A 121,271-nucleotide genomic window follows, 5' to 3' on the forward strand; every position below is an offset into this window, starting at 1 on the left:
GGTCTGAGGTCTTCGAGCCGGAGCTGCCCTTCTCCTTGCTGGACCCTGCAATAAACACTGTCCTTTCCTTCACCACAACCTGGTGTCAGGAGATTGGGTTTGCTGTGCGGCAGGAGAGCAGACCCAAGTTTGGATGGATAATGCCTCTCCATCTATTCTGGCCCTCCCCAAGGCACCCACTTTGGGGACTGCTATCATGTGAGCTGTCAGCCTGTCCTTGAACTTTACATAAACGGAATCTCTTCTGTCTGGCTCCTTTCACCCAGCAGAAGAACACTTGTGGGATTTATCCAAGTTGCTGAAGGGGTCACTAGCCCATGACTTTTCATGGTCAGGTAGCTCCCCGGCATGGAGCTTCCACTGATGGACGTTTGGGTTTTTTCCAGTTTGGAGCTTTAATTGGTGAAGCTGCTGTGATTATCTGTGTGCAAATCTTTGTGCAAATGTTTTTCTCTGAGAAGTGAGAGGGCTGGTTCACTGGCTTAACTTATTTTTATTTTTTATTTTTTGCCCATGCTACGCAGCTGATGGGACCCTAGTTCCCCGACCAGGACCAGGAATGGAACCTGTGCCCCTGCAACGGAAGCTCGGACACCTAACCACTGGACCACCAGGGAGCTCCCACTACATGCTTAACTTTATAAGAAAACACCCAACTGTTTTTCAAGCAGTTCATTTTGTGCCATTTTGCACCCGCGACACCAGTGTGTGCATTCCAGTTGCTCCACACCCTCACCAGCACTTGGTATCGTTTGGTCTTTTTCTGTTTTCACCACTTAAGTGAGAGAATGGAGACATCTCATTATGGTTTTAATTTGCATCTCCTTGATGGATAGTATATATTTTCTTCTGTGTATTTCCCATTTGTGCATGTCGGTGGAGACAGGAAGGTCCTTTCAATGACTGATAAGACAAGTGGAGAAAAAGGACTCTTGACATCTACCTCATAACCCAGATAAAACCAAGTTGAGATTCATCAAAGACCCGAACATCAGAGCCAAAACCACAACGTCTCTAGAAGAAACCATAGGAACATAATTTCATCACTTTGGAGTATGCAAAGACTCTTTTTAAGAGAAGATACAAAAAAAGCACTAACCATAAAATTAAAAATTGATATATATAAACTTCATCATTAAAAACTCATCAAAGACACTGTTAAGAAAATGAAAGGGTAAGCCACAGACTTGGGAGAAAATATCTGCAGTACATACACATCTGACAAAAGACTTAATCGAGAATATACAAAGAACTCATACAAATCAAAGAAAAAATGAAAGACAAGTAATCTCTTAACAACCAGCAGTTACATGTCCTGTGACAGACTTTGTACTTAATTCCCTTGGGACACCTTCTATTGATGAAAAATTAATCAGCTGATCTAAGAAAGAAATGGAAAATTCTGTTGGAGCCAAGCTGAGGATTATAACCCCAGGAATAGCCCCTCAGAACGCTCCGAGAACTGTTCTGCCCATTAGAGGTCCAGACATAGTGAAACAAGTTTTTTGAGACAGAGGGCTGTACGTTAAGTGACGTATTATCGACAGCTTACAGGATTTAGATCTAAGTGTCATTGTGGCCCCTTACAAGGTCAAGAAGGAGTGTTATCTCTAAGGAGTTATCTTGTGGACGTTGGAGAATGTTGCTCTTCACGGTTGAGCAGCCATTTTTGCCGATGGGGGAGGCTGGTCCGTGCATCACGTAGATACACAGTGCACAGTGGGGGGGGGGGGTCAAAGAGCACAGAAAACTTTATGTTTAAATTTTTTTTGTCTTGCCATAAAACGTGAATTCTATTTCACACTTCTGAACCTAGCACTACTTCTCCGGGGCAGATTCCCAGATGTGGGTTCCCAGAATCAAAGGCCCCTCCCGGGGCTCCGGAGCTACAGGAGAAAATGAACCAGGGGCCCCGATTTCAGGCCTCCTCGTCTCTCCCAGCCCCTCCCCAGGCACCAGGCCCATCGGACCCAGCAGAGCCAGGAGGCGCGGTCAGGCCAAAGGGGAGGCCGTGCACACTGGGCGCCCCCCGCCTCGGGAGGCCTGGAGGAGAGGGGGCGGCAATCCAGACGCAGGCCTGCACCGCCCGCGGCCCTTTCCACAGTCTCCGAGGCCGCGGCCCATATGCAGGGTCCGAAGCGTCCAGGTCTCTCTGCAACTCCGCTTCACCTTCAGCCTTAACTGCTCGACCCTCGACGACCCTCACTCCAGCTCCCTCCGCATTTGACGGAGTAAGGGAAGCGACCCCGCGCGCCCATCGGGGACCGCACCGCCCAGGGCCGCGCATCCCTCGTCCGGGCACCGCCCCGGGGGTGCTTCCCTCCAGAGGAGACACCGTTAGGGGGTGGGGCGAACCTTTCCGGGGTCACCGCTCGGGGGTCGCATCCCTCCGGGGGGACCGCAGCTCTGAGGGAACCGCCCCGGTGGGCGCATCGCCGGGAGCACTCCGCGCTCCCAGGCAGCTTGCGGGCGGCGGGGGGCCGTCTCGGGGGGCGGGGCCTCACCCGGGGCGCACAGGCCCCGCCCCCGCCCTCGCCGCGCGCTCGGATTGGCCGTACCCGGGGTGGGCGGGGGCCCGCGGGGCATTGTGGGCCGCCCGCCGCCGCCGCCGCTCGCCATGTCGGGCTCTCCGGTGAAGCGACAGAGGATGGAGAGCGCGCTGGACCAGCTCAAACAGTTCACCACCGTGGTGGCCGACACGGGCGACTTCCACGGTGAGGCCGCGCGGGGCCTGAGTTGCGAGAGTGGGCCGGGCGGCGGGGCAGGGCTGCGGGCGCGCAGGGGCTCCCGGGCGGGAAGTCGGGCCGCACTCTCCCCGCTGCGCGCCCGCCCTGCGCCCCCGCTCGCCGCGCGGCCTGCGCCCTCCCCGGTGCCCTCGCCCCCCGAGCCCGCGGCCCGCGCAGGGGCTTCCCCAGGCCGGGAGCCGCCGGTGGGCCGGGGGACAGGGCCCGGGTGCTCTCCTCCGGGGGGAGGCTCCGGGTACGCCCCGGCGCCGCGGGCCGTCGGCGGTCACGCGGGGCAGTTTCGTGGCGCGCGTGTCCCCCCGCCGAGCAGGAGCGGGAGTGAGTTCTGGGCCCAGAAAGACCAGGAGCTGCGAACCACGCCACCGGCTTTTGCAACCTCCCTTTGCGCACGGCCTCCGCCCCTCCCTGGGGACCCCGTGCACGCGGCTGGCGGTGACAGGGCGCGGGCCGCCGAGACGCTTCCCGCGTGGGGCCAGGCAGCGGCGCGGATGCCCCGAGGGAGGCGAAGCTAGTCCCAGGCTTAGATCCTCTTGGCTTTGAGTCATGTTCCTTGCAGGCAGCCGGGGGACTTAGTGTGCCCACCCTCTGCAGTGCCCAGACTAGGTGAACCTCCCTTCGGGCCGGCTGTGAACAGTTAAGATTTTCAGGAAAATCATGCAGTTCTCTGTGGGGCACACGGTGTAGAAGGGACTTCCTCTCTTTTCTGCTTCCTCATGGTGACTTGAGAAACAGGCTTTAATTCCTCTTTGGTAGAAACCTTTATCTAGCAAGAGCCTAGGAGAGTGAGTAAGCATGTTTGGCTGCTTAACTATAAAAGTTGGAGACAGTGATGGGCTTGAGTCCAACCTGTACTTTAAACCATCTGCCGGAAGGTCCCTGCCTGGTCAGAGCTGGGGGCCCTGGGAGGTTCCCGCTCCTGCCTCCCCTTCTCACCCCTGGGAGGCCATGGTCTTTTATCCACCCCTGCCTCCCGGGCCAGGGCTTTGGCAATGACATCACTAGGATAGAGGGTGCTGGGAAAGTGGCTGCACAGCTTTCTGCACCTTCTCAGCATGGAATATTTCCCAGCCTTGTAAGCTGACAGAGCCCGGTCTGTGTTGTTCCCTGTCGGGTCTCACCAGGCGGCAGCCGCAGGATGGCTGGTCTCCTTACTCCTTCTGTCAGTTTAGGGCCAAGAAGACAGGAGGGGTCTAACAACTTTATTAAAAACTACATCTGTTGATAATATATATCTATAAGTCGTACCTAGCTGTGAACAGATGTCAATTCAGTTTTGTGGTCACTTTACCAACTGAAGGTTCTTACCTTGGGGGAGTTACAGGCCTCTTTGAAAATGCAATCAAAGCTGTGCGCGTGCGTCCCGGAATGCTGCCCCACGCCCAGTTTTGCATTGAGTTTAAGGGTCCCTGGAGCCTGAAGCCCATCTGTTGACCCCAGATAGGTCTCAGTTTTTTTTTTAATTTTATTAAAAGTAAGCTTTATCAAGGCATAGTTTTATGTGATGAAAGGCACCATTTTCGGTGCATTACTCTGAGTTTTCACACATCTGTGTAAACTTGTCATTTTGAAATAATTATAGACTCCCAGGACGTTGCAGAATTAGCCCATAGAGTCCCAAGAATCTTTCGCCCATCGTCCCCCAGTGGTGACATTTTGAGTGGCTGTGGTGTGACAACAGAGCCAGGAACTTGGCACTAGGAGGACAGTGTGCACAGGCTGCAGGCCGGCTCCATGTTCACCGGTTTCCACCTGCACAGAGGAGGGGGCATCCTTTGCAGAGGTTTTGTAGCGTGTAGGTTCTTGTAGCCACCAAGATGGGTTGGACACATCTGTTCCCCAGCCACAGAGATCTCCCTCAGCTCCTGAGAGCCGCCCCTTCCCTGGTTTTGTCATCAGAAGATACTCTGAAAATACTTACTTGCTAAATCAACTAACTGAACCAGATCATCCTGGAAGCTGAGTTTCGTGAATGTGAGCTCTGTGCTGCCGTGTGACAGCCTGGGCCACGACACTCCTTGGATTTCCTAGCCTGGTTACCACGAAGGAGCTAGTGCGTTGGAGGAGGATAGTTCAAAGATATGAGTCCAGTTCCTCTGCGGCAGACCTGGACGCCGTTGCGCGGGCTCCTGGCCACATCCCCCCGGCTCTGGGGGCTGGGAGGCGCTCTGCTCTTGGCACGCTTGCTCCCTGGATTCAGTCTCCCGTTGTTTCCTCATTGTGCACACGGCTGCCTCTTGCCAGCCTTCACCTGTGAAGTGTGGCCACGCCCTGGCTTAGAAGACTTGCTTGACTCTGTTTACGTGTTTAGGGCTTACAGGGGTCGGGTTTGTTGGGTGGAAGCGAGCCCTCCACTTACTCCCCTGCTTTCCACAATTACTTCCCCAGCCATCGATGAGTACAAGCCCCAGGATGCCACCACCAACCCGTCCCTGATCCTGGCCGCGGCGCAGATGCCCACCTACCAGGAGCTGGTGGAGGAGGCCATCGCCTTCAGCCGCGGGCTCGGCGGGTGAGTGTGGCCGGGAGCAGCCCTCCTGCTGTGGGTCTGGTTGCTTCCCTCCCTCCCTGAGTTCAGTTCTCAGGTGTCTTAGACTCAAGGAGGGATGCTGTGGGCTTTCCTGTTTCTTTTTGTCAGCTTCACTGACAACGTTACTTACACGTAGCAGGCAACACCCATTGTGAGTATACAGTTCTTTGAGTTTTGTTTGCAGGAACATGTAGATACCACCCCAGACATCCCTCCCCCTTTTGTAGTCAGTCTCCCCAGCCCTGGCGATCATGGACTTGCTTTCTGGCATTTTGTTGCGTTTAACAGGTTTGTCTGAGTGATTAACAGTTTTGTCTGAGTGAGATTTACTAAGTGCACCATCCAGTTCATTCTGATCGGTTTATGTGGTGGTGCAGCTACAGTCACAATCCAGCCCCAGCGTATCTGCACCTCCTAGAATGTTCCCTAGTGTCTCCACCAGCGGTGGCGTTTTCAATTTTCATCCGGGTGACACTGCGCAGCTGAGAGTGGATCTGCAGGGAACAGGGGCCCCTGGCAGGAGCCGTGCTGGGCTGGTCCGGCCCTCTCTGGCGCTCCCGTGTGCTGAGGTCAGGAGGCGTGCAGGTGTGCGGCGGTAGCTCCGTGCGCTGGCCCTCCCCTCCCCCCACTGTGCACCCCCACCCCGGCGGCTTCCCTGTCCCTTCTTGGTGTTCCTGGAATTGGTGAGAAGGTGGTGCTGTTAGTGATCGCTGGACTGGCCCTGCTCCTGCGTCCAGCCCGTGACACGTGGGGTGGAGATTGTCCTGGTCCATTTTGGATAGCATCGTGTACCTTACGCATCTGCCCAGGCAGCTTCAGAGAGCTTGGAAAGGCTGTTTTGTTCAAGTCTGCAAAGATGGAGGGGTTCAGTTTGGGAGGATGGAGTATGGAGACAGAAGGTGGGACGGTTGCGCCTCAGTGAATGCACTCGTGCCCCTAACTAGTCACTTAGTAATGGTTAGGATGGGGCACTTTCACCAGTGGCCTGGTGGTTAGGACTCTGTGCTGTCACTGCTGTGGCCCGGGTTCAATCTCTGGTCAGGGAACTGAGATCCCGCAAGCTGCATGGCGTGGCCAAATTTAAAAAAAAAGAAAAAAAAAGGTTAAGATGGTAAGTTTTATGCTGTGTGTGTTTTACCACAATTAAAAAAAATTTGTTTTATAAAAAGATGGAGGGACGAGAACTTGGGAAATGAATAACAGAATCTGTTTTGTAGAATTGTGTGCGTTTAAACCTAACAAGCTTCTAACCTAACTTTTTCCCTGGAATTTCAGGTCACAAGAGGAACAGATTACAAATGCTATTGATAAGCTTTTTGTGCTGTTTGGAGCAGAAATACTGAAGAAAATTCCAGGCCGCGTATCCACGGAAGTGGATGCAAGGTGAGGATGCGGGGCTGACCCTGGGGACGTGGGCTGAGGGCAGCAGCTGCTCCTTAGTCCCTGGTTCCCTGCGTGGCGCCCAGGTGCTGCCGTGGCTGCGACCCTGGCTTGTGTAGCGGCCCCGCTGAGCTGCTCCGAGTCGAGCTGGCTGCCGGGCACCCTGTCACGGCCGCACCCCCGCAGGCTCTCCTTCGATAAGGATGCCATGGTGGCCCGCGCCCAGCGCCTCATCGAGCTGTACAAGGAGGCCGGGATCAGCAAGGACCGGATCCTGATAAAGCTGTCGTCCACCTGGGAAGGCATCCAGGCTGGAAAGTAAGTGTCCTGTGAGGAGGGAGCTGGTGGGGACTCTGCCTGTCCCGGGTGGGCCTCAAGGAGCAGGCCCCGCGATGCCGCCTGTGGTCCTCACGTCGTCTGCTGAGTACAGAACACAAGTCGTTTCCCACCAACCCCGCTCAGTGTGGAGGAGGTAGAAGCAGGTGCAGACAGGAAGCTGGTCTGGCGCCCCACCTGCAGGGGCCATGCAGAGCTGTGCTGTCCTGGGGGCGCCTGTGCGCACTGGTGGGGTCCCTGTGTTGTCGGTTCCACTCCTCCCACAGCCTTCTGCCTCTGGCTGCACCTGCTCTGGACTTTGCGCGTGATGTCATCACATAGCACGCGGCCTTTGTGTCTGGCTTCCCTCACGTGGAGTGTGTTCAGTATTCACACGTGCTGTGTGTGTGTTGGGGCTGCATTCCTTTTAAGGCTCATGTTCCCTGGTGTCTACACACTGCATTGTCCGAGTCCGTCCTTCAAGGGACACGTGTTTGCCTACCCTTGGTGCTGTCGCAGGAATGCGGCTGTGAGCACATGCGCTCGCACACACCAGAGGCGGGAGTTGCCGGTGCTGTGGCCACCGTATTGGCCATCAAGGCTGCCCTGTACCCCCTCAGCTGAGCTTTCTGACCAGCTCCCTGTGGCCAGGCGGCAGAGGTGCCTCTGAAGCTGTCTGCTGGGACAGGAACTCGGTCGGCTGTCACAGCCCACATCCCAGCACGTGGCAGAGTGGGGCCAGGGCCCTGTTCTCACAGTCGACCCGGGACATCACGTGGGTGACACGCTTTCTGCAGAGTGGCTCAGAAGGGCGAGGGGGAGCAGTGGGGCCGGGGAGGCTTCAGGCTCCAGGCTGGACTGAGGCAGGACAGTGCTGTGGTTGGGCTTGATTCTGTGACAAGGTGAGAGACCGGGCCTGTGGCTCTCACGGGACCTCTGTTTTTGTCCCTGTTTTGAAATGTGGGTTTGATGAAGGAAGTTCTGGTTGCCCATAATCCACTGGCCAGAGAAAGCCCTGGTGAACATTCCAGAGGTTTTTTGTTTTTGTTTTTGGCTGTGTTGGGTCTTTGTTGCTGCACACGGGCTTTCTCTAGTGGTGAGCGGGGGCTACTCTCCGTTGTGGTGTGTGGGCTTCCCATTGCAGTGGCTTCTTTTGTTGGCAGAACACAGGCTCCAGGCACATGGGCTTAGTTGCTCCGCAGCATGTGGGATCTTCCCAGACCAGGGCTCGAACCCATGTTCCCTGCATTGGCAGGTGGATTCGTAACCACCGCGCCCCCAGGGAAGCCCCCAGAGTTGTTCTTGACGGGGACAGAGCGGCCCCGCTCCTGCCTCTCTGGCGGTGAGTGGTGAATGGTGAGCGTCTCTCCCTGCGCCCCGCCCGCAGGCAGCTGGAGGAGCAGTACGGCATCCACTGCAACATGACGCTGCTCTTCTCCTTCGCCCAGGCCGTGGCCTGCGCCGAGGCAGGCGTGACGCTCATTTCGCCCTTCGTGGGCCGCATCCTTGACTGGCACGTGGCCAACACAGACAAGAAGTCCTACGAGCCCCTGGAGGACCCCGGTGAGTGGCCCTCGGAGGTCGGGCGGGGCGTGGGGCCCAGGCGCAGGCAGTGGGCGTGGCAACTCTGGGCCTGTCCCCTCAGGAGTGAAGAGCGTCACCAAGATCTACAACTATTACAAGAAGTTCGGCTACAAGACCATTGTCATGGGCGCCTCCTTCCGCAACACGGGCGAGATCAAGGCCCTGGCAGGCTGCGACTTCCTTACCATCTCGCCCCAGCTCCTGGGGGAGCTGCTCAAGGACCACAGCAAGCTGGCGCCCGTGCTCTCGGCCAAGGCCGGTAAGAAGACCCCTGCCCGAGGGTGGGGGGGACTCGAGGGGGGAGGAGTCAAGGAAGGGAGGGAATACGGGGATATGTGTCTAAAAACAGATGATTGAACCTGGTGTACCCCCAAAAAAATAATAAAAAAATAAATAAATAAATAAATAAAGAAGACCCCTGCCCCACTGCAGCCCCCGTGGGGGCACCAGGGCCTCAGGCACCTGAGGGTGTGGAACCTAGAGCCGCGGGCTCGGCCTATGTCCACGGCCGTCCAGTCCATCTGTCCTGGTGGCCCTCTGCCAGGGACTTAGGGCGGCTCTGAGCCCGAGGCCCTGGCACGTGTCCCCCCAGCCCAGGCCAGTGAGCTGGAGAAGGTCCACCTGGACGAGAAGGCCTTCCGCTGGCTGCACAACGAGGACCGCATGGCCGTGGAGAAGCTCTCGGACGGGATCCGCAAGTTCGCCGCGGATGCCGTGAAGCTGGAGCAGATGCTGATGGTGAGGCCTGGGGGGATGGGCAGGAGGGGCTGGGGGTGGGGGGGCACCACTCACAGCTGCCCGTTTCTAGGAGCGAATGTTCAGCGCAGAGAATGGAAAATAGCCTGGCACCCGAGGCTGGACTGCAGCTCTGCGCCGGCTTTCAACTGGGGCCTAATTGCACATGCCTTGCGATAAATCTTGGATTTTTGTACTAATTGGAGCTGGGACGAATCACAGATTTCTGATTTTATGTAAAATTCTGCTCAGCACATTAAAGCCGTCACTTTTCCTTCCTGTGTGTGCCTCCTTTCCCCCCCCGGCCTGGGGGGCCCCCAGTAGGGGTGACAGCCCCTCGCCTGCTACTGGGGGCCTCGACCCTGAGGGCGGAGACCCACCTGAGGGCTTCCTTTGCATCTGGAGCTCCTGCCGGCCTGGCTTGTAGGCTGTGCTGGCAGAGTTGGGTGGGAGGATGCTGGGCCCAGGAGTGAGGAGCCCCTGGAGGCGCCTGCTGTAGGGACAGCCCTCCTGCCCGTGCTGCTGCCCTGGGGCCCAGGCGGGATGGTCCACGGCCCCAGTGCCTGTGGGGCGGTGGCGCCACCTTGTGGGGACAGCATAGCACGTGCTGTTGGGGTTCCACACCTCAAATCCCAGCAGAGGCGCCACAGCGTGTGAAGACACACTTTAATTGCACTGTTTGGACTTTGCAAGCGACAGGTGTGCTGCTCTGGGAAGGGCTTGGTGGGGTGCTGTGATGGGTGGTCTGCAGGGGAGCCCCTTACTCTTCCCCGGAGACCAGCCTCTGTTCCTGGAACCTGAAGTGGGGACAAGGGTTGGGGAGGGAACACAGGGCCTGGGTGAGACTGCCCGGGAGCAGGAGGTGGGTAGAGGGGCCCCAGCTGGCCCTCCAGGTCTGCGCCATTGGAGTCGGGTGTCAGGACAGGCCTCTGGGACACCGCCCTGTGTTTGGCTAAGGGTCATCAGGGAGCCCCTGTGTCCCCCACTCCCCTCCCCGGGGGCCCCTCCTGGGCGGGGCTAGTTCCCCACAGCTCCCTGCAAGTGAGCAGGGCTCCCTGAACCTGCATCTGCTGGGATCAAAGCAGGGGGCTGGGACTCTGCCACCCTCCCCAAAGGCAGGGGCCATGCCTGGCAGGCAGGGCTCTGGGGACAGGCGCCACCCCGGGCCACGCCCCTCGGGCAACCCAGGCTGGCCCCGCCCATCCTGGTGCTAAGGCAGTGGCCTTGGGCTCTGTGGGTGCGATGAACAGCACAGGGGCCTGTGGAGATGGGTAGGGCGTCTCACCAGGCCTCTCCCAGCCCCAGCTGCCTGGCCAGGTAGGGTCGGGGGCCAAGGCTTCCCACAGCCCCCTCCTTCTGAGCTGCTCAGAGGGCTGTGTCCTAGGAGGACATAAGGGTCCCAGCTCACCATCCTGCTTGGCCTGGGGCCTCGGGATGGAGACCGTGGATGCCGCTGACACACGTGAAGCCCACCTGCTCACGGGTACAGCCCTGTGTGGCAAGCACCTCAGAACACGCGCACCCCCAATCTGCCTGTCCCACCCACACATGACCAACCCCCCTGAATTGTATGCATATTTCATGTGTCTGGTTTCCTCACTACGCACAATGCTTCCAAGGGTCCAGCACATTGACATCAACATTGTTCATTACTAAGAAAGCCCCTTTAATGGAAGCTACAACTTGTGAAAAACACGGATGTTCACACACCATTTTTGTGGAGCTGGAGGTTTTTATTTCCCTTGGACAGATCCCAGGGTCTGTTTAAACACCCCAGGCATGTGGGAAACCCCAGGGGGCACAGGCACCCGCACCCGCACCCGCACCCACACCCACCCAGCGGCCACTTCCCTGAGCTGCCCCCACCCCCAGCACAGAGGCCACTCAGATCTTGGTCTGAAGACGTCATCATTTTTAAAAAACCTCGTCTAGAAATGTCTGTCACCATGTGAGGACCACTGACACGGGATGACCGATGGGGCCACCCAGGCCATGCACGTGCAGAGCAGGCCAGCAGGTGTCAGGGGCCCCGACACCGGGAGATGCTGGACAGAGAGGAGCACATGCGGGAGCATCACAGCCTTGTCTTTGGAGCTGGAGTGAAGGGGCCTCAGACTCGGGGGTGCCCCGCTTCCTCCTCCTTCACTCTGAGGGGTTGGATGGGCAGAGCCAGTCAAGCTGAGACAAGAAGGGTGACACATGGGGACCAGAGCGCTCCAGGACGCCCCAGCCAAGGGCCACAGGCCAAGCCAGGTGCCTGGCGGCACTGGAGAGCGCACAGGCTGCCCTGGAAGTCGGCTGCCTGGACAGCTGCCTGGCAGCCCCAGGACTGTCCGCCGCCCCTGCCAACCAAGGCCAGCCGGCCACACTCAGGGCCTCCTTCCCAGTGGAGCTCAGGGCTCCATCACATCCACCTAGAGACAAGTAGAGCAGCTGCAAAACCAGGCTCAGCTGTCAGGACCCGAGGCCACCTGGGCAGGGCCGTGTGCCATTTTAAAAGCATTTCTCTCAACGTCAGAAGGGACGTGGTGACACTGCAGCGTCTACCCCGAGGTCCACCCTGGCCATATATGGGGTCACCAACATATTTGAAACCGTGCACTTGGCGAGGGTAAGGGTGAGGGCAGGTTCTTCAGCACCAGCCGCCGGGCCCCTCCCCACCCACACCCAAAGCCTGGGAAGACCCTCTGCACAGAAACGGGAGCCTGGGGTCCTGGCCGGCAGTCACCCAGCTTCCAGGAAGGCTCAGGCTCTGCTCCCGTATCCGGGTGAACAGGGACAGGCAGAGGAGCCAAGACCCCACCCGGGACCCCACAGCCGACTCCGTGGGACACTCGATGTTCCAGGACCACCTGGCAGCCAACATGGCCCCCTCGGTGGCCGCCTCCCCGAGGAGACTGCAGGTTTGGGGGCTCGGCCCCTCCCCCAGAGCTGACACCCCTCAGGGAGGAGTCTCAGAGCCCCCCAGCAAGACCACCAGGCCAGGCTGGGGTGTCACAAAGGTGGGGTCCCCAGAAGCCTGAGAGTCCAGCTGCCTCTGGGGACACCCGGGATGTCTGCAGGTGGCGGCATCCGCGGGCAGGCTTGTTCAGGGCCGCCTCACTTCCTGCAGGACAGAGGCTGCGTCAAGGCAAAGGGGCTGGTGACAAGGCGGGGTCCTGCCCGCCGCCCGGGCCGAGACCCCTCACCGGCTGCCGCAGAGGAAGAGGAGGTTCTGCACAGCCGGGACGGTGGAGCTGGCGTTCTGGCCAGTGACCAGGTGGCGGTCCAGCACCACGTGCACAGCGTCAGGCTTGCTGGCTGCAGGAGACCCCGGGGGCCCGTGCCTCAGTCCACATGCTAATCCGGCTCCTGAGACCTGCCCGCACCCGGCCTGCCAGGTCCCCTGGACCCTCAGTCCTGGCCCTGCGGCCCACGCCCCTCGCAGACCGGCCCCGCTCACCACTGAAGCAGGCGCCTGCGTCCTTCACGAAGTCCTCCACGACCAGGGGCAGGTGGGCGAAGCCGGGCGCCCGGATGAGCTCGTACACAGAAGGCTGTGGGGGAGGGGCACCCAGGGTCAGGGGGCCGCACCCTCCAGGTGGGGGCTGCCTGAGGGGGATGGGGCCCACAGCAAGGGCTGGGGGTGAAGCCCTCCCACCATGGGGCAGCCTGAGGTGACAAGACCAATGTGGGGTGCGAGCTGCCTGTCACTGCCTCCCCAGCACCGGGGCACATAGGTGACCAGGAGGGGCCGGGCAGGTGACCTCAGGGTAGAGCCCGTCAGCAGGCAGAGGGCTGGGGGTCAGGCACAGAGCAGGCACCCGAGGAGAGCCCCTGCCCTTCTCCTCCTGTCCTCTCCCAGCCACTGGCCATGCTGGCCCGGCTCAGCCCCGCACCCAGGCCTCAGTCCTGGCTCTGTAGCCCGCCCCTGCCCCGTCCCAGGACCTGGACTCTGGCTCCGTGTCCAGCCAGGCCCTCTGCCCGAGTGGCGGCACTACTTCCTGGACCCGAAAGGAGTCACACACTCAAAAGGCACAAAACAAGGCCCCGAAGTTCCCTGCTCCCGTCCCCCCGCCCCATGCTGGAATTCGAGAGCCCCATCTGGGCAAATGACCGCTGACCCCACCAGAGGGGACTCTGGCCCCCCAGCAGGCCCCTAGCCGGTCCCCATGCTCTTGGGTGTATGTGCACGTCTTCCACACCCACCCACAGCCCAGGACCCCCTGTCACGCACTCACCCCAGTGATGCTGTAGCCTTGGAACACCCAGGACCTGTCCTCGTTGGTGGCACAGCAGAGAGCAGCGACGCCGTGGCCCACAGCGCAGATGGGCTCTGGAAGCAGGGCCAAGGCCAGCCTGAGGCCCTGGAGACCGCCCAGGCCCCCGCCAACACCCCTGCGTCCCCTCCCTGCCCTCCTCTCCAGACACAACTTGGAACTAGAATTCATTTACAGCCCGGATCCCCGCAAGTGGTTCTGGTGGCGGAGAAACAAACACAACGACGGGGTAGGCGAGTGCCGGGTCCGATCGTCAAACCGGAGAACCACCTGTCCCGCTCTAGACCCCTGCTCAGCCTCTGGGCACTGCGGGGCAGCCTGCCTGGGAGCCCCCCTCCTCCGAATGCAGCGGGGGGAGGCGCCCTGGCCCTCCTCCCACCCCTCAGGCCCCTGGCTCCCAGCCTCCCTCTCAGAGAGCAGCCTGGCACGAGTGCGTTCCCACGCCCGAGGCGGCCAGAACCACTGCTGCCCAGGGACAGGAGGCCTTGTTCCCACCCACAAAGGACGCTGTGTGGAGCCCTGGCTTTGCCTGTTGGGCCCTCATGAGGGTCCCACCCCCACCCCTTGCGCATCACTGCCAACACCAGGCCAGGGTGGCGCACCACATCTCCACAGAGCAGCCGTCCTTCCAGCCCTGCCCCCACCCCCGGCCTCCGCCCCCAGACCCCGCCAGGAACAAAACCAGCATCCTGCCTGCCCACCTGGGTGGGGGCCAGCCCCAGCCACGAGTCCTTGAGGGAGCCAGGCAGCGGGGCACACAGGAGCAGTAGCCCCATGGGCATAAAGTTGGGGGTGAGGGAGGACCAGGGAGGGGACGCCCCCCCCACATGTGTGTGCACGTGTGTGTACACATACGCCGAGTAAACCTGTTCACTCACTGGTCAGAATCATGGCTCTTCACACCTGCCTTGTCTGGCTCCTGAAACAACCCGGCATCTCTAGCACCAAAACCTGAACCCCGAAGTCACAGCCACCATCCCCCCACCGCTCACCAGGCCTCTTCCCGCCTCTCCTCCCTGCGGGTGGAGCCCCATTTCCCACGAATCTGCACACCCACCCCAACCCCTCTCCTGGGGGCCACCTACTGCTCTCGGAGCGGAAGTGCTGCAGGATGCGAGCCAGGGATCCACTGCTGACCAGGTCAACCAGGGCTCCGGGACAGCTGGGAATCAGGAGGGCGTGGTACCGGGCACCTGGAGGAGACCACAGCCCAGTCAGTCACAGACAGGTCACCAGCCCGGCTCCTCTCTGCTCCTGCCAGCCAGATGCTGCTGTGTCATTTATCCCCACATGGGCTAAGGCTCCCAAGGCCCACAAGCCACCTCTGTGTGCCCGCCAACCCCCTCCCCTAGACTGAGCTGGAGAACTCTGGCCACAGGACACGGGACCGGACACAGTGCTTCGTGGCAGCACCTGGATGCTCCAGGAACAGAGAGAGAGAGTGCTTTGCGGCCACGACCCCAGCTGGAACCACCCCCCACCCAGACCCCCCGAGACCCCTCACCGTCAATGGACTCGAGCTTGGCGGGGCTGGCATAGGCCTTGAGGCGGAAGTCCTGCACCCAGCGTGCATTGCTCTCATTCACGTCAACGAAGTCCATGGTCTTCCCCTGCAGGAGCCCAGGGCCAAGGGTCAGCACAAGACCCCCTCACTGCTGGCGTACGGGGCTTGAGGAAATGCCAGCCAGGGCTGGGACTGACAGCAGCCCCTTGGGACAAAGGCACCCGACAGCCCAGCCCCTTGGCCGGCCTCGCCACACCCCTGGTGGCCTCTGTCTCACCTATAAAGTGGAAGCAAGTGTCCCACCCACCTCGAGGGTGACCCTTAGTGCAGTAAGAAACACTTAATGGGTCACTTCTGTCACCCTGAGTCCCACGCCATCGAGGGCCAAGAAGTCCTCCCAATGGAAGGCCTGTGCCACCCTCACTCACGTGCAGAGATGCCACCCACACGTGACCGAAGGTTTCAGAAAATGGGGACTAGAACTTGATGGTGCCACCGGGATCCCAGCCCCTCAGCCCAAGCTGGCTTCCGGCTTCTTCCAGGGGGTGAAACACTCTCCTGCAGAAGAGGGTGGCTAAACTTACCCCGGGGGTGGCCACCTGCAGGTTGAAGGTGGCGCTGGCCAGCGTGAAGCAGTGGAGGAAGGACTGGGCCGACACGCCTGCGAGGAGAGGCAGCTCAGTGTCTGCAGGGCTCTCCCGGCCCAGACCACCCTGGGGAGCAGCCGCTCACCCCACCTCCTCCCGGGGCCCACCTCACACATGGCTGGGGCAGCAGCCCTAGGCCCTTGGGCTCCTGTCCCCCGGGGTGGGGGTCCCTCCCCAGCCTCACCACGAAAGGCCTTCCCAGAAGACAGACCCAAGCCTGAGCTTCCCTGACACCCTACTCATTTATGCACTGAACCTCCGGGGACTGCCCCCAGCCGCCCGCACCCCCGAACTCAGCCATAGGGGAGCGGCTGCGAGGGAGGCCTGTGGCCGTGGAGGCGGGGCCACGGCAGATGTCAGCAGGACGGTGGGTGCGTCTGGCCTCCTCTGCACCGGCCGGGGATACTCCTTTCCTCACCGAGCTCTCGGATCCCAGCCACCGCCCACTCTCTTCTGCGCATGCCCGGCCTGAAGGCTCCCGGCTGCTGGGAGCCGAGGCCCCCCAGAGACGTCCGCTTATAAAGGGGCTTGACATGCATCCTCCCACCTCTATTTTCATAGAGGGACCCAATCCGTAAACCTCATCTTCATCTTTATTCACTGTTACTAATTAATACACGTTCATTGGAAACAGTCCACATATTGGGCAAAGACGGTCTCCCCAGTTCTGCCCGGTTCCTCCATTCCTCCCGCCCCACCTGCCTTGCCCCAGGGTCCCCGAAGGGTGTCTGGAGGGCTCCCCCGTCCTGCCCACAGAGCCCAGCAGCCTTGTCAGAGCCGTGCCCCCAGCCCATGTCCTCAACATAACCTTCCTCCTGGCACAGCCCAGCCGGGGCAACCCCTCCTCACCCTTACCCCGCTCCGACCCGCCGCCCACGTCTTCAGGACTGAACCCCACTCTCAAAGGCTCCCCCTTGAACTCCCCACGCGGGGGGTGGGCGTCCCTCCGTTCCTGCATCCCTCATTCTGGGGACACGGCTCAGGCGCTCTGGGGCTCAGCACACGGTGACCCCATGACCCGCAGTCCTCGCTCCCTCCCCACGTGGGCAGCTGCAGCGGGCAAGACGGGGGTAGGCTCCGAAGTCCGATCCCGGGTCCCCACCCTGGCTGTCCACGTCCTCGCCACTCGACCTCGGGCGCATCTCTCCTCTGGGACGCAGGCGGCGAGGGGAGGGCCCGGGCAGCGCTCAAAACGGCGCCCGCACCGGCTCGTCCCTCCCCGGCCGGCCCTGAGCCCCGGGAGGCCTGGGCCGAGAACCGGCGCTCGCCACGCGGGCCCCACCCGCCGGGCCGCCCGCGAGCCCACGGGCTGTGCCCGCACCCGCATCCCGCGGCACCGCAGGGGCGCCCCGCCCGCGTCTCCCGGCCGCCGGGCAGCGGGGATGCAGCCTGGAGACACCGCCGTCGCGCGCCCCCCAGGCGGCGCCCCGCGCACTGACCAGCCCCGCGGCGGGCCGCCAGGCCATCCCCGGTCCCTCCTCACAGAGCCCTGCCCAGGGGGAAGCGCTCGCGGCGGGCGGCCCCGGCCCCCGGCCCCCCCAGCCCCGGCCCTCGGCCCCCCCTCCCCCTGGCCCCTCCTCCCCCGGCCTCCCCGGGCCCCCCGGCCCCCGGCCCCCGGTCCCGCCCTCGCCCTCGCGAGACGCACCTTCGGCGGCGCCGCTGGCCACGAGGAGGCAGGCAGGCCGGCTCGGGAGCCGCTCGGACGCCATGGGCTCTGCTGCTCCGGCGCGGCCTGCGCGTGCGCGGAGCGTGCGTGCGTGCGTGCGCTCGCGCCCTGGGTGGCCGTCAAGTCCCACGGCGGCCTGGGGGCGGGGCTGAGCGGCGCCGGGCGCATGCGTCACCCCGTCTCCCGCCCCTCCCCGCCTCCCCCTCCCAGCGCCCGTCCGGGTCCGTGCTGGGGGTCAAAGTCCGCTGGGGGCAGTCGCAGCCCTGGGCCCCTGCGCCGGCGCTGTCCGCCTCTTGGCCCCGGCGGGCCCGCAGAGAGGTCTCAGCTTGGCCGCAGGACCGCAGGAGAGGCGCCCGAGGGTCTTTAGCCCTGAGCAGACCCCTGGCCTGACTCCTGCTCGCGGTCAAGAGCGCGGTTGCTTCCCCTCCCCAAGCCCAGGGCAGGGCCGCGCCGGCCACCCTGCGAGGGTGCGGAACCCGCGTGGCATTTGGAGTTGGCAGGGGCAGCGGTGGTGGCATGGGGCCTCACCGGCCAGAAGGCTCATTCTGGGTCTGGCGGGGGCCTGCCCCTCCGTTTCTGCCCCCGCGTCCAGTGGGGAGGACACACACAAGATGACCTGTCATGGCGATTGGGGTGCCCCCCAGGTGTGGTTGGAGTCTCGCTGCCCCTTCCTGAGTGGGTTCCCATCCCAGGGGGCGGCCCCTGCCCCTAACGCCCCCCCCCACCCCCGCGGTTGAGGAGGGTCCTGTTACTCAGGCCGGCCTCAGGACCCACACCTGGGCCAGGTGGCCATGCACACATGGGGATGATGGCGGCTGCTGCAGGGGGAGCGACTGGCAGGTGGCTCCTCCTCTCAGGGCAGACACAGGAGGGCCCGGGACTAGACAGGCCTGCAGCCAGCAGCCCCAGCCCGGTGACTGTCTCCTGCGAAGGGTCTAGACCTGAAGGGGAGGGGCCCCCCTTCAGAGCCTCCCACCCCATCCTGCTGAGCTTCCTCCCACAGCCCTTGCCCTGGGTTACAGCTGAGGAGTGGGCTCACCCACCTCCCCCTGGGCATCATTTACTCACTATTCAGGTACCTCATTGTCCAATCATGAGTGCCCAGGTGGGGCAGGTGAAGGTGGGGGAGGCCTGGGGGCTGGGCGCAGGGGCTCTGCTCTTGGGGGCTGAATTTCCGCTGAACCCTGGAATCTCAGCTGTTGCACTTGTTTGGGACCCTGAGGCCAAAGGTACACAGGGGTCACCAGCATTTCATTCCTGTCTCTGGAAGTTGCTCACCCTGGAAGTCAAGGACAGGTGCGTGGGGGGCCATTTCTGGGCGACTTCCTGTGGGTCTCCCATATAGGGACTTGGGATTGGGGCTTTTTCAGGGTGTGTGTGTTGTGGGCAGCCCACCTACCCAGGCAGCCAGCAGGGTGGCCTATGTCCCTGGCTTGGATGCATCCCTCTTCCCAGCAGGGCTAAGGCCCTTGAGCTCTGGGTTCTCTGTTGGCTAAGGCTGGGCTGGGGGGTTCCAGAGACTGAGACCCCAAGCACCTGTGGGTTATACAGACCCTGCACCAGTCCCTAAAGCCTGGGGCTGCTGAGGCCAGAGCAGCCAGGGTCCCTCCACCTCAGATCGGGCATCAGCAGTACTGTTGAGAGGACAGAGCAACTGGTTCTACTCTCTGACCCTGGGCTGCCAGGGCCAGGCCAAAGGATGTCAGACAGTTGGGCAGGCAGTGGCAGTTTGTGGCTTGGAGTGGGGTGATGTGACAGGGAGGCAGGCTCTGTCCCAAGCTGGCCCATCCCAACGCCCAGGATATCAGGACAGGGAGGGACTTCCCTGGTGGCTCAGTGGTTAAGAATCCACCTGCCAGCACTATTTACAATAGCCAGGACATGGAAGCAACCTACATGTCCATCAACAGATGAATGGATAAAGAAGATGTGGTACATATATACAGTGGAATATTACCCAGCTATAAAAAGCAATGAAACAGACATTTTTAGAGACATGGATGGACCTAGAGACTGTCATACAGAGTGAAGTGAGTCAGAAAGAGGAAAACAAATATCGTATATTAACACATATATGTGGGATATAGAAAAATGGTACAAATCAAGTGGTTTGCAAGGCAGAAATAGAGACACAGATGTAGAGAACAAACGTATGGACACCAAGGGGGGAAGGGGGGGGGTTGGGGTGGGATGAAGTGAGAGATTGGGATTGCCATATATACATTACTAATGAGAAAAAAAATGTATCATATTGTACACTTTAAACATTAAAAAAAAAAAAAAAAAGAATCCGCTTGCCAGTTCAGGGGACACAGGTTTGATCCCTGGTCAAGATCCCACATGCAGCGGAGCAACTAAGCCTGTGCACAACAACTACTGAGCCTGCGCTCTAGAGCCCTTGAGCCACAGCTATTGAGCCTGCGTGCTGCAACTACTGAAGCCCTAGAGCCTGTGCTCTGCAACAAGACTTGGGACTTGGGACTGGGGCTTTTTCAGGGTGTGTGTGTTGTGGGCAGCCCAGCTACCCAGGCAGCCAAGAGCACCTAGAGCCTGTGCTCTGCAACAAAAGAAGCCACTACAACGAAGAGTAGCCCCCGCTCACTGCAACTAGAGAAAGCTCGCGTGCAGCAACAAAGACCCAATGCAGCCAAAAATTAATTAATTAAAAAAAAAAAAAAAAGACATGGGCGCGTGGGAGGATCCAGAGGAGGGTCTGAACGGGTTCCCCTGAAACACACCTCTGGGCTGGAGGGGGCCGACTTCCACCCAGGCTTTGTTCCCGTGTGCTGGGGTGGGTCCCAGGAATGTGGCCTCTGCACTCTGTGCAGCGCGCAGGTGTGCACTTATTTCCGCCGGGACAGGCGCCCGCTGCCTGGGAGGTGGGTGGAGGCAGTGTGGCTCTTGCAGTGCTCAGCAGCCTTCAGACAGACAGCACCACCGGCTGCACGGGCCAAAGGCACTGGACAGGAAGCACAGGTATGGCGGGACCAGTCACGGGGGCGCAGGGAGCCTCAGCCTGCCTGGCCCTGGGACCTCCATGAGGTCAGGGAGCTGCGGGGCGGGGGGCCACTGAAGGCCCAGGAGTCAGAGAGGCCTCAGCAGCTGAGGGAGGCTCCGGACCAGTGAGCCACCTGCTACCTCTGCCCTCCTCGGTCATTCTGCCCCATTGGAGGAAGGGTGCTTCCAGAGGCCCCAACCTGGCCTTGTCCATGTCTGGGGAGGGCAGGATCCTTAGACACTGGCCCACCCAGCCCCGGATACACCAAAAATGCCTTCCAGGGCAGGGTCCCCAGAGGGGAATTACACATTCTCAGGGGAGGAGAGGGTGCTAGATAGGAAAACACACTGGATCCCCCACACCTTCTGCATCCCTATAAAGTGACCCCCATGTGTGACACACCGTATCGTGGCGGCTTCGCCCTCAGTGCCCAGCCCATGGAGCCTCTGTCCCTGTAGACGCTGCTGCTGTCTGAGTTCTCCTGGTTTTCAGGTGTCTGTGTAAGTTTGAGTGGGATTTACGGTGTGTACTTTTTATACACAGAATATTTTTTATATTTGCTATTTTATTTAGGCCTCAAAAGTCCTCCAAATAAATGAGAAGAAGGCTTTTCATCAACAGAAAAATGGACAAATGGCACCAACAGGAAAAATCAGAAAAATCAAGGCCCAGACAGGCAAGAACCTGGTGAAAACTAGCAGTCAGATCAGAGCCAACAGGTGGAGGCAGCCCAGTGTTCATCAGCAGACGATGGACACACAAAATGTGGTCCATGCAGGTAATGGGTTATGATTCAGCTCAAAAGGAAGGGAATCCTGACGCCTGCTATGACATGGGTGAAACTTAGGGACATGATGCTTAGTGAATAAGCCAGACACAGAGGACAAATCCTGTCTGATTCCACTCACAGGGGGTCCCCCGAGTCATCATTCATAGAGACAGAAAGTAGGGGGTGGTGGGGATGTCCCCGGTGGTCCAGTGGTAAAGAATCCACCTTCCATTGCAGGGGATGTGGGTTTGATCCCTGGTTGGGGAACTAAGACCCCACATGCTGTAGGGCAACTAAGCCCATGAGCCACAACTAGAGAGCCTGCGTTCCGCTAACTCCAGACCTATGTGCCGTGGAGCCCGTGTGCCACAGCTAGAGAGAACCCCACACGTCACAATGAAGAGCCTGCGCACCGCAGCTAAGACCCAACACAGCCAAAAAAATAATTAATTAAAAAAATGTTTTTAAGTATATTTAAAAAAAAAGAAAAGAAAAAAAGAAAGTAGGTGGTGGGGCCGGGGCTGGGGGAGGGGAGGGGCGAGGCTGAGGGTTTAATGGGCTAAGGCTGTCAGTTCGGGAAAATGAATAATTTCCGGAGATGGATGGTGTGATGCTAGCACAACAGTGTGGATGTGATTAATGCCAAAGCCCTGTGCACTGAAAAGGTAAAGATAAAATGGTAAATTTTATATAACGTACATTTTACCACAATAAAACAAAGGTCAGAGGTGCACGCAGGACGCCCAGAGCCAAAGGGCGCCGGGGCAGGACAAGGATTTCCATTACTGCTTTGTCTAAAGTTGCAAAAATCCTGAAACAACCTAAAATCCTTTACTAGAGGAGAGAAAAATTAAATGAGGGAAAACGTCACAGGGTCGGGAAGGCCGCGCGCCAGCTTTCTAGCTGAAAGAGACAGAACCCACTTTCACAGTCACCTCCATCCTGCCTAAGTTCCCTAACATGGCAGAAGGGTTCTCATTTGTTTGCATTTAAGGTGCACGCAGAACAGAATGGGAGAGGGCACCGGCTGGCTGGAGAAGGAGGGCAAGTGGTAGCCCCGGCGCCCGCAGGGCAGGTGGGCCGGAGGCTGCGGGTGTGGGCACCGTCTGCCGCCTCTTTGGTCCCAGGCTGAGGCTGGGTGGCTTAGGACAGGGGGCTCAGGTCTGCTTGGGGTGTATTCACCCCAAGGAAGTGCTCTGGGCTTGTCTGGGCCTGAGATATGGATGCACACATGGGGGGTGGGTCCCCAGAAAAGAAGAGACCTGCGCCCCCAACCAGCTCAAGGGATCCCGTGGGGCCCAGGGTGACAAAGCCCGCAGCGCACTTCTGGAGCCCAGGAGGACCTTGCTCCCCTGACTCCCCCCAGTTGGAAACCTGGCCAGAGTGGGCAGGGAGCGTGGGCAGAAGGTGACGAGAGGTGGGATCCCCACCTGCAGTGACCTCTGTGCTCACCCCCTCCTTGAGTGGAGAGTGGCGAGCTGACTGCAGAGGGGGATGCAGGAGGGGTCCCCAGCTGCAGAGGCTGGCCAAGGGCCAAGGGCCCCCTTCCCCTCCCATGTGGCTCCAGTCCAGCTCGACCCCACGCTGCGGCCGGCAGCCTGGGCCGGGGGTGGGTCCTGCAGTGGGTCCTGGGTGTCCATCTAGGGTCAGGGCCGGCAGGAAGGCCTGAATGTGGCTGTCTGGGAGGGGCCGGGCCCTGGGCGGGGCTGTGGGTAGAGCCCACCAGGATCAAGGGCAACGGAGGTGGCAGAAAGGCCTGGTAAGGGGCACCTGGGGGTCCCTGCCCCTCCCTGGAAGGCCTTCGGTGTGGATATATGACCCCCCCACACACCCAGACAGGCAGCCCATGCCTCTCCCGGCCGCGTGCAGGTGAGGACACCAGCCCAGCCTTTAGATAACAGAGTTTATTTCAGACTTGGCCTCCACTCAGGCCTGGGATTCCAGTGGCCGGCTGGCCAGGCAAGGGCACATCGGGCTCCCACAGTGCCCACTACCACTGCGCCATGGGCCCCCCGAAGCACAGTCTCCCCGCAGCCGCAATGGGGCCTTGGACGTGGGAGACGGTCATCCGCCAAGCGACTCTACTCTACCTGTGTTATTGCATTTATACGCTTGTTAGACTCCAAGGGCTCTGGGCGAGGCAGGAGGGGCCGTCTGTGGAGGCTGGGCAGGCACAGCTGCCTCCCTGCCAGGCTCTCAGCTGCCCCCAGGACAACTGCCCCCAGGACAGTTGCCACAGGATGGGGAGGGGGTTCAGAGCAGGAAATGTGGGGACCTGGCCTCACGGGCTTCCTGGGACCCAGCTAGAAGGTAAACTTCGAGAGCCCCTCCCGACACCAGACTTTGGGCTGTCTGTCCACCCAGTCAGGGCTCAGGCGACCAGGCAGGTGACACAGAAGCTCCGCCAATGTGACTGACCACCTGCCTCAGGTTGGCCCCCCTGCGTCAGCCCACCCAGACGAAACCCCCACCCCAGGCTACAAGCAAAGAGCAGAAATGGGGAGAGTGAAACAGCCACACCCTTTAATGTCCCCACAAGGGCCGGACCCAGATCAGAGCCCATCCCAGACCTCTGCCCAGCCCTGGGGGCACCCACCCTGGGGGTTCATCAGGATGCTACTGCCAGGAAGCCCACTGGACCGCTGGGGCCCTTGGGACAGGCTGGCACACGTGGGCAGGCAGGCACACTCAGAGGCCACTCCTTCCTCCACCCCCAGGTTCCCTGGCCCAGGCTGAGCCTACCCCGTGCCAGGGCTCCACCTGTGCTGCTCGGTAACCCTCAGAGCCTGGGCCCCTTCTGCCCCCAGGTTTGGAGGGGAAGTGCTGGGTACTGACCGAGGGGGCTTGGTTTCCACTGCTGCAGGAGGGGGCCTGTCCAGCTCTCTCTCCCTCTGCGTGTATGTGGGGGGTACACAAGTATATGTATTATGTATGTATAGATAGCTATGTGTGAACTTGGCATGCACTAGATTCCCGAGGTCTGTACAGGAAGTCGCTGTGCCCCGACCTGGGCACCGCCATCATTTTTTTCGGACCAGGAAGGCCACACCAAGGATCAGGGCTGCAGCTGCCACAGCCATGCCCCCAGCCACAAGCAGGGGGGTCAAGTTCTCGAAAGGGCAGGGGCCTTGTCCCCCTGGGCCCCCGCTGGAGGCCTCGTCCTCCTCGGCCCCATCCCCGGGGCCCTTGGGCTCGGGGGTTGCATCAGGGTTGCTGGGGGCTGTGGGGGTCGGCTTCAGGTTGCTATGGTTGTTGAGAAGGGCAGGGTCTGCCTTGGCCGGGGTCTTCTTGGCAGGCAGCAGGGTGGGGGCTGCTGGAGGTTCCTGCTTCTCCGCTTGGGCCTCCTTCTTCCCGGGCTTAGCTGGGGGGGCTTTCCCGTCCACGGCGGCGGGTGCGCGGGCCTCAGCGGCAGCCTTGGCATCGGTCTTGAGGCTGTTGGTCGACTTCCCTCTGGACTCCATGGTGGGGGTGCTGGCGGGCGTGTGTGGACGGGCAGGTGTCTAGACCACAGAAGCTCAGGACAGCTCACCTCTGGGCATCCTATGGGGCTTGGGGCAGGGGAGACCCAATGAGGCTGGGACAAGAGACTTGGAGTCCTGTCCAGACCCCACCTCCTTGTCCCTGTAGAGACCCTGCTCAGTTCTCCGGACCCTCCTCTTCCAGGGCTCAGCCTCCATCTGGCCTCAAACAGCTCCTGGGAAGCCCCTCCAAGCACACAGGCAGGGGCTGTGGGCTGCCTTTGGGATGGGCTGTCGGGATGAGACCAGCTGGAGGCTTCGGTTTCCTCATCTGTGAAATGGTCTTTCTCATACATGTGCCGTGTCCATCATGCTGGCCCAGGGTGGGGAAGAGAGAGCCCACCCAGCCCTGAGAAGGGTGTGTGGTCAGAGGAGGTGGACAGCAGTCCCGTGGGCCTGGGCAGAACTGACTTCATACCCTCTCAGGGTTGGGTGGGCTGGGGAGTGGGCAGGGCAGGGTAGGAACCTAGAGTCTGGGCTCTCAAGCACTGGTGGGGTAGGAATGGGCCCAGCCGCCAGAACCTGCATGTGACAAAACCAGGGTGTCTACCCAGAAGGCGGGAGAAGCCAAGGGACAGGAGAAGTCAGGGGGGCAGTGACGGGTCTGTGCCTCCTGGCCAGCTGTCTACTCCCCCCAGGCCTGGCACCCACCCCCAAGACCAGCCTTGCCTGCTCCAGCTTAAGAGTGGGGAGTCCTTCCTGACCCTGAGGCCGTGCCTGCCTCTGGGGCAGAAGGAATCCCCAGTGTGAGCCTGGGGTGGGCAGGCACCTGTCATCAGCCTCTGCGTCCCCAAATCTGGGCCAGGTGGAGGACAGAGGCTCTGGGCTTCAGGGAAGGCCTGGCCCATATCCTCAATGTCTGGCGGAGGGCTGGGGGACTGGGGGCCTCGCCACTCTGGACCCGAGTCTTCCCTCCCTGAAGACCTGGCCACCTGCTGTCTGCGCTCCTCCGGGAGGCTGAGAAACCCCCACCTCTGCCTGCAGGGAGAGGAAGCCTGCGTGGGGGGCAGCAGGCCCCGGTCCCCACCCTGGCAATGCACATTAACCACAGTGAAGGTCGCCTGAAGGTCACGGCGTGATGGGGGTGTCCCGATGAGAGGCCCAGCTGCTGCCCCACTTCCCAGGGAACCCCAGTAGCCCCTCACCCCTCCTATTCTGGAGGGGCACCCAGCTGCTGCTCATCAGGTTTGCAAAGGGCAGGGGGTCCACTCTCTACCTCCCCCAGACCCTTAGTTATTCGGGGCTCATGCTGACGTCACCCGGTTGCCCCTCCCCCTCCAGGCCGCTGAGCCTAAGAGAGCAAAGGACCCGGAGCGGCGCCGCTGACCTTTATAGCGGAGAACAGCTGCTTCTTCCCGCGGGGCCCAGCGCCCCCACCCTGCCCCAGGCCCTGGGCCGCGAAGTCCCCGCCGCCTTACGCTGCTGCTCCCGGCGCTCCCACCTCGGCGCAGCGCCCTCGCTGCGGGACCACGGCTGGCGGCGGGCTGCGGCTGCAGATGCAAGGGCTGGGAATTTCCCACAGTGCACTGCTCCCAGCGCAGGGAGGGGGGCGGGGACCGCATCAGGGCTGGCTCCGCCCATCTGCTCTTGGCCTCCACAGCGCCCCTAGCTGGCTGCGACTTCTGGGGCCCCCACACCCAGCTCTGCTTTGGATCCCAAGGGCAGCTTAGGGTCAGGGAGGTGGGAGACTGAGGCTGGCTTTCCTGCACCCCCATCCCAGACTTCGAGGCAGTCAGGGGGCCATTCTGCCCAGGACCCCCTCCAGCCAAAGTGCCCGTCAGTGGGTGGGCAGACGAACCCAGGACTGCAGGGCAAGGGGAGCCAGTTACCAGATGAAGGGGATGCCCTTCCCCTCCTCACCCCTAACAGAGTCTTGGAGAACAGACATCTACTTAGAATATTTATTTATCTTCTTACATGACAAGACACAAAAAGTTACAACTTCTTAAAACTCTTCAAAAGAAAAAAAATATAATTCTGTAAGCAGCAGCAGCAGCTTCCAAGGTACAGATGTGACGGGAGAGAGCAGCTCCCCAGGAACAACCGTGAACTGGGGGGCCCAGGCCTGAGCCCCAGGTAGTGTCACTGGGAAGGGGCCTCCAGGGAGGGGGCCCCGGGGTAGGGGGGACACAGCACCGGCACATCAGATCAATTACCAACACGATCACGGGGCTGGGGGCAGGGCAGGGCAGGGCAAGCCTGCCTCAGTTCACAACATCAACGTGGGGGCTGGAAGGGCAGAGCTTTACTAAGTGTGGTCCAGGGCCTTCTGCAGAGGCCCAGAGAGCAGGTGGGCCCTGGGAAGATGGAGCTCCTGGTACCCCTGCAAGAGGAGCACATGCTCCCAGGCTCCATACTGGTCCTCACGCCCACCCTCCCCGAGGGCCCATCCTGGACCCAGGGGGTGGTCTCAGAAGAGGGGTCTACTAAAGGTGCAGCAGGAGGGGCCAGGCCAGAGAGGAAGTTCTGGACGGGGTCAGTGGGGCGTCTGGGGCACACACACACACATACACACATGCACTCACACACACATGGCCTGGCCACGTGGGGAAGCGCAGCAGCCCCTCACAGCCCCATCCCTGAGGGGCCAGGCTGGTGAGGGCTGCTACTAGCTGCTCCCCACCACATTTGCATATGTGCACACACGTCACACACTCTGGGTCCCAGCCTGGGGTGGGGGCTGAGGGGCCCACCAGGAGGGAGACTGGGTCCCACAGTGGGGGCGGGGGACCTGTCCTGGGAATCAGAACTCAGGGTAACCCCCAGCCTAGGATTCCTGGCTCAACGTGGGGGCAGGACAGCCCAGTCCTCCCACAAGGCCGGCCAAGGCGAGAACAGCAGCAGGTGAGGCTGGACGGACAGATGGAGGGATGGACAGAGTCGCTTGTGCTCGGCAAGTTAATAATAAATAGGTTTGTGCAGGCTCCCCTTTGTGGACTAGGGGCCAAGCCTCGGGGACGGGAGCTGGTAGACTGGAGGGGAGGGTCCAGGTTGTCCAGCCCAGGCCTGGGGACCCCCAGTCCAGAGACCAGCTCTGTCCCTGGGGGTGTTGAGACTGGGGCAAAAGTGGGCAGCGCTGGCTCCAGGAATGTAGAGATTTCTGCATTTTCTACATAAATAAGACATTGATCCCAGTGGTCGTGCAGGCAGGACCCCACCAGGCCCGTGTGTGTACTCCGTGTGGACCCTGCACCCCTTCCTCTCCCCACCCCCACCCGTCCACGTGGGAAGAGACTCTCTCGCGCGTCCTGGGGGTCAGCCTGGCTCTGGCCCCGCTTGTCTGGAGGGTGTGGGGCCGCTGCTGGGCTCAAGGCTGGACGCGCGGCAGCCCCAGCAGAGTCTCGGCGATGCCCAGGAAGTAGACCACCTGAGCGATGCCAAAGAGTGGGGCGATGACCAGGGCACGGCAGTATGCGCCCTTCAGGAAGGCCGAGGGGCCCTCGTTCCGCAAGATCTTCCTGTGGGGAGAGGGCGGTCAGAGCCGCGGAGCCGGAGCACCCCCACCCATCCCCTTGGGGCTTCGCCCACCTGGCACAGTCCAGGAACCCCGAGTAGGTGTCCTCGTTGATGCCGCGCTGGAGTGACTGGAGCCGGGTCTTCACCACTGCGGGGGGCGTGCAGGTCAGCGCAAGGGCCCTCACCCCCGACCCCACCCCTCGGCCCACCCCCAACTGGGGCCCACACCTAGGCACTGACCGTCACAGGGGTTGACAGCCACGGCGGCCGCACTCCCGGCCACACAGCCAGCCAGGAAGGACACGTAGAAAGGAGACTTCTCCCCCGATGCTGGCCGGCCCAGCTGGTTCAGGTTGGCAAAGAGGGGGAAGTAGACGATGGAGAAGGGGACGTCCCTATGGGGGGCGGGGAGTCAGCGGTGACTGGCTGGTGGGGGGACGGGTGGGCCGGCGGGCCTACCCCCACCCTCCCTGCCCCGCACCTGAGCAGTGTGGCCCCCAGGCCCTTGTAGAGGCCGGCGATGCCACGGCTCCGCAGCAGGTCGCGGGTCAGCTGAGTGGCTGTGGGCCGAGGGGTGGCTGGAGCCTCCACCGAGGGCTGGGCACCCCCCTGGCCCGAGAGCTGGGCCTGGGCAGACAGGATCTTTCTCTGGGCGGCTGGGGAGACATGGGATGGCCTGCTGGTCTCCCTCCCGGCTCAAGGTGGGGATGGGGATGGGGTCCGGCTGGCGCCCACCTCGGCATCCTCCCTGCCCCCTGCCCTCACCGATGCGGCCCGCATCCTGGAGCTGAATCTTGAGCATCTCCATGGGGGTGGTCACGATCACCTGGCAGGTGCCGGCCCCGCAGCCCGCCAGCATCTCCTTAAACAGGGTCAACTTCTGCCTGCGGTAAAGAGGGTGCGGCTGCAAGGAAGAGTCAGAGGCCCCAGCCACCTGGGGAGTCGCCCACTGGGCCCGGGCACAAAGGGGGATGGGAGCAGTGGAGGCAGAGGCAGGTCTGTGGGGGTGCAGACCCTCCAGCCTCAGACACCTCTCCAGGCTCTCCAGCAACAGGCATTGAGCCCAAGAGACAGATGGCTCCTGGCAGGGCCAGGGAAGGGCCAAGGGGCTTGTTGAGCAAAGAGTAATGGAGTGGGAGGGGTTCAAGTGCTCCAAGGGACTACTGCCCTTTCGGCCCCACTCTCAGGTGATAGGCAAAGCTGGTCCGTGCCTCCCAAATCCCAACCTACAAGGGGCAGCAGGCAGTGGCTGGGGGCCAAGGACCCCTGGGGCCAGAGCACCACTGACTCAGCATCAACGGAGGAGGAAGAGGAGGAGGCTGGGGATGGTGGGGAGAGGAGGAGGAGGAGGAGGATGGGGATGGGGGGGAGGAGAAGGAAGAGGATGGGGAAGGAAGAGGATGGGGATGGGGGAGGAGGAGGATGGGGATGGGGGTAGGAGGAGGATGGGAATGGGGGAGGAGGAGGAGGAGGATAGGGAGGAGTAGGAGGAAGAGGATGGGGATGGGAGGAGGGGGATGGGGTGGGGGGAGGAAAAGGAGGCAGAGGAGAAGGAGGATGGAGATGGGGGATGGAGGAGTAGGGGGCTAGGGATGGAGGAGAAGGAGGGAATGGAGGAGGGGATGGGGATGGAGGAGGAGGAGAAAGCCCTGCAAGGTCAGGGTGAGGGACCCCCAGGAGGAGAGCCTTTGTCCTTTGAATGGAGGCACAGACCCCTCCCCCTCACAACCTTGGCCTCCAGCAGCCAGCCAAGCTCACCCATCCTTAGAGAGCTGATATCGGAAGAAGTCATTAGCTGCCAGCTTGATGGCCTTCTCGGGGGTGACGAGGGTCAGGTTCACGGCAGCTCCTGTGTGGCACACGGGGAAGCACAGATAGGTCAGTGGCCCGGGATGGGGAGCCTCTCCACCAGCACTTCTCTCCCAGTTGGCACCCCGCCCCCCTGTCACTCCTGGGCCTCATCCTCCTGCCCTCTCACCCACATTTGTGCCTGGCGGGGGTGGGGACCAGCGGGGACAGGGCAGTGCCTCCTCCTCCAGGCACTCTGCTTAGCCTCTCCACACAACCCTCCCAGGCCAGCAGGTGGGCCTCGCTGGGGAACACCTCCCCTTGGTACAGAGGTGCTCGAATGGGGGGCTCTGGGTAAGGATGGGTCCGGCCTGGTGCGGGTTGGAGTCAGGGAGGCAGTGGTGAGGACTTAGGGCTGCACAGCATCTGAGCAAATCCAGGCTTGGAGATGTCTCCTAAGCGGCTTTGCAGTCATGCCCCACCCCCCACCCCGCCCCGGGTCCCGCCTGTCCCAGAAAGCAGGAGGGGAGGCTGTGGCCACTGTGGTAGAGACAGTGTCCTGCCATTCCCCACAGAGCCTACCCCGTCCCCCCAGCACCCAGGGACCAGCTGAAGACCCCCAGTGCAGGTGCAGCCAGCCCCAGCAGGACACATCCATACTCCCACATCAGGCCCAGGCACGCTGCCCTGCCTTCCCACCTGCCTCCCCGACGCTACAAGAGGACCCCTCTGGGGCTGCAGGAGGGTGTGACCCAGCCCCGCCCCCATCCCCAGCCTCACCGCGGTACATCCCGAAGTAGCCCTCTGAGCGGATGGTCTTGATGAGGCAGTCAGACCTGCAGCCCAGGGGGCAGGAGCAAGCAGGGGATCAGCCTGGAGTCCAACAGCGACCCAGCCCTGACCCATGTAGGAGCTCCCCCAGGCCTGCCCCGCCTCAGTTTCCCCTTGGGTTTAACAGGGTGGGGGGGTGCACAGTCAGAAGTCCACCCCCCACTCCGCCCTGTCCCCGCCCCCGCCCCGCAGGCTCACATGCTGGTGTACATGCGCTGGCCGTTCTGCTGGTTCTGCAGCCTCGTCTTGGCCAGGTCGATGGGGAACACGCAGGTGACCCCGATCAGCCCAGCGATGCCACCATTGATGAGCTTGGCTGGCAGGCTGTGTGGGCAGAGTGGGGTCAGGAGGCCGCTTCCTCCTCTGCCACAGGTCAGCAGGGAGGGGAGGGCAGGGGGGGTTGAAGCTGCGCCGGGCTCTGACCTGATCTGCTTCTCAGCCATTTAACTCGGGAGCACCAGGTAGGAGCCGCAGAGGTGGATGCCAGGCAGCGAAGGTGGTGCCGGAGGAGGGGGGGGTGGCGACAGGGGCGCGGGGGAGGGGCGGTCCTCTACTTTCAGGGGAATGTGAATACCCGCACTTCTGTCCTAGGAGAAAGCGGGGACTGGAATCAGCGGGGATGGGCAGACCGACGGCTCAGAGGCACACCGGAGGAACAAGCTGCCCCTCCAACCTCCCTCCCGGGTCTCCCGCAGGGGCAATGAGCCCCCCTCCCGCCCCCACCCAGGCTGGGGCCTTCCACACGTCCTGGGCGCACACTGTGCAGCGAGGCACCGCCACCTGGCCCCATCCCTGGGCCACCCGGCTTCCCCTCAAGGCCCCCCACCAGCAGCGTCCTCCCAGCTGGCCTCGCTCACGCTCACGTGCACGGAGCCCATTAAAGGGCCAGGCGCCTCCGGGCAGGCAGCAGCAGGGGATGGAGCCAACGTGCCCATCCAGGCACCTTCATCCCTGGACGGGGCTGTGACAACCCCCATTCTTGAGCAGAGGCAGTGGGCACCGGCCCTCTTCAGGATGGGGGTGAGAGGACCCCAGGACCCCACTGGGGCTCAGCTCACAGCCGCCCAGGTAGATGCTGCCAGCTCAGGTGCAGCCCCCACGCCCCACGGCAACTCCATGCTAGACCCCCAGACCATCCGCTCCCCTTGGAGAAGCACCAACTCAGCCACAGCCAACCCTGTGCCCACCCTCCCAAGAATTTCACCCCAGACTCACTCACACACACACACACACACACACACACACACACACACACAGAGGAACCCAGCGACCAGGACCTCTAGGAGCGAGATGGCTGACCTCCTGAGGCTCCCTGTGGCTGGCCCCCCATCTCCTCCAGGGGTGCAGGGACAAGAGGTCCCTCTCTCTAGGGGCAGGGTGGGGGGCCAGGGCCAGCCTCAGGGGCCTCCTATGGAAGACACAGCCAGAAAAACTGGGCTGTGGGGGGCCTTCCCCCCCAGCCCCCTCAGAGTCCAGCTGTCACTGGCTCACACCTGAAGCACTGCCACCCAGGGTCACACGGCTGGCTTACACCTGCCATCCCTCCGAGAACTGGTGACCTTCACCACCGCTTTCCTGGGCCAGGCTCCCCACCCACCCCCCACCTCCTCACCAGCCCCGCCGCCCCCGCCACCGGCCGCTCACCCCAAGGTGCACACAACCGGCTCCTCCTCGGCTTCTCCAAGACTACAGCCCTGCGGGCTGGAGGAGGAGACCCAGCGGCGAGGGCGGTGCCGGCTGCCGGGATTGGCTGCGGGGTGGGGCGGGCCTGGGGGGGGCGACTTTCTCTTTCACTTTGGGCGGGAGGAGGCTCCCTGCCGCTGTGGGAGAAGGGATGAGAAGGGGGTGTGACAGCTTCTGGGAGACAGGGACTGGCCTCAGAACCCCCCTCAGCAGTGGGGGGCAGTGGGTCTGACTCAGGCTGACCCGGCCAAGCCACGCAACAGGTTCACAGGGACCCAAGCCCCTGGACACCATGCCCCCATCTGCCACACGAGTTTCGTCTGCAGGCTGGAACTGTCTAGGGCCCTGGGACTCCAAGGATAGTGCTCTCTCTGTGCTTAGGCACGGGGAATCTGCTGCCATGGGGTGGAGATGGGTCTGTGCCCACTTGTGTCTGTGGGACTCGTGTGTCTTTTGGGAAAAGGTGCATTTCAGGGAAAAATCACGCTGGACAAGAGGAAGACATGTTTGCTGGAAAGGCCAGGGAGGGGGTGGCTGGGTCTCAGAGGTCACTGGCCTGTTCCCCTGGCAGGTTCAGAGGGCATGGGGACTGGCACTCCCAGAGCCCTCTGCCCTGCCGAACTGCCCCTCACCCCACTCACCCAGGGCCTCAGTGCTGGGACCTGCTTCTCTGTCCCAGCCTGCAGAGAAGAGTCTGACCTCTGCACTTCAACCTGACCCTTTCTACCCACCCCCACCCACCCCACCCTCCAGGTGTAGACGGGCAACAGCTGTCCCAGACCCTTGAGGGCAAGGTCCACATCCTGCCCTCTGGGGACTGACTGCGCCCTGCCTCCTTGGGCATCACAAGAGCCCACCTCCCGTCTGGGGTAAGGGAAATTTGGGTGATGGGGGTCGCGGAAGCCAGACAGACGATCCAAGGTGGGGAGGGCAGCAACTGTCCCAGGAAGAGAGGCAGGCCTGGAAGACAGACAGCCCTGGGGTCCCGCATCACACTCTGCTGGCTAGAATGGGGAAGATGGTTGCAGAAATGAGATTGGGGGGGGGGCTCTGCCGGGGAGGACTCGCAAGGGGTCCTCTGGACGCTGAACCCTCCTTTTTCTGTCTTCATTCTGTGGTTCCCACCCCTGCTCTGGAAACAGCTTGGAGGGCCCTCCCCTTGTGCCCCCATGTTGCCATAGAAACCTGGCAGCCCCAGACAGGCCTGAGGCCCCAGGGCTGTCATCCCCCCCCCACCCCGTCCCCCTTCCGGCTCCCCACAGCCTGGTAAACTGGGCTGCAGGCAAGGCTGTGGTCAGCGTAGCTCACAGAGACCACCCACAGGACAGTGCTGCTGCTTCCAGGGCCCCCCGCCCCGAGGTAAAATCTCCCACAAATGAAGACACTGAGCTCCCCCACCCCTCAAAAGGCAATGGGAGTGAGGCTCAGAGTCTGGGATTGGCCATTTTCTCCCCATTCAATCTCCCCCAGCCCCTTTCCCCCGGGGGAAGCGCTTTCTGTCCAGGCAGCTGGAGGGGCGCCAACCCGGCGACAAAGGAGGCGCAGGGTGGGAGTTCAAGGCTCCGCTTGGAGGCCGTCTCAACTCCCCATGCCGCTGATGGGGATCCAGACGGAGCCCGGACGGCCACGCTGTCCCCCGCCAGGCGATGGCGACTCCAGCCACGCACGTGTCCACGTATGTTCCGCAGCGCCCCACGTGGGTGCCCCCCACGGCCCGCCTTCTGTTCCTTGGACACCGGCCCCCGTCTCCCACCCCGCGGGGACACGTGTGCGCGAGGAGCGCGCCCGGCACCGCCCGGGGCCGAGCACGGCCTCCCACACTCGGGCGGCAGCGGGTCGGAGCATCCGCCGGCACGGGCCCCGCAGGAGCCTCCTCGTCCGGGCAGATGTCACCTCCCACCGCCGCCGTGGCGCCCCTCGCCCCCGCAGCCGGGCTGCACACGGGTGGGCGCCGCGGCAGGGATCCACCCCGCGGGCACTCACCGCGCGCTCCGCCGCCGCCGCTCTCGCCTCCCCGCCGCGCCGCGCGCCCGGCTGCACCTAAGCGCGGGGGCGCGTCCGCTCGGCGCCGCGCGCGCTCCGCCCCGGCCCTAGGCCAGCTCGCGGCCTCAGGCTCCCCCTCCCGGCCGCCGCGGCCACTGCGCCCGGCGGGCCACAGCCCAGCGCCAGCCCGCATCCAGGCCCCCAAGGGTCTTCCTTGGGTGTCCCGCCTCGCGCCCGTGCGTGGGCCGGGGACCAGGGGCTACTCCCATCGGGCCAGCAGGTGGCGGGGTGCACCGGGACGAGGTGACCTAGGGGAGGAGCGGTGCCAGGTGCGGACTGAACTAGCCAAGCACCCGCCCCTCTGAGCGAAAGGCAGACAGCAATCCCGCACACCGGCGACTCTGTATCAGCAGCCGTTACTTTGTAGCTTGGGTTCCCCTCCCTCCCGGAGACCAGCACCAAGACAAGGCGCTGGGCGGGCCCCCTCGCAACAGAGGCCAGGCCTCTGATCCTACCACCCCCTGCCTTCCAGCTGCCTCTCCACCGAACAAATAAACAGCTCTGAGATGGCAGCCAGGACAGTGCATGTTTGTTTCACGGGGGTCACCCACCCCATACCCGGGAAGGTTTGAAGGTGGGAGCCTCTAACCATTGGCCAGGGGATGTCAGGGACCAGCCCAAAGTCGGTGGGTTCTAGGCCTGAGCAGACTCTGGCGACTGTGATGCTGAAGGGCCAGGGGCGGCAAGGTCCCCGGGGGCCAGGCTTGTGCGCTGGATGCCCTCCTGGTACTTGCGGCAGCCAAGCTCCAGCACAGCCCGTACCTCTTCGGCCACGTCCCGGCGGTCGCTCTGCTCCAGGGCCTGCACGAGGAGCCCCACGGCCCCTGGCTGCCCGGCCTGGCGCTCAGCCCAGGAGAAGAGCATGTGGCAAGTCTGCCCATCCAGGTCGTCCCTGGGGGGATGGGAATAGTGGGGGAGGGGCCCAGCCTAGGACCACCCGCCACACCCAGGGTCTTGCTCCCCTCCCTTTCCTGCCTGTTCCGCCCCTCCCCTGGACAGAACTACAGCAGCTTCCAGCAGGGAGGCCAGCAGTGGGAGGGAGGGCTCAAAAGAACTCACCGGAATGCATGCCGGATTCGCTGCAGCTCGCGATAGGGCAAGCCCAGGTGCAGGGCCACAGTCGGCCAGTCAGGGCCCAGGCGCCTGGCCACGTTCAGCAGGTTGCTCTGTGTCAGGAAGCCAGTCTCGGCGTCGCCCAGGTTCAGAGGTGCCAGGGAGAGGCCGGCCCCCTGCCCTGGGCCCTCAGATCCCCGCAGTCTCTGTGGGGAGGATGCCGCGGAGGCAGTGAGCCCTGGCCTTGCCCCGGGCTTCACCCCGTGCCCCTGGCCGCCCCCTGCCCCTCCACACACACTCCCCCACCAGGCCGCACCGGCAGCTTGATGGGCAGCGTGGCCATCCACAGGGTGGCTGCAGCCCTCTTCTGCCGGGCAGCCTCCGCCTCCTCCGGCACCTCCTCTGGTACCTCTCCCCGGTAGAAGGACACCTGGGGTGGAGGAGGCGGGCTTCAGTCCTCTGGCCTTGGCCCAGGCAGTCTGGGGGCCCTACCCCGTTGGCGTACCTGGCCCCTCACGTCCTGAGCCCGCCGGTCCAGGGTGGTAGTCACGTACACCTCCTTCAGGTTTTTCAGGTGTGAGTAGAAGACGAAGCACACCCTACCCTCCACGCAGTCTGGACGGTCTGAGGGCGGGGGATGGGGTCAGCAGGGACCGCGGGGGTAGACCCCAGGGTCCGTTCTCTGGGCGCGGGGGGCATACCGGCATCCACGTCAATCCCCCTCTCAAAGGCAGCGAAGAATTTCTCGCCCTCAAACATCTCCACGGTGTCCGAGGGCTCAGGGCCACGGTACCGCTCCAGCAGCCGCCGCAGGGTGGCATCCACCTGGGGGGGACCCACTGGCTGGGAGCCCAATGCCCTGCTCCCCCAGCCCCGGCCCCCACCCTGGCCTCCCAGAACTCTGTCCCCCATCCCCACCTTGTTGCGGGGCAGGCACTGCAGCAGGACCTGCTCGGGGTCCCGGCGCCTCTGCAGCGCGATGAGGTTGACGCGGTGCAGCCGCAGCCGCTCCCAGGCCTTCCGTGCCAGGCCCCCCACGCAGGTCTTGGTGGTGTACCAAAGCCAGTACCTGGGAAGGCTGGGGGTGAGGGGCTGGCGCAGACAGGAGTGGGGGAGAGGGGACCGAGGAAGCGCAGGGAGGGGCACTGACCAAGAGAAGCGTGTGACCTGGAAGCGAGCGTACAGGTGGGTGAGCTCCAGCACCACCTGTGCTGTGATGTCATCCCAGGTGGCCGCGGGGGGGGCCCGGTACAGCAGGCGCAGGCGGGAGCGGTCCAGGCTCAGGCCTGTGGGTGGCAGGGGAGCCACAGGCTGAGGCCTCCATAGCTGGGGCCCCTTCTGAGCACTGCCCCCCAACCCCATGGCCACAAGTGCAGGAGGCCACATGGCCGCCTCTCACCTGTGATGCCAGGAGGCAGGGGCAGCTGCACGGTGACCGGACGAAGGAAGCTTGTGGGGCCGCTCTGGGAGAGGCAGAGCAGGGGGCTGGTGGCCGCCCCGGGCTCCCCCAGCAGGGCCGGCAGTTCCCTGCTGCCCACGTGCACCACCTGGAGCAGACAGGCCACCTAAGCGGTCTCCTCTGTGCCCAGGCACTGCCCACCACCCGCGGCAGCTACCCTGCCTGTACCTGCATGCAGACGTGACGAGGCTCCACGGTGGCCCCAGGGGGGAATGTGACCTTGACCCCAGGATGTCCTGAGGAGCACAGCAATGACCCCTCTGGTGGCACCAAGCAGGTATCAGACACAGGGCGTGAAACCACGAGGAACCAGGAGAAGTGAGGCACCTGGCAGTGAGCCCAGAGCCGCTGGGCGTGGGGGGCGGGGCAGAGGGACAAGGTCAGGGGCAGCTGGGCCAGGGCAGAGCTGCTCCCTTCCCAGACGGGCCTGGACAGGCCTCACCTTGGGCGCTTCTTTCTCCAGGTGGGTCTCCAGGTCATTCCAGCTGTTGTCACTCAGGGTCCTGACCACCACCTCACGGCAACGCCGGGCCCGTGGGGGCACAAAAAGCAGCCACAGGCCCACCTCCTGCCAGGCAAGGGTGGTGTGAGCACCAGGGCCATGCCCAGGCCCTCCTCACCTGCCCCTGCCCCTCCCCGACCGTGCCTGCTGGAAGGCCACCCCGTGGGGCTGCAGCTCCAGGACGCCACTGAGCAGAGAGTCATGGGGACCCAGGGGGACGAGGCGGGGCTCCGGCAGCCACAGTCGGTAGCGGATGGTAACAGGGGTAGCAGTAGCCCCTGCAGGGAACTGCAGGCGGACACCGCAGGCCAGCGTCACGGAGCAGCCTTGGGGGGTCACGGCGAAGCTGAGGGATGACAGGGTGGGCATCAGGTCAGACACAACAAGGTCCCATGTGTCTAAGTCTGGCACCCCGGACAACTCTAGGAGACTCCCAAAGCACAGGCACGGTGTACAGCATGGACAGGGTGACAGGTGGACAGGCGCTTCTCCAGCCCGGCCCCTCCCCCACACCATACCTGTCGAAATCTGAAGTCAGCAACAGTCTGGGCATTTCTGGGACCACAGGTGTCCCTGCGGAAGGACAGATGGTCTTTAGGGTGGTGATGACACCTGCGTCCTGGCTGTGGTCTGCCCCCGTCCCCACTAGTGAGCCTACCTGGGAGACTGTGGGGGTCAGGCGGAGGCCCACCCAGGGGGTTTCCTTGAAGGCGCACAAACGGGGCGTCTAGTAGCTCAGGGGGCACGTCTCGGAGCTGGTTGTCCCTCAGGTCGAGCCGGACAAGCAGCGGGAGGTGGGCCAGGCCAGCGGGCACCGAAGCAAGGAGGTTGCTGTGCAGAACGAGGAGCCGCAGGGACCGCAGCCCCGCTGTGGGGGGTGCCAGCTTAGGGCCAGCAGAGGACCGCACAGGACCACCCCGGCCCCGGAGCGCCAGGCCAGGCCGCTCACACGGGCGCCTGCTGGGGAAACCCTTTCAGCCTCCTCCTTGTGGCTGGACTGGAGAGCTCGGGCAGGCCTGCGCGGGGAGCCTTGACGGCCAGGGAAGCGGGGCAAGCAAGGGCTGCCGAGGCAAGCGGAGGCTCAAGGTAGGCCAGCCCGTGTGCGCAGGGCCCGTGGAGGAGAGATGGCCACGGGAGAGGGCAGGCCAGGCAGGGGCCAACAGGCACTCCCCATCAGGCCCAAGGAGAAGAAAGAAGCTGCGACTCACCAAAGGAGGCGGGGAGGCTCTGCAGGCGGTTGGAGGCCAAGTTGAGCTCAGCCAGGCTGCTCAGGCCTCCGATCTCAGGGGGCAGGGCGTCCAGCAGGTTCTCAGAGAGATCAAGGCGCTGCAGGGTGGACAGGGACCCCAGTGCTGTGGGCAGCGTCTGCAGGCGGTTGTGGGTGACAGCGAGGAAGGTGAGGGCAGGGAGGGCCCCCAGGGCCTTGGGCAGCTCCGAGAGGCAGTTATGAGACAGCAGAAGGGCGCCCAGGCCACACATCCGTGGGACACAGGCCGGCAACGTCTCTAGGCTGTTGAAGCTCAGGTCCAGGTGGGCCAGGTGGGCCAGGCCACTCAGGCTGGCGGGCAGCGTGGTGAGGGAGCCCCGGAGACAGGCACCCAGGGCGTCCCGATGTTGCCCACCTGGGGTGGAGGAAAGGTAGATGTGGCCCTCAGAGCCAGAGTCCCAGGTCCCAGGTCAGCCCTGCCAGCTGGGGAAATAGGTGCACGGAAACACAGACCTCCACCCTAGCCCCGCCAACACAGCGGCAGGCAGACACAGATACTGGAGAGTTACCAGTAAATGAAGGAGGCAGGGACAGACAATGCAGGCTCATCTCAACTGACAGCCATCACCCATGACCCACCCCAGGAAAAATACCCACACCGGGGTCTGCTGGAGACCCCCCTGGGCAGCTGTCGGGTCCAGGAGCCCGGGCTCAGTCAGCTTCCTCTTGGGATTGGGTAGAGCTGGGCAGAGAACAGTGATGGGGCTGGGACTGGTGTTCACCTTTCAGGACCAAGGAGCAGAGGCAGGAGCTAGAGGTGAGGCTGGGACAGAGCTGGGGTCAGGCGGGGCTCACCTTTGAGGACCAGGGAGCGCAGGCGAGGCAGGTTCCTGGGAAGCTGGCCCAGGGTGGCCTCCAGCAGCCAAGGGTCCTCGTGGCCACTCAGCTGCAGGAACTCCACCTCCTGCAGCTGAGGGACCTGCCGCGCACACAGGTGCAGCAGGCGGTGGCAGCCCCTGGGGTGCAGGTCCAGGCTCAGCCGGTTCCCAGCCGGGAGAGGAGGCGCCCCCCGCCCTGCATCCGCAGCATCTGCAGCATCTCTTGCAGCATCTTCTACAGCCGCTGTCTTGAGCTCCAACCCCTCTGCTGCCGCTGCCATCGCCCACCAGCTGTCCTCGGGGGCCAGACATGTCCCAGCTCGCCAGGCAGGCCTGCTCAGGCACGGCCCAAGGAGGCTGCAGAGTCCAGGGGGGAGGAGTGGGTAAGAGGGAGCTGGGCATCCTCCAAGCCAGAGGAAGAGGGAATCTGGCTGGGGGGAGCCCCTGAGCCAGGCCAGCGCCCAAAGCCTAGGCTGGACAGATCGTTACTGAAATGGGGCCTGGAACTAGGAATGCACGGTGCTGGGAAGGCAGCAGGCAGGGAGACCTCTGTGCTTGAGGGAGGGGGGGAAAAGTGAGGCTTCACGTCCCAAATCTGGAAACTTAACAAGGGACTCCTATAGATGTCAGGTCCTATCCCCACCCCCCACCCCCCACCCCCGCCGCCAGCCCCACCTCCAACTTTCCGGCTCTCATCCACCACGTGGGGGAGGTGGCCCCGGCAAGGGCCGGGGTGATTGTGCCCGCGTATGCCAGAGCAGTGAGTGTCAGGGGGTTCCTGAGGATTGGACCCCACCTCCCGGTCCCTGGAGGAGGGCTCTCCCGCCACTTCCAGCTCGCACCTCGGTCCGCGGCGTACGTAGGTCGGTGCACCGCGCAGTCGCGGCCCCCACCGCTCCGGGCGGGTCCGGGCCGAAAGAGCGTGCCCTCCCCCCGCCGCCGTCCTCCCGGCGCGCCCGCGGCCCGCGCGTCACCTGCGCTCCCGGCGGCGCGTTTCGGGGTCCCGCCGCGTCGGAAGCTCTCCTCGCGCCCGGCGAGGGTCCGCAGGCCGGGGACTCAGGGTCCCTCCGGCCCGCCCTCTGCCGGTCGCCGCCCGGCTGCACTCAGCTTCCTGTCGGCCCGCGTGCGCCTGTGCGGTCCAGCCTTCCCGCGTTCTCGGGCCCTGGTCCCGCTCTGCGCTGAGGCTGTGCGTTCCTGGCCCCGTGTTACAATGAGCTAGTGCGATCTCCGGCTGCAGGGGGTATTGGGCGCTGATTGCAGCTGCTGCCCCACACCCACCTCCTGCCAGAGCACAGCTCTGAGAATGTCCCCAGCCAGCCCCAAAGGCCTCCTCTCATGCCCTGCAGAGCCGGGGCCCCAGCTCCAATGACCCCACTGTATGGGTGACCACCGTGGGTCACATGCCCCCAGCATTGGGCTTCCCTACATGTTGTTTCCTTCTATCTTTTCTGGATCTCACAAGGGAGGAAAAGGAGGTTCCAAGAGATGAGATGTTGCCCAGGTCCACTAGCTGGGTGGCACCAGAGCCAAGGACCTCACACCAGGTCTGTCTGACTCTCAAGAGAGCCTTCCCCACCTGTGTTTCCCCGCCCTGCAAAGTCAGTGGCTGTAAATGGACACATGAACACGTCTGCTCCTGCCTGTTCTGCCCCAGATGACACCGATGTGCACCCTTTCCTCCACCCGCCTCAACTACTGCCATCCCTCCCACCCAGATGGGCAGTTCCCACCAGGCCTCCATTCTTCCCAGCTCCTATCCCCCCTTCAGTTTCCACATAGCTGCGGGAAGATTTATTTTTTTTAAAGACAATCACAGGAACATTATCCAGCCTTAAAAAAGAATGAAATCCTGATACCTGCTACAGTGTGGATGAACCTTGAGAGCATTACACTAAATGAAATAAGCCAGACACAGGACAAATACTGTATGATTCCGCTTATGTAAGGTCCCCAGAGCAGTCGAATACATAGAAACGGAAAGTAACACGGTGGGGGCCAGGGGCTGGGGAGTCAGTGTTTCATGGGGACGGAGTTCAGTTTGAGAAGAGAAAAAGTTCTGAGATAGATGATGGTGACGATTGCACAGCGATGGGGATGTACCCAATATTTATTTTACCATTAAAAAATAAAAACAATCACAACACGCCCGCTTCCTGTGTGACGACAATGAAGTCCCATCCTTGCTGGATGGTGTGCTTCGTTGAGCAAGAAAACCGTTCTGTGAGCGACCTCCTCCTCTGCAGGATGGGGGTGCCGCGCGGCCTGCGTCGCCACGCGGGTGCTCCCTTGCCGTCGGAGCTCGCGTGGGCGGGCTGCTGCCTCTGAACCCATCTCCGGCCACCTCAGCAGGGCCTCGACATCTGAGCCCTGAGGAGTGATGCTCGCCCCGGATCCTCGCAGGACCAGCTCCTCCTCATCCCCGAGCCGCGCGTGTCGGCGTCACCGCCCTTTCCCTCGGGGCTTCTCTCCGCCCGGGACTGCCGCGCTTATTTCCTCCGCGTGTCCGCGCACTGGAACCGAAGTTCCGTCCCCCCTCAGAACTGACGCCAGCCTGCAGCACGGCCCCTGACACGGAGGGTAAGCGAGCGGTGCGCGTTGGGTCCGCGTGGACGCGGAGATCTGTTCCGAGCCCACAAGGCCACGGCGGGGGCGGCTCACGCGGACGCGGGCACTCTCGGCTCCGCTCCTCCGGGCGGCGGTGACAGAGCCTCCCAGCTTCGCCGGGGGCCCCGCCACGACGACTCGTCCACCCCACTGGGTTTGGCCGGACCGCGGAGCCGCGTTCCTGCGACTGCGAACGCCCTGAGAGCCGGCGAAGCGGCAGGCCGGACCAGTGCACTAGCGCCCCGACCGCTTGCGGCCCGCGCAGCAGCGGCGCACCGCGCTTCCGGTAGCCGTGCACCATGGGAATTCTAGTTGGCCAGCCGCTCCCTCGGAGAGGCGTCCCGGGCGTGGAGGCCGCGCTGCAAGTCGGGAGTTGTAGGCGCCGCGCGGCATTCTGGGGCACTGAAGGGAGAAACGCTGCACTTCGAACTCGCGCCTCGCTTTGCCCCGCTTCCCCCAGGGATCTTGGGGGGCGCTCACCCCACTACATACAAGAAGGCGGCCCCGGAACTGCCTTAGGCCTCTGCGGAGTCGGTTGCGGGCCAAGACGGGATAATGGCGTCTCCCGCGTCCTCATTGGCTAGGCCTGCGTGACGTCACCAGGAGGCGCCCTCCAGGGCCGCTGCGCGCAGGTCCCGGAGGCTTCTGGGTCGCGAGTTACCCCCGCCCCCCGCGCGAGAGCTTTCTTTTCTGTCTCTGACGCAGCCGAGGTCGCACGCGCGAGGCTTCTCCGCTGCCGCTGCCGCTGCCGAGTTAGTGGGGCGGGCAGGCCGGGAGGCGACCCGGGGCCGGGAGCGCCGCGGAGGGCGGGCGGGCGGGGCGGGGCGCGGTCCGGGCCTCGGCGGGGTCCCCGGGCCGAGCCACGCGCCGCCGCGCACGGGCCGGGGTGGGGGCGGGAGGCCTCCCGGTAACGCCGCCGCCCTCTTCTCGCGCCGCAGGATGCGTTACGTCGCCTCCTACTTGCTGGCCGCCCTTGGGGGCAATTCCTCCCCCAGCGCCAAGGACATCAGGAAGATCCTGGACAGCGTGGGCATCGAGGCGGACGACGACCGGCTCAACAAGGTAGCCGCCTCGCTGGGGCGCGAGGCCCCCGGCCGGCTCTGCTCCGCACCCGGGGGCTCTTTTTCTGCGCGGCCCGGGGTTTCCCTTTGGGAAAGTGTAGGTTCCCGCGGGTTTGGGGGAGGCCTGCGCCAGCCCACGTGGTTTTGGGGTCGCCCTGCTGTACCGGTACAGCCCGAAAGAAGAGAAAGGGGGTGGGGGGGGTCCGAGTCGTGGTTAGCGTGGCTCAGCAGAAACACAAGTCACGTGAATTGGAGATTCCCTAGTAACGTGAGTTGTTTTTTTTTTTAATGAAAGGGGTGAAGCTCAGATTAACTCTAGTCTATGTCGTCCAGCTCAGTGACAGTGTTACTTTGACACGTATGACACGTATTGACTGTAAAGTGAGGTATTTTCCATGTTTTGTCAGCAGTAAGTTTCAGCACCAGTTTATACACGCAGGGTGTTCCAGTCGCCCTGTTCTGAGGGGGTGGTAGCCGCTGTGCTGGGGCGGAGGTGCCATGGGGCTTCTGGTAACCGCTGCTCACCTGCTCTAGGTCATCAGTGAGCTGAACGGGAAGAACATCGAGGACGTCATTGCTCAGGGTGAGGTTGTGTTCTGGGCTTTGGTTTTCAGGGTCCATCCTAATCCCTGCTGGTCAGCCTGTGACCTGCCAGGTTTCGCTTGTGGACCAGAGCACCCCAGAAGCCTTACCCTGAGTTGTGAGCAGGGTTTCGGTGCGCTCACGCCGCGGGTGCTTCTGGACACCACCCCTTCTTGGGGTGCTAGGGCTGATCCCAGGTCCCTGCCCTTGTTTGGAAGTGGAGCTCTTGGGGAGCTTTTCCTTTCCCTGAGTCCGTGACGGGGCGAAGGTAGCTCAGCAGACAGTTTTGTGAGCTGGCTGCTGGACACTGGAGCAGTGACTTTTCCTGGCTGCTGTTAACATGTGTGTCCAGCCCTGCTGGAGGGATTCTTAGAAGCCAGTGTCTGGGAATGACAACAGAGCCTCCTGACTGGGAGAACAAGAGTCTGTGACATGGACCCTGATAATGTAGAGCTGAGGGTTCTTTACTCTTGGGTAACGTTCAGGCCGGGTTTCTCTTCTGCTCTCACCCCCCCCTTTCTCGTCTGTAGGTATCAACAAGCTGGCCAGCGTGCCTGCCGGTGGGGCTGTGGCCGTCTCTGCCGCCCAGGGATCTGCAGCTCCCGCTGCAGGTTCTGCCCCAGCCGCAGGTGAGTGGGGCTCAGGCAGGGGTCTCTGCTGGGAGTGTGGCCTCTACTGGGGGCCTTGCTGACTGTGCTCTCTTCCCACAGTAGAGGAGAAGAAGGAAGAGAAGAAAGAGGAGTCTGAGGAGTCAGATGACGACATGGGGTTTGGCTTGTTTGATTAAAGGCTCCCTTTCTTGCAAATAAAACCTTTTTTATGAATTTCTTGAGCTGCCTGTGAGCCTTTTGTGGGAGTGTGGTCTCTGCATCTAGACTCATCCTGGGACAAACTAGGGCACTTGCTCAGTGAGGTGGAGTGGGTTGCCTGAAGAGCCAGGCGTGGAGTGCCTGGGATGGGGGGACACTTTTGTGGGTCCTGAGTGTGGCCAAGCTTTGAGTCCCCTTGGCCGTGGTCCTGGCTTCTAGGGACTGCCAGGGCCTTCCTAGGGAATGAGACCTTTGGAGGGACACCCAGGAAAACTTCAAAAGCAGGGGTGGGTGGTCTGCTCTGTGAGGCGGTTTCGGCCAGTTGAGGCCATCAGTTACCATGAGACTGGGAGCGTCTTCAGTTATGCACAGGACGAGCTGTGGGCGTGTGGTCCCTGGGTTTCTCTGAAGGGGTCAGGGATCTGGTTCTTGTTCACGTCAGTGCCTGGGCTCCACGTTATCCTGAGCAACTTGCACTTGGCTCCTCTGAGCCTCAGTGTCCCCAACTGTGTGGCGGCCAACACCTTTTCGAGGTGGCTTGTGGGCAGCAATGTTGGGCTCCATGCTGTGTCCTTTTGTGGTAGGCCTGCCCTGCGCCTTCTGCCAGGCTCTGGCCTGGAATATAGGGCAGTGGGGAGAGGCCTCCCTCTGCCCACCCAGGCACCGTCCTGGCGCTGTAGCTCTAGGGAGTCCCCAGCAGATGCTCTGCTTTGCTTCTGTGGGTGGATGATTCTGGGAGTGAGGAGTGCAGCAAGTGACATTTTGGGGGGGTTACCCTCCCTCAGGAAGAGCCCCAGAGCAGGGGTGTTCATGGCTGGAGGGGAAAGAGTAATACCCCTTTTGCTACCCAGAGGTGTGGGGGGTACTAGGACAGGGCCTGGTGCAAGGGGGTGTGGGACCCAGGGGAGGGGGGAATAAGGACCACAGCTGGGGTCCTAGCAGAGTGGGCTGCAAGAGGGAAGGATGAGGGGTGGGGTTATGGGACCCATGGTCCAAGCTAGGGTAGAGAGGGAATGGACCCAGGGTCCAAGGACAGAGCTCACAATCCCAGCCTTGGGCCCTGAAGAGAAGGGCCCTGTGGGCCAGAGGATACTGTGGGAGTGGGGTTGTGACACCCGCCTGGCGGTCATCAGACACCAAGCGTTCTCGTCTGTGCTGACTGGGGTAGGGGGGCAGGTCCACTCCCACCCCCAGCCAGGATTCCAGGAAGGACCGCCCTGTTCCTGGCTCCAAAGCTCCTGGTCCCAGGGGCCTGGTGGGAGGGATATGTACCCAAAACAAGTCATCCAGGGTGTGGAAATGGGGCAGAGGTCTCCCCGCACTGGGGCAGCCAGCGCCTTCCTCCAAGGCCCCACAGTTCCTTGGAGACAGGAAGGGCCTGAACTCTGGCCTCTCCTTGGAGCAGGTTGCGGGGACGGCCTGCTTAGGATCCTAGCTCAGCTCACACCATCCAGATCCTCCTTGGCGGTCACCCTGGTGAACCCCTGAACTTTGCAGGCTGGCCTTGGGGGTCTGTTCCATCCCCACTGTGTCACAATCCTCGTCCCCTGCTGCCTCCAGCAGCATCTCCAAGGGCTCAGTCACCTTTATGCGGCCACACGCTCTGTACCACACCTCCATCCAAAGCACTTGGGGTTCTAAATCAAATTCCCTCCTCCCCCTGCCTTCCCCTTTCCCAGCACCCAGGCCAGGGCCCCCCTCTCCTAATCCTCCCACCCAGGGCCTTTGAACGTCCTGTGGGTCAGTGGCCCTTTGCCTTCCCATGTTAACAGTGTCCACACACCTCTTGATCTCTCTCAGTCCTTATTTGAACTTATGGAAACCATCTCTCCCACCCCACAATCCCTTGCCCCAAGTGGGGCCAGATTTGTGCTGACTTTGCTCAGTGCTCTACCTGTGCTGGGCCCCATGCCTGGCACACGTGGTGTTAAGTAGGGTGGCTTGGAGCACAGAGGCTGAGGACTGGGTGGCAGGACGCCAAATGGTCCTGTTCTGGAGAGGCCCCGCTCTGGCTTCTCTGCCTGGGCCTGGGTGGGGGGCAGCCCCCGCTTTGGGAGTGAGTGCTCTGAGGAGACAAACCCACACTGGCTACCCACCACGCAGCATAGACAAGCCCCTTGTTTGGGAGGTGGGTGAGGTGCAGGGCTGGCTCCCAGATGGAAGCTAGGCTAGGCCTGCCCTACAGCCCAGGAGAAAAATGCGGAAGAGGGGTGGGAAGGTGACATCACCGTGAGTGCTCCACCTGCTGGGGCAATTAGTGGGGACGGGATAGTCGAGTCATATCCACGTAGACCCCACCTGAGAAGCTGGGGCGGTTCGCAGGCTTAACCCACGCTAGTGCCCAGGTAGAGAGGGGCCCTGGGTAGCCAGGGCTGGGCCCGGATGTCGGGTGTGGGTCTGCGACGCTGGTGTTCTCTCTGGACGTTGTTTGCTTGTGATTTGCACGTGGCCTTGTATACTCATGGGTCAGTCTGTGGATGAGTCGGTGGGCCCTTCAGGTCCCTGCCGCCTGGCCAGCCCCTCAGCGTCCGGGGTGGGTGTTGTAGGCCGATCTTCGAGAGAGGGGGCGGATGCTGCCCAGACAGCGGGACCCTCCCCTCGCGGGTATCCTGGTCAGACTGCGGGCGTCGTCCCCGCACTTCTGGGCCACTGTGTGTGCCCTCTCGCCGTCCACGATGGCGGGGGGCGGGAGAGAAGGCAGCGGGAAGCCAGGGACGCAGACTTTTGTCCGGGCCTGGCCGGTGTCTTTGGCCGGACCGCAGGTGTCGCGCCTCAGGGCCCAGTGGCCTGGACAGAGGATGGGGGGCCGGGGGCGGGGTCTCAGGGCCGCGGCCGGGGCTCCGGGAGGGATCTCTGGGTATAGGTGGGCTTCCGGGGAGGGGCGTGGTCTCGGCGCCGGGCTCCGGTCTGGGCGGGGCCTCGGGGCCAGGCACTGGGCCCCAGGGCCCGTCCCGAGGGCGCGGCCGTTCCCCGCGCGCCCCGATTGGGCCGCGCGTGCCTGTTCTGCCCCGCCCCCCTCTAAAATCACCACCTCCCGGCGCAGAGTCTCCAGCTCCGCCGGCTGAGACCCCGAGCCTCCGCCACCGCCGGGCCGGGCGGCCGGGTCTGGCCCCGGCTCCAGAGCGAGCGGCGAGCGCGCGGCGCCCGGGAGCCCGGCGGCCGCCGCGATGTTCCCCAGGGAGACGACGTGGAACATCTCGTTCGCAGGCTGCGGCTTTCTCGGCGTCTACCACATCGGCGTGGCCTCCTGCCTGCAGGAGCACGCGCCCTTCCTGGTGGCCAACGCCACGCATATCTACGGCGCCTCGGCCGGGGCGCTCACGGCCACGGCGCTGGTCACCGGGGCCTGCCTGGGTGAGCGGGGCGGGCGGGGGCCGGGCGGAGGCCCCTCGGGAGCGTGGAGCGCCCCGCTCAATCCGCACAGGGCAGCGGGCCGGGCCGCGGGGGCCGTGGGGAGGGGGTCTCTGCCCGGGACCCCGGCCGAGGGTCCGATCCCGGGCGCCGGCCAGGGGCGGGGCCGGCCTTGTTTTGCTCCGACGGCGCCCGGGGGTTGGAGGAGGGCCCCGCGCCTCTGGGCAGAGGCTGCCGCCTAGGGCCCGCCTCCCGGGCCCGGAGGTTTGGGGGCGGGCAGATGCAGCACGAGCTGTTTCATTGGAAAGAGACGGTAGTTCGTGGGCGGGACCGCGAGGGTCGGAGGAGGGGCCTAGGCAGTCCTCCTGCCCCCGGCATCGGACCGGGTGCCAGCGGTCACTGTGTCCTGGGGCTACGGCTTTCCAGACTACCGGCCCCGGGGCCGGGTATGGGGTTGGCCTCCGAGGAGCGCGTCTGGGCACTGTGGCCTGGTGCCTCCCGAGGGCCCCAGCGCAAGCTCTCTCCCGCCCTCTTCCCCCTGGCGCGCGGCCCGCTGTGGGTCTGGGTCCGCGGCTGGGGCCAGCTCCCGTTGCCCACTCCGGGGGGTGAGAGGCTCTTCAGGACTCTGCAGCCCGGGAGTGGCTTCCTCCACCCACACGCTTCCGGAGGCCGGTGCGAGTGATGTTTACAGGACTGGGAGTCCTCCAGGAGCCCTGGGAATGCTGCCCGGCCCCCAGCCGGCAAACAGCGCCCAAAGTGACAGAGGGGTCATTAGCTTCCGGAATGCCCCGCCCAGCAGGAGCCTGTCCAGGGTTCTCCCCTGCCCCTGCGGGGACCTCTGCCCGGAGGGAGTGGGGTGGAAGGAGCACAGCTCCACATTTCACCAGTGTGAGTTCACCTGGGACCTCGCCACTGTGGCCCTGCCCCTCCCTCGCATGGAGGCCTTCAGCAAAGTGCTCCTCAGACCCCCTGCTGGTCTCAGGACACCCCTAGGTCCGTGGTATCTAGTTGAGGACATGGCTCCCAGGGTGCCTCCCCCACCCCACTCCCAAGAAACATCTTTCTCACCAGTGGGAGTGGTCTTGGGCAGCTGGAGCCCCCGCTGTGTGGCAGGTATTGGCCCCACACTGCCCCACCCGACCCTGGTGACGGTCCTCAGCTCCTCCCCAAGGCCTTTGTGCTCGCCAACTACTCCTGGGCCTGCTCCCACCCTGGCTTCGTCCTGGGCCAGTGCCCACGGGACTGGGAGAGGAACGTTGGGGGTTGCTTGCTCTTGGCTGCAGTGGGAGGCGAGTGTGCTTCCCCAGGAGCGATGGGGCCCCACTGTGTCTGAGCTCACACCCCTGGGCCTGTGGGCCCCCTGGGCTGCACTAGGGTCTCTGCATCTGGATCTGGCTGAGTGGGTGAAGGCTGAGGCTGGGCAGAGTTGAGCCTCTGCCTTCTACCCTTCCCGAGGGGACTGGGAGCCATGTCAGGCGAGGCCCAGTGACTCACGGACCAGGGCAGGCAATTGGGAAATACTGGGCAGAGGGCAAGCCGTGACCGCAGCTCCTGGCCTCCCAGGAGCCCCTCTCTCCCCAGGAGCAGCAGCAGAAGCCCCAGTTGTGGGCCAGGCCCTACAGTGGACACCGACAGTCCTCTAGGGTAGGCAGGGTGCCAAGAGTCTCTGCCGTGGCCCCTGGGCACGGAGCCCTGGGGTGCGTGAAGCCCAGGAGTGCTGGCCCCTGACCCTTGGCCCTGCTGCCCCAGGTGAGGCCGGTGCTAACATCATCGAGGTGTCGAAAGAAGCCCGAAAGCGGTTCTTGGGCCCACTGCACCCCTCCTTCAACCTGGTGAAGACCATCCGGGGCTGCCTGCTGAAGACGCTGCCTGCCAACGGCCATGAGCGCGCCTGCGGCCGCCTGGGCATCTCCCTGACCCGTGTCTCTGATGGCGAGAACGTTATTCTAACCCACTTCAACTCCAAGGAGGAGCTTATCCAGGTGGGCCCTGGGGGCCCCACTGGGGGCACAGTAGGAACCCCGAGGCCCCTGCTCACTGCCCCCCCCCGCCCCCGTCTCCACCCCACAGGCCAACGTCTGCAGCACCTTCATCCCCGTGTACTGCGGCCTCATCCCTCCTTCCCTCCAGGGGGTAGTGAGTATCCCCTGGGCACCTTCCCTGTGTGGGCTGCAGGACGAGGGGGGAGGAGGAAGGCCATCCGTGCCCACTTCCCAGCCCCAATCCTGCCACAGCCTGTTGCCTCACTTCCCCGCAGTTACTCAAGAGCCGGCCGCCCTGCGCAGACGCACATTTTCTGTGGCTGTCCACCCCCCCCCCCACCGTCTGGCCATCTGCTCAGTGGCCAGTGCCCAGTGGGTGAAAGGCCCAAATGAAATAGCCACTCGGGGGGGGGAGCCTGAGGGGGCTGGGGGGGGGCCTCAGCTCACCCCGCATGCCCGTCCCTGTATGACCCTGTGTCCCTGGCACAGCGCTACGTGGATGGCGGCATCTCCGACAACCTGCCGCTCTACGAGCTCAAGAACACCATCACGGTGTCCCCCTTCTCAGGCGAGAGTGACATCTGCCCACAGGACAGCTCCACCAATATCCACGAGCTGCGCGTCACCAACACCAGCATCCAGTTCAACCTGCGGAACCTCTACCGCCTCTCCAAGGCCCTGTTCCCGCCTGAGCCCCTGGTGAGGCCCACCCTCCTCGCCGGGCACCGCAGGCAGCTGCCCAGGGGCCTTCCTGGCTGTGGCACGCACAACCTCTGCACCCTCTGCCCAACCTGGATCTGGTCCTGGATCCAAGTTAGCTTGGAGTGGGGCAGGGCGGTGGTGCTGGGGTGCCGGGGACCCTATCGTGCCCGTCTGCCTCCCCTGCCCCAGTTTACACATCCCCCTGCCTCAGGTGCTTCGAGAGATGTGCAAGCAGGGCTACAGGGATGGCCTGCGCTTCCTGCGGCGCAACGGTGCGTGTGGGCGCCTGGGGAGTCGGGTGGGCTCCGCCAGCCCCGGCGGTGCTGATCACCTGTCGGGTCCTCCCCACCCCAGGCCTCCTGAACCGGCCCAACCCCTTGCTGGCGCTGCCTCCCACCCACCCCCCTGCCCCCGAGGACGAGAACGCAGGTGCACAGGAGGCCGAGGCGGCCCCAGAGACCAGAGCAGTGAAGGAGCGGCTGCGGCAGCCTGCGGAGGACCACATCCTGGAGCACCTGCCCTCGAGGCTCAATGAGGGTGTGTGGGATTGGTGGAGGGGGCACCTGGGGGGTGGCACAGGAGCAGAGGGGTCCTAGGCTCCACCTCCCCCACCGACCTGCCACTGGCGTCCCTCCTGCACCCACAGCCCTGCTGGAGGCCTGCATGGAGCCCACGGACCTGCTGACCACGCTCTCCAACATGCTGCCCGTGCGGCTGGCCACGGCCATGATGGTGCCCTACACGCTGCCGCTGGAGAGCGCCGTATGCTTCACCATCCGGTGCGGGCCAGGGGGAGGGGCGCCGGGGCGGACTCCAGGCTCATCCCTGGGTGGGAGGCACGCGAAGGAAGACAGCGGCGGTTGGTTTGAGGGGCTGCAAAGATGCCACGTCGGGGCCCAGAACCTGGGCACGGTTGGGGGGGGGCGGGGCGGGCGTGAGGACCGGACCGCAGCCCCTGAGGCTATGCCCTGCGCCCGGCCCCAGCTTGCTGGAGTGGCTACCCGACGTCCCTGAGGACATCCGGTGGATGAAGGAGCAGACAGGCAGCATCTGCCAGTACCTGATGATGCGCGCCAAGAGGAAGCTGGGCAGCCACCTTTCCTCCAGGTGAGCCCCTCGCTGCCGTGTCCGCCCCTGCCCGCAGCCTCGGGGCCCACACGCAAGCCCTCCCTGGCTCGGTCCCTCCCGCCCGCAGGCCGTCGGAGCAGGCGGAGCTGCGCCGCGCACGGTCGCTGCCCTCCGTGCCGCTGTCCTGCGCCGCCTACAGCGAGGCGCTGCCCAGCTGGATGCGCAACAGCCTGTCGCTAGGGGACGTGCTGGCCAAGTGGGAGGAGTGCCAGCGGCAGCTGCTGCTCGGCCTCTTCTGCACCCACGTGGCCTTCCCGCCGGACGCCCTGCGCATGCGTGCCCCCGCCGGCCCGGCCCCCGCGCCCCAGCAGCCCCCGCCCAGCTCGCCGCCTCGCTGAGAGCTCCCGCTCTCCCGGCCTCCCGGGTCCCGGTGCCGAGGGCCGGGTCCTCCAGCCTCCCTGCCCCGTGAGGCGGGGCCCGGGGCCAGCTGAGCTCTCCCACCCCCACTTCCCGCGGCCTCGCTCCATCCCCCCCTGCGGCGTGAGGATTCGGGGGTCCCTCACGCTGCGGACCGCCGCACGCTGCCCGAGGGGGCTTTGCTGTCAACCGACCGCTCACTCGCTGCACTGAGGAGGGAGGGGCGTGGAGTAGCCCTCCCCTCGCAGAGGCCCCCTGCCTGTGCTTTACCCTTCCCTTCCCGGCCCCGCCCCGGGGCTGGGGGCGCCCACGCCTGCGGCCCCTGCGGGACACCCCGCCCGCGAGTGCAGTATTACTCCTGAGAACTTTGCACCTGCTCCTCCCTCCACGTTTTTCACGTTTGGCTGAAGAATGTCTGTGAAGAATTATTTATTTTTGCCAAAGCAGATGTAATAAATGCCAGCGCTCAGCCCTGCCTCCCTCACTTGTATGCGACGCACCCCGCCGCCCCCAGCTGACCCCCCGTGTCTCTACAGCCTCAGGCCAGGACTTCCTGGGGGGCTCCCACTCAAAGCACTGTGGGCTTCCCGGGCTGCAGCCCACTCCCCTGGTGGGGACCCTCGGGCACAGCTTTCCATCGGCCAGTAGAAATATCTGGGACCAAGATCCTTGCAAAATAAAAACAGAACTGTTTAGTTTCTTACCAAGGTGGTGTCTGTACCTCCGATCCATGGTGCCCTGGGGGCATGGGACTGATTTCCCAAAGGTTGGGTGGCCATGCAGGCTGAGGTTCTAAGCTGAGCGGCAGGGCTGCTCCCCTGGGGTTGTCTGGCCCAAGGCTCTGTGGGAGGTGCAGTCTTGCCCTTGCGATCAGGAGCCTCCCTGGCCAGGGGCACACACCTCGTTCCCCTGTCCCCATTCCCCCAACAGTGTACCAGTCTCCTGCCCATATACAGGAGGGACCTGGAATGTTAGGTGGGGTGAGGTCTGAGCCAAAAGGGGCTGGATCTTGTTCTGGGGGAGACATGGTTTCCTGCAGGCCTCCTCTGCCCTTCCCCAGGCAGTCTGAGAGGATGCGACCAGCCCTCCCTGGGGACCACAAGTGCCCAGGCAGTGATGGGTGCCTGAGCAGAACCGGGTGCTGGGCTGGCGGTCCAGAGGTCTTAGTCCTGCCAGGTTCAGCACCTGCCCATCCACCCCTTCCCCTCGAGGCACAGGGCAGCCCTGCTGGCAGCGGCAGAGGGGCAGCCCCTGGCCAACAATAACGGTCGGTGGTGGGAAGGCATAACTGGGAGAGCCGGCTCAGCAAGTCCCTGTGCGCCTGTGCCAGGGGCCACCCCCACCCCCCCCCTTGATCTCAAGGTCCTGTCCTATAGTTCAACCTGTTCTGGTTCAGCAGGAGCCCAGGGCCCTGGAGAAGCAGACGCCTCCGGCCCCAGCACTGCCAGGACAGCCCTGCAAGGCCAGCAGGTGCAGGTGGGTGCAGGGGCTGGGCTGGAGCCAGGGAGGGGGATCCCTGGGAAGAGGATGGGGTTTTCTCCCCCAGCAGGAAGGTCACACGCAGGCCCCACCCAGCACCTTCAGGCAGCCCTCCCCCAACAGGAACCAGGGTCAGGGCTGTGCCCCTAAAGGAGTGCTTGGGTGCCTGCTGAGATGAGAACCTCCTTCTGCCCCCACCCCAGTCAGTCACCCTCACACACACAGGCATCTATGCCACTGATTTAAATACCATTTTCTAGTATAGTATGTGTGTATTGTTTTAAAATGGACAAAACAATTGGAGAAGTATAGGGAAGAAAGGAAAGTCACCCCGCTTCTAGAGATAACCGTTGAAAATATTTTGGTCTATTTCCTGCCTGGCTTTTTCCTGCGCATACTTCGGCGCCTTAAGCCAGGATCCTCAGGACTGCCCCCCCACTTCGGCCCTGTGCAGGAAGGGTCCCCAGGGTCATTTCCACCCCGCCCTGCACTCGGGCTCTGCCAGGATGGGCGTTCAGGGGTTGGGGGCCATATGCAGCGGCGGACAGGCTATGAGGCGAGCGCTGGGCCACCGGGGCAGCACCGAGAGGCGGGGACACGGCAACGCGGCGGCTCCGCCCGGGGCTGGCCCTACTGGGGTCTCCGTGCCCGTAGGAGGACGCCCGGTGTGTGGCAGGTGTGGCGGTGTGTGGCAGGTGTGGCGGTGAAGCTGGCAGGTAGGCACCTGGCGGGTCCCCCTGCCCATGTCAGCCCCGGGCCCCCACGCCCGCCTCTCCTGGTCACTGCAGGGCGCCGATCCTCTGTTGTGGTTAGGGACTCTGGTGCCCCTTGGGGCACACAGCCACGGGGTCAGATGGGGATAGGCCCCCAGGGTGTGGGGGCTCAGGCAGCCTTTCCTCCCGCACCCTGGCCCGGCCACAGCACAGCTTCCGGCTGGGGTGGCCCTCTGGTCCCATGGAGGCTGCCAGTTGCTGGTGGGGCAGTGCGCGTGAGGGGGAGGGGGATGTCTCCACTCCCGTGTCCCCTCCTCTTGCCTTTCCTCAGACCTGCCCTCTTTGCAGATCGACACCCCATCCCCGAGGTATAGGGGTGGGGAGAGAATCACAGTCCTGGATTGAGAGGCGAGGACCCCAGGGTCCCAGGTGGGGGGTGTCGCCATGCTGGGGCTTAGGTTTGGGAAATCCGGGGTCAGGGTGTTGTGGGAACAACAGGTGGTCTGACTAGGGACAGGGCACCCCTGCGGGGAGGGAGGCCAGTCTGGTGGAGGGCACAGGGCCAGCCAGAGGGGCTGTGAAGCCAGGCTCTGGGGTTGTTCCTGACACGAGCCACAGAAGGGAAGGCCCTGTGGCCCAGGCTGGACCCTGAGCCTGCACCCCTTGGGGCCCGGTGCCAGTGGGAGGGGCTGTGGGCAGGGAGGGAGGAGCTCACCCGCTTGCCAGCTGGCTGGAGGCAGGGCCCAGAGGCCCAGGCTCAGGGGCTAAGGACTCAGCTGGGATGGGCTGATGCCATTGGCCCAGCCCAACCAGCCCCATCTCCAGGCCCCTGACTCCAGGACCTGTTCAGCTCCTCTGCGGCTGACCACTCCCTCACCAAATCCTTGCCCCCTTTCCCAAGTCCCCACTGCCTCCTTTTCCTTCACAAGATCTATAGCTGCCCACCCCCTCCCCGCAACACACAGAGACTGTGCCCTCCCCCCTAGTGCATCCTCTCCCGCACCAGCTGGATGGCCGAGCCAGCATGGCTCCACCCATGCCACCTCGCCCTGGCCGCTGGCCGCACTACCTGCAATCGGGCCAGCCCTCCCCCAGCTGCCCCGCCTCTTGGGCCTTCCAGGCCCTCTCCCACCTTCCCCTGGGGGCAGGGAGGCTCCTCTGCTCCCACTGCCCCAGCTTAGCCCTCCACCACCCTTGCCCCTCACCCTCTCTCTGCCTTCCTCCTTCCTCTCCCCTCATCTCTCCTCAGCTCTGCTTAGGCCCTGACTCCTCGGCTTGGCAGCACCCGAGGCTGAGCCCCCCGCCATGGCCAGCCCTGGGAAGCCTGGGGCTGGGGAGGCCTTGGAGGAGGGTTGGGGAGAGGAGCATGCCCCAGGGCCACGGGCAGCGATGCTGGAGCAGGCCCAGGAGCTGTTCCTGCTGTGTGACAAGGAGGCCAAGGGATTCATCACCCGGCAAGACCTGCAGGTGAGCCCCCTGCCCCAGAAGGCCGCCCCACCCCAGGGCTGACCTTGGCCACTCAGCCCTGCCATCCTTGCCCCATCAGGGCCTGCAGAGCGACCTGCCCCTCACGCCCGAGCAGCTGGAGGCTGTGTTCGAAAGCCTGGACCAGGGGCACACCGGCTTCCTCACCGCTCGGGAGTTCTGCCTTGGCCTGGGTGAGCCTGGGCCCTGAGGCCCTCCCCCCTCCACTGCTGCTCAGACGCCCTCCGCTGGCACACGTGCGGCTCTCTGGGGCCCACAGCCGCAAGGATGGCAGCCTGTGCCTCTCCACCGCCTCCCTCTGGAGCACACACCAGTGTCTGAATACACAGGCACCACGGGAAGCCCCCCAGATGCTGCCGCATGTGTGTAGATCACCTGCTCCCCACCCCTCTCCCTGAGCCAAATCCAGGGGAGGGCTGGGAGCCAGGCATGTCTCATTTTGGCCTGAGCCCAGCTGTCACCTCCCATTCCCAAGACAAGAATTGGACCAGAATAAGGAAGAAAAACAGGAAACTGGGCTCAGAGAAAGAGCAGGATGTGTGTGTGGGGGGGAGTACTGGGCTGCGGGTGGGAGCCCACAGCCCTGTAATCTCTCCTCCCATGCCCACAGGGAAGTTTGCAGGGGCAGAGTCTGCCCCGGACGCTCTGCCCTCCCAGGTTCCAGAGGAAACCTTCGAGTCGGGCTGGTCTGATATGCAAGGCACCGGGGGCTCCCTGGAGGAGGAGGATGAGGACGAGCGCTTCTGCTCTGCGCTAGAGCAGCTGGGGGTGGCCCGGGTCCTGGGCAAGTGAGTCCAGGCTGGCCCAGCTCCCCGCACCTCATCTGCTCCCCCTCCACCGGCAGGCCGCCTGTCCCTGTCCCTTGCGTGTGTCCCCAGGCAGGACCTCTAGGCCAAGTCTGGCCCAATCTTTGCCTCTCAGCTGCGACTCCTGAGGGCGGGCGGGCGTGATTTCCCACAGAATTTGCATTTCAGGAGGCAGCAGTCAGGGCTGCGCCCAGCACAGCACCATGTGCACTTGGGCACAGCCTTGTGTACACAAGGACACAACCCCATATACACACACCTCCTGGCCACACAAGCCCCGCACTTGCACAGGCCCCCGCAGGAGTGAAAGCACCCGGGAGAGGGATGCCAAGACTACAGGGGGCCTCTGGGGGCTTACCCTTCAGGGGATGGGGGGTGGGGTGGGGAGTTCCCGCGTCAGCTGCAGCCCCTGCCCACCTGCTCCAGGCAGCGGGCGATCCGGATGCTCTGGACCTGGCTGCAGCGTGAGCGACCCGAACTGCTGGGCTCCTTCGAGGACGTTCTGATGCATGCGTCGGCCTGCCTGGAGGAGGCGGCCCGAGAGCGGGACGGCCTGGAGCAGGCTCTGCGGCGGTGAGGCCTGGGGGGCCCCGCGAGGCGGTAGCGGCGGGGCCGGTGGCTGTGGTGCTGGCAGTCCCTGAGCAGCCGTCTCACCCCCGGTTTCCCGAAGGCGGGAGAGCGAGCACGAGAGAGAGGTGCAGTGTCTGTACGAGGAGATGGAGCAGCAGCTCCGCGAGCAGCGCCAGCGCCTGCGGAGGCAGGTGGGCTCGCAGCGCCGCCCCGCGCCCATCCCCCCGGGTCTCCCCGGCCCCGCCGTCTCCGCACCGGTCCCACCAGCGCCCCTGCCCCTCCTCCGCCCGCGGGGCTCAGGTGTCCCCGCGCGTCCTAGGGCCACCCCCGGGAGGAGCGGAGAGGCCGCCTAGAGCTGGAGCTGCAGAGCCGCGAGCAGGAGCTGGAGCGCGCGGGGCTGCGGCAGCGGGAGGTGAGTGGCGGCCGGGCGGACGGCCCCGGGCCGGGGGTGGGTGGGATGCGCAGCGGCCCAGCCCAGGCCCCAGCGCCACCGTCCCCCGGCACTCCCTGGCGTCCTTGCGGCCCTTGGGCCTGTGTCCCCAGCCCCGGAATTGTTGGGAGTCGGGCGGACACAGCCCCCTGGGGACGTGGCGGGGTGGGGCGGGGTCCTCTGCAGCCTGGATACCCCCACCGCCCACCGCCCAGCTGGAAGAGCAGCTGCAGGCCCGGACCGCGGAGCAGCTGGAGGCGCAGGCGCAGAACGCCCAGCTGTGGCTGGCCAACGAGGCGCTGCGGACGCAACTGGAGGGCGCGCAGGAGCAGCTCCGCAGGCTGCAGGGCGACGCGCAGGGCCGCCGGGAGCAAACCCAACGGTGCCAGAGGGCGGGGCTGGGGCGGCCCTCCAGAGCGGGCCCGGGGGCGGGGGGGTCGCGTGGGAGCTCGGGCTTCCGTCCCACCACGTCCCAGCCCCGCCTCCAGGGTCTCCGTGGGACAGGGTTCTCCGGGGGGCCGGGGGGCGCCCCGCGGAGCCTTCCTGCGTCCAAACCACCATCTCCGTCCTGCAGAGACGTGGTCGCGGTCTCGAGGAACATGCAGAAAGAGAAGCTCAGCCTCCTGCGGCAACTGGAACTCCTCAGGTGCGTCAGGAAGGGGCCAGCACAGCTCCTAGCTCCCAAACAGTCCCGATCATGGCCCCATCCCCCTGCGAGGAAGTCCTTCCTTGCGTCTGCCCTCCATCCCTCATGCTGCGGCCCCCGGCAGACACCTCTCTTCGGGTCTGAGGGAGCACCAGAGCCCGTGCCCACATTCCCACCCAGGAATGCTGCCTCTTGCGACCTCTCAGAGCCCCTGGACCCCTATTCCCCAGGGAGCTGAACACGAGGCTACGAGACGAGAGAGACGTCTGTGAGGCCAAGCGGCTGGGTAGTGGCTGCGAGAAGGCTCTAACCACGGCCCCCCTGCCAGGGCCCACCTGCTGCTGCTGCTGCTCCCACTGTTGTAGCAGCTGGGCTCGCCCCCCCAGACGCGGCTCTGGCCACCTTCCCAGTGCCCGCTGACCAGCCCGAGTGACTCACTGGGCATTACTTGCGTACTCGGAGAAACTGCCCTTGAAGGGACTCGTCATGGCTGGGGGCTGCCCATCCAGGATGTGGGTTCCACCCGGTGGGCTGCCGGCCTGCCTGACTTGCAGACATGAAGGAACTCATCCAGGTGGTCAGGGTCTCACATGCCTCCCTGCCGGGCCTCATCCTACCCCCATCAAAACCAGCACAAAACCTCCGGCTCCAAATAAAGTCTACTGACTGCGCCCTCCTCAGCCTCCTGTGTGTGTGTGAGCTACAGCACTTGTGAGGTACTGAGGTGTCCATCGTCCATACGTGTCCCTGGTCATGTCCCCAAGCCCTCGCCATCCGACAAAGCTGTAGGGACCAAGGACGGAGGCCACTGTCTCCCAGGAAGCAGCAGGCGGGTTCCCTGCCCGCCCCCAGCTTCAGTCAGCCACCCCCTCCCCATGCCAGTCCTCACACAGCCCTGGGTGGGCTAGCCCACTGGAGTCCTGCGTGGAGGCGCCGGGCGTAGGCCTGAGCTGTCCCCTGTGCCCCTCCGCCCTGCCAGCCCGAGCTTCGGGCAGGGAGCGGGGTGAGTGCAGCCCACCGTCCACGGAGACCTGCTTCCACAGACTGGGCGGCCTCGGAGCCCACCGGGGACTCCCTTTCCCCTTCTACCCCCGCTCTCGGCTCCCCAGCGCAGCGGGTCGGCGGCCTCTGCCCTCTCTCCCTCACCTCCCCCGCCACTCCCAGGCGATGCCCTCCGGACGGGACCCTCTCTCACACAGACCCCAGGCCGTCCTCCAAACCGCGCCCAGAGAGGCCAGCCTCTGCATCTGACCACACCCCCGGGCCCTGCCCCCGGGTCTGCTCCGGTTCCGTCGAGCCCTGCCGCCTCCCGCCCCGCCCCGAGCGCAGCTCCTCCCGAGGGCTTGGGCCCCGGCGCGGGGAGGAGAAAAGGGGCACCCCCGGACCCGCAGCCCGCCCGGCCCCCGCCGCCACGGGAAGACCCCCGGCGCCTGCTGCGGCTGCGGTCCCGCCCGCGCGCCGAGCTTTGTCCGGACCTGCCCCTCGCCGCTGCCGGGGCGGGGCCTGCGGGGTGGGGCGGGGCCTGAGGGCCGGGGCGGGGCCCGAGCGGCCGGGTACGTCTGGCTCGCAGGTCCCGGGCCGGCTGCGCCTTCTCCGCCGCCCCCGCCGCGACTCCCACGCGTGGCCGGTGAGTCCGCGCCCCCGGCCCCCGCGGCCGGGAGTAGCCGCGCCCGCTGGCGGCCCTGCAGGCCCCTTCCGGAGGGAGACGCGCGCCGAGAGGCCCGGCGGGCGGAGGGTCCTCCGGGCGAGGGCGAGGCGCCTCCCGGGTCTCCGGACCGGCCTGGCGGCCCCCTCGCGCCAGGGGCTCCTCTTAAGGTCCCCGCTCAGAGCGCGCGGACCCCGGTGCCCTCCCCTCCGCCCAGTGCGAGTGGGCGGGCGGTTCGCCGCGCCGGGGCGTGGGGGGCGGCGGCGGCGGTGACTTCATCGCGGTGACGCGCGCATTCCTCACCCAGCGGGGCAGGAACCGAGTCGGGGTCCCCCACCTTGGGGTGCAGGGCCGCCCACGGGCCCGGTTAGGCTGCGGGGGCCAGGGGTGGGGCGGCTCAGTCCTGGGCCGCGGGAGCTATTTCTGGCCGGCCGGTTCCCCTGGGGATCTCCTCCGCCAGGCCCTCCCGGAACGAGGGGGCCCTCCTCAGCCGGGCGCCCGCGGGCGGGCCGCGGGGGCCGGATCTGTGTCTGGAACCAGCCTCCTCGGGAGGCCTGGGATCCCCGGGCAGGCCCAGGTCTGCGGCACGTGGGGCTTCCACACCCCAGCTGTGCTAGGAGTCTGCGCCTCCTTTTCTTCCCAGGCTGCAGCCACTGCTGCTTGGTGGGGGAAGGGGCAGTGACTCAGAGTGGGGGGCCCGGAGAAGGCGTGGGGTCCCTCCCAGGATGGGACTGTCCAGAAATGTCCTCTGCCCTGCCCAGCCCTAGCCCAGACCAAAATACCAGGCCTGGACGCTCCCCTCTCAACCACGGGCGGGGGTGGTGGTGCCTGTTGTAGAAGGCCAGCTCGGGTCCAGTGCCTGGGTCAGCCACACAGAGGGGTGGCGGGATCCTGCCCATCCAGGTTGAGCCAGACCCGTGACCTGTCCTTGCCTTTCTAGCGGAGCCTCTTTGGGCGGGAATTTCTGTCCACCTGCCCTGCAGACAGCCATCCCCACCAGCCAGGTGAGAGTGCTGGGCGGGGCGGATAAAAGTCCGGCTCTGGGCGGTGCTCAGTCTGGAAACGTGGCCCCGGGCGCTCAGCTACCAACTGTGTCCCACAACCCCCCCACCGCCCCCAGTGCGGACACCCCAGAACAGAGTGGGTGGGGTGGCCATGGGGTGCCTCAGGGGAGGGGCGCAGCCTGTAGCTACACTTGTCCCTGGGGCCTGTGTCCCCTTTCCAGTAAGGAGCGCCAGCACAGGAAGAACGCCCCAGGTCTGGGGTGTGTGTGTCTGCCAGCTCTGCCTGCCCTGGCTGGGAGGAAGGAAGGCCTGCCCTTTCACAGAGGCCTGAGGGGCTTCCCTAAGGCCACAGGACTAGGCTAGAAAGGGGCAGGTCAGTCTGTCTTTGAGCAGCCTCCTCCCTGCCCCCAGCAGCCGGTAGGTTCCTGTCAGCCTGTGACGCCAGGCCCGGGAATGCTTGGGTGGGGTGGGGAGCCTGCATGAGCTCACCCTGAGGTGCCTGCCGGGGCTTCCTACCCTGACTGCCAGCAGGGGTGAGTCAGCCTGTGGCGGTTGGGGTCCTCCATGCCCCCCTCACTGTGCTCTGGGCTCTGGTCAGGGAAGCTAAGCCCCCTGGCCTTCAGCTAGGCTGTGGGCACCCCATGTGCCCTCGTTGCCAGGGTGGTGGGGGCTCCCAGGAAGTGTCCTGGTTCCCATGGACACTCTTCCAGAGCATTCACCCAGGAAGGTGGTTGACTTGGCCCCAACCTGGGGCTGCTTTGGACATCTGTGTCCCCTCCTGTCCCCACTGGTATCTGGCTGTCCTCCCAGGTAGGCCCTCCCCCGCCTCCCTGCCCCAGCATGGGTGAGTTCGGCGAGAAGACCACAACATGTGGCACCGTCTGCCTCAAGTACCTGCTCTTCACCTTCAACTGCTGCTTCTGGGTGAGGCACCCCCTCCCCCCGATCTAAAAAGGAGCCTGGCCTGGGGCTCAGACCCGGGGCCAGAGATGGTGACTGGTGTGCACTGCCTGCAGCTGGCTGGTCTGGCCGTCATGGCCGTGGGCATCTGGACACTGGCCCTCAAGAGCGACTACATCAGCCTGCTGGCCTCGGGCACCTACCTGGCCACAGCCTACATCCTGGTGGTGGCGGGTGTTGTCGTCATGGTGACCGGGGTTCTGGGCTGCTGCGCCACCTTCAAGGAGCGGAGGAACCTGCTGCGTCTGGTCAGCAGGGCGTGGCCGGCACTGCGGGGGGGGGGGGGGGGTACCCGCCTGGACTCCCTGCCAGGCTGCCGGGGGAGTTGGCTCTGGGTCCCTGAGGGAGTTAGAAGGGAATGATGGGGGTCAAGTGTGACACTGCAGGACAGACTGCTGTGCTCACCTGGGGGGTATCGCCTCCCACCTGCCCAGCCCTATGAGTCCCCACACCCCAGCTGTGCCAGCCGAGGGGAGACACCTGAGAGTGAGCATCGGGGGGCCTGGCGCTCCCCCAGCCCTTACTTGCTGCCTGGAGCCCTCACTGTGTGGCCTCTTGGGAGCTGAGGGCGGTGCTCTGCTGTCGTGCCTGGACATGGGGAGCCCTCACGGAATGGGAGCGTGCGTGTCGCACCCCAGTTCACTGGGCCCCTGCACCCCCCAGTACTTCATCCTGCTGCTCGTCATCTTTCTGCTGGAGATCATCGCGGGAGTCCTGGCTTACGTTTACTATCAGCAGGTGAGGGGCTTGGGCAGGCCACTGGGGACGTGGGTATGCCTGGACACACAGGGACACACACATGCAGGTGACACGTACATATACACAGGGACACAGACACCCACACACTGGGACACACAGGCAGGGCGAGCACCTCACACAACCCCACAGGCTCCAGCGCTGAGCATCGTGTCATCAGGCCCTGGAGGTGGGGGCTGGGTCACAGAGGGAGGGTGGACCACAGGGATGGAGAGCCTGCCTGCAGCACCCAAGCTGCCTGCTTGGGGGCCCTGGGGGGAGGCAGGTGTCCACAGGGTCTGGAGTACACTCCCTGCCTTCAACCCTCCCCATGGCCACTTGGGTGACTCCAAGCCAGCTGACCCCCCACAACCACGCACCCGAGCCAGTGTCTGAGCCCAGCCCTGCTCGGAGTCCTGTGTGTCTCCCCGACCTGTGCCACCCCCATTCTGTTCCACCTTGGAGAGTCGTAGACTTTGTGGCTGATGCTGTCACTCCCTCACCCCAGCTGAACGCAGAGCTCAAGGAGAACCTGAAGGACACCATGACCAAGCGGTACCACCAGCCGGGCCACGAGGGAGTGACCAGCGCTGTGGACAAGCTGCAGCAGGAGGTGTGTGGGTGGCGCAGGGAGGGGCCTCCCCGGACCTCTGCAGGAGCCCCGGCTGCGGGGCTCATCCTGGGCCGTGTTCTCGCTGCAGTTCCACTGCTGTGGCAGCAACAACTCGCAGGACTGGAGGGACAGCGAGTGGATCCGCTCGGGTGAGGCAGGCGGCCGAGTGGTCCCTGACAGCTGCTGTAAGACTGTGGTGCCTGGCTGCGGGCAGCGGGACCACGCTTCCAACATCTACAAGGTGGAGGTAGGCCGGCGGGGGCCTGCTGAGCTGTCTGGGGCCACGGTGCCCGGGATGATGGGGGCTGGTGGGGCCCCACACCCCAGGGGCCCAAAGGACTTGCTGCCTCAGCGCCCCCCCGCCCCCCTGCAGGGCGGCTGCATCACCAAGCTGGAGACCTTCATCCAGGAGCACCTGCGGATCATCGGGGCTGTGGGCCTCGGCATCGCCTGCGTGCAGGTGGGGGTGGTGGGACAGGCGCTGGGCGCGGTGGTGGGCGTGGTGGCTGGCACTGTGTCTGCTCACATGGGCCCTGTGGCTCAGGTGTTCGGTATGATCTTCACGTGCTGCCTGTACAAGAGCCTGAAGCTGGAGCACTACTGACCCTGCCAGCTGCCGGCCCTCCGTGCGCGCTGCAGCTTCTCGCCATGTGTTGACTACTGACCACCAGCGAGCTGTGGTCCAGGACACAGCTCCGCCCCCTCCCCCGCCAGGGAGACTGTGTTCTTGCACCTGGACCCCCGCACTGTGCCATCACTGTGACCTCTGGGGACCCCCAAACCCCAGAGGCAGCTTCAAGTGCCTTTAGCTGCACACCAAAGTCCCAAGGCTTGAGGTCAGCCCGGCCTGTCTGCCTTTCTGCCAGGGGTGGGGTCGTGGCCTTGGGTTGCTCCCTGAGGCCTGGGCTCAGTCAGAGGGGCCAAGGTGGGCAGAAACAGGCTGGCCCCAGGGGGGCCGGGGGGCAGCAGGTGAGGAGCCTCATGTGCCCGTTTCCCTGGCCCCTCCGGTATTGGGGGCCTCTCTTTAAGCCACCTCCACCCCTGGGGAACACCAAGCAAGGGCTCCCCCTTCTCTCTCCACCACCTACAGGCCTTGTGTCACTAGCTCACTGCTGCCGCCCCTTGCGTCCTGTGGGGTTTACTCACTGCTGTCTTTTAGGATGCCTAGGACCGCTCCTGCTGTGACAGGTGCTCAATAAATGTCTGTGGAATGGATGGCTACACTCACTACGTGGTGACAGAGGCAGTTCTGGTCCCCAGGGCTGTCACGTCCAGCAGAGTGGACAGACCCACCCACCCAGGGCCACAACAAAGGAGAATATGGGGCCAGGTGTGCACTGAGAGCTGAGGGACTCAAGGAGAGGCGGTAGGGACAGCTGAGCACAGACCTTGACGCAGAACCTCGGCCATTCTCAGACACAAAGCTGGTGGTGTGGCCAGAGCCCCAGAAAAAGCAGGGATAAGACTTCAGGGAGCAGCTTGACTGCTTGTGGTTTCCAAAGGCCCTCTGGCCACTGTGCAGGGATCAGGAACTGGGGGAGGGGAGAGTCGTGTCTCAGGAGCAAGTCGTGTGCTGGCAGTGGGAGCCAGGGCTGGAAAGGATGCTGGGCCTGGAGAGGCAGCCGGAGCGTGGCTACTGTGCCCCTTAGCCCAGGCCCCCGAGCTTCTCTCCATCACTGGGCAGACCCCATCTTCCCCAACTGATTTCCTCAACTGCAGTCAGAGGACCCCATTTCAGACATGCGGGCAGCTGGGCCGGCCCTGAGGGAGGTAGCCAGGGAAGACTGCCTCCTTCCCTAACCACACACTCCTGCCCTCTGCCCACTGGAGAGCACCAGGGCCTGCCTGACTCCTGGCCAGGGCGACAGCTTCCAGTTCTAAGCCTCAGCCTGAGCCGGAACAGGACAAAGGTCCCCAAGAGACAGCTCTCCAACTGGTTCATAGGGTGGCATGTTAAACCTGGGGCATGGAGAGGCCGTCCAGCCCAGACCCCAGCAGGGCCTCCCCTGGGCCCACTCCCACCCACTGTGGGGGTCTCAGGGCTGGCTGTGGAGGTGTGCAGTGCTCTGGCCCTCTGTGGAGGGGAGGGGCCTGGTGGCCTTTGGTGGAGCCTGGAAGCTTCTGACAGCAGCACCCTCAAGATGGCAGCTGTACCCACAGTGGGCACTCCACTCAGGGCTCAGAAAACCTGGTTCTTTAGATACTGGGGAATAGCTAAGGACTTCTGTCCTCAGCCTAAAGGGCAGCCAGAACACCACTGTGGGGACACTGGTGCCCCCGCACCTCAACCCAAGCACTCGCGATGTCTGTGCCTTCTGCGAGTGCACCCCCTGCAGGAAGACAGCCCCAGGCTGAGCACTGCTACTGGGATGGCTCTGCCTCCTCCCGGGCCATGAGGGCCGCATCCACCCCTAAATGACTTCACACACGAGACAGGACACAGGAACGGGCGGCAGTGAGTTGCACAAACCCCGGCCAACGGTCAGGACTTCCCTGGGGTCCTCGAAAACATTTACTGGATGGTTCTTTCCAGAGAGACGCACACCCACAGGGCCGTAGGCAGGCATGGCTTCCAGCTCCCCACACCCCCAGGAACAAGCCGTGGGCAAGTTGCTGCCTGCCGGGCACGGGGTCACTTCTCCAGCGGAGCGTAGTTGAGCAGCTTCTCAATCAGGTCCACGTGGGCCAGCAGCATGCGGCGGCAGCAGTAGCGCTTCAGGCCCAGCGCATCCAGGGCGTCCCTGCGGGCGAGGAGAAAGCTGGCTGCAGCCTGTTCATCCTGACAGATGGAGGGCCTTGCCCCGACTGGACAAGCCCTGCTCACCTGCCGTGGGGTCTTCCCTCGGCTCTGCTCCCCATGTCAGGGAGGGAGACACCACTCTCATTTCCCAGAGACGCAGCCCCAGTCACCCTCAAGGCCTCCGGTGTGCAGACACCACGGTGGCTTGGGAAAGGGGAGGCCAGGCTGGGCAGGCCCTGGCTGGGGTACCCTGGGGAAGGGACCCACGCTGCTGCTAGCGCTCACTTGCACTCTGGTCATGCCAGCAGCCTTCTCCGGGCCTGGGGCAAATAAAAAGGCCACCCATTGCTTCCCCATTCATCTGACATGCTTGCATTGAGACCCAAGCCTCGCTGGTACAACCCAGGGCCCAGAAGTTCAAATGTGATAAGGATGGGGCTGTCCACACAGGAGCCAAAGGTCAAACTCTAGTCCAGGGCAGAGACTCAGACAAGCACGGTGGTAACTGCAGCGCTAAGCCGCAAGCACAAAGAGGGCCCCCACGACAGCCCGAAAATGAGGGCTATGTAGCCAGGAAGCTTGTCCTATGTCCTAAAAAGGCCAGCGAGCCTGCAGGACAGGGGGGTGGGCCTAATAGTGGGGAGAAGTTAGGGAGCTGATGGACAGAGGCGGCCGAGGGCTTATTTGCAGTGGAGACGCCCCGGGATACCTAGGAGGCCCCAGACGCCAGCGGCTTCGTGCCCAATTCCCTCTTCTCCCCAAGCTGCGGGTGCAGTGATGGGGACGAATTCCTGAGAAGCAGGTGTGGAGAACAGAGATGGACAAGGCTCCGGGACTGAAAGTCCCCCTCCAGGATCACCTGGAATCTGATGTTGAGTACGCCCTACCCCAGCCCTGGAGGCCGGGACCCCCGACCCCTGCCAGAGACGCCGCGCCCGCAGGCCGGGACCCCTGACCCCCGCCCCAGGCACCGCCCCCGAGGGCAGGGACACCCGCTCCCCGCCCGAGACGCCGCGCAGGCTAGCCGGGACCCCCGGCCCCCGCCCGAGACGCCGCGCCCGCAGGCCGGGACCCCTGACCCCCGCCCCAGGCACCGCCCCCGAGGGCAGGGACCCCCGCCCCCCGCCCGAGACACCGCGGACGCGAGCCGGGACCCCCGCCCCCCGCCCGAGACGCCGCGCCCGCAGGCCGGGAACCCTGACCCCCGCCCCAGGCACTGCCCCCGAGGGCAGGGACCCCTCTCCCCACGCCCCGCAGGCCGAGACCCCGCCGCCCCCAGTGCCCCGCGGGCTGGAGGCCCGGGTGGAGCTCCCCGACCGCTCTGGAGGCCCCCCCGCCTGACCCGGCGTCTCACCCCTCGGTATACTCGGCCTGCAGCAGCCCCAGGTAGGCCTCCCACTTGTTGCCGACGATCTTGCCGCACGTGAAGCAGCGCACGGGGATGATCATGGCGACAGCGCGGCAGCTAGCAGCCAAACTCGTCTCTCCCTCGACGCTTCCGCCCTCGCCGCCGGCCCCGCCCCGGGCGCGCCCACGGCACAAGGGGGACCCGGCCCGCCCCGGCCTCCTCCGCCCGCCCCCCCACCCCGCTCCGGCACCGTCGCGGTCCGCTCCCAGCCGTGACGAGTGTCCTCCGCGCCAGTCGGGGTCCAGAGGCCGGCGCGGCCGCGGCAGGAGCTGGCGGCTCTCCTCCGCCCGCCGCTTTGGTACGTCCCGGCCTACGGCGTCCGAGTGGGGCCGAAAGGGCCTGGCGGCGGCGTTCGCGTTCCTCGTGCCTCAGTGACGGACGGCGGCGCGGCGGGCGCACGGCGCGCGCAGGTAGAGCGCCCGCGGCGGGGATGCAGCCGGGGACCCGCGGGGCGCGCGCCCGGCCGGGCCCAGGCTCAAGCCGCGCCCGCGCGAATTTCGGGCCCCGAGCGCACGGCCCGAGCCGGGTCTCAGCAACAAGTTGCGGACCGGGCCGGGGGCGCGGCGACCCCGCCGCGGGCGCGGAGCGGCTGACCCCGCGGCCAGCGGGGACCGGGTGGGGGGGGGGTCTCTCCGCTTGGAGCCGCTGCCCGTGGACACCCGGGAGTCTCTACGCTGAGTTTGGGGGACCCTCGGGAGCGCCGCCCGGCCCGATCGCCAGCACAGTAACGATCCCGGCCCGGTAGCTGCGCGTATCCCCGACGGCCGGAGGCGCGGTCTCCCGGGGGCTCCAACCCCCAGCGCCGCTTCGGTCCGCTTCGCTCCCGGCCCTACTGCCTTCTTCCCGGGGGAGGGGCTGGCTGCACCCGTCCCAGACCAGGCTGAGCCGGGTCGGGCGCCTGCGATCTGGGAGGACCAGGAGGGTGGTCAGGAGGTCGTCGTGGAAGAGGTGTCTTTTGAGCTGAGCCTTGAAGAGGGATCCTGAGTGTGTGTGAGAGAGCAGGACAGATGGCGCCAGAGGCAACCCGTGGGCTGAGGCCTGGAGGCTGCACCTGTGGGACAGAGTAGGTGTCGCAGCTGGAGGTGATGGGGCAGGAGTCATGAAGGATTTAAAAGGAGGGGAGGCTGTGTCTCTGGAAGTGGCCTGCGGTGAGCTCGTTGATCCTGTGGCTGGGGGTTGGGCCGGAGGACAGTGTGCAGTGAGAAGCAGGGAAGGTTCCCTGGAGGAGGTGAGCTTTGGGCTGAGGAGGGTGCACGGTGGCACCTGTAACTTAGGCACCTATGCAGGGTCCGGGCATGTTTGCTGGCCTGGGGCATCTGAATCTCTGGTTGGGGTGGGTGGGGCCTGTGTTGGGTCGTAGGCATCAGCTGACCGTCCTCTCAGGGTGGATGCAGACTCTGGATGTAGTTGAGGGGCAGGGAGATAGAGGTCCCCAGGGTCCTGGAGAGGCTGGCCCGCATTTGTGCCTGCCTGGAGTCTGGGCCCTGGACAGCCTTCCCAGTGGTGTTTGCCATCCCCCACCCTGCCACGTGCAGAGCCACGAGCAGAGGCCACCTCCCTGCCCAGTGCCCCCCCTTTCCAGGCTGACGGGACGCACATCCTGTCCCCGGCTGGGGCTGGAACGGGACCTTGAGTCACAGTGGCCTGGGGTTGGAGTCAGACTCAGCTGTAGAGGCTGCTGCACCTGTGGAGGTGAGGGAGATGGGGGGGGTGTATCTGGGATGCCAGCTGGCTAGCTCTTTGGGAGCAGGAGTGGGTATGGGCAGGAGGCTTCCTGGAGGAGGGGCCGATGGTTCGCCTCAGCCTACTCTGGCCCCAGAGGTTGTTTACTCCCAGAGACTGAGGGGCCTGAGAGCCAAGTTGACATTCCTGGAATTCTGAGAGCTGTGTGCAGATTTGGGGGGGGTGGGTGGGGGGCGGGGATGGCCTCCTCCTTCCAGCTCCCTGATTTCCCAGGAGAGACCCTGGGGAGCAGTGTGGCTGCCTGCAGGCCCCCAACACATGTTCACAGAGGGCCCTTGGGGCACTCGACCCTCCATCTCCATTCTGCCCTGGCTCAGGCCTGGCCATGCTGGACCGGAGGACCCATGGGAGCCTCAGAGGTCAGCCCTGCCCCCCGCTTGCCCAGCCCCTTTGTGTGTGTTGGAGGGGCAGGCTGGGACTCAGGCCCGGCTCTCCTCAGGGTGGGCAGGGGGGTGGAATGGGCCCGCCTATAGGGGCAGCGGGGCGGGGGTGGGGGGTGAGTGCAGATGTGGCCCAGACCTCTGGGGAGGGCAGGAGACAGGGCAGGGAGAGAGAGGCGCTGATTTTCTGAGAATAGGGTGTCCTGCCCCCCAGCGCGGGGGCACAGGGAGGGAGGGCTGTGCTCACATGTGGTTTGGAACCCGAGAGCCCTGTTTCCTGCTAGAGGAGGGTCACTTCAGGGCAGCAGGGGGCAAGGGGAAATCAGTGAGTGAAGTTGTAGCTGCTGAGAACCTCTGGCCCTGGGTGTTGTCCTGGAAACAGGCTGGCCTCAGGGACAGCGCTGCCCAGGAGTCAGCTGACCCTGCCCCCAGTTCTGGGTCACAGCCCCAGCTTCCGCATCTGAGAGGCGTGCGTGGGACCAGAAGCTGCCCAGCTGGAGGATGCCGACCCTGGCTGTGGGGAGCCCCGACTGCTTTGGGGAGCCTCGTGCTTACCCAGGGGCGGGGGCAGGGGGCTCGGACGCCTCCCCAGGGTCCGTCGGGTCGCCCCGCTGCTGCACTCACGGTAACTCTCTGGGCCCGGGGTCTGGGGCGTCCGGTGGAGCGGTGTTTGCAGGCCTGCTTGAGGCTGAGCTAGCACAACCTGGTGACCCCTTGGACAGGCTGGGCCATGGCTTCTGGGCGTATGATCTCGTGGTCGTCTGCCAGCTGGGCCACCTGGGCCCCACATGGGGGTCCCCAAGGGCACTGCTCAGTAGGGGCGTGTGGGCTGTCAGCGCCGAGGTGGGCACATGCACTGTGGACGCCTGAGGAGGGGCTCCCAGGGCCCGGGGGTGCGGGAGGAGCAGGCTAGTGGGGGAGCGCCCTGCTTGGGATGGGCCTCAGTGGGCCCAGGGAGAGCCTGGGGACCCCTTGGCAGCCTCTTCCACGGGGAGCCCACCCCCGGAGGAGGTGTCTCCCAGTGCCGGGGGCTGCAGTTTGGGCGGGGGGAGGTGGTCGGCCCAGACTGTGTGTGGAGGGCGCGTGGGCCTGGGTGCTTGCGTCCCCTCCCCCAGGGTGGGGGCCCCGGTGGGCTCTGGGGCCTGCGGGGGCTGAGGCGGCAGCAGCAAGGCCAACACCACAGGCTGTTTGTGTTGGCGGGGCCCTCCTGCTCCTCAAAGCTGCCTCAGAGCTAGGCGTGGGGGCCCGGGTGGGCGGGCCTGCTCCGCTCTCCACCCTGAGCTGCCCGCGGGGTGTGTGCTCAGGCCGCCACGCCACTGGGAGCCTCCAAGACCGCCAGGGCAAGCCCCGTCTCGGTGTTCGGGGAGGTCCTTTTCTGAGTTGGACCTTGGTCTGGCCAGGTAGGCAACCACGACTTCCGTGTGGCTCACGCCCCCCCCCCCCCCCCCCCCGTCCCCCGCCCCGGGGTCCCGATCTGACCCCGCCCCGGGGACCTGGAGGGTTCAGAAGACCCACCCCAGGACTGGCAGGCTGGGGGAGGGTCTGTCTTGGGGTTCTCATTCAGCCCCATCACGATTGCCTGCTGTGTGTGCTGTTCCAGGGGACGCAGGCTCAAGGGAAGCCCAGAGCAGGGAGTGGGGCGGGGAGGCTTCCTGAAGGAGGAGGCTGGCTTGGGTGAGGAAGAGAGCCAGCCCCTTTCCTATCCGCCCTGCACCCATACGCTGACTGCAGGCTTGTGTCTGGGTCACCCACGGTGGGGGTGGGGGCCCCGGATTCACGGAGGGGCCTTGTGGGAGCCAGAAGGTGGGGAGGTCAATCACAGAGGGCCCAGGGGCTGCCTTTGGGGTGGGGGCCCAGGAGGGCTGGCGGCCACGAGGGGTGCTGGCAGAGCTGCCCTTTAGGGCCTGACCGGGAGGCCCATCCCCCCATCCCCCAGGGCTGGGGGTATGGCGGGGTGGGCGGCATGGCATGGTTTCTAGCTTCTGCAGTGTGGCTGTGGACTTCGGGCCCCTCAGCTCCTGGGGAGGGGGTTCATCAAAGAACATGGAAGGGCGTGCCCTCCCACCCATTGCCCTCCATACGTCGCTGGGCCTGAAAGCCCTCCGTGCTTGCTTCTCCCGGGCACAGTGGGCACAGCGGGCGCTGAGGGGTGGGGGTGGGGTGGGGTCCTGGGCCCAGATGCCTCCTCTCCCCACCGTAGTGGGTGCTGTTCGTCCACCTTAACTGCGGGGGCACGTTTCAGGTTGCCGGGGCCTCCACCCGCCCAGTGGCTGCACGTCTGCCCCAGGTGTGGGTTGAGTGGACCGGCTGGCAGTGGGCTGCCCACGAGCAGGTGGATGTGAGGGGTGGGCATGTGCCAGTGTGGCATTCGAGACTTTGCTGTCCCCTTCTGCCAGGGAGCTGCTGGGAAGACCACCTGCCCCACCACCAGGCTGCAAGGAGCCCCTGGTCTGAGGGCCAAGGCGTGGGGGGTGTGGTGTGTGAGTTGGGGCCCCTCCCTGCACTCCCTGGCTGGTAGGGGAGGACAGAATCCCCCTGTGAGCGCGATGGCAGGTTCATGGGCCGCTGGCCCCATGGGGAGACGCGAGGCTGGAGGCTCAGGGCATCTGTCTGCTGGGACCCAGGGGTGGGGGGCACAGGGCATCCTGGGGAAGTGGACCATGCAGGCTGGTCTCAGAGCTCTGGGACCACTGGCGACTGGATGGCCCTCAGCCTGTGTGTGTCCACGTCTCTGAACATGTGTGTTCTCTGCATGCATGTCCCCGTGTGGACACCCGTGTGCCTGCTGGGGCGTCTCAGAAGGCTGAGTGATCAGGGGGTGGGGATGCAGCCCCCCAGACTGGGCCGCTAGTCAGCGCTCTGGTCCCGAATCTGAGTGCACCACCACCCACCCCCAGCTGCCCCCCTGCCCCTGCAGGCACGTGGTCCCGAGTGGAGGGTGGGAACGAGGTGCAGTATGGCCCCCATCTGCCATCTTCCCTCCACAGAGCTCCAGCTTTAGCTTCGCTGACTGCTTGCCTGCCGGCTGGCCGGCCTTCAGGGGCGCCGGGCACCGCCTGCCTCCTTCCTGCCTCAAGCCCAGGTACGTTGCGGCCTGCGGGGGCAACACTGGGCTGTCTCCCGGTCTCTCCCACGCCTGGCCCAACGGCCTCGCTGACTGGATGCTCTCCTGGTTCGGGGACAGACCGAGGCTAAGCCAGCCAGCGGTCACCCTCTCAGTGTCTCACCGGGGCCCCACTGCTGGAGGGACGGCTGGACTCTGGGGACAGGGTCCCTAGGGCTGGCACCCTCATTGCCGTTGGCACTGGCATCTGTGGTTGTTTTCTGGTCTAATCTCAGTAAGCTCAGACTCACCGGCTCACCTGGGGTGACAGGTGCAGGTTTTAGAGATAGGAGAAGTGTTGGCAGGAGTTCTGGGGGCGTTGGCATGGTGCTGGCTGAGTGGGAGGGGGGAGAGGGCAGCCTGGGTGCTGGGCCCAGTGTAGGAACCCAGGCCGGCCTCCCACCCCTGCCCTGAGCTCCAGTGTGATGAGGGGGGAAGCGGTAGGGGGAGGGGGAAGAGGGGCCCACCCTTGTCCTCAGAGGCCCTGCCCTGGGACCAGGCTGGGGAGGTAGACATGCCCTTCAGCCCCCCTCAGCCCGCCTGTGCCCAGTGTGTGCAGCACCAAGCACAGACCCTCCTGTGCGCTGCGACTCTCGGGTCCCCAAGTGTCTACCCCTGACTTGGGTGTGTGGGGCTGGCTGAGTTGGGCCCAGAGAAAGGTGGCCAGAGGCTGCCGGGGGTCACCAGGATCTCCAGGGGTCACTGGCTGCCCCTTGCTCCCTGGGCAGAGCTGCAGCCAGTGGTCTCTACAGGGCCTGGATGGGGACCCTCTAAGTCTCGCTTCCCCACTAGGCCCCTGGTGCATGGTCACCGTTGTGTCCCTTTCCAGAGGCCCAGACATGCGAAAGAATCCTTGGGGGAGGACAGGGTGTTGGGACCGTGGGAAGCCCTAGGCCGGCTGGCATGTCCTGGAAACTGAAGTCCAAAGAGGAAAGGACTCGCCCATGGTCTGCGGAACACAGACCAGAGAGGAGTAGAAGGAATGGTGCGAGGTGGGGGGATAAGATGGAGGAGGAAGGTGGAGGTGGGGAAGGAGGCCCATCGGACGCTGGGGTCTCCTGTTCCCACCCCCTGCCAGGGCCAGCCGGGCTCAGGGAGGATGCAACAAAGACACCGCCTGCCAGGCAGCACCGGGCTGGTGCGGTGGTCCTCAGGGCCCCGCAGGGCTGCCAGACCTCACTGGGCCCCCAGCCCAGCAGACGTCCCCCAGATGTGCCACCTCAGGCACCTCCCAATCTCTCATTCTGTCACTTTGTCACCGAAGGGCTTCCTTCGCCACCTCCACCTTTCTCCTTCTTCTTGTCCCCCCACTTCTCCCCGCTTCTTTCCCATTCCTTCCACTCCTCTCTGCTCTGAGTTCTGCTGACCTTGGGTGAGTCCCACCGTCTTTGGACTTCAGTTTCTGGGACCATCTCACGGGGTGGACGCTGCCAGTGGGCAGCCTCGGTGACCGGGTAGACCTAGTCCAGGGTGCAGGGTGCAGCCATGCCTGTGACTGCCCTCCTCCAAGCCTGGCTCCCCTGCTGAGCCGAGAGGCCCAGGGCAGATGGGGAGGGGGCATCTGAGCCCCATGCTGAGGTCCTCTCTGCACACCCCAGGGCCCCCGGCCAGTGGGTGGGCTCTGGGGGCACAGCTGAGGGGTGTCTGTCCCCACCTGTGACCTCTGGGCTGCTCCTGGTGCACATCTGTCTGCAGGGCAGCACCTGTGTGCACCACAGCTCCAGAGCAAGGGGCCCGGGAGCATCCTGTGTGCCTGTCGCCAGGCTTGTGTGGGTGTCTGGGAGGCGCTGGTGCAAAATGAAACTCAGGGCCCGTTGGTCAATCAAGAACGTCAAGGCAGTGGCAGTCCTGTGTGAGGCTGACCCTGCTCCCTGCCCAGGGAGATGGACTGGGCAGGGCTCAGAGGGGCCCGCCTGAGCTCTGGGCCTGGCGTGGGCTGCCGGCCTCGCAGGCCGTCTGACCCGGGCGCCCAGTGATGACTCCTTTGTGTCCAGTCCCTCCCCCCTCATGCCTTGCTGAGTGACCCACCCTGGGCACCCATGGTGCGCCAGAGCACCCTCCCCACGGGTTCTACCTCGCCCTGACCCCTCTCAGGGGCGTGTCCTCCACACCGCAGCTCTGCTCCGCTCTCAGGACCTCCCCCCAGGTTGGACCCCCCCAGGCTGACCCCTACCCCATGCGGGCTGCGGGAGCTTTGGGGTCCCCGCCCAGTCCAGGGTGGGCCGCTGGAGAGTGTGCACCCCCGGCGTGTTCCGGCTGCAGTCCCCGGGCTACCTCGATCGGGGCCAGGGGCCCGGGCCGGAGCTGCCCCTAGTCGTTACGAGACAGCAGCTGGGTCACCCCTCATTTGCACAGGGCTTTGCGTCTCGCGTGCGGTGGGAGGCCTCCGACCCCGGCCGGCAGCGGGGTTCCGGAGCGTGCGGCTTGGGGGCGAGGCCGGGGGCGTCGCCGCCCGGGCCGAGAGCTGCCTGGGCACCCGGCCTCCAGCCCCCCTCCAGCGCCTTCCGGGCCGCGCAGGGAAGCGGACGCCGAGAGAGAGGGGCGCCCGCGCGGGCCGGGGGCGGGGGCGGGGCGGGGCGCCGGTCCAGGGCAGCGATTGGCCGGCGCGGGGCGGAGCGTCGGGCCTGCGGGGCGGGTCCGCGGGGGGGGTCCGGCGCGGATTGGTGGGCGGCAGGCGGGGGCGGAGCGTCGGGCCTGGGGGCGGTGCGGCGGGGGCGGAGCCGGCGCGGATTGGCGGGCGGCGGGCGCGGGGCGGGGCGGCCCGGGCTGCGGCGGGCGGCGGGCGGCGGGCGGGCAGGTGTCCGCGGCCCGCCGCGGGTCCTAGCGGAGCGGCGCGCCCGGTGCCACCGCGGGCCGGGGCGCGCAGCCTGGGGCGGCCCCGGCGGCCCCGCGCGATGCGCCGCTCGAGCACGGACGAGTCCACGTACCGGCGCAGCCCGTCGCCGCCGGGCAAGGAGCCGGGCTTCGTGCGCGGCGGCCCCTTCTCCGGCCTGCACGCCAGCCCCGGCCCCAGGGCGGCCCAGGCGCGCTACACGTCCCCCAAGGGCAACAAGTACGTGGTCTTCTACCTGGATCTGTCCTTCATCTTCCTCCTAGAGCTGAAGCGCTGCAGCATGGCGCGCGGCTGCCTGCAGGGCGTCAAGTACCTCATGTTCGCCTTCAACCTGCTCTTCTGGGTGAGTGGCAGCGGGGCCCCGGGGCCGCGCGGATACGGGGGACCCGGGGTCGCCGCTCCCGCTGGGAGGGGGGCGGGACACTGGGGCCCAGACCAGGGGTGCGCCTAGGGTCGCCGGGGCCAGCGCTGGACCGGCCCCTGGGGAGGGTTTCCGGGGCCGCTGGGGGCCGCCGGGCCTCCACGCGCTGGGCGGCCCCCCGCGTCCTCTCCCCGAGACCCGCCGTGTCCCGCCGTGTCCCGCACCTGCAGCAGGCCGGCTGGGCCCCGCCCCTCCGGGTGTGAGCCCCTGTCAGTGCTCTGGGCCGTTGGCGACTTCCCCTCCTTCCCCTTCCCTCCCTCTTCGTGGGCGCAGCCCATGTCCTTTCTGCACTCACCTCCTGGGCAGACCGGCCTACCTGGCTCCTGGGACCGCGCTTGGGGAGCGGCTGGGGTGGGGGGGAGATGGTGCCTCCCGAAGCTGAGAAGGGAGAGGGAGGGTGTGTGGGTGAGCCCTCCGGCTGGACCAGACCCTGGGCAGCACGGGGAGCCAGCGGGAGAGGTGTCTGGCCTCAGCTGCCTCCTCCAGCATGGTGGTGGTGGGAGGAGGCTTCCATAACTTTTGCTGAGGTGGGTTGGGTTTGCTCAGATGAGGTGCCTGTGTCCAGGGTAAAGGTGTTGGTGCGACAGGGTGGCCTCCACCACCCAAAACTGGAGTTGCCACCCAGACCCAAACGGCGGGGAGGGTGTTGGGCTCGGGCTGTGGCAGGTGTCACACCTGACCAACTGGAGCAAGCCTGGCCAGGCCTGGACTCCACTCCTGGGCCTGGGGGCGGTGGGGGCTGGAGAGATGATGCCAAGGTCATTCCCTGTTCCATGGTTAATTCCCAGTTCCACCTTCCTTCCACAACTGGGAGTGAGGGGGCATGGCTTTCCCTCCTGCTTGGGCTCTGGACCCAGGAAGGAGGCTGTCAATTGTAAATTCATTTGCATGAGGTCCAGTTAAGGCGAAATGTTCTGAAACCCGGAGCCACCTTTCTGCACCTCCCTTCTCTCCTGGGCCCTGGCCTAGGAAGTAGGAGGGACATTGGGAGGGATGGCCACCCTGGGAGGCTCCTGCCCCAGTTGCCCGCCTCTTGAGGGGGTCACCCAAAGAGTTGTTCTCTGCAAGGGGCTCCTGGGAGGGGCAAGGCCTGGGCCCAGAGCAGAGGAGCACCCCAGAGGCTAGGAGGCAGCTGCAGAGGTGGGTGCCGCTGGAGCTCTGCCGAGGTACGTGCAGAGGTGACGGTCTTCTCTTGGCAGGGGACATTGACCAGATGCAGTGGGCACCAGGCACTGAGCAGCTGGCAGGGTCAGCGTGCCCTAGGCAGTGTGACGGGAGAAGGCTGCAGGTGACAGTGTGACCAGAGCTGGCAGCCATAGGTGTGAGGGTGTGAGCACTGAGGGTGGTGGACTGACTGGGGGTTGGGCCGTGGGCTTGAGGAATGGTCCCAGGAGGTGGGCAGGATCTGCTTCTCCCCTTCCCTGCCCTCCCCAGTGACATGGGTACCTGCTTGTTTGGAGAAGGAGGGGGGCCCCTTGAGGGCCTGTGCTCTGAGAGCAGCGCACCCTCATGGGCCCCCAGGCCCAGCTGTCTCTGCCCCATGAACCCCAAAGGAGCCTCTGCGCCAGCGGCAGGGTGGACACGCTCCACAGATCCCTGCGCTGGATGGAGTCCTCAGCCCAGGAAAGAACAATCAGGAACCCCTTGGGGCCTCCTCCTGGGCTAGAAAATCCAATTCCTTTTTATTGTCCAATTACACTCCGTGGCCAAGCAGACTGGGCCCCTGCTGCTGGCTCGGCCCCTCCACACCCCTCCCTGGTGCCCACTGGGGTCCGACGCCTGGGGGTCAGAAAGGGGACCCACGGGAAACACGCCGAGGCCAGGGGTGGTGAGCATGGCCTGGAGGTGGTGGGACATCCATCCCACCTGGTCCCTGTGCAGGTGTCAACTAAGCCCTTGCTGCTGGTGACAGAGGCTGCAGGGAGGGTGGTGTGGGGCTAGAATACCCCTTCCCCGGGACCCTGGCTTCTTTGCTATCTGGCGGTGCTGAGCTGCCATGGGAGGGGTAGTTTTTGCCACCCCCCCCCTCCTTCCCACTTGGGAGAAGTGGAGGGGAAGCGGGGATGAGGGTCTCAGCTTGTGCACCTGCTTGGAGGTCAAGATGCAGTGACCTGCCTGTGACTTCCTCCTGCCCCTACCCCTGCTGGGGCACCCCTTTCCTTCAGGAGTCAACTCAGAGCCCCCATTCTGCACAGCAGAGCCCCGCAAGGCTCTGTCACCCGCACCTGGCCCCGTGAGGCACCTGCACACTTGGCAGGTCTCTCTTCCCGGGCCGAAGTTTGTCTGCTCCAGCAATGCCACCCTACCCCTCCCCTGTCCCGTGTCCCCAGTTCGGGGCAGTGCCCCTGGCTGAGGGTGGGGGAGGGGCTGGCTCTGGAGATAATTGACTGCCTGCCCTGTTTGATGGATTTTCCCTGGGGGCTCCTGGATGGGGTCTGGAAGGGCAGGACTGAGGCCTCCAGCCTTGGGTCCCAGTGGGGCTGGAAAACGTCACCATCTGTCCTGGGGTGGATCTGTCCTGTCTGGTCCTGCGTGGTCTGTGGGTCATCGGCTCATCTTGGGAGAGGAGACAGACCTGCCTGCTGTCACCAGAGCTTGCAGCTTGGGTGCCCTGAGGCAAGGAGCCAGGAGGGCGCGGGCGGGCAGCAGGAGGCACCTGGGTGAGGAGAGGCACAGGTGTCAACCGAACCCTGACCTCTCCCTGCCCTCCCGCGGCAGCCAGGCCCTCACGGGGCAGGGACAGCTCCAGTGGGGACACAGCCGCCCTCCCCTCCCCAGCTCTGGGTGGATGCTCAGGCCTCCCCAGGGGCAGTTTCTGTGGCCCCAGGGGCAGTCTTGTTGGTCTGGGGGTGGTCCTGGGTAGAGGCAGGGCCGGTTCTGAAAGCTGAAGGGGCCTCTTGACTCCCCTCCCAGATGTGGGCCAGCCCAGCTGAGGGGCACTCCCATCTCCAGGCAGGAACGCCTCCTGGTCTTGCCTCTGGGCTGCTCCCTGCCCCGCCTTCCCCTGCAGTGTGAGCGGGGCCCATCTGTGTGGCTGGGGTCGGGGTCGGAGCCCTGCCTGCCACCCATTTCCTGCTGCCCAGGCCTCAATTTCCCCACCAGCACCACAGGGGGGCCTTGGTTTTCCCCTTTGATGAGCTCCAGACCAAGGCCTGGCCTGCTGTCACTGGCCTCTGGATGGTGGAAGAGGCTGGGAAGGGCTCTTCAGAGTTGGGGGACCGCCTCCCCCAGCACCCCCACATTCAGGGAACCAGGCACGAGGGGGCGCCCTGCCCGAGGTCACAGTGCTGGGCTGTGGCCTGCAGACCTCAGACCTGGTGGCTCTTCGCGTCCCCAGCTTTCTGGTGGTGTCCGTGTGTCCTCTGGTGTCTGTGTGTCCTGGCTCCCATTTCTTCCTGCAGCAGGGTGGGCAGGGCAGCGGGGGTCCTGCTGCCTGGGGACTGAGAGCTGGGATGCGGCAGCTGCAAAGTGGGGCTCCTTGGCCATCCTGGTCAGGTCAGGGGTCAGGATGCCACAAGACGGCTGTCCTACGTGAGCTCTGGTCCTTGGGGCTGGCAGCTGGACGTGGCTGGAGGCTGCGCACTGGGGGGCCTGGGGGTGAACCTCTGTGGTGTCAGCGCGGGGTCTCCCTGTCCTGGTCCCTGCCCACCGCACGGCTCCCTTGCTGCTGTGGCGGGGACCCCGGCAGACCATCCGTTTCTGCAACCAGGAGCTGGTGGCTCCTCAGGTGGGGAGCGGGGGGCGGCGGTTGGTCTTGGCCGGGGCCCTGGGAGTTCTGTCTGCGCCAGAGACGTGTGGCTTCAGCCAGAGGCCCAACCCCACCTCCCCACCCGCGTCACTGCTGCCTGTCTGCTCCCCGGCTGCCCTGGCAGGGTGAGCCCCTCCTCCACGGACTCCAGCCTCAGGGGTCCCTGGGCAGTGGGGCTGCCTCCCTGACGGGCTGGAGGCTGGAGCTGGTCCCCTCATCTTGGAGCCTGGGGGAACGTGGGGTTTGCTGGAGTTTAAGGAAACTAATTACAATCAGTTGCATAGATTTTTTTTCTCTTGGCTGCACAGCACGCGGGATCCTAGTTCCCTGGCCAGGGATCGAAACTTCACCCCCTACATTGGAAGTGCAGATTCTTAACCACTGGACTGCCAGGGAAGTCCCTTAGTTGCATAGATGTTAAGTGGACAGTTTGAGGAGTTGTCACCTGGAGACCGACATCCAGACAGGATGCTGTCTGAGCCTCTGTTCAGTCCCCCCAGCCCCCGCCTTGGGCACCTGCAGACATGATTTCTGGCACAGGGGACACATTTTGCCATTCTTGAACTTCATAGAGATGGGCCCTCCCCCTCCACCGTCGCTGTTCTTGGCCGGGAGGGGCGTGTCACCCCATAGTGCCTGGCCCCCACCCCAAGACTGTGCCAGCTGCTGGGTGAGCGGCTTCTGGACACAGGCTTGGCTCCTGTGGGTACCCAGCCCTCCACCCCATTCCAAGGACCTGGCCAGCTGCCCAGCCATCTGCCACGCCAAGCCATGTGGCTGGAGGACCAGCAGTGAAGGGCCGGCTGGCACCCTCCCCCTGTGGGCCTCACCACGTGGCCCCACCTGCCTAGCCCTAGCCCAGCCCCCAAAATGTATGGACAAGAAAGACAGCAGGAAGTGGGGAGCATGTACCAGGCACTGGGCTGAGGACAGGTGGGGACACAGGGGGACAGGTGCGCCGGGTGTGCGCTCCAGGTGTGTGGGAGGGGCACAGGGAGGCCCCAGTGACCACAGGGCTGGGATGGGGGACCCCTATGGGTGGGCTGGGCTCCTCTCCTGGGCTGTCGTGGCACTGGGGTCTGCTCCTGGGCACCCCCTGGACTTCTGTCTGGCCAGGCAGGCAGTGATGAGCAGGGTTGGGGAGGTGCAGGGTGGGACATGGGGAGGGCTGGGGTGGAGTCTTGGCCCCACTGCTAATGACCTGTCCTGGGAGGGACCGAGGGCACCCAGCCCTCCAGGGATCTCAGCCCCGCTTGTCCTGCATTTGATGTTCTGTCTGGGTCTAACAGGGCCCATTTTCTCCTGTACTTGGAGGCTGTAATTTTCCTGCCAAAATGTTTTAAAAGCTGCCTACGCAGAAACAGTTTCAAAATCACAGGTAATTCTATTACCCACATGCATGCATCCCATTAGCGCTGAGTTTTTGGTGACTGGTCTGTGTGGATGTGCTTGCATGAGGAGGGGCCTGGAGGCTTTGGGGTTGCATGTCTGTGACGTGTGTGTGTGTGTGTGTGTGTGTGTGTGTCGTGGGTGACACTTTGTAATGGTGAGGGGTGTGGGCTGTGTTTCCGTGTCACAGTGCGTGTGATAGTGGCACCTGGGTGACAGCCGGCGGGTGTGTCTCCTGCCATTTCGGGGGGTGGAGGTGAGGATGTTTTGTGGAGTGTTAAAGAAATCTGTTTCCATCAAGGCTGGGGGTGGGGCCCAGCTCCCCCACCTGGATGGCCCCCCACCCCCTCCAGTGACTCTGCCTCGACGTCCTCCCCGTGCCCTTCCACGCATCCCCTCGGGGCCGGAGAGCTCAGAGGGGCTCATTTTCCTGCTGACCAAGCTGTCCTTGAAGGCAGAGACAGATGGGCAGGCCGTTTGGTTTTAAATAACAGTTCTCCCCTCTGCTCAGAGGCAGCCCCACCCACCCCGCCGGCCTGGGGACTCAGCCCGGAGATGTAACCCTCCCAGAGGGGGTGCTGCTTGGTTCAGCGGGGCATGAGCTGAGCTGGCTGTCTCCTGCAGCCTGAGCAGCCTGACTTCAGCTTCCTCCAAGGGGAGGCTGCCCCCCCCACCGCCTCTGCCCCTACCCTCCCTGACCCGGCTCCCTCCTCTGCCCCAGTCTCGGGCAGAGGCCAGGAGAGCCCTCTCCGCACACACGCGGGTCTGCACAGCCCCTCTGGCTGCTCCCAGCTCCAGCCTTCCCCCGGCGTCCTTGGACAGCCCACGAGGCCTGGGACGGCCCCTCAGCTCCGTTTCTTGCCTGCAGGTCGGGTGGGAGGGTTGAGGGAGCCATTGCCTGTCCCGGTTGCTTCTGGCCCCGTGATGGCAGCCCCTGGGCAGGTGTGGGCGCCCAGAGGCGCTGATGGCCAGTCTTGCTCCCTCACGGTGGCTGTGCCTGCGGTCAGCACCACGGACAGCTCTGTCCCTGTGCCGCTGGGGGGCCGGTAGGGGGCCTGCCACGTGGGGGTTATCAGCATCCCATGGTGGGGGGCACACACACGTCTCCATATGGCCAGCAGCCCCTGCCCTGCGTGGGCTGTGCCCATGCCCAGCTCTGCGGTGAGGATGCACCCTCCAGCCTGCACCTGCTGTCAGTGCCCCCCGCCTGGCTGCTGTTCCCCCCCCACCCCGCCCCTGCCCCCGCCCCGCGGCACACACCCAGAGCTGCAGCCCTCACCCTGCCCTGGGGAGGGGCTCCGAGGGGCAGCGCGACAGGTCAGGGCAGGAGAGCCCTGGCCGGGACGCCCAGGCGCCTCCCGGAACCAGCAGCATCGAGAACAGGTGGTTTCTAATTTTGAGGCAGAAGCTCTTGTTTTTTGGGGAAGATGCAAAGAGGGATGGGGCAGGGGTCAGAGAGGAGCCCTGTGTTCGCCCTAAGCTGACTGGATCCCCATTGGGGGGCGGGTCATTCCAGCCTTGGGGCTCTCCTGGCCCGCTCAGCCAGGCCTCAGCAAGGCCCAGAGCAACCTCAGACAGCAGCAGGAGGCCTGAGCCAGCAGCCCTGGCGCCCGCCAGCCCCTGCAGGATCCTGTGGCTGCTCCTGCTCTTGGACTGGGAGCCCCCCCCATAATTGCAGTCTCCCGCCAGCCTGGTTGATGCATGGGGTATGCTCCCTGGTGGGTTAGTGAGCATGGAGCCGCATCCACCGCCCCCACCCCTGCAGCTGGCGCTGCCTGCTGGTGGGAGTGGTGTGAGTGAGCACATGGGGAGGGAGAAGCCTCCTCAGACAGGGGTCTCAGGGCCCCCCCCCCCGGCCTGAGTCAGGGGGCGGGGTCCCTGCCAGGGTCGAGGCCAGACGATGAGGAGGCTCCTGGGCCTGGGGGTGCAGGGCCCTGTGTCCTGTCCGGTCCTGGAGTGGGGGCAGGGCCCCCAGGGCTGCCAGGCAGTCAGCCATCAGTCCCCTGTGGTCACCCAAAGCCCAGCTTGTTGTAGGACCAGGGGCTGGTCAGCAAGTGTGGGGGCTGCCCACCCCAAATCTGGCCATGGACATGTGCTCCTGTTTCATCTCCAGAAGGCCCAGAGGCCTAGAGTCCTGGGGGCTGGAGCCCTGGCTCACCCCTGCCCCGCAAGGCCAAGAGCCCTCCCTGGATTCATCGCTGCCTGGCTTCCTCTGCCTCTTCATCCTGCTTTAATCGATTTTTGTAATAATGAGCAATTATGAAGTTCGGTAAAAGCTCCAGTGGTTGAGGGGAGGGGGCCAGGGAGTGGGCCGGCGGGGACTCGGGGGACCACACCTCCCAGGGGACAGCTGGGGCTAAGGGCGTGTGGGGGGTCCAGCCCAGGTGATAGGCCCGGAGGTCAGCAAGGCAGCGAGGGTGCTGGGGGTCTGCCCCAGGGACCTGGCTTCTCACCCGCTGCTCCCGCCATCCCTCTCTCCCGGCCCCGGGCCCAGCTGGGAGGCTGCGGCATCCTCGGCGTTGGCATCTGGCTGGCGGCCACGCAGGGGAACTTCGCCACCCTGTCCTCCTCCTTCCCGTCCCTGTCGGCCGCCAACCTGCTTATTGTCACCGGCACCTTCGTGATGGCCATCGGCTTTGTGGGCTGCATCGGGGCCATCAAGGAGAACAAATGCCTTCTGCTCACCGTGAGTCCAGGGGGAGGGCAGGTCGGGTGGGACGCGGGGACCCTTCCCTGATGGACACAGACACACGTGTGCACGCACACCCACATGTGTGCTGGGCAGACCCCCTCCAGCTGGTACTGGGCCTGTTTTCTCTGAGACCGTCTCTCCCATGACCCCCTCCCCAGCTCCTGTCCCAGCCCTCTTGGCACCTTGGGACCCTCAGCTTTGGAGATGGATTCACAGGCGGGATGTGTTTCCGTCCTCGGAACGTTAATCACAGATAATGGAGGAAAAGGATCCCTGGGCCGGGCTCCCTACTTATTAGCATGCCCACTGCAGCCTCCTCAGCCACTCAGGTCCTAAATCACCTGCTTTGAATGGGGCCTTTGTCTGAGAAGCCCTCATGGGTGGGGCCTCCAGAGGGCCTCAGAAGGCACGTCCCCCATCTGTGCGGCTTTCCCCAGTGTCCAGCATGTTCCAGATGTTCCCATCAGGGCTTGGACCCCTCGGAGCAGCGGGTAGGGGTGTGGCTTTGGTCCCTCAGTCTAAGGAGGAAGCTGCGGCGCGTGTGGGGCCCTGACTCCGGCCTTTCCCACGGGGTGACTTGGAGTTTGGAGGCTTGTGCCTCCTGGGGGCAGCGTGGGCCCTGAGTCTTGACCCCAGGTGGAGGGGAGGCCAGGTCAGCGGGGGGACCCCAGGATAAGACCGGGCCCGCTCCCCTGGCCCTGCACCTTCTCCCCACCTGTGGGGCTAGTGGGGGCTTCACAGAAAGCAGTGCAACCCCATGTATCCTGGCCGCTGGCCCCACCCCCTCTGCCCTCCTTTCTGGGGGAGTGATGTGGCGGGAAAGGCAGGTGTCGGCTGCCTCCACTGCTTAGCCGGGTTGGGACACCAGGACTGTGCCCGAGTGTGGGGCGGCCACCCGGTGAGCAATCTGTGCAGTCCTGGGTGGGGGCTTCTCCAGCTTGGTGCTACCTGAGTGGGCCCTGGCTGCCCTGAGGGGTGTGAGCTGGGGGCTGGCGGTCACTACGGTTGGACCCACCCCCTGCACGGGGCTGCGGCTGGCTGCCTGTCACAAGGACACAGGCATGGAGCATGCCAGTGCTGAGGCGTGAGGCATGTGCCCAGAGGTCGAGCGAGAGACGATGTCCCCAGGACGGAGACCGCAGAGTTCCGAGGGAGGTGGGGCCGCACTGGGGGCCTGCTGGTCTCCGGGCTGCAGACCTGGCTGGGGGTCTCCGTTTGAGGTTTGTGGCCTTGCCCCCTGGGGCGGGTGGCTGAGGCTGGCGTCCTCGCCCGCAGTTCTTTGTGATGCTGCTGCTGGTGTTCCTGCTGGAGGCCTCTATTGCCATCCTCTTCTTCGCCTACACTGACAAGGTACTGCTGCCCCCGCTTCAGGGGTGGGGGCTCCGTCCTCCCCACCATTGAGGGCCAGGCGCTGTGGGTGACGAGGGGGCGGGAGGGGCTGAGAACTGACGCCGTGGCCCCAGCTCTGCCCCAGCGGACCGACACTGGGACATGGGCCATGGGTTTGGTTTTAACTGCAAGCCCTGGCGGCCAGGCCTGGAGGGAAACACCGGGGCCCTGGAGGCTCCGGAAGGTTCCTGAGCTCCCAGGTGGCCCCTGGGCTGGGCTCCCTGCGCCTGCCTTCAGCTGTGTGTCCGTGGGATGGGAAGCATCTCCTGCTCCCCATGTAGTTGTTCATTTACACCAGCACAGGCCCAGTTACATGGGGGCTGTCCTCTGAGTCGTGCTCCAGGACTCACATTCCGCTCACCCGGTTTAGCTTTGGTGGCTGGAGCTCTCCGTTGGCGCCCGCGTCCCTTACCTGCCCCTCAGAGCACCCCCCTCGTTGCTGGCCCTAGAAGACCCTCAGGCCCAGCTTGGAGGTTCCCTGCCCTAGCCCTGGGATCGGCCATTTCTCCAGGGAGCCTGGTTCCTTTCCCGGACAACGAGCAGTCTTAGGCACCCAGACCTGGGCCCCTCGGCCAGCAGCGCGGACACGTGTGGGTCCTAACCGCTGTGCGCAGACACAGCCCTGAGGGTTTCCATGCCCGTCCGTCTCCATCTGCACGTCGGCGACGTGAGGCCGTGCTGGAGTCTGACTTGAATCCCGTGCTTTGCACCACGGGAGACCCAGGGAGACCTTGGGGCGAAGGCCAGAGCCTGGTGGGAGCTTCTCGGAGGGTGTGACTGCAGGGAGGAGGACAGAAGGCACGGGTGCTGGCACGGGCGGCAGTTTGGGTGAGGTAGGTGGAGCTGGCCGCACAGTGGCCCTGCTGTCCTGCAGATCGACAGGTACGCCCAGCGGGACCTAAAGAAGGGCCTGCACCTGTATGGCACCCCGGGCAACGTGGGCCTCACCAACGCCTGGAGCATCATCCAGACAGACGTGAGTGGGGGCGCGTCCGGGAGGGGAGGCGGGGGCGTGCAGGTGTGGGCGTGGCCGGGCCCGCTCCTGTGCACAGGCCCAGCCCACCTCTCTCGCAGTTCCGCTGCTGCGGGGTCTCCAACTACACCGACTGGTTCGAGGTGTACAACGCCACGCGCGTGCCCGACTCCTGCTGCCTGGAGTTCAGCGAGAGCTGCGGGCTGCACGCGCCCGGCACCTGGTGGAAAGCGGTGAGCCTGTGCCCTCCCACCGGCCCTGGCTGCGGGGACCTGGGGGTGGACGGCCGGCCTCGCAGCCCCTGTGACGCCTGCTCTTCCTACAGCCGTGTTACGAGACGGTGAAGATGTGGCTCCAGGAGAACCTGCTGGCCGTGGGCATCTTCGGGCTGTGCACGGCCCTGGTGCAGGTACGTGGAGGCGCCCGCGCCCCCGCCCCCTGGCGCTGCAGCACCCCTGTGAGGGCCCTGAGCCCAAGGAACAAAGCAGCAGGGGAGTCTGGATCCCCGGCAGAGGTGGGGCTCACGGGGCATGGTCAGGAACCATGTCCATGGGGAGGTGAACTTTGACACCTCAGGGACAGACAGGCGGTCCTGGACTCCTGAGCAGAGGGCCCTACTGTCTCCTCAGGGACAGAATTACAGACTGGACGCCTGTGCTGGCGGCTGGTGGGCCAGCCCTATTCCTACAGCCCCTACCCAGTGGCCATGGTGGGTGGTGGTCACAGGGCTGCCCTGTGCAGGGGTGAAGGGGGGCAGCCCAGGCCCTAGTGTGAGGTCTAGCCAGCCCACCCCTGCTACCCAGCCCCCACGCAAGGCCTCAGTGCCAGCACCCTGGGGGAGCTCGAGGCCCAGCAGTGTCAGGGCAGCCCTCATTTCTGGGCTGCAGACGGAGTCGCAGCCGGAACAGACAGACACCCCCAAAGGGGTGATCGCAGTTGGATAAAGGGGCAGAGGGGAGCTGCTGGGGGCCTTGCCTGGAACCCCCTAGGCCCTGAGACCACCAGTGGAGCCCAGGGTGGCCAAGCCCAACCCGAGGGGGAGGCGAGTCTGGGGCCGAGCCCAAGGGGCCCAGTGCCCCCTAGGCCTTAGGGGGCAGGCCCTGCCAGAGGCTCTCCCAGGGAAGGGGGTCCAGACCCCCTGGGAAGCCGTGGGGTGGGTCAGGGTGCCTGCCGTGGGCTGCTGTCCTGGGGGCGGCCCTGCCTAGCCCCCACCTGTCCCCACAGATCTTGGGCCTGACCTTCGCCATGACCATGTACTGCCAGGTGGTGAAGGCTGACACCTATTGTGCGTAGGCTGCCAGCTGCCCGCCAGCCCTGCTTCCCTGCCCAAGGATGTCACCCCCGGGGAGGTGACCGTGTCCCCACCTGCCTCTCCTGCTGCAAGACTTCTCACCATTCCGGGCATGGGGACAGGAGGAGCAGGCGGCTAGAGCCCCAGGACTCCCAGCCAGGCCTGTGAGCACCATGCTGGCGGGGGTGGCCGAGCAACGGCCACGCGCCCGGGCTGGGGACGGGAGGGGCTTCTGGGCTTTTTACATCCGAATGTTCTCCAGAGCCGGGTTCTCCCTCGCAGCCCCTCCAGAGCAGGGGGTGGGGTGGGGGCGAGGGCTGACCGCCGGTCCCGGTGCCCACCCTCTACCATGGGGCCAGGGCAGGCTCTGCCTGCATCTCAATAAAACGTGGGCAGCAGCCGCCCCCCGTGTCACTCACTGCCCCGACCTGGGGGCCACACCCAGGAGGCCCTTTGTGGCCATGGGCCTTCTGCCCACGCATATGGGCCCTGGTGCCTGGAGTGGGGCTCCGGGATGTGATGTGTGCGGGCCTGGGTTGGGGGGGGGGGTGCTGCCTGACCAGACAGAGGGCGGCCCCTGCACCTGCAGAGGACGGTGACAAACCTCAGCGAGGCTGGCTCCAAGCTGAGAGAGCAGCCCTGAGCCTCGCTGACCCCTCCATGGCCTGTGCTGCGGACACCCTGTCTCCATGCCCCCTTTCCTGACATGGGGGGGCCCCCATCCAGCCTCAGGGCCACATCCTCCCCCAGGGGTGTCCTCCCAAAATGGAGCTCAGCTCCATATTTCCTGTTCTCTTTCTAGTCCTGTTTTGTTCCCTGGAACTTTGTCCCTTAAGTGTCACTCATGGATTTTGCAAATAAAGTAGGCTGTTGGGAGCAAAGTGGTTGTCACAGGGCCCAGAATTAGAGAAATGGTCAAATTGCATCAAACTACCTCAAAGATGAGGTGGGACTTCCTGAGGACAGGATTGATGGGGAGTGAGCAGAGCAGTAGGTCTGGAGGTCCAGGCTGGGGGATGGGCCCCTCCCAGGGGCCTCACTAGCTGTGGGACATCTGACCCCCCAAAGGGCAACCCACACTCTAGGTTCCAGCCCCTACTCCTGCGGCCCCACGGTCCCACCCTCTCTTGGTCACCCCCCCTGCATCCTTGTGTGACGGACCTGCCTGGTGACGCCTGGCCAGGCACCAACCGTGGCACAACCCCGACCACCAGGGCACCCGACCCCTCCTGGTTCTTGGACCCGCCACCCCCATTCCCGTCACACCCCCACGTCCTACCAGCCCTGTCTGTCCTCACTCCATGGAAGCCACCAGCATGTCAGGGACTGTGCCAACAAAAGTCACACAGAGTTAGCGGTTCACGCGGCAAAACCAAACTGTGCTTAGGCACCCGCGGCAAGCGGGCGGGAAGTGAGCACAGTCCAGCCAAGCTGCCCCCGACCCTGCCCGCACCCGCTGCCCGGACCCCGGTCCCCGTGCACCTCTCTCCACCTCCTGGGGGAAAGCCCCCGCTCGGCGGTGCAGATGTGTGGGCACCGGACCCTCACACCCGGCCCAACTCAGCTTCCCCGCAGCACCGGCTCCACTGAGGTCCCACCAGGACATGCAGGGCCTATTTCCTCCAGGGCCAAGCCCGCCTGCGCTCTGTGGGGCTCCCAGGCCCACCTCTCTCCCGCGTGAGCGCCCGGGGGTCCGGCCCCAGCCCCTCTGCCAGTTCCCTGCCGACCCTGCGGGTTTCCCCACCTTCCAAGCCCAGGCTGAGGAGCTACACGCCTGGCTCCACATCCATAGACAGTGAGCACGCTGTGGCCCCACAACTGACCTGCCCCTCCCTCCCTCAACTCCTGTGCAGACCCCTCCCCCCACCAGAGCCCAGAGCCCACTCCTGGTGCGATGGCCGCCTCACTCCCTGCCCGTCCAGGCTTCCAAAGCTGGGGGACCAGTCAGTGCCGGCAGCCCTGCCCTCAGGCCCACCGCTGGGAGGTGGAAGGCGTCTGACCTACCATCCCCAGTGCCCACTTGCAGCCCACGCAGGCAGAAGTGGGGTGTCCAGGTGGGCTGCCCCCAGCCAGCCTACCTTCCGCTGTGGGGCCACAAGGCCCAACCTCTGGCCCACACCACGAGCAGCAGGGTTCTTCGGGACAGCTCCCGAGGGCCCGGCCAGCCTGTGACACCAAGACAGATCACGTTCCCTTAGAAGCCTCTCCCAGCCGTGTCCCCCAGGCGCTGTGCCTTGGACTCACGCAGTGTCTGACCAGCTGGTTCACCCAGCAGTCCATCACAGACAGATTCACCTGCCTGGAGCTGGCGGGCCCACCGAGGGGGCAAGGGCTGGGGGTCAGCTGTCCTTCGACTCCCAGCAATCCCAGGGTTTTACCCAACCTTCTGTCCTGGGAGCCCGGCTGCACCCAGCGGGCAGTGGACCTGTGGCGAACTGTTGTTCCAGTGACCACACAGCCCAGGCACCACCCTGGGGATGGGGCCGGCCTCTCTGAGCCCTGGTTTCCACAGCAGCCCCCGCACCCTCGCCGTGTGGTGCCCATCTGGCTCCTGGGCAGGCAGGCCTGGTCAGCACCTGCAGTGGGAGGCCAGGACTCCTGCGCATGGCCCTGGGGTGACGCCTACCGGAGGATCAGAGGGTGGGGGAATGTCCAGACCCCCAGCGAAATGCAGCCTGTGCAGGACTCCCTGCCACCCTGTGGGGTAGGGACTGTGGGTCCTGCCCTCACCAGCCACCAGTGGGCAGGCAGCCAGGGCTGGGCCGGAGGGGCCCGCTGTCCCTGCCCCCGGCCCTGCTAGGACTGCCCGCCCCACATCACTGACAAGGAGCCTGGGGTCCCAGGCCCCCTCTGCCCCCGCCCGAGGCCCACAGCGCACACAGCACAGGAAATGGAAAAGAGTCTGTATTTTGCACGTCAGTCCCTCTTCTTGCAAAAGCGCCCCCCAGCTCCAGGCCAGGCTACAGCAGGTCATAGAAGTAGTCCAGGCCCTGGCCCAGCTCCCAGATGGACAGCCCGACGCCCAGCTCCTTGGCCAGCTCCAGCCGCACCTGCAAGGACTGAGGCAGGAGGGAGCATCAGCCCCGCCTGCCTGTGCTGCCCGCCGGGGCCCACCTGCCGGCCCCCGCCCACCGCAGCCTCGCTGAGGGCCAGGGCTGCCGGGGGAGGGCTTGGGCCTGTCGCCCCCCTCCCCCGCCAGCGTCACGGCCCACACGCACCTTCAGGGTCGGGTAGAAGACGACGTGCCTCCCGCCCCGGCTTCTGCAAGAGAGCAGGACTGATGTCCTCCAGCCCAGCGCCGCCCCCCGCCCGCCCCCCCACCCCCGCTCCGCCTCCGCTCCTCCCGGGAGCCCCTCCTCAGGCCAGGCCTGCCCTCAGGGGCGGAGGCGGAGCTCAAGGCCCGCATCGCCTGCGGCCTCCCCTGGACACTCACTTCTTGTACTCGAAGAAGTGCTCTGCGGCCTGGCTGTCCCACTCGATCTGGGGCCTGTGGTCCTTCAGCATCTGGATGTACCTGGAGGAGGCCGGGTGTGGGTGCGGGGGTCCTCCCTGCCCACCCAAACACCTGGACAGGGCAGAGGCGGCCTCTGCCATCACGGAAGGGGGGGAGGCGACCCGCAGGCAGCAGGACGAGGGGTGTCATCCCCTGATGGCCGGGTGGGAGGGCCACACATGTGGCCCGGACACGACGCAATGCCAGGAAGCAGGACCGTGGGGTGTGGTCTGGAACACTCGGGCCACAGCTGTGGCGGCCGGGTCCTGGCTGGGGGGAGGGGGAGGACGGAGACCCTGAAAGAAGCTGCGCAGACGTGAGCAGAGGTCACTGCCGCGCCCTGACTCGGAGGCACCGTTGGGTGCAGCGAGGGCCCTGCGCTCTGGACGCAGCGTGTGCCGGGTGGGTGGTATGGGCAGGAGCTCCCTGGGTCCGCCTGGGGCACCACAAGAGAAGCAGCCACTTCCACAATTGTGGGGAGATTTGGGGCCAGCTGCAGGCCTGAGGATGAACGAGACCTGGGGGCAGCCTCTCAGCAACGCTCCCCCACGCCCCCACCTGTTGTCAATGGTCCAGGGCAGTGATTTCTGGGCCCTTCCGGAGGCCAGGCTGTCCTCGGCCTGCCTGCCTTGCTGTGGACACAGCTGCCCCAAGCCCGCAGTAGCCCCCCTTCACTGCCAAGATCCAGTGGTTGAGAACCGCCCCCCCAACACATGCAGAGAACAGGCCGATTCCCAAGGTGCCGCGTGGCCAGGACAGCTGGGGTCTCAGCTCACCCTGTGTCTTCCTGGCAGGCAGCTGACACCCAGGACGTGCAGCCTGAGGGAGGAGGCATGGCTGGGCCACAGCCTGGGCCCAGCGGGGGGAGGGCCGTGGTTCTCTGGCTGTACTGTGAACATCAGGGGGACCCTGGGGGTCAGGGCTGGACAGAGCAGTAGGGCATCTGAGGAGGAGGTGGTGGCCATCCAGGGCCATCCGGATCTGCTCCCCACGGGGTCCGGGCCAGGAACAGCCATGACCCCCGTCAACCAGCTCAAATTGTCCAAAATTACTGTGTTATCCCTGATTAAAGCAACGCTTTAAGAATCACTGATGTCATCTGCAGCTTCTGATCCAACGTCTGCCACGGGGTTCTGAGACAAATCTGGGATGTGGTGGGGAGGATAGGGCATTCCGACCCAGCCTGTCCCTGAGCCCCTGAGTCCCATCCCAGGGTCACGGGCAGATGCTGGCGGGCAGGTGGCTCTGGGCCCTTACCTCTGGGGGCTCTGGCCATGCCCTCCTCTTCCGGGGCCTCTGTGGCTGCCCCTCAGAATCTGCTACCTGCTGGAGGGGTGAGGCTGCAGGGGCAGCCGAGGCTGGGGTCCTTCTTGGGGTTCAGCCACGACCCCTGAGAACACCCGGTCCCTTCCCTCCAGAAGCTGGGGCTCGGCGGTGCCAGGGTTGGGGCCACCCAGGACCCCACGCTCGACTGAGTGCAGCCCCGGGAGCCACCATGCGGGCCCTGGGGAGGTGGAGAAGCAGAGGGGTGTGAGCCCCAGGGCGGGGGGCACATAGCTGTGTAGATGGCCCCCCGGGAGGTGGCTCCAGGAGGAACAGCAGGGCCAGAGGGGGCTGAGGGGCAGGGGCCTGCCCCGGGGGGCGGGGAGGAAGCCGGGGGTGGGGGGGTGGGCAGTGGACAGAGGATGGGGATGAATGGAGGCAAACGGTACAGAGGTGACCTGCACGTTTCCCTGAACTGAAGCGCAAGGCCTCAGCCACATGCTGTGTGAGTCCATTCCTACACACTGTCAGGACGAGGCGAGTCCACACAGAACCCGGCTTAGTGCCAGCCGGGGGTGGGGGGCGGGGGGGCTGCTGCTCTGCGGTGATGAAACGTCCTGGGACAAGAGGCGGCGGCTGCACAACCCTGAGAATATTCTAAATGCCGCGGAGCTGCGCGCTGTGCAATGCTGGGTTTTACGGCGTGAATTACACCTCCCCCCACTCAAAACAGTTAGGAGGCTTGGGATTGAAGGACTCAAGGAATGGCAGACAGGCCACAGGTGAACACACCAGACAGGTCGGAGAGCATCTAGGGCCCCGAGACGAGGCACACGTCCCCCAGGTTCTAGAAGATCTAGAAAAGCGACAGAGAGCAGCTAGAATAGGGCCGATCAGGGTGTGTGGGTGATGGAGGAAGAACAGAGACGGGGCAGAGGAGGACGAGGGGTGCCCCGCCAGGAGGAAGCCTAGCGAGGCCTCCACCTCAGCCGGCGGGGCCCACAGCGCCTGCACGTTCTGCGTGCCCCCACGAGAACATCCGGCCAAGTCTGAGACGCCCGTGTCCCCTGGGTGGAGAGGCTGCTGGCACTGGACCCTGCCCTGGAGGGAACCGCCTCCGAGCCGGCCCCAGGACCTGGGCTGGGTACGCCCCGGGGGCACCTGACCTGCTGGCCCCCTTCTTGGCAGCTGACCTTGCTGAGCACGGAGTGGGGCGGTGGGCCCTGACCTGGCTCTGTGATGGCCCTCCCAGGCTGGGCCTGAAAGGGGCGTGGGGAAGGGGCAGGGCCCCCCCCGCCACAAACCCACATGGGGAGTCCAGCGGCACCACTGTGGGTGACGTGAGGAGGCGCCGCCCCCCCCGAACCCCACTCCCAGGCCCCACCTGCAGGCAGCAGGACCGTCCCCAGCTGTGCCTCCAGGAGGGCCTCCGACATGAGGGTGAGCAGACACCAGACGAGGGCACACCGGGAAACCGGGCAGGGTCAAAGGGGCACAGGGAGACGCCAACCAAGGGCAGGATGCTGGGAGAGGCCAGGAAAGGCTCTGCCATCAGACACACGAAGAGACCTCTGAGTGGGGGGGTCTGCCAGGCACAGCCCACCCTTCGGGACCCATCTGGCCATGCTCTGCTGGGGCTGGCTCTCCTTGAGGTCCCTGGGAGGCCCCCTGGGCAGGGTCAGGAGATGCCAGGAGGGGCGGGTGTGGGCCCTGAAGGGTCAGGAGTACAGGTGCCCACCTGGCTCGAGGGTGCGCCACCAGGGCAGCGGGACAGCCTCCTAGAATGGAGGCTCGGCAGCCACGGGGACCCACAGGTCAGCACCCAGGCCTACACCTGGGGGGATGTGGGCCTGCAGGCAGGGAGCCCCGGCCCTACAGGGTGTTTCACAGCCACCCGCGCTCCTCAAAGTCGGGGAACGACGAGGGCACGCACACTGGAGCCTGGCCGTAGTCACGACGGGGCCTGTGTGTCCCCAGCGACGGTGAACAGAGGCTGGGGGTCAGAGGAGAACCCAGAACATGCACAGCCTCTCCCACCCCTCTCCCCACCCCTCGGCTGGCACAGAACGCTTGCCCGGCTAGTGGAGGCCAGGAGACCCCCCTCCCCCAAGCCCACCTGGCCTGGCCGAGCCAGCCTTCCACCCTCTCGGGGTCCTGGCTCCGCATGTGGGGGAGCAGATGGTGAGGCCGCTGATCCCCCGCTGCCCCCGGAAGGGGGACCGGGCTGTCAGCTTCCGAGAGGCTGAGAGGGGAGGGCAGATAATCCTGGGAGAGGCTGGCAGGTGCTCCTGTCAGCAGACGAGCAGGAAGGAGGGAGCCCGGTGGCCGTGGGGCTCACCTGCCCTGCACACCAGGCCTGTCACCTGCTCAGGGGGCAGAGGTGTTACAGTGGGTTCCCGGGGGGTGGGGGGCGACCCGCTGAGACGCACGTCCTGGTGAGCTGCGTTTCTGGGGGGCTGAACCTGGGTGAATGTGCTCACCCCCTGCAGAGGCAGCCCTCCCCCCCCCCACCAGACAGGCATCCAACTGTTGGCGGCCTCACTAAGCCCGCCCATCTGGTCCCTGGATCCCCAGGATCTGGCCCTGGCTGGGGAAGGGGGGCTGCCCAGCCCTGGGAGAGGCCTCCCTCCAGGACTCCCGGGTCACCCCTGCCCTGCATGCCGGGGGACGGGCTGGCAGAAATCAGGCTGTGGACAAAGGTCTAGTGCCACCCCCAGGGCCAGCCGGGTGCCCACCCCCTGCCCAAGGCTCACCCAGGGCACGGGCGGCAGGTGGCAGATGACTGGCCAGGGCCCTGGGGGGAAGGAGCAAGTGGCGGGATGCGGGCACACGGGCCGAGGGAGGGTGACACCTGGGCGTGGGGGCTCATGCCGGCGCCGCCCCCCCCCCACGAAGGGATGAAGAGCATCCTGGGAGCCACTGCCCGGCGTGCGCGGTGCCTCCGGTCTGGTCTCACTGCACTGGCCCGCCCTTGGCCCCGTCCTGCGGGGCGGCTGAGGCCTGGGGAGGAGAGGGGCCGGCGAGGTCCTGGGTCCCCAGCTCAGGCCGGCAGCAGCCCCACTGCCCACGCGCGAGAGGACTCCAGCCCCACACCACGGCCCCCCAGTGGCCGATGCGACCCCTGGGGACCGCAGTCAGCCCTTCACAGGCAGGTCAGCTCCACCTGGGCCCCCTCAGCCCCGCCACAGGACAAACCCACAGGGCAGGACCCACGTGGGCGCCGCTGCCCGACCCCACTCGACCCGGAGATGGGAGCACAGCCCGCCTGGCACTCAGCCCGCTCAGCCCCTTGGCGTCCCTGTGAGGCCACACCTGTTCGGTCAAGGTGAGGTGGGCGGCGTCCTCCACCTTCTGGGCTGGGTGGTCCCTGACACACAGCCCAGCCACGCCCCAGGCCCTGGGGGAACCCTCTCCACCGTGCCCTCCCCTCCACAGGCCCACCTCCCTCCTCTGCTTCCAGGCCCGGCCGTCATCAGTGGGGGCACATCCAGCAGGGGGGCCCCTCAGCTGGGGTGGGACCCGGATGGGATGATGCAGCCTTCCGTCCCTGGTTGGGGGGCAGTCTGTGTGTGGGCACATCTGTGCTCACGCTACACACACACCTTCGTAACCAGACTCCCCCTGTCCCCCAGCCCCTCCTCAGAACCAGCAAGGGCCCCGTGGTGCCTCTGTCATCAGCCCCACGAGCTGCGTTAATGGCTGCAACAACTCCACCACGTCGGCTGCTGCTGGGCCCAGGTTTACTGAGAGAATGACAGCTCTTCACCCCTCAGGTGGTGTTAGAGATGAACTGTGTCCCCCAAAATTCACATGTTGGGTCCTAACCCCCAGAACCTCAGAACGTGACTGTATCTGGAGATAGGGCCTTTAAAGAGATGTTTGCTGTAAGATGACTGAGGTGCCCCGGGGTGGCCGTAATCCCATGAGACTGGTATCCTTACAGGAAGAGGTCAGGACCCAGACACACACAGAGGGCTGACCCCATGAGGACACAGGGGGAAGACGGCTGTCTATGCACTGAGGAGAGAGGCCTCGGGAGGACCCATCCCCGTCCACACCTGGATCTGCGACTGCAGCCTCCAGGACGGGAGACAGCCACTTCTGTGGCTCAAGCCTGGCATGGTACCCGTGTGGCGGGCAGAGCTGAGGTGGGGGGACCCCAAGGCCCACACCTCTGGCCCTGCCCGCAGGCCTGGGCCAGCAGAGCTGGAGGCCGGAGCAGAGGTGGGGGTGCCAGGCCCCCCGGCTCTACCTACACGGGTGGTCCTGGCTGTGGGTCCCTCCCTCTGCAGCGAGGGACAATGCCCTCCTGCTCCAGGCTCCTGAAGACCCAGGGCTGGTGCTGGGAGGTGCAGCTGCGCCTGCTGGCCCCCTGGCTGGGCACCCTGTCAGGGACACTCCCAGGGATCCCATGTCTAGAAGGGCCATGGGCGGGGAGGGCAGCGCACACGGAGGAGACAGCAGCCCTGACCGGGGGGTGGGTACCGGAGGAATGGGGTGCCAGGTGCCAAAAGCCCCCTGCTGCGGGGATATGGGGTAACCCCAGGCTGCCCCAGGGCAGAGCCTTCCCGCCCAGCTCCCAAGGTCCACAGCGCTCCCCCAGAGAGGGGCAAGCCCAGGGCAGGAGGGGCTCCCAGGCCTGTGCTGGACCCCAGGCCCCAGCACCAGCTGTGCGAGTGGACTGGAGAGGGAAGGTGAGGGCAGTAGCATGGCTGACCCTGATGTCCCCCTCTGGAGAGGCTCAGCCTGCTCCTCCCTGTCCTGCAGGCCCTGCCTCCAGAGCACAAGGGACCCAGGAAACAGGGGAGCCCTACCCCACTGGGTGGGCGGGCTGAGAGCAGCCCCCCAGGACCCATGAGTCCAGGCAAGGTCAACCCCGAGGGCCAGCCTGCGGGAGTCACCATGGACGATGGGCGCAGAGGGCCCAGCGGGCAGCGGGCATTCAGTGCCTGGCCGCTGCTTGGGCCGACACGTGTGTCCCTGCGGCAACCAGCCTGCGGGTGGCCCTGCACGTAGTGGGGCAGCAGAGGGCACACATGCCCAGATCATGGCCTTGGGACCATCCCCGCTGACAAGACCGGGTCCCTGAGAGACGTGGCCGCCTCGCAGTGTCCAGTGGACGTGACGGACAGCCAGAGCAAGAGCACAGGGCCCGGAACCCCAGATGGCCAGCCCCGAGCTGGGCGCAGCGTCCGGCCCAGACCAGGGGTCTGCTGAGAGCTGGCCTGACAGGACCACGGGAAGGGGGCAGCACCACCGGACCTTGGATGGTCCCGATGCCAGGCGGCTGTCTACACACAGTGCTGAGGGGACACACACAGGCAAAGCCCCGGACACACTGCTGCGACATGTTGGGAGGAAAAGCCCCGGATGAGACGCGGCCAAGAAACGGCCTGTGGACTTGAAGACAGCAAGGAGGACTGGCAAAAGGAAACGGAGAAAAAAGTCCAAAAAATAAAATGAGTGTCAGTGGACAAGGAGACAGACAGCCTGGTGTAACACACAGCACCTGTGGGCCTGGAAGGAGAGGAGAAAACTGGCTACCACTTTCCCAAATGCAACAAAGGATAACCTCACAGACCTAAACAGCTCAATGAAAACCAGGTGCAAAACACGTAAAGGGACGTACGTGAAGTCACCTGGTAATCAAAGCACAGTTGGCACTTGCTGGTGAAATGCGTGGAGAACCTGGGGGACGAGGGTCTCGTGGGACAGAACCCACAGCAAGATGGTGAAGCAACACCTTTGAGGTCTGGGAACAGGCAGGCACCCAGAACCCCCGACCCGGCACGAACGTCTCCCCACAGCCCAGCAGGATCACGTGAAAGAGGGGGCAGCACCCACGGAGCAGCACGGCGAGGGACATGAAGGGCGTCCTTCAGGCCAAAGGAGGGAGGCCAGGTGGAATCCCGGGGCTTGCCAGGGCAGCGGGGGACACTCCCGCTGACCCAGGGAAGAGGGGGCGCTGGCACGGCGCCCTGCTGCACCCGGCACGTGGTCAGACCCCGCCAGGCCTTCTCCCTGCGGCACTCCCTCCCCTCGGTGGGAGAAACACAGCTCCAGGCCTGAGGCTGCCGCACGGGGCGCCAGCAGCTCACCTGGCCCCGAGGACGGGCTCGCGGGTGTCCTTGGAGGCCGAGTAGTCCATGCCGTAGAAGTTGAGCCCCAGCAGGATCTTGCTGCGCCACTTGGACTTGGGGTCCAGGACCTGGACGCAGGCTCGCACCCAGGACAGCGGCGCGTTGGGGCCAGCCCTGCAGGGCCAGGGAGGAACGGGTTTCAGTGGCCGGCAGAGGCCTCGGGGCACCCAGGTTGAGGCGGGGCCCACGTACACAGCGGGAAGGATGGCAGCAGACAGGTGGGCAACCCGCTGGACCCCTGTGTCGCATTGGCTTCACCTAGGCCCCCCACAGGCGGCCAGATGGCTCAGGGGAAGGCCTGAGATGCACAGAGGTAGCAGCGTGACACCTCCGGCCACATGAACACCTCCTCCTGGGCTGCAAGGCAGGCCCAGCCCGGCAGCCACCATGTGGCGGCCATGGGGGGATGGACACCCAGCAATGGTGTTCCCATGGGGGTGGGCAGCTGCCCTATGTCACGTGAACCCAAAACAGGAGGGGACCCAACGCAAGGCCAACTGTGGGCTTTGGGAAGAAGAGACAGGGCCCTTCCTGTTCCTGGAACCGAGAGCTGACACAGCATGGCCCTGAGCGGGATGCTGGACCTCGCCTGAGCGTCCAGGCCCCCGCGGGGGGAGCATCTCTGCACCAAGCCAGAGTGCAGGGGGCCCCGGGGCGCCCGCACTCACTGCTGCGCTGTGGAGTAGTCGTAGGTCATGAGGCTGAAGCCATCCAGCACAGGGGCCAGCTGCTCAAACTCCTTGTGCGTGAACATGCCGAGCTTGTTTGTCCTGCAACGAGACGGCGTGGTCACCTGGCCCACCGCGCACAGCCCCGCTGGGCCCACCCCCACTGACACCCGGGCTCGGTAGAGGACAGGGCAAGCTGGCGTGGGGGCTCCCAGCTCACACCCCTTCCTCCCCCATGGCAGGAAGATATCTCAGGTCACGTTCCCTGGAGAGTGACTCCGCGCTCGGTCACAGGGGAGGGCCCGCAGCTGGGTCAGGGCCACCCCAGGGCTGGTGGGCGGAGCCTGCTGCGGGAGGTCCAGCAGAGACCCGGCTCCCCTCCTGCCCCGTGCACTGGAGGCTGTGATCAGCCCAGCTCTGGGATGGCCCACCTCTATGTGGGCACAGGGCCCCAGGCCAGCCCCACCTCACCTCAGCCGAGAGCACGGCACTGTGGGCAGAGCGCCTCCTCCCGAGGCCTCAGACCTGGGGCAGCTTGGAGCCCAGGTGGCCCAGGTGCTGGACACGCCCACCTGCTGTCTGAAGCAGTCCCTGGGGCTCTGCCTTGTCCCGGGGTGGGTGCGGGAGGGGCTCTCAGCTTCCCCCCCACAGTGTGAACACAGAGGGGACCCCTCTTCTCAGCCAGCACATCCAGCCCCTGGGCAGGGACAGCCCACTGTGCGGACCTCAGCCACGGTCACTGGTCCCATGGGGTCCGGGCCGCCCTGAGATACCCCATCCACAGGCTGCCCCGCTCCAGCTGAGCAAGGCCTGCCCCGGCCGCCGCCTCTGCAGCGAGCAGCCAGGAGGCCAGGCCCAGGCCCCCCAGAGACGTGAGGCACCTGTGGGACCGGAGGGCCAGCAACACCAGCCGATGACTCCACGGCCCCAGAGCCCGCCCCTCACTGGGACACTGGCCATGGCAGGGAGCTCGGGGACACATCTGGGGAGCAGATACTTCACTGGGCAGTGACAGCCACACTCCCCGTGGCCATGCTCCAGACCAGCCCCCTAAAGTCAGCTGAAAGGCGCCAGGCCCTAGCAGACAGGCCTCAGGCACCCAGAAAGGGCGGATGCCGTTAGCTCCAGGAAGATGTTTCCACAATTCAAACACTCCCCCGTCCCCAGGTGGACGTTTGCATTGGAACCCATGGGCACCCAGCCCCAGCATCTCAGTTTGGTGGCTCCCAAGGGAGGCTGAGCAGTGCGGTGGCCCAGCAGGGGTGTGTGCCCCCTCGTCCCACCTCCTGGTCGCCGCAGCACTGGGCCTTTCCAGGAGGCATCGCTGCTCAACCGGGAGAGGGGACCCCACCCCAGGGGGTCCTGGAAGCGCTGGGACCAGATGTGAAGGGGAGGGCAGCAGGGGGCGAAGCTCAGGCAGGCAGAGGGGCGGGGCAGTGAACTCGAGGCGGGGCACCAGGAGGCTGCTCCTCGGTCAGCCTCGCTCACCCCAGAAAAAGAACGCTTCTGCTCAAGCCCGCTCCCCTCGGCAAAGGGCCCCGCGTCCACCGGCCGATTATCCTTTAGACAAACACTGCCGACGATGGCCATGGGAGGGTGTTTTCCAAGGCTCTTCTCGCAGCCACACTGTTTCGCGAAGCCCGCTGCTGGGGAGGAGCCTGCTGCAGGCCCCGCCCATCTCCAAGGCTTCCTGAGCCGCCTCCTTTGTGGGTTTCCCCGCAGCCCCTCAGAGGACGGCTCCGCTCTGTGGGGTCTGCGCCCACCACGCCAGGGGCCGCTCCCGCCCACATCAAGTGCGCGGCGCAAACGGCTGCAGAGCCCGCTCTGGCCCCCGGCGCCTCTGCTTCCCAGGGCTCCGGTCACCTCACGCCTCTGTCTGGGCTGCCCTGGCCGCCAGGGGCTTCTCACTGAGTCACCGCCGGTCCGACTGCAGGCGCCCCTCCCGTCCACAAGGTGGGCGGCCCGCGGACTCCTTCACCCTGGAGCCCTGAAGCTGCCAGAGGCACCTCCTCAGGGCGTTGCGGGATGAGAGGCGGCCCCAGCGAAGGGTGTGCGGTCCGGCCTCCCCTCTCCATGCAGCCACGGACGATGGACACGGTGTGTCCTCTAGATGGTTACCTTCCAGGCACGAAGCGGCTCGCCCACACCGGGGGCCCTGCAGCCCCACTCAGAGCAGGCGCAGGGTCTGTCTTCCCTCACCTAGCCTCCTGCCTCTAGGGCCTCGTCCCTCCTGAGAGCCCCAGCCCGCTGTCCCTCCTGCTTCACCTACACAGTCAGTGCCTCCCTCCTCCATCACCCCAAGCGGCGCCGTCACTGGCCTCGGCCCCTTGCTGCAGCGGCCCGGGAGGGGCCTCAGGCTCGCATCAACACCTCGCTGGTCCCCACCTGCTGGAGACCCCCTTGGGTGGTGCCGTGTGCCCCGCCCCAGAGAATCCCAGACCAGCTCCCCAGTGCTTAAACCCCCGGCTCTACCCTCCACCCCCTCTCCTCCATGGGCATCCCCTTAGACAGCATGAGGCCACCCCTCCGCCCAAGGCCAAAATGCTGCTTATTGGGTTGGACACCCAAGTCCCGCCCCCGACCAGCCCTCTTCAGGCCACCTGTCCTCAGGACCAGCACAGGCTCTGTGCAAGGTCTCTGGCCCTGCCACCAGCCACACTGCCTGACCTCGTCTGGCCCATGGACACCGCCTGCAGGGCCTCCCTGACAGGGGCCCAGACGAGGCACTTAACCGGGCACGTGCAGAAGGTGGTCCACAGTTGGGCTCCCACCGCTGCTCCCCGCTGGCCCTGTCACCCAGGCCCCGGGCCCCGCTCGCCCGTTCAGTCCTGCGCTGTCCCTCCACGGCTGCTCCGCTTGGCAAGTGGGGGCCTCCAAACACGAGCCCACCTGCCCTGAGCCGCTCTACCAGGATCAAAGCAGAACCATCGGCCCGCAGGCCCAGGCCCGACCCCACCGCTCAGCGAGCGCCCCTCGGCCTTCCAGCCTGGACTTCCAGTGTCCACACCTGCTCTGTGTCCACAGGTGGCACTGCCCTGCCGAGCCCACCACATGCTCTGGTCGCAGGCCACCCCTGGCTCCCGGGTGATGTCAACGGGGGTCGGTCTCCATGCAGAGGACCCCCCCCGCCCTGACTGGGGGAAACGGCCTGCGCCAAGCCATGCATGGGAAGCACGGGGGTGGCTGCAGCTCCCGCCCGTGAGGATGTGAGCTTGCCGCAGGGCAGGTCCTGGGAAGGAAACCAGCCCTCCGTGCCTGAGGTCAGCGCCTTCCTGAGGGTCCTGGGTGCGGGGATTCTCGGAAGAAAGCCGGAGGGCCTGTGTGAGGACTAACTCAGAGCCCCCTCCCGAGTGAGGATGGCCCAGGGCTCTAGTTAAACCAGCTGACGGGTGCAGGACCATCTGTGGAGGCTGCACTGTGACCTTGGGAGAAGGGCTCAAGGTCAGGATGGCCACTGCACCAACAGCCCCTGGCAGGAGGGCCCCAGACCTATGTGCACAGCAGCAAAGGCACCCCCACGCCACATGCAGACCCCCTCCCGGGGCTGTTGTCCCCGCGGGCGGCAGCGCAGCCTTTGTGGGGCGAGTGACGCTGCGGAAAATGCCTGAAAGACTGTCCACGGCTCACTGGCGCCTCTGCCTCGGGGGCTGCCCGGAGCGTGGGAGGAGGAAGGTCAGCGCCAAGCCAAACTCCCAGGCCGCCAGAGCCTCTGCGGAAAGCGGGCTGGCTCATCAGCTGCCAGGGTGCAACCCAGGCCTGCGCCCCCACACACGCCCCGGCTGCCAGCAGGGCTCAGGACCCCTGCCTCCAGCCGCAGCCCTGGTCCCCTCCCTCCGGTCACCCCCTCAGCTGCCTGGCGGAGGGCACGTCCTCCCCTGGTCACTGCAGGGTGAGGGGGCGGCCCCAGCTCACACCATCCACTTCCTGCCTAGGGGCCAGGAGCTCAGGCCAGATGCCTGGGCAGAGGGCGCCAGCCTGGAAGCTGCTCCCCACCCTGCCCCAAGGCCACCCGCCCTTCCACGTCAGGCCCAGAGACCAGCCCCTCTAGGGGCATCCAGCCCACTCACCCCTCCAATGAGGCTCTGGGGAGTTAAGGGGTGTCAGCAGGGAGGGGGTGCAAGCAGGGTCCCCAGGTCCCAGACCCAACCAGGCAACCACCCCCTCCCCGAGCCAAGCCTGCAGGGCTGCCCCAGCTTCTGAGGAGCTTGTCTCCACTGATGGCCCCTGACCACAAAGGGCAACTGGGGCTCTGCCGGCCGCAGCACCCCAGCCTGAACCATCACAGAAACCAGGAGAGCCTGAAACAGATGCTGCCAGCCGAGCCCACAGGCTCTGTGAGTGTCTGCCACCCCAGGCCCTTCCAGAACGAGGCCCCCCATCCTGGAAGGACCATTGGCCCTGCTGCTGCCGGCCTGTCACCCGCGTGTTGCACACATGAGCACGCACGAGGCTGAGGGCCTTGGAAGGGTGGGGAGAAGTTGGGTGGGGCCTGGGGGACCACAGCCCAGGCCTCTGGTGATGTGTGGGGGCTCCATGGGGCAGAAGCGCCAAGCACAGGGTGGGCAGCCAGCCTGGGAGCGGCAGGCACCTGCTGTGGTGGCCATGGCCTTGGTGTACCAACGTGTGAGCATCAGGGTCACCAGACAGCTTGGGGCCCAGAGGCTGTCCACCTGGTCCTGTGAACTTGCCCACGCAGCAGAGCAAGCCGATGGCTGGGGTTGACGGGTGGCCGGATGGCCGGTGCCTCCTTCCAGGGCAGTGCCCTGAGGGCCCAGGCTGCCCCCAGGAGCTAGCAGAGGCCGGGCAGCACCCCTGGGCCTCTGTGTGCCCATCGCCCCACCACGTGGCCCCGGGCCTGCGCTCGGTCCTCACGTTGTGATCCAGCCTCCTCCATGCCTAGCACAGGCTGCACATGGGAGTCAGGCCACCTGCCTCCGAAAACTGGCCCCTGGGCCGCCCACCTCCCTGTCCTGGGGGTTGTGGAAGAGCCGCTTCCCAGGGCCGGGGGGAGTGAGCAGCTGGGCTGAGTGGCGGGAGCCCTGACCACACAGCCCTGGCCTCCTGGGGCCTAAAGCGGCACAGACCCTGCGCCACAGACCTTGCCTGGGCGCCAGCGGGAGCGAGTCTAAACAACACGGCTTGAAGGGCTCAGACGGAAGCCTGCAGCCTTGACCTGCTGACCTGTGAGGATGTGCTGAGGCCACTGAGCTGTCCCATGTGCGCTGATGTGCACTGCCATCCGCATGTGCAGGGGCCAGTGTGCGCCTGGACGGGGCTGAACAGTGAGCAGGAAGGGCTTCCCTGGCCGAGCACACACGGCACTTACCCGGGGGTGACCGCGGGTGGGATGACCAAGAAGGCCAGCAGCCGGGCCTGGTGCAGCGCCTCCGCCACGTGTGTGAGCAGGTGAATGAGGCCCCTGCAGGGAAGCAGAGGATAGTTCAGGAGCCGCTGGGGTGGTGCCCTTGGCAGCCATGTTCTGCCCTGGAGGCACGGGCTCCGGGGTGGCCACATCAGGGGGGCCTGGCAGACGCCACAGGGATTGCCCACCCCCCGACAGGGTGGAAGGCAGTGGGGGGGGGCATGCGGCGCCCCGTCACCTCTGGATCCTCCCAGAGACACAGCCAGGCAGGGGGCGAGGACCTGGCGTGCTGGCCTGCTGGTGGCCGGGTCAGCCTGGGCCGCAAAACGCCTCCGGCCGCGCTGAGGGTCCTGCTGCACCGGGAGGTGACTCAAGCACTCAGGGGCGGCTGCACCGACGAGGCCTTGGGCTGGGGGGGCCCTACCTTGCACCCCAGGGTGGTGGCCAGGCCAGCCCTCTCGTACAGCCAGCCCTGCCTGGCAGACACGGGATGCAGAGCTCTGCCTGCCTCGGCCCCGTTGGGTGGGTGGGGGATGAGGAGGGGGCACCGGCATGTGCTCAACCAGACGTGCCTGCAGGCGGGGAGGAGCGTCCCTGTGGCAGCGGGCCACCAGGTGGGGGGGCAGAGGGAGATGGCGTCACGGCTCCCCTGGACCCTAGGTGTGCGGGAGGCGGCAGCACACCCAGCAGGACAGTGGCTCTGGCAGAGCCTGGGCGCACCTGTCAGGATGCCCCAGCCCCAGGGGCACCGTCCCTGTGCCTGGGAAGCCCTGGGCCCAGGGACAGACCTGTGTCCCTCCCCTCAGGAGCCACCTCTGCCTGGAGAACAGGCAAGTGCCCCCCGCCCACCCCCACCAAGTGCAGGCAGGTCAAAGGGGCTTTCCTGGCCCCCAGCCCCAGAGCAAGTCTGCAGAGTGCAAAGGGGGTGGGGCGGGCACAGCTGCGGGTCACCCAGCCGAGGCTGGGACCGTGGTGGCCTCTCAGAGCCTCCCAGATGGCCCATGCTTGGGAGTGATCCCGGGGCCAAGGTGATGAGCTCTAGCTGTGGTTGTGCTGTGGGTGGTCAGGGGTGCCGCGGGGGAGCACTGGGCTGGACGAGGTCAGCCCCTCCCTGAGGTCAGGAGCTGTCAGCCCTGTAACCTGCCTTCCTGGCTTTTGGGGCCACCCAGGAGGGGACTGCGTCTCTGCAAGAAGAGGGAGGTGGGGTCTGGGGGAAGCATGTGCTCGACAGGGGGTCTACTGGGGCGGAGTCCCCGGGGCTTCCCCAGGGTCGCCTGCCCACCAGGTGTGAACGCAGGAGACAGGCCTTCTGCCGGAGACAGGCCTTCTGCCCGAGCCAGGCGGCCCCTGCACGCTCCTCCCCATAGGCTTTCACGGGAGGTGGCCTGGGGGACCCACAGCCCAGGGCGTCACGGGGACAAGGTGCCACTGCCTCCCCCCACACCAAATAGGCCTTTCCAGGCTGACCTGGTGCTTCGGAAAGGACACAGGACCCTAAACGGAAGCCTGACGAGGGTGACAGCTGGGCACGGGAGTGCGAACATTCCTGTCACACTGTGCCACGGCCAAGCCTGTTTCGGGAAGCAGCTCCCAGGCAGCAGCGTCCAAAGCCGTCTGCCAGCCTGGCCTGCCCTGCCCGCCCCCCATCCACCCTGCCAGGAGCCCCTGGTACTGAGGCACGTGCTGGCTGCTCCAGCCCCCCTCACCCCACTGCACCCCCCTTCCCTGAGCGCCAAGAGGATGAAGCTGTGTCCCACGCCCCCGCCTCAGGTGCCCCAAGGCCTCCTAAGCAGGACCACCGCCTGGCGAGGGCCGAGGCACAGCCAGGGGTGGGGTGAGGTGCGGGTGGGGATCGTCTCTTGGCCGAAAGCCAGGGCCACCGACATGCAGGTGCTGTGTCGGCTCCTGACAGACGTGGGGACCCCCACGTTCTCAACCCGGCTCTGTGTCCACTCACCCTCCTCAACTCCAGCCCCAGGGCCCTCCCAGGGCGGTCGCGGACAGAGTAGGAGCCTTTCAGAAGCACCCACTGCGGCAGGGGTCTGAGCACGGAGAAGCAGGGACCGCGGCTGGAGGCCTGCGCCCAGGCCATCCCCGGCTCCTGGGGCCAACAGCAGCATCTCCCTACCCACTACCCGCACCCAGGCAGAGCCTGCCGCACGCAGGCTCCAGGCACAGCTTCCTCTGGGCCTCAGGCAGGAGTCCCGTCCCCCCTTTGCACAGCCCCCCTCAACAACACGCTGCCTCCCTGTACCTAGAGGCAGGAGATCCTGGGGACGCGGCCTTGGAGCAGGCAGAGAGTAGCCTGCAGCTGTGGGAGGGTGGAAAGGGAGCCTACCAGGGCTCCCTCTCGGGGGCCAGCAAACGTGGAGGAGCTGGAGCTAAGGTGCAGAACAGGGAGGGGACGGACAGGTCCAGAACCAGCCGCAAGCCTGTCCAGACCCCGGCAGCGGCTGTGCGGGCTGTACCTCCACTCTCTGCGCCTGGCATCCGGGCTGCCCTGAGTGGGACTCGGTCTCTCCTCCGCGTTCTGTGGGGCTGACCCCACGGCCCAGACGGAACCAGGGGCAGCAGCCGCTGCAGCGGAGGACCTGCCCCTCCCCGTCGCCGGGTCCTTCTGGCCGAGGGGAGTCTGGCCGTGAGCCTCCTGGACAGGGTGGGTGCTGCTTCGAGGAGGCCATGCGGCACCCTCCCAGGCCGGCTGACACAGAGCCCGTGGGCCTGGGCGGCGAATTCTTTTCCCAGAGGACTCCGTGGCCACCTGCTCCAAGGGCCCCCGGCCCCGCGAGGCCGCCTATTCTCAAAGTGCCCTGGAGGCTCCGCCGTGCCAACCACGCGGACGTCTCAGCTGGCCACCCGCCCACAGCCATTCCCGGGCTTCTCGGGGCCACTGTCTGACTTTCTCGGGGTGCCATTCCCACCCCCAGGGGAAGACTGTGGGAAGAAGGTCCTCCTCGCAAACCAAGACCCCACACCCTTCCTCCAGCCTCTTCCGGACACCTGGGGGCCCACGTGCCGCCCATGGCCACTCACGCGTGCTTCTGGACCAGCAGCTGGTTCCAGACCTCCACCACCAGGCCGTCCAAGTGCTGGCTCTGAGAGGAATGGAAGCAGGTGAGGGGGGGTCCCAGGAGGAAGGGGTGGGAGGGAGGCTTCCTCCCACCCAACCAGGCCACAGCCCGGGGGCCAGGCCGCAAGCCTGGAAGCCCCTCTCTGAAGAAGGCAGCATGTGGGTCCCCAAATGAGCCAGGAGCAGAGAGGCTGGGGCTCTTGTGTGTCCCACCCACAGGCGTGCCTCCCCCAACCCGACCCCGGGGTCCAGAAGGGTTCTCCCCGCCCTGCAGCGCATCACCAGCACCAGCTACCAGGACAGGTTCCCTCCCAGAGGGGCAGCTGACAGCTGGGCACCGCCCAAGGGAAGCCGCTGCCTGAGCCCCTTAGGTGCTGGGCATCACCTTGGCCACCTGGACGACGGTCCTGCTGAGCTCCTCTATCTCGTCCTCGCTGTCCAGGACGTTGTGAAAATCCTCGTACGTCCAGTCCTCAAACCGGAGCCGAGGCACTGGGGACAGACCCGCAGAGGCTGTGAGCCTCCGGTGCCGGCCCTGCCATGGGCTGTGCCTTGGCCTCAAGAGCAGAAGGACCAGAGCCAGGCACCCAGTGTGGTCATCCCAGTGCCACCGGGCCGGGCAAGGGCGGGCACTGGGGGGCTGGGGAAGGGCGGAGACACGGACCCTCTCCTCCCCGGCTTGTCTGGCTCTGCACTGGCCCAGCCCCCACGAGCTCCCCCTAGATCCAACCGCAGGTCCCCTCCCAGCCCCTGCCCGCTCCGCTCTTCTGTGCCCTCAGCCCCCAAGGGCCCCCTCCCCAGACCCTGCCGCCCTTCGCAGTGGGTCACTCCATTGCCAGCTGTGAGCTCCAGGACAGACAGGGCAGGGTGAGCGACACCGAGGCATAGCCCCCAGAGGCCCTCGACAGACGCTCGCAGGTGAATGAAGGGATGGAAGGACAAGACCACAGGTGGAGGGGCCTGGCCTTGGTGGGCTGAGCTGGGTGGGTGGGAGGGCCACAGGACTCTGGATGGATGGAGGGCTGTGAATGCTGGGCTGGGGTGGCCTCACTTCTGAGTAGTTGGGAGAGTGACCGACATGCTAGGCAGTGTAGCCTGGGATACCAGGCAGGCGCGAAGACCCTGGGCCCGCTCACCCCCCACAGGGAGCTTTAGAACCTCCACCCGCGGTATGTGGCCTAAGGGCCCACAGTCCTGACTGCCCAGGCCCACTGGACTTACCTATACGTAGGCCCTTGGCCTGCTTCCTGACTGCCCGCACCCACCCTGTGGGACATGGAGAGAGCAGTCAATGTGTGGACACAGCCGCTCACCCACATGAAGACTTGGTCTCCCCGCCAAGGAGGAGAACTTGGGGGCCCCACAGTGAGGAGACAGGGCACAACCTGCGGGTCCTGCACCCCCGCCTTCCTGACCGCGCCCCTCCTCCCCCTGCAGAGAGGCCAGGGCCAGGGGATAAGGGGCCGCCCCAGGGCCACCACTCCAAGGGGCCTGGGACCGTCTCTCAGAGCTGAGGGGCATCCAGAGGCCAGGCGCGGACACTGCCCAGCAGTGTCCTCCTACACACTGCCCTCCCAGCACTGGGGGATCCCACCACCAGCTAACATGTCCTCTCTGAACCCAAAAGGGAGGACATCTGTGTAAACTCAGGAGCAAAACACGGCTGTCAGGACAGCCAGACCCTCGCCCCCTCCTGGACACGCTGTCTGGGACACCTCCTTCTGGATGCCTCCTCCCTGGACACCATGTCCAAACCACCAAAGGAAACAGGGATGCGGGTCAATGCTGGGTAGTCTTCGCACTCACCTTCGCACTCACATGCACTCACACACAGACTTGCTCGCCTTTTCACACTCACACCCCCCTGGACCCTGGGACAAGCGCAGACAAGTAGCGGGGTGAGAACCTTGGTCCACGTCGTCGAGGCCCGTGACCTCGAACATCTCGCGGCCGTGCCTCTTCAGCTGCAGCCACACGGGTGCGATGTGAGTGAACTTGCCCCCAAAGATCTTGGCCACGTCGTAGCCATGTCTGTTCCACTGGCAGGGAACGGAGAACGGGTGAGCCTGCTTGTAGCTGGGGCCAGAAGGCCTGAGTGCTGCCTCTGGATGGGGCACCACGGGGCCACCCATGCCACGTGGAACAAGACCCTTGCGTGATTCCGGCTGCTTTTCTGGGAGGCGTCACTCCCGCCACACCCCCACAGTGGCAGCGGCCAGGGCAGGTGAGAACACAGACCCGAGCGGCCACCTGGCCCTCGAGACCTCCCTGTCCACCCAGGGCCCGGCTTACTGGCGTGACGTAGCCCAGGACGTTCCCAGCAAAGTGCCTCTTCTGGGCCTTCGCAGAGCAGTAGCTGCGATGCTCGAGAACCACATCCTCGGCTCTGAGCTGCGTCACCACCAGGCCCCGCTCGTGGGCAGGCTTGCCTGAAAACTGAGTCTGAAACAGAGGAGCAGGGAGGGCGCTGTCAGGGTTCGCCCCCAGGCAGAAGCCTGGGGACAGCAGTGGCCCTCCCGTTCACCAGGGACTGTGTCCCAGGATTAGCACGCGCTGCTGACCGGAAGACCACAGGGAAAGGCCCGCCTTGAGGAGGTGACAGTCCCCGAAGACTCATTCTGCCTCCCCGGGCCATCTCAGAAAAATGGCACAAAGACGTAGCCAAACCTGGCACGGCTCTTGAATGAGTCGCTCAATGAGGCAGGGACAAACACGGGGACCAAACAGGAGGCAGGGTGAGGGCGGAAACGTGGACACGGTCACAGAAGGCGAGCCCAGCGGGGGCAGGCACACCCTCGGGCCCCAGCACCAGAAGATGTTCCCTGCGAGGCCGGCCAGCCAGAGCCCCCAAGTGGCGCAGCGCCGGCCACCCAGAGGCTGAGCTCTCGGCTCACAGCCCCAGTGGGCAAGGAGGCGTGACGGGTCAGGCCTGCGGCTAGTCTCCAGGCCGCCCCTACCTTCTCCAGCAGCGTCTTCGAGGCGGCCTTTTTGGCATCTGACTTTGACAGGGTGGCGTGAACAGAGCTGCAAGCCAGAGCAAGCCAGAGCGTGCCCAGGAGCGCCCGCATGGTGGGCGTGTCACAGCAGAGTCCAACCTCGGGGTCCAGGGGGCTGCAGAGAGAGCAGAGCCTGTGGAGACCCCCCGTAGGCGGGGTGTCCCCTCCGCCTGCTGGAGCACTGGTCCTGATGGAGCCTGGGGCCTCACAGCACTAAGCTGGACACTAAGCCAGCCCCGACAGCCAGAGAACAGCTGCCAGCACCACTGGGCCCGGGCTCCCAGCAGACACCCAGGAAGGGCCTTCCTGTGCAGGCCGGAGAGCCCTGCCCCACTGCCTCGGGGCCACCCTAACCACAGCCCGCCAAGTAGGAAAAGGCTGGGTCTCCACCCACCTTAAACCCTAAGAAATGCTGACTACAAGCTACCAGCCTAAGTGCAAAATAACAGTCGCAGAAAGCACTAGAAAAAAACATGGGTGCCTGTGTATGTAAACTCAGGGGTGAAGGCTGGAGGGGGGAGGCTTTTCCACTTAAATCAGCAACAGAAGTTATGGAAGAAAATGTTAATAGGGTTTACTACATAAAAATGTGAAGGTTTCATTTAGAAAACAAAATACAAATTTAAAGACAGAATGCACAAGGGACTTCCCTGGTGGCGCAGTGGTTAAGAATCCGCCTGCCAATGCAGGGGACAAGGGTTTGATCCCTGGTCTGGGAAGATCCCACATGCCATGCAGCAACTAAGCCTGTGAGCCACAACCACTGAGCCCATGTGCTGCACCTACTGAAGCCCATGCCCCTAGAGCCTGTGCTGCGCAAAAAGAGAAGCCAGGGCACTGAGAAGCCCGCACACCACAACGAAGAGTAGCCCCTGCTTGCCGCAGCTAGAGAAAGCCTGTACACAGCAACGAAGACCCAATGTAGCCAATAAATAAATAAATAAATTCATTAACAACAACAAAAAAGAAATACACAAAACAAGAAAATACTTGGAACACACTTGACAATGAATTTCTATCCATTATCTATACGTAATGCACAAAGAAATTGTACAAATTGAGAATAAACGACTGCAATAGGAAATGCCCCACCATAAAACATGGAAGGGATGTGAAAAGAGAGACACCCCATAATACAGAACCCTGATGACACAACCCCCCACCCCATAATGCACAGACACTCCAAGCCCAAGAAACAGCATCTTGGCTTCACCAGCAACCAAAGGTATGGACGCTTGGATGCTGAGATAAGACAGTGTCATGTCCATCCGTCCGTCCGTCCCCCTCCCCAGCACTGAGCTGGCGAGGACTAACAGGAAGGATGCTTCCTGAAGGACCTGGGCAGCTTCACTCCCAGAGCTACTCCTGGGAATTCAAGTTGATCAAACCTTTTCAGGTAACAACCTGGTCGCAAATATTATACTTTTCAATATATGTTTTTTCTCTCGAAAATCCCACTTTGGGGGACTTCCCACCTACGTGGAAAATGCTCAAAGATGCTCACTGCAGCGCTGCGTAATACCTTGTGCTCCCAGACGCCAGAATATGGAGGGCGCCGTGGTGCTCATGTGGTACCTACCTCCCAGTACAAATGTCAAAGTACACACACGGCACGATTCTGTCTATTTGAACAGTTTATTTAAATTCTCCTACGTGTGCGCCCACAGAAAGGGACGGGATGGAAACACTGGAAAGTAATGCTGCCTGGACCACAGCCATTCTGTCCTCTCCTGGGCTTCCTCTATGTCCTGGCTCTCTTCCCTGGACTTTCCTCACCTGGGCACCCTCCTCTGCCTCCCTGTCTCTCTCGCTGGGGGCAGCTGGGCAATAAGCAGGCCCAGGCAGGCTACTCTCCTTGATGAAGTTTTGACACGGGCCGCTGAGAGGAGCCTGTCGGCCAATGGTCCTGCCGTCCTGGCAGCATGCCGCCCCCCAGCCTGGCCAAGGTCCAGCTGCTCCAGAGAAGACCCTGTAGGCCGACCCAGCCCCCTGTCCATTGGCCCGGGGGTGGGAAGGGACCTGGTGCTCCCTTGGCCGGGCCAAGACTGTGGCTGCCGAGCTGTGAGGGGTTGGCCACTCAGAGGGATGCCAAGCGCGCGTGGAGCCGGGGAAGAGGCTGACTCTGCCGGGCACCCTCTCTTTGGCCCTGCCCCCCTTGGGCCTCTCATGACCTCGGGCTCCTTCCTGGCTCCAGGGTGGAGGTTAGGGCCCTGAGGATGGAGTGGGAAGAGAAATGAAGCAGGAGCTGGTCCCCAGGAGCCACCCGGTTGTCACCTGAGGGCCACCCCAGGGCCCGCCCCAGCCTCCACCCAAGGCCAGCCGGCCAGCCCGCTGTCCCGCCCGCATCCAGAGATCCCTCTGCCTGACCTGTGACCTGTGCTTTCACAGCGTGGAAAAGAAGAAAGAGGAAAGGGTGAAAGTGGGGCTGATCTGGAGGAAGGAGGATGGGCCCTGCTGGCTTCTGCGCCTGGTGCAGGGCAACAGGAGAAGCAGACAGAGCGCGAGGCCAGGGCTGGCACTGCTGCGGAAGCCCCGTGCCCGCCGGCTCAGCTCTAGGGTGTAGCTCTGCAACACCAGGGAGAAGCGCTCGGACACCAGCCGCTCACGTGTGCTGGGCTGTTCCCCAAGGGCCATGGAAGTTTCCAGATGGACTGCCCAGCCCTTGGTAGTGGGGACACGTCAGCTGTGACATGGGGGGTGCTCAAGTCCAGAGAGGCCTGGTCTGGGGATCTCCCACGGCTCCCCGCCGTGCACTTAGGTGAGGTGTCGCCCCTGCCCCTCTGCCCCCAAGCCTGAGGGCGACTCTCCCATGGCGCTCTTCACAGAGTCCAGCGCGCACACACGGGTTGTGAGGGTGCAGGGACTGAAAGCAGCCGATCGGAGTTAGCCCTGTTCTGGGATGCACTCTCACATTCTCCATTTCTTTCTTTTTTTTTTAAGTTAAAAAAAATTTTTTGGGGGGCGCACTGGGAGGTCGGCGGGATTTGGTGCCCCAACCAGGGCCTGAGCCGGCGGCCCCTGCAGGGGAGGCGCGGAGCCTGGACCGCTGCAGTGCGGGGGAAGCTCCAGCTCCACTCCTTTCTGAAGAAACTGGCTGTATCGCACGAAGCCCAGCTCTGCTCAGCGACGGGCACTGTGAGAAGCGCTGGTCGCGGGCCCGGAGTGACCGTCACCACCCCCGGCGGACCCTGGGTGGCTGGTCGCGACCAGAATGCCACGGCGCCGGTTACGGTCGCCACAGATGCTCGCCCGTGTGCACCACCCGGTCCCTGCAGGAAGGGCCGAGGGGCGCTTGGAAATGAAAGCGGCGCGAGTGCACCCTTAACCGCGGTGCCGTCCACGCCGCGGGCCGCAGGTACCGCCGTGTGCCCTCGGCGGCGACACTGGCCGGACAGCGTCCGCTTCCGCCCCCCGCCCCCGGCCCCCAGCCTGAGGCCTAGACGCCGCCCTCGCCCTCGGGGGGCCGCAGCTTCCGCGGGCGGGGCCGAGAGAGGGCCAGCTGCGCACCCCGAGTCCCGGCTCCACGCCGGCCATGCCGCGTGCTTCGTCCACACCCGCTGCCACACCCCCTACCGTCCACACCCGCTGTCACACCCACTCACACACGGCCTCCCGTCGCCCACACCCGCTGTCACACTCCCTTCCGTCCACACCCACTGTCACACCCACTCACACACAGCCTCCCGTCGCCCACACCCGCTGTCACACTCCCTCCCGTCCACACCCGCTGTCACACCCACTCACACACTGCCGCCCGTCGTCCACACCCACTGTCACACCCGCTGCCACACCCACTCACACACGGCCTCCCCTCATCCACACCTGCTGTCACACACACTCACACACGGTCTCCCGTCGTCCACACCCGCTGTCACACTCCCTCCCGTCCACACCCGCTGTCACACCCACTCACACACTGCCTCCCGTCGTCCACACCCACTGTCACACCCCCTCCCGTCCACACCCGCTGCCACACCCCCCTCACACTCCCTCCCGGCCGCACCACCGTCACACGCGTTTTCCCTAGCGCCGCGCCTGCCCATCTCACACGCACGCTCCGCGCCTCACTGCGCGGAGGGGAACGGAGGCCGTGGGAGGCGGGAAGCAGGCGCCGGAACGCGGGGCGCGGACGCCACCCGGCTGGCCGCCGCGGGGCTCACCTTCATGTCCCGGAGATCGGCCGGACCACCCTCGCGCGTGGCCGGAAGACGCTCGCGAACGCCGCCGGAAATCCCGCCTCAGGACTCCCGCGCGCCGTTGCCGCCGCCGAAGCCTCCGCACGCCAGCTTCCGGGCCGCTGCCGCGCAAGGCACGCTCGAGGCGGGGCCGGGCGGGAGGGTGGGGCAGCCCGGGGGGAGGAGCCTGCAGGGGAGGGGCGGGGCCCACTGAGAGGGGCGGGGTGGGGCGGAGCGAGCTCGAGGGCCGGAGGCTGGTGTGCGGGCCGGAGGCTGGTGCTGGGGGCCGGAGGCTGGTGCTGGGGGCGGAGGAAGCTGCGGGCCGGGGCCAGGCGGGCCCGCGCGGGGAAGCGGGCCGAGAGGCGGGGCGGGGCCCGAGGCGGGTGGGGTCGAGGCCTGGGCCCCCGGAGGCTGGCGCGCGCGGAAACCCTGGGCTCTCCCTGGACCCTAACGCCCTGGCAGGAGAGATGGCGCGGGGGCCTGGGTTCCAGGGGGGCACGCGTGCCCCTCGCCGCGCCGGCGCACGCGCGTGTTGGGGCGACGTCTGCGGGGCGACCCCCTGAGTGACTGCCGGGGGACGCCGCGGGCTCCCCGCCAGGCAGGTGGCCGGGAGAACCGCGCAGGCGCCACCTCCCGCACGTGCGCGATCTCTCCTGGACGCGGGAGTCCAGGCTGTGCTCCTGCCGCCTGCTGGCCGCCCCCCGCCTGGCGCTCCCCCGCCGGCCCCCACGACTCCCCGCGTGGGCTCCTCTCAGGGTTTGGTTTCAGTCACCATCCAGGGCCCCGTGGTGCCCGCGACGCTGTCTGGAGCAGGCACACGTGCCCCAGGCCCTCCGGCTGGACCCTGGACACCCTAAATCCCACATGTCCTAGGGTCAGCGCCCTCTCTGCCCTCACCTCCAGGAGTGGTGGCGCTTCTCACGCGCAGATCCCACAGAGCTGGAACCCTGCAGGGGCTGACAGGACCCCGCATCTCAGCCTCCCCAGCTGGGGAATCAGTGCACCTCTGGGACGGACTGAACGCACAAGGGCCTGCAGTTTCAACCACAAGGCATTTCACACCTGATACAAGCTGACAGATTCCCCCAACCATCCCGAGCGATGCCCAGCACAATTCCCTGCAGAAAACTGCACAGCCAGTGCCTGCTTGGCCGGCCCCGGGACCGGCTGCCAGCTGTTTCCCCATTTCTGCTGCTCAACAGGCTTGTCCCTGAACTGAACTTTGTTCTCTTTCTTCCTACTCAGGTTTCCTTCTTTCTCTTCCTCCTATTTCTGCCAACTGACCCCCGCAGTCTTCCCAGAGACTGGGGGATGGTGCGGGTACTAAGGTATGTCCCATACCAACCGTCAGGGATCACTGGGCATCTCTGCGTTCCTGGCACCCAGCTCAGCCCTGAGGCCTGGCCTGTGGGTCATGACCCCAGGTCAGGCAGGGCTCTGGAGAGGGCCCAGGAGGCAATGCTGGCTGCAGCCCTAGGAACGCTGGGGAGATCCCAGTAAGGCAGGAAGGCATTTAGTCACCTTAAGACCCCTTGAGTGCAGAGACCTTTGGAGCTAAGAAATTGCAAAATCCGCTCAGGATTCACTCTGGGCCAGCACGGCAGACCCGAGGCGGGCAGGAAGGAGGGACAGGGAGCCAGCTCCAGCCCCTCTCTGTAGAGCCCCCACAGGGCAGGGTTCAGGGGTCCTGTGGAGTGTGAGCACAAAGCTGTCAGCCTCCCAGCTGGCAGAGCTGGTGCCAAGGGGCCGCAGCACCTGGACTGAAAGCTGTCTTCTGTAAGTGGGTCCAGCCACAGGAAGATTTAGAATGAGGCACTGGACGGTTTAAGAGAATCTGAGCCAAAATGTTCGCATTTACAGACTCAGAGAAACCTGAATACGTTTGGTAGTTCAGGTTTCTGAAACATTAGGGTTCACCATTTTAAATATTTAATCCAGGGACTTCCCTGCAGGTGCAGTAGTTAAACCTCCGTGCTCCCAATGCAGGGGACATGGGTTCGATCCCTGGTCAGGGAACTAAGATCCCACATGCCGCACAGTGCAGCCTAAAAAAAAAAAGTAATAAAATAAAAATGAGTATTTAATCTATTGAGTATACGAATTCTTGAAGCACTGATTTTTGTGTATTTTTTTAGATATGAGTTTTTTTTTTTAATATTTGTTTATTTATTTGGCTGCGCTGGGTCTTAGTTGCAACATGTGAGCTCCTAGTTGCAGCATGTGGGATCTAGTTCCATGATCAGGGATCGAACCCGGGTCCCTGCATTGGGAGTGCAGAGTCCTAACCACTGGACCACGAGGGAAGTCCCACACCCGATATTTTGTTGTCAAGCTAGAGTACATAAAGGGAAGTAAAAAATGAATTCAGTTTGAAATGTTGAAAATGCTTAATTAGCTGTTTGTAGCTGGGACCAAATATTATGCAGAGGCCCCCATAAAGCAATTGTAAACTCTGTGATGCTTATAAAAGGAAGAATGGAGTCTGTAAAATGGAGCTTAGCAGCTTAAAAAAATTACATTGTGAAATTATAACTTTAATCAATTGAATCCTAATTCTTTAAATTTAATGTAAATCTGTGTATAACCCCCTCAATCAGGCCCTGAACCCTCCCCCCAGCCCTGAGGAGCAGCCAGATACCAGGTACAGGCTCTGAGCTGCGCGTCCAGGTCTGGCTCACCTTGCTCTGCCCTCCTCCTCGCCCCCTGCCTGTCGCGATGGGCACCAGAGGACACACAAGGGCGGATAGAGGCCCCATGGAGCAAGAGGGCCTTCAGAGGCAAACCCTCTTGCTGCCACTGAACCTCTCCCTCCACGTTCTGCGGATGCCTGCAGGGCCAGAACACCCCACCTCAGGGGCACCCACCAGCCAAGGACCTCAGTCTGAGGTTGCATCTCCAGGATGGCCTTGAGGGCACCCTTGACTTACTGAGGGGGCCCATTATGTGGTCAACACCCCAAAAGCAACTCACACCTGGTTGTTGGGAGGTGCCTGGTGGCTGTGGGGCTTCTGGGGGCCAGGCTGTGTCTTCCCTTGGCTGGCTAGTGCTCCCAAGGTAGGGCAAGGGTGGGGTCCCTGTCCTCGCAGCAACCCTGAGCCTCTCTTCATTTGCTGAGTCAGCACAAGGTAAGTCTTTCCTGTCAGGGGCCACCCGTGACTTGTCCTATTTTAATGGGGAAGCCTCGGCTGGGGGTCACCCCAAGGGCAGGGCCCAAGCCACTATCACTGACTGTGTCCTGTCACTCCTGGGCCTTGAAACATTCAGTTTGGAGGCCGGAAAGCCAGGAAGAGGGACACACGTCAGGATTTCCTGCTGCCGAGCCCTCCCCCTGCTCGTGGATGGAGACGTCCTCCCTGGGTGCTGGGGTAAGCAAAGTCCAGAGCAGAAGGGAGAGGGAGCCAGGCGTGTCCCGTGCGGCAGAAGCTTCCAGATACGATTCCAGAGCCAGCACAGCAGGTCTTCCTCTATGTCCCACCCCCGCCAGCCCACCTGACCGGGGCTGGGGTGCCTGCTGGGACTCGGGTATCATGTGCTGGCCGGCATGTAGGTGTCCAGTCAGGGGCTGGGCAGGCGCTGAGCCCGGAGGTAGGCTTCTGCGACAGGCAGATGGCCGTGCACGGGGTTTCTTGCTTTGTGGTGTCAGTCATGGGTTTCAGTGCTTCTCACCATTCCACAAAAATACCCATAACAAAGGAGGGGGGCGGTCCGTGAGTCCCTGAAGCCGAAAGGGCAGCGTTTCTTGGTGGCTGTCGTGGGGTGGAAAACCTGGAAGGTTGTCCACATCCCGACCCCCGGCACCTGTGACAGTGACCTTATTTGGAAACAGGCTCTGCAGGTGTGATTAAGGATCTTGGGAGGAAGTCATCGTGGATTTAGGGCGAGACCTCAGTCCAATGACTGGTACCCAGCACAAGCTAGAAGAGGTGGGAAACGGAGTCCCCATCACAGCCTCCAGGGGAGCCAACCCTGCACACAGCTTGATCTTGGACTTGTGGCCTCTGGAACTGTGGGAAAATCCATTTCTGCTGTCCCTCAACATCAGTGTGTCATTATTTGTTACAGCAGCTGCAGGAAACTACCATAGTTGTGCTGAAAGGCCTGAATTGATATTTTTAGGAATGTTTTCTTTCCTAAAGCTGTTTTTCTCAGCTAATCTTAGAATTGGCATATATTCTATCAGCTCACCCTGGCTGGACCTTTAGAGGAAGGAGCTGTAGTCGGTGAATGTTGGCCTGAGATGCCACAAAGCACCCAAAAATATGAGGCCCGTTCCGTGATAAAGGCCAGCTGGCTACTGGCGTGGCTGATCCGCTGTTAAGGTCAAGAGGTGTATTTTTCAACAGGTTCCTCAGGGAGACTGGAGGTCATGGCTCTGGGGGCGAACAGCATGCCTGACCTCGCAGCGTCCTGCGGGATACTCCACCCCTCCCCCCTCCCCCCTCCCCTGGTGGGCGTCGTCAGCTGTGCTGCTCCCACAGCTGACGAACAGTGCTCGTAAGGCCCCTTCAAGCCCACGGGGAATGGATGTGTAAGTAGTCTTGATGGCAAGCCACTGGACAGGATGGGGGGGCATCCCAATGTGTCCCAGGCCCTTAGAGCACCAGAAACCCCAATGACAGCACCCTCCGGCTTGGGAATAGGTGTTAATTAGGATCTCGGTTTGGCAGGTGTAACAGAGCCCCCAGCCACAGTGGCACACACATGGGTGGCTTGCGGGCCAGTGCAGCGCAGCGCAGGGTATGGTCTGCAAGGGAGCTCCAGCCGTCGGAACTGTGTTCCAGGTCAGAAGGATGGAAAAGGAAGGGCAGGGATTCAAAATCAGGTCCCTGAATGTATTCACAGCACCGTCTGTTCTGGGTTGAATTGTGTCTCCTGAAAGTCCACACGTTGGAGTCCTCAGCGTGGGACTGTATCTGGGTCCTTGCAAATGTAATTAAGATGAGTTCACACTGGGGTAGGTGGGCCCCGGGTCCAATATGACTAGTGTCTTTGTAAAAGGGGGAATTTGGACACAGAGAAAGACGTGCATCGAGGGAAGATGGTGTGAAGTGGCACAGGGTGAAGACAACTGTCCACAAGCCAAGGACAGAGGTCTGGGCCAGACCCTCAGTCACAGCCTCAGAAGAAACCAGCCCTGCCGACACCTTGATCAACTTCCAGCCTCTGATACTGGGAGAGATTATGTCTCTGAATTCCTTTCTCTACATTATACGCGGGAATTTCTGGCATCTCAACCCTGTTTTAACAGGGGCCATGAGTCCAGCTTCCAGGCAGTTGGCTGCCTAGGCAGCCTCAGCTGACCCAGGTTACCTGGTGCCCTGTGGGACGGGTCTGCTTTCTCAGAATCCACCCTCGCACACATTCTGCAGAGTTCTGCTGACGGAAACTCAACCTCCTGCAGTTCTCCTGGCAGCTAAGCCTGTCCCATCCGGGTCTGACTTTATGTTGGGACTTGACTCTCCCAGGTCTCAAGGGATGGAGCTGGGCCAGGGGGCTTTGAGGGGAACTGACCTTTCTCTTACAAAGTAGCCCCTTCAAGGGATGTCATGACAGGGTCTTTGAGTATGGGCACAACTTTGTCTAATGAGGGGAAAGGGGCTGTGGCGTGTGATGGGGGCTCCTGGAAAGTAGGGGTTGGGGGCCCCTGGGCTGCCCCATTCCCCCCTCTCCCTCCTCTGGGCCCCACCAGTGGGCCAGCTTTCCCTGACTGCAGCCGGGGAGGCCGTACATTCAGCTTCTGTGTCTCTTTTGCAACAATCTGAATCCACTGTGTGTGGCTCTGGGCCCAGTTTTATGGCTGCAAGAGAGGACACCCGCCGTCATAGGCAGGTTCCCGCCTCCCTAACATGAGCAGTTAGGGGCTTGAGCTCGTCCCTGTCTGCCAGGTGCTCAGGCTTCCTTTTGAGCCCCCAACTGCCACAGAGTTCTTGAATTCCTCATGCCCTGCACATTGTCCACAAGGCAGGGGACTTGCCCAGTCCCTGGAGCCAGGCCAAGCTGTCATTCCTGGGGAGCACAGGTAGCCACTGGGGGCCCAGGACGCCACATCCTGTCCCTGAACATGCATGGCTGCTCAGGGCCTCGAGCCACACCTGGAGGCTGCCAACCCCAATTTTCTGGAAGGTTATTGTCTGCAACCCACTCCAGAGATTGTGGGAAGGAAACTGGGTCACTCGTAAAACCGACAGGCCTGGGTACGAGCAGAGACACAGACAACTAGTGCTGCAGGATCCCCCTAGGCACAACGGCCCGTGGCTCTGGACTCCCCAGCCTTCATTTTCTTCTTCAGGACCCAAGTGTTGGGGCCCCCCCTCCCGCTCACAGAAGGAGGAGAGCCTGGGAACCAGCAATGGCTAGAATGGGACACATGTCCAGTTCACACAACCCAAGAAACAAAGCACTGGACGATGCCAAAAGTGACCTGTCTCTCGCTGAGGAGTGACCATGGTCAGGGAGGGTCACATTGACTCAGGCCTGAAGCCTGATGACTAAGTGATCTGAAGGGCAGGTGAAGGCAGGGCAGGAGGCAGAGGCTGGGGTCTCCTGCCCAGTCAGCTGTGTGTCTCATCAGGCTCTGGGACCGCCCCCCCCTGCCACCAAACATACACACACATACTTGTGGGACTCCCAGGAGGCTTGGGAAGCCCAGGGTCGGCACTGAGAGGAGGTGGGATGCCTGCCCATATTCAAGCCCCTCCTCTGAGAAGCCCCTCCACCGTGGGCTGAGCTTGCCCTCTGTCCATGCCCCACACGAGCCCTGCAGCTTTTCAGCATTGCCCCGCCCCG

General features: G+C 64.6%; 12 protein-coding genes and 1 non-coding gene across 38 annotated transcripts; 7 read left to right on the forward strand and 6 right to left on the reverse strand.

Moving 5' to 3' along the window:
- The first annotated feature begins 2,571 nt into the window (after positions 1-2,571).
- On the forward strand, positions 2,572-9,559 carry TALDO1 (transaldolase 1). The gene is made up of 8 exons (XM_057729393.1): positions 2,572-2,714; positions 5,130-5,253; positions 6,547-6,654; positions 6,838-6,969; positions 8,354-8,529; positions 8,612-8,809; positions 9,143-9,288; positions 9,359-9,559. The coding sequence occupies exons 1-8, from the start codon at positions 2,618-2,620 to the stop codon at positions 9,389-9,391; spliced, it is 1,014 nt and encodes a 337-aa protein (XP_057585376.1). The 5' UTR covers positions 2,572-2,617; the 3' UTR covers positions 9,392-9,559.
- A 1,462-nt stretch (positions 9,560-11,021) lies between these two features.
- Positions 11,022-17,470, reverse strand: GATD1 (glutamine amidotransferase class 1 domain containing 1). 5 transcript variants are annotated; one of them, XM_057729928.1, is made up of 8 exons: positions 17,341-17,470; positions 15,633-15,709; positions 15,049-15,154; positions 14,630-14,737; positions 13,506-13,600; positions 12,728-12,821; positions 12,474-12,585; positions 12,252-12,391 (listed from the first exon to the last, which is right to left on the reverse strand). In XM_057729928.1, the coding sequence occupies exons 1-8, from the start codon at positions 17,402-17,404 to the stop codon at positions 12,385-12,387; spliced, it is 663 nt and encodes a 220-aa protein (XP_057585911.1). In that variant the 5' UTR covers positions 17,405-17,470; the 3' UTR covers positions 12,252-12,384. The 5 variants fall into 5 exon arrangements, with proteins under 5 accessions (XP_057585913.1, XP_057585909.1, XP_057585914.1 ...); XM_057729930.1 differs by lacking the exons at positions 12,252-12,391; positions 12,474-12,585 and adding an exon at positions 11,022-11,463; XM_057729926.1 differs by lacking the exon at positions 12,474-12,585 and having other exon boundaries at positions 11,023-12,391.
- A 6,678-nt stretch (positions 17,471-24,148) lies between these two features.
- On the reverse strand, positions 24,149-24,589 carry CEND1 (cell cycle exit and neuronal differentiation 1). The gene has a single exon (XM_057725465.1). The coding sequence runs from the start codon at positions 24,587-24,589 to the stop codon at positions 24,149-24,151; it is 441 nt and encodes a 146-aa protein (XP_057581448.1).
- Positions 24,590-26,580: 1,991 nt separating this feature from the next.
- SLC25A22 (solute carrier family 25 member 22) lies at positions 26,581-34,457 on the reverse strand. 3 transcript variants are annotated; one of them, XM_057729189.1, is made up of 10 exons: positions 34,388-34,457; positions 31,145-31,308; positions 30,920-31,045; positions 30,671-30,726; positions 29,861-29,951; positions 28,868-28,986; positions 28,584-28,758; positions 28,343-28,497; positions 28,175-28,250; positions 26,581-28,104 (listed from the first exon to the last, which is right to left on the reverse strand). In XM_057729189.1, exons 2-10 carry the CDS (start codon positions 31,162-31,164, stop codon positions 27,954-27,956), a joined length of 969 nt encoding a protein of 322 aa, XP_057585172.1. In that variant the 5' UTR covers positions 31,165-31,308; positions 34,388-34,457; the 3' UTR covers positions 26,581-27,953. The 3 variants fall into 3 exon arrangements, with proteins under 3 accessions (XP_057585172.1, XP_057585174.1, XP_057585171.1); XM_057729191.1 differs by having other exon boundaries at positions 31,145-31,303; positions 34,388-34,449; XM_057729188.1 differs by lacking the exon at positions 34,388-34,457 and adding an exon at positions 32,366-32,515 and having other exon boundaries at positions 31,145-31,303.
- PIDD1 (p53-induced death domain protein 1) lies at positions 31,439-40,656 on the reverse strand. 3 transcript variants are annotated; one of them, XM_057729186.1, is made up of 16 exons: positions 40,389-40,656; positions 39,524-39,903; positions 38,670-39,083; positions 38,120-38,329; positions 37,980-38,034; positions 37,606-37,807; positions 37,402-37,527; positions 37,128-37,307; positions 36,900-37,047; positions 36,419-36,786; positions 36,202-36,325; positions 36,006-36,124; positions 35,817-35,930; positions 35,507-35,706; positions 35,210-35,339; positions 31,439-31,682 (listed from the first exon to the last, which is right to left on the reverse strand). In XM_057729186.1, the coding sequence occupies exons 2-16, from the start codon at positions 39,825-39,827 to the stop codon at positions 31,599-31,601; spliced, it is 2,778 nt and encodes a 925-aa protein (XP_057585169.1). In that variant the 5' UTR covers positions 39,828-39,903; positions 40,389-40,656; the 3' UTR covers positions 31,439-31,598. The 3 variants fall into 3 exon arrangements, with proteins under 3 accessions (XP_057585169.1, XP_057585170.1, XP_057585168.1); XM_057729187.1 differs by lacking the exon at positions 31,439-31,682 and having other exon boundaries at positions 34,936-35,339; positions 36,419-36,569; positions 36,651-36,786; XM_057729185.1 differs by lacking the exon at positions 31,439-31,682 and having other exon boundaries at positions 34,936-35,339.
- A 2,102-nt stretch (positions 40,657-42,758) lies between these two features.
- Positions 42,759-44,617, forward strand: RPLP2 (ribosomal protein lateral stalk subunit P2). Of its 2 annotated transcripts, none has more exons than XM_057729744.1 (5): positions 42,759-42,902; positions 43,089-43,212; positions 43,746-43,794; positions 44,324-44,422; positions 44,504-44,617. In XM_057729744.1, exons 2-5 carry the CDS (start codon positions 43,090-43,092, stop codon positions 44,578-44,580), a joined length of 348 nt encoding a protein of 115 aa, XP_057585727.1. In that variant the 5' UTR covers positions 42,759-42,902; position 43,089; the 3' UTR covers positions 44,581-44,617. The 2 variants fall into 2 exon arrangements, with proteins under 2 accessions (XP_057585727.1, XP_057585728.1); XM_057729745.1 differs by having other exon boundaries at positions 44,507-44,617.
- LOC130850626 (small nucleolar RNA SNORA52) lies at positions 43,825-43,959 on the forward strand. Its single transcript, XR_009052986.1, has one exon. It is a non-coding gene; the product is annotated as a small nucleolar RNA SNORA52 (small nucleolar RNA).
- Positions 44,618-47,632: 3,015 nt separating the features above from the next.
- PNPLA2 (patatin like phospholipase domain containing 2) lies at positions 47,633-52,595 on the forward strand. 2 transcript variants are annotated; one of them, XM_057729250.1, is made up of 9 exons: positions 47,634-47,956; positions 49,703-49,935; positions 50,024-50,089; positions 50,425-50,634; positions 50,849-50,909; positions 50,992-51,174; positions 51,284-51,416; positions 51,622-51,744; positions 51,833-52,595. In XM_057729250.1, the coding sequence occupies exons 1-9, from the start codon at positions 47,770-47,772 to the stop codon at positions 52,101-52,103; spliced, it is 1,467 nt and encodes a 488-aa protein (XP_057585233.1). In that variant the 5' UTR covers positions 47,634-47,769; the 3' UTR covers positions 52,104-52,595. The 2 variants fall into 2 exon arrangements, with proteins under 2 accessions (XP_057585234.1, XP_057585233.1); XM_057729251.1 differs by lacking the exon at positions 50,024-50,089 and having other exon boundaries at positions 47,633-47,956.
- A 3,011-nt stretch (positions 52,596-55,606) lies between these two features.
- Positions 55,607-58,925, forward strand: CRACR2B (calcium release activated channel regulator 2B). Of its 3 annotated transcripts, none has more exons than XM_057728342.1 (9): positions 55,607-55,781; positions 55,861-55,972; positions 56,410-56,587; positions 57,032-57,178; positions 57,276-57,366; positions 57,495-57,587; positions 57,719-57,762; positions 57,828-58,251; positions 58,432-58,925. In XM_057728342.1, exons 1-9 carry the CDS (start codon positions 55,620-55,622, stop codon positions 58,669-58,671), a joined length of 1,491 nt encoding a protein of 496 aa, XP_057584325.1. In that variant the 5' UTR covers positions 55,607-55,619; the 3' UTR covers positions 58,672-58,925. The 3 variants fall into 3 exon arrangements, with proteins under 3 accessions (XP_057584325.1, XP_057584324.1, XP_057584323.1); XM_057728341.1 differs by lacking the exon at positions 57,719-57,762 and having other exon boundaries at positions 57,821-57,987; positions 58,180-58,251; positions 58,482-58,925; XM_057728340.1 differs by having other exon boundaries at positions 57,495-57,987; positions 58,180-58,251; positions 58,482-58,587.
- An 812-nt stretch (positions 58,926-59,737) lies between these two features.
- On the forward strand, positions 59,738-64,423 carry CD151 (CD151 molecule (Raph blood group)). 5 transcript variants are annotated; one of them, XM_057729449.1, is made up of 9 exons: positions 59,738-59,878; positions 60,837-60,900; positions 61,715-61,824; positions 61,917-62,108; positions 62,524-62,598; positions 63,104-63,208; positions 63,297-63,455; positions 63,582-63,668; positions 63,753-64,423. In XM_057729449.1, exons 3-9 carry the CDS (start codon positions 61,741-61,743, stop codon positions 63,810-63,812), a joined length of 762 nt encoding a protein of 253 aa, XP_057585432.1. In that variant the 5' UTR covers positions 59,738-59,878; positions 60,837-60,900; positions 61,715-61,740; the 3' UTR covers positions 63,813-64,423. The 5 variants fall into 5 exon arrangements, with proteins under 5 accessions (XP_057585432.1, XP_057585429.1, XP_057585434.1 ...); XM_057729451.1 differs by having other exon boundaries at positions 59,792-59,878; positions 61,711-61,824; XM_057729447.1 differs by lacking the exon at positions 59,738-59,878 and adding an exon at positions 61,122-61,317 and having other exon boundaries at positions 61,711-61,824.
- Positions 64,424-65,685: 1,262 nt separating this feature from the next.
- Positions 65,686-67,466, reverse strand: POLR2L (RNA polymerase II, I and III subunit L). Its single transcript, XM_057726034.1, has 2 exons — positions 67,303-67,466; positions 65,686-65,949 (listed from the first exon to the last, which is right to left on the reverse strand). Exons 1-2 carry the CDS (start codon positions 67,395-67,397, stop codon positions 65,841-65,843), a joined length of 204 nt encoding a protein of 67 aa, XP_057582017.1. The 5' UTR covers positions 67,398-67,466; the 3' UTR covers positions 65,686-65,840.
- Positions 67,467-67,543: 77 nt separating this feature from the next.
- TSPAN4 (tetraspanin 4) lies at positions 67,544-89,363 on the forward strand. Of its 9 annotated transcripts, none has more exons than XM_057726026.1 (9): positions 67,544-67,654; positions 72,467-72,561; positions 75,679-75,758; positions 83,468-83,659; positions 84,941-85,015; positions 85,929-86,030; positions 86,129-86,260; positions 86,353-86,436; positions 87,252-89,363. In XM_057726026.1, the coding sequence occupies exons 3-9, from the start codon at positions 75,696-75,698 to the stop codon at positions 87,318-87,320; spliced, it is 717 nt and encodes a 238-aa protein (XP_057582009.1). In that variant the 5' UTR covers positions 67,544-67,654; positions 72,467-72,561; positions 75,679-75,695; the 3' UTR covers positions 87,321-89,363. The 9 variants fall into 9 exon arrangements, with proteins under 9 accessions (XP_057582009.1, XP_057582008.1, XP_057582010.1 ...); XM_057726025.1 differs by having other exon boundaries at positions 67,630-67,766; XM_057726031.1 differs by lacking the exon at positions 67,544-67,654 and adding an exon at positions 68,954-69,048 and having other exon boundaries at positions 83,087-83,659.
- An 846-nt stretch (positions 89,364-90,209) lies between these two features.
- Positions 90,210-114,609, reverse strand: CHID1 (chitinase domain containing 1). Of its 2 annotated transcripts, XM_057726022.1 has the most exons (13): positions 114,471-114,609; positions 110,272-110,425; positions 109,607-109,756; positions 109,221-109,353; positions 108,536-108,580; positions 107,700-107,806; positions 107,278-107,339; positions 104,209-104,301; positions 98,883-98,984; positions 98,173-98,328; positions 90,752-90,832; positions 90,537-90,579; positions 90,210-90,377 (listed from the first exon to the last, which is right to left on the reverse strand). In XM_057726022.1, the coding sequence occupies exons 2-13, from the start codon at positions 110,380-110,382 to the stop codon at positions 90,279-90,281; spliced, it is 1,182 nt and encodes a 393-aa protein (XP_057582005.1). In that variant the 5' UTR covers positions 110,383-110,425; positions 114,471-114,609; the 3' UTR covers positions 90,210-90,278. The 2 variants fall into 2 exon arrangements, with proteins under 2 accessions (XP_057582005.1, XP_057582006.1); XM_057726023.1 differs by lacking the exon at positions 104,209-104,301.
- Between the last annotated feature and the right edge of the window lie 6,662 nt (positions 114,610-121,271).

The sequence above is a fragment of the Hippopotamus amphibius genome, chromosome 3 (assembly GCF_030028045.1).
Source record: "Hippopotamus amphibius kiboko isolate mHipAmp2 chromosome 3, mHipAmp2.hap2, whole genome shotgun sequence".
Taxonomy (NCBI): domain Eukaryota; kingdom Metazoa; phylum Chordata; class Mammalia; order Artiodactyla; family Hippopotamidae; genus Hippopotamus; species Hippopotamus amphibius.

What these genes read in the sequence shown, in the direction of transcription:
- CRACR2B (XM_057728342.1), top strand. Translation starts at nt 55,620, where the DNA reads ATGGCCAGCCCTGGGAAGCCTGGGGCTGGGGAGGCCTTGGAGGAGGGT. An exon ending in GTGGCCCGGGTCCTGGGCAA is followed by an intron (nt 56,588 to 57,031) that starts GTGAGTCCAGGC and finishes CACCTGCTCCAG; the next exon opens with GCAGCGGGCGATCCGGATGC. An exon ending in CGGGGCTGCGGCAGCGGGAG is followed by an intron (nt 57,588 to 57,718) that starts GTGAGTGGCGGC and finishes CTGTGTCCCCAG; the next exon opens with CCCCGGAATTGTTGGGAGTC.
- POLR2L (XM_057726034.1), bottom strand. Translation starts at nt 67,397, where the DNA reads ATGATCATCCCCGTGCGCTGCTTCACGTGCGGCAAGATCGTCGGCAAC. An exon ending in CAGGCCGAGTATACCGAGGG is followed by an intron (nt 65,950 to 67,302) that starts GTGAGACGCCGG and finishes CCTCGCCCGCAG; the next exon opens with GGACGCCCTGGATGCGCTGG.
- CHID1 (XM_057726022.1), bottom strand. Translation starts at nt 110,382, where the DNA reads ATGCGGGCGCTCCTGGGCACGCTCTGGCTTGCTCTGGCTTGCAGCTCT. An exon ending in TCCTGGGCTACGTCACGCCA is followed by an intron (nt 109,354 to 109,606) that starts GTAAGCCGGGCC and finishes GTTCCCTGCCAG; the next exon opens with TGGAACAGACATGGCTACGA. An exon ending in CTGCTGGTCCAGAAGCACGC is followed by an intron (nt 104,302 to 107,277) that starts GTGAGTGGCCAT and finishes GCTTCCCTGCAG; the next exon opens with GGGCCTCATTCACCTGCTCA.
- GATD1 (XM_057729926.1), bottom strand. Translation starts at nt 17,404, where the DNA reads ATGGCGTCCGAGCGGCTCCCGAGCCGGCCTGCCTGCCTCCTCGTGGCC. An exon ending in GCACTTCCGCTCCGAGAGCA is followed by an intron (nt 13,601 to 14,629) that starts GTAGGTGGCCCC and finishes CCCTGCTTCCAG; the next exon opens with AGCCCATCTGCGCTGTGGGC. An exon ending in AAGGCTACAGCATCACTGGG is followed by an intron (nt 12,822 to 13,505) that starts GTGAGTGCGTGA and finishes CCTCCCCCACAG; the next exon opens with CCTTCTGTGTACGAGCTCAT.
- TALDO1 (XM_057729393.1), top strand. Translation starts at nt 2,618, where the DNA reads ATGTCGGGCTCTCCGGTGAAGCGACAGAGGATGGAGAGCGCGCTGGAC. An exon ending in CGACACGGGCGACTTCCACG is followed by an intron (nt 2,715 to 5,129) that starts GTGAGGCCGCGC and finishes TTACTTCCCCAG; the next exon opens with CCATCGATGAGTACAAGCCC. An exon ending in CGAGCCCCTGGAGGACCCCG is followed by an intron (nt 8,530 to 8,611) that starts GTGAGTGGCCCT and finishes CTGTCCCCTCAG; the next exon opens with GAGTGAAGAGCGTCACCAAG.
- PIDD1 (XM_057729185.1), bottom strand. Translation starts at nt 39,827, where the DNA reads ATGGCAGCGGCAGCAGAGGGGTTGGAGCTCAAGACAGCGGCTGTAGAA. An exon ending in GAGCCTCCCCGCCTCCTTTG is followed by an intron (nt 38,330 to 38,669) that starts GTGAGTCGCAGC and finishes CACCCCCCACAG; the next exon opens with CGGGGCTGCGGTCCCTGCGG. An exon ending in CTGACTTCAGATTTCGACAG is followed by an intron (nt 37,808 to 37,979) that starts GTATGGTGTGGG and finishes GTCATCCCTCAG; the next exon opens with CTTCGCCGTGACCCCCCAAG.
- CEND1 (XM_057725465.1), bottom strand. Translation starts at nt 24,589, where the DNA reads ATGGAGTCCAGAGGGAAGTCGACCAACAGCCTCAAGACCGATGCCAAG.
- TSPAN4 (XM_057726024.1), top strand. Translation starts at nt 75,477, where the DNA reads ATGCGCCGCTCGAGCACGGACGAGTCCACGTACCGGCGCAGCCCGTCG. An exon ending in TCTTCGCCTACACTGACAAG is followed by an intron (nt 85,016 to 85,928) that starts GTACTGCTGCCC and finishes GCTGTCCTGCAG; the next exon opens with ATCGACAGGTACGCCCAGCG. An exon ending in GGAGCATCATCCAGACAGAC is followed by an intron (nt 86,031 to 86,128) that starts GTGAGTGGGGGC and finishes CCTCTCTCGCAG; the next exon opens with TTCCGCTGCTGCGGGGTCTC.
- CD151 (XM_057729449.1), top strand. Translation starts at nt 61,741, where the DNA reads ATGGGTGAGTTCGGCGAGAAGACCACAACATGTGGCACCGTCTGCCTC. An exon ending in CTTACGTTTACTATCAGCAG is followed by an intron (nt 62,599 to 63,103) that starts GTGAGGGGCTTG and finishes CCCTCACCCCAG; the next exon opens with CTGAACGCAGAGCTCAAGGA. An exon ending in TCGGCATCGCCTGCGTGCAG is followed by an intron (nt 63,669 to 63,752) that starts GTGGGGGTGGTG and finishes CCTGTGGCTCAG; the next exon opens with GTGTTCGGTATGATCTTCAC.
- PNPLA2 (XM_057729250.1), top strand. Translation starts at nt 47,770, where the DNA reads ATGTTCCCCAGGGAGACGACGTGGAACATCTCGTTCGCAGGCTGCGGC. An exon ending in GGTCACCGGGGCCTGCCTGG is followed by an intron (nt 47,957 to 49,702) that starts GTGAGCGGGGCG and finishes CTGCTGCCCCAG; the next exon opens with GTGAGGCCGGTGCTAACATC. An exon ending in GGCAGCCACCTTTCCTCCAG is followed by an intron (nt 51,745 to 51,832) that starts GTGAGCCCCTCG and finishes TCCCGCCCGCAG; the next exon opens with GCCGTCGGAGCAGGCGGAGC.
- SLC25A22 (XM_057729189.1), bottom strand. Translation starts at nt 31,164, where the DNA reads ATGGCTGAGAAGCAGATCAG. An exon ending in ATGGCTGAGAAGCAGATCAG is followed by an intron (nt 31,046 to 31,144) that starts GTCAGAGCCCGG and finishes CTGCCCACACAG; the next exon opens with CCTGCCAGCCAAGCTCATCA. An exon ending in GGCTGTCAACCCCTGTGACG is followed by an intron (nt 28,251 to 28,342) that starts GTCAGTGCCTAG and finishes CGCCCCCCGCAG; the next exon opens with TGGTGAAGACCCGGCTCCAG.
- RPLP2 (XM_057729744.1), top strand. Translation starts at nt 43,090, where the DNA reads ATGCGTTACGTCGCCTCCTACTTGCTGGCCGCCCTTGGGGGCAATTCC. An exon ending in ACGACGACCGGCTCAACAAG is followed by an intron (nt 43,213 to 43,745) that starts GTAGCCGCCTCG and finishes CACCTGCTCTAG; the next exon opens with GTCATCAGTGAGCTGAACGG. An exon ending in AGGTTCTGCCCCAGCCGCAG is followed by an intron (nt 44,423 to 44,503) that starts GTGAGTGGGGCT and finishes CTCTTCCCACAG; the next exon opens with TAGAGGAGAAGAAGGAAGAG.